Raw genomic sequence first — 127403 nt, 5'->3', positions numbered from 1 at the left:
AATAAATATTTCTGAACAAATTAAAAATAAATTTTAAAAAATATGTATACTTAAATAATACTAAGATAAATGCAACTTAACAATAAAATGCCTCTAAAATAATAACAAAATTGACAATAAAACAAGTGTTTTACAATGTCCAACATAATAGTGAAATTGTAGTAAAATAGGGAGGAAAAAAAGAAAATATCATTAAAATAACAAAAAAACAAACTTTTTTTTGCCATTTAGTGAATTCGAGCTGGGTTGAGTCGGGCTTGGGCCAAAAATGTCTTACTCGAGGCTCGGCCCATTTTAAAACGAGCATTATTATTTTGCCCAAGCCCATTGTTCAAGTCTATTTTTTGCCTAAACCCTCCCAGTTTTCGAGCAGGCCTTCGGGTCGGGCCAGGTGACCCGACCCATGAGTAGGTGTATACTAAACTGACGAAAGGATTTGATTAGAATGATACTTTAATTTATGGAATCAATAAGAAATGTTTTAAATTTATCAAATTAAAATTTTGCTCATAATTTGGGGATGTAAGGTACAATTAACCCTTCTTTATGTTATGCTTGTATATTATCTATTTGCAAATTGAGGGAAAATGGGAAAAATGGAAACCCACCATTTTAGCCTTTTAATTATTTGTCTTATGCTTTCCCAAACCAACTAATTAGCATAACAAACATTCTCAACATTTCGAAAGTATATATTTGTAGGTTAAAATATGTAGAGTAACTGTATTTTTTTATAAATTTAGAATTTAGTCCTTATACTTTTAAATTTAGGTATTTAATTATTCTATTTTTTATATTTTAAAATTCAGATTCAATTGTTATCACTATTGAAATTATTTTGGCAAATTAGATTCGTTACAATGCTATTTTTTTAGTTACATTGTAATCAAGTGAAGTTTTTTAAAAAAAATATTCAAATTGTCATACAAATTTTAAAACATGAAAAGTAGTGGGGCTTAGGAAATATTTTAACCATATATATATTTTTCATTAATCTTTTATAAATAAAAAGGTTAATATACTAACCACGGGAGTTAAGTGAGATGACAAGGGTGGAGTAAGGGCGAATCTACTGGGGCTGGTAAGGGCCTCGATCCCCCTAAAGTGGAAAATTTTAGTCATTTAAATTTTTTAGTAAAGATAAAATTGCACTTTGGCCCCTCCTAAAAATGGTAAAATTTTGGTTTAATCCTTTAAAAAATTACATTTTTACTATCATAAAAATTACAATTTAATTTCACCCCCTTAAAAAAATTTTCTAGCTTCGCCCCTAGGGTGGAGCAGCTTTAAAACTCGCGGCTAGCATCTACTTCCTTAATGAGCCTACAAAATGTGGAAGATTAATTACAGGGCTAGATATCTTTAGAAAAAAAAAAGAGGCTAATATACTAAAAAAATTCTCTTAAACTACTATATTTTGTTTAACCAAGCCCTTGTACTACTTCTTTTTAGTTAAATAAGCCCTTAACCTATATTTTTACCCATGAAATATTTTAAAATTTTAAACTAATTTGCATAATGATAATAGTTTATTAAATAAAAAATAAAATAATTATTTAATTTTTTTGATAATATTTATATATATAACATAATCACTCGTTTGAAAATTCTAAATTTTATATCGACTTTAAACTTTAAAGTCTGAAGATAAGAGAATGAAATTCTAAATATTTTATGGGTAAATATCACATTAAAACCAATGGCTTTTATGGGTAAATATCATAGTAGTTTAAGGACTTTTTTAGTATATTATTCAAATAAAATTCAAAGATAAATTTTGGAGAAAATTTAAAAAATCCAAAAAAAAAAAATACTGAAAGACAAAAATAATATAAATAATTATTAACCATAATGGTAAATTTAGGGTTCAACCTTCGCTTTTCTTTTTTTTTTTTACCAATTTAGCTATTATTATTTTTAACTAAATTTGGCTGTTGAAATTTTGAAAAGAGTTAAATCGTTCTTTTACTAGAAAAGTTTATTAAAGCATTAATTTTTTTTAATAATTTTGACGTGGCAACCCGTGTATTCTTTAAGCTAAAATGATATTATTTATCTTATATGTCATGTCAATAAATACTTAAAAATTATAAATTAAAAAATTATAAATAATTCATAAAATTAGCATAAAGTGCACGAGGATGAACATATGGACTATCCTCCCGCTGGGGGCCTGCTATGCCAAAAGTGAGAGAAACCCCATCCCTCTCTTTCCTTTTTACGCCCCCATGTCGCCACATGGGAGGGACGCGGGGGCGTAAAAGGGGATCCTATCAACTTGTTCCGACTTAGGATAATAAGCTCATGGGCTTGGTCTTACTTCACCGTCGAGAAACGAAAGAAGGCTTCCATCTCCAAGTTTAATTCAGACGTAGCTCGTTTCTTTTTGGGTGTGAAGCAGTGTCAAACCAAAATACCCAACAAGCATTGGCTCTCCCTGAAAAGGAGGTGATCCAGCCGCACCTTCCAATACGGCTACCTTGTTACGATTTCACTTTAGTCACTAGCCCTACCTTCTGCATCACGTCCTTGCGGTTAAAGTGTTTAAAATTTTAACATTTTAATCGGTATTTTTTGAAAGATTATAGTTAAATTTCAGTCTAAAATTTGTTAAATTTAATTAAAAAACAAATAAGAGACAAATCAAAAAGAAATATAAATATTAAGGACTAAATTTATTATTATCCGTAAGGGCAATTATTTTCTTTAATTAACACGGCTCTCCTTTGGCCTTAGCTGTTTTTGTTTTCAATATAGAAAAAGCAAAGCAAAACCCCATCACAAAGAATCTCTCTCCTTTCATTCTTCCAAAAAAAAAAAATCTCAAATTTCAAAAGATATCCTAATTGTATTAGCGATGGATCTAGAGGTGGTTGGCCGCCACGCGCTGCTCTTCGACGACGACGCCATGGCCGCCTTCGTTAACTCTCCGGAGGCTCTCGTTGACTGGAACTCCCTCGCCATCGATCGCTACGATGTGCGTCACCTTCTCTCTGGACCTCCTCCGCCTCGAAAGAGACGGCGCCACCTTTCCTCTCCTTCGGTAACCGCCGATGATACGTTGGAGTCCGATCTCGATCGTGAGCGTTATCACGATTTGCCTCCTCCTTCTCCGTCGCTGCCCGATCAGCAAGGTGAGAAACGATAAACAGTTATTTCCTTTTTTTTATTTTTTTAAAAATTAAGTATTATTTTATTGCTTCTATAATTATTAATTATGAGTTTTTTTTCCTGCTATTTTATGAAAAATTAAGTTCCAATTTTTGAAGTAAAAAAGAAAAATATTATTGTTATCGTTTCAATCTTTAGGGTTCATTTGGATAAAGAAGTTAAAAATTTAACCGTTATGGATAACAAAAAGACATTATTTTCTTTAGGACAGAACTGTAATGTTGTTTTGTTGCTTTCTTTGCTTGACAGAGTGACCTCCAAATAGTGTCTTAGCTTCTGTTAGATTGTTTTTTATTCAGCTTTAGTTACCTAAAGATATTAATTGAAAGGAAACGAGTGCTTTCTATTGCTGTTTTTTTGGTAAAATATGAGCTAAGTAGTATCTTTAATTGTTTAATTCCTTGGTTCATGTCACTGTTGAGGTTTTGAGCTTCAGCACTGATTTGTGGGAAAATGTCTACAAAGAAATAGATGGATTCAAATATTTTATTTGATTGTAAGCTTGTTTTAAAAAAATCATTACAACTTAAAAACAATATGCTTTATGTTACTGTTAGAGATGTTAGAGACTTAGAGTAATTAATGTATCTTCCTTGTAGATATTAATATATGGAAAGATGAATTGGCTATTAGGGTTTTGAGCTTCAAAAGATGTTTAATGGAAGTTTCCTGGGTGTATGAATTGTTAGGCTATGCCGTTTGCCTGTACTGCTGTTTGGGTTTTGGCCTATTGAAACAAAATATACTTTTATGCTTGGTTTTTGGGATAATGGTGTTGGGTAAGCAATTGGTGATGCGTTTTCTAGTTTGCATGAACATTATATATGTTGCACTGCTTTTCCAAGATTGCAGGAAGGAACCTAGTTTGCAACAGTTATGCGTTTCGAAGAGACAAGTAAGAATGTTATTACCTTACTCTAAGCATATCCTGGCTAGTTTCTTTTTATGTTTGTCGTTGGTGGTGTTTACTTTGCACTTCTAAAACAATAATGGCATTAATAGCTTAATTTAGAAATGATTTTGATTCTAGTTTATTTTGCTTCCAGATGGAGAGAATAATGAGGAACCTGCGGCTGCTGGTGGTCTCTATAATGCTGTTTCCTTTTCATATGGAAACACTGGTGAATCAAACGAGCAAAAGGATGCTGATGTGGAATCTAGTTTTCGGCCACCCTTTCCTGTTCCTGAAACCTTACTTCAAAACCTAGTAAGTACATGCTCATCTTCTTAGGACACATCTTTACTTTTTGTATAATCTAGATATAATTGTTTGTCGATACTTATCCAATGTGGCTGTCTGATAGTTGAGTAAGGTGCATGTGTTATTCTAAGGCTTACGATGTCTAAGTTTCAGATGCTCGGAGCGCAGATGCAGTTCTTGTTTCCTTTTGATGTCATGACAAGGGTGCATGCAGGTGGGATTAGAATGATAGAAATTTGTTACATTACAGGAACCCTATTCACTTGAGCAAATGGAATGATACATATCTTCCTAGGAGTTCTCTATTTCTTGATCTTTGTGCTTATCTGAATATATGTGAGATTCTGTGGTTTTCTTTTTTCATTTTTAATTCTTTGGGATTATTCGTAAGTTTTCAGTCACTCTTGGAACTTTGCAATTGTTAAATTTCTCATTATTGACTTGAACACCCTTTTTGTTCTTTTTCTGTCTTTTCTTTAGCCTCCTACGGAGAAAGTACATCAGATTATGGCTAGGACAGCCAAATTTGTAAGCAAACATGGTGGGCAATCAGAGATTGTTTTGAGGGTCAAACAAGGAGACAACCCAACATTTGGCTTCTTAATGCCTGATCATCGACTTCATCCCTACTTTAGGTTTCTTGTTGATCACCAAGAACTTTTAAGCAGCAATTCCATTGATGAAGAGAGCAAAGCTGACGGTTCTCTTGATCAGGCAAGTAGTGGTAGAGGGGGTGGCGCTTTATCTTTGCTTGGCACTGTATATGGTTCCGGAGAAGACGAGGATGGTGAAACGGAGAATGCTACCGAAGCTAAGAGAATGGAATCTGGGGTTGCTATCAATAAAAATTCAACTGACGGACCAGATCAGAAAGAATCTTCTTTAAGTGTTAGTAGAAAAGATGATACTGTAACTAAACATTTGGCCCCTTTGAAGGAAAAGGCTTCTCTAATAAAAAGAAATCAATCTATAACATCAGTTAAGCCTGGAACATTGACTGGGTTGAAGAAAGAAAGTGATGCTTCCGCATCTGAGAAATCACGAGCTTCTTCTTTGCCACCCATATCAAAGGTTGAAATACCTGTTGTCGAGCCTCCATCTGATTTAAAGAGAGTGGTTGATAAGATTGTCGAGTTCATACTCAGAAATGGTAGACAGTTTGAAGCAGTTCTTGTTGAACAAGATGTCAAGCATGGGAGGTTCCCTTTCCTGTTGCCATCCAATCTATATCATCCATATTATTTAGAAGCTCTTCAAAAAGCTGAAAAGGTACGATTCTCACGTTTTGCTGTTCCGTATAATGTTTAATGTATTTTTATGAGATTCTTTTTTGTAAGACATCTTATTTTCCATACGTACACATATCTGCATCAAGTTATACCTTTCAAGTTTCCATCTATATTTCCGTTTTCTTTAATGATTGGTTTGGACTTGCATATTCATTCTAATCTGATTGCAGTTGTGCTCCGATCTGATCTTGGTAGTAAATTCTTTGCTTCTATCTTTGATTCTAAGTTGCAATATTTTGTCACTGTTTCTTCTGCTGATGGAAGATGCCTCTTTGTCTGCAGTCAAAGTTACCTGGTAAAGGATTCATTTCTGAGAAGCATGATTCATCTGGCCGTGGGGTAGAGAAGAAAGCTGCTTCATCCCGAGAAAGTGATAGTGCATCTCTTGGATCTGACATACCATATAATTCAGATAGGAAAGGGAAGTTTAAAATGGTAATCAGCAAATCAAAGAAGGATGGACAAGATCCCCCTTCTTCCAAAGCTACCCAGCCACAAATCGGAGTTAGTGTGGATGCAGCTGCCGCAGCTGCTATTCTTCAGGCTGCCACAAGAGGCATTAAGAAACCAAATTTAGAGATTCTTTCGAAGACATCATTAAATGGTAGCAGTCAGGTCCCAACTAGTGAGGATGGGCATGTCCCAAGTTCTGGTCAGGTTGCTAATGCTATTGCAAAGACAGCAGCTATTGCAGCTGCAAGTGAGGCTGATTCGTCCGAGGCATGTTTGACAAAAGAAGAAAAACTGAAAGCTGAACGATTAAAACGGGCAAAGATGTTTGCAGCCTTGATAAAAAGTGGTTCTGCACCACTTAAAACCGAATCATTGCGTGGCTTATCTGCCGAACCACCTGAGTTAGGGGTTTGTGGTTCAGGTGCTGAGGGTGGAAGCCTTTCTGTAAAAGAAAGGGAAGGCAGCTCAGGTGCAATGGATATCGATACTTGTGACAAAAATGAAAAGATGAATTCTGGTATTCATCATAATGAACGTCGATCAAAGAGGAAGTACCGTTCGAGATCAAAAAGACATGAAGCAGCCAGCGGACAGGAGGAGGAAGAAGAAGAAGAAAAAGAAGATAAAGTAAGGGACGGACACTCGGGTAGAAAACGGAGATCTCATCACCAAAGTAGGGATAGGCGTAAGCATAGAAAAAGACATTCCTCTTCAAAACATAGAGATTCGCGACATCGGCATAAGCATGATAGTAGCACCGATGATGAACGAAGTCGTAAGTCTGACCACTCTGATAGTGACTGTCTTCATTCTCGGCATATACGGAAAAGAGATTGCCCTTCAGATTCTGAACACCAGAGATCAAGATGTCGTGGCTCCTCTGAGGATGAGCATCATCCCTCTCAACATCGTCACAAGCATGATAGCTCCTCTGAGAATGAGCATCGACGCTCTAGACATCGGCACAAGCATCATAGGTCTTCTGATGATGAGTATAATCATCGACGGAAGAGATCTCACGCTGGAAAAGAAGTGGAATTGGAGGAAGGAGAGATATATGCGAAATCAGATCAATCGAAATTGAGTGAGGGAAATGTTGCAAGTAGGGAGGCTTCTGCAGATATATCAAACCTGGATGCGGCGGAGGGAAGGGCTTCTTCCGTGCCATCCACAACCACCACGGTTTCTAACGATTTAAGAGCCAAAATCCGAGCTATGCTGATGGCGACCTTGTAGTGAACAACACTGAACCTGTTTTCTTGTTTCTCTTTGTATCAGTTTTGGTCGTTTCTTTTTTGAATATTAGCATTGGTTATACTTTTATATAATAGTGGCTTAAGATTCGTATATGACCAAATTAATCAATTTTTAATTGATTTCCCCTAATGTGATAGATCATTTACGTTTTACTTAGCTTTTTTAAAAGTACCACATTTAAAAATTAGTAAAATAGTTTTTATACCTTAAGTAATTTAATTTTTATTCTTTAAATAAAAAATAAATTAGTTTTTATTTAAGTTTTATTCATTTTTACAATTAGACAGTTGCATATGGCATATGTGTATTTTATATTGATGTAATAATAAAATTAGATGGAATTTATTACAAAGAATCTTCATAGTATTTTTTACCTATTATATTATTTCTCATTTCCTATTTTATTATTTTTCATTTCCTATTTTAGCAAAAAAATAAAAAATAAAAATCGATTCTAGTTTATTTGTTAATTTTTGAGTTCAATGAATAATTAAAGTTTTTATCCCAAAATAGTTTTAATTTTTTCGTAAAAAAATTATCAATGATCAAACTTCCTAGCATAAATGCACTCTGCGCCTCATCAATACAGTGCGACATTATCATTTGCATTCTATGCATAATAGCGTTAGTCACAAATTTAAGCAATACATTACACAGGCTTATCGGCCTAAAATGAGACATATTAGCAGGGTTCGATCTTTTTGGGATAAGAACAATATTGTATGATTAATTTCTTCCAGAGAGCTATCATTATTCAGAATATTCCAACAATAATCAGTAACACTGTACCTATAATGTGCCAAAACTGTTGATAAAACAGAGCTGGCAAACTGTCTTCTCCAGGTGCCTTTCTAGGATGCATACTTCGCACCGTCGCATCAATCTCTTATACCGTAAAACACAAGTTCAAGAATCCATTCAGACCCTCAGTAACATGAATCAGAATCCTCGAAAAAGGCCTGCAATTATCACCTCGCCCTTTGGAGGTAAACAAATCTGTTGAATACTGGCAAGCGACTTGTTCAATAGCATCAATTCCCACACTCTCTCGTCCCTCTCTGTCCTCCAGGCTACTAATTGACTTATGCTTTTTTCCGTTAGGAAGCCATTTTATGAAAAAAAAAACCATGTATTTCGATCACCATTCCTCAACCAATTAGTTCTTGCCCTCTGTTCCCAATACCTCTCACCTTTATCAATTTCTAGATTTAACTACATTTTCGTGATGATTAACTCCTCTAGAGTCTCATCATCCTGTGAAGTATTATTAAGCTCGGTTAACCGAGCAGTTAATCTTTCCAGCTTCATACGTGAGGTCTTGCAAACATCCCTAACCCATCTCACCAAACCCCTTCCAACCTACCGAGGTCTTTCAGGAACCGATCCCTCAGCATCTCCTATAGTCGTCACACCTCACCCTCGCAGGACTCCTCAAGTATCCATGCAGCTTCAAATTTAAAACCTCGATACAAATTCCCTTGACTTGCCATTTCGCTACAGGTATTAAGTAATAGAGGACAATGATCCGAAATTGAATGACCGCAATGCTTTAGGCTATAAGTGGGAAATAAATACTTCCATCCCGGAATAGACACCCCTCTATCCAATCATTCCCGAATATTATTACTCGTTAATCTCCCACGTTCCCAATTAAACTATTGCCCTTCATAACCCACGTTCTACAAGTCACAATCATCAAAAGTCGAGCGAAAAGCCTCCATAGACTGTTCCTCCCTTAACCTTCCACATTTTTTTCTCATAGGAATACATAATCTCATTGAAATCCCCCATAACTAACCACAAATTCCCATTATCAAAGGTAAGATTTCTTAACAAATCTCACAAATAATATCTTTGACTCTCCACCGGATGTTCATAGAAGCTAGTAAATCGTCACCAAGTGTCTTCCATCGCCTCATTTATTAGCATATCAACATGATTCATCGAAAAACTTCTTAATACTACTTTAACACATTGCCTCCTAAAGATAATCCACCCCTACTCCTATCGCTACTAACATTTATTCCCTCCACCATCCCCCACACCATTCACACTTTCTCTATCTTCGAACTATGTAGCTTAGTTTTCATGAAAAAAGCCACATCAGGATTATTCTCATTCAGCATATGCTGAAGGCGACATCTTACCCAAGGATTCCCCAGTCCCTGAACATTCCAGCATAAGAGTTTTATTACATCCGGTTGCCCTGCCTCGCAGTGTCAGCTGGTATCTCAGAATCATGAACATAAGAATGTCCATCAGTAGTTTTCCCCAAATCCATTTCACTAGAAACTAAAGAAAATTGAGAACTGCATTGACGTTTCTTCCCTTCTCCAATCTCCATAAGGCAATCTTCCTCCCCCAACTTTCTATTTGGGTCTATATTCTCTAATCCACTAATACCAGTATCCAACATCCCTCCCATATTCAGTCCAAGATTGGCCCCTGCCTGTCATAGAAAATCCCTATTTCGAAACAGACGTTGTAAATTCACAGGTTCCGAAGCAATCCTTCTACCCAATGATTTCTGTAAGTCTCCGATCTGTGGCCCTTCTCACATAACTAAGGACTAGTCGCCAACATCGCTTTCCTCGGTACTGCCTTAATCGAAAGATCCCACTCAAATACTAGTTCTTTCTTCCCATGAACAATTTTGGCTGGGCAAAATGTAATAGCCCATTTTCAGTGAAATCAGAATAGTGGTTTTGGGACCACAAATCCAAAGTAAAAAAATTTATTTTACTATTATTTTATGGTATAAAACATGATAGTATTACCGTATAAAAATTTCGTTAAAAAATTTTACCGTTTACATGTTCAATTTGATAAAAAGGACTAAATCACGTAAAGTGCAAAAGTTGAGTTCTAATAGTTAGAGGTATTAAATAGCTATAAAACTTTAAAGTAGAGGTCCTTATATGGTAAATAACCCATAAATGTGTTAGTGGAATGTCATGGCTTGGTAAACTTGTAACTTGAAATAATTTTAAAGGTTAAATAAGTATTAAGTAAATAAAGACAAAATTTAGTAAAATAAAGCCAAGTATCATCTTTTATGTTCTTTCTTCAACCGAATAGCCGAGAAAAAGAAGTCATTTTTTCTCTTTAGGGTTAGGCAAGCTTGTTTCCATCAATTAGGTATGTGTTTTGTCCTGTTTTTGATAATTTTTATGTTTTCAGGATTGTTGTAGCTTAATCTAGCTAGCCCGGGGACTAATTTGTGAAACTGTTAAAGTATTTGAGTTTTTCCATTGATGAACATGTTAGGTTTTTGAAGTTTAATGGTAGAAAATGAATGGTTGTTGTTAGATAAATAACTTTTGTAAAGGAATTTTTGATGAAATTATCAATTAGGGATTAAATTGAAAATTGTGTCGTAAAATTTTGAATTTGTGAAATATATGGGCTGCTACAAATATGTTTATAATTTTTCTAGGCTTGGGTAGGGATAAAGCTGAATGAATTTCACTTTTCGAGCCTAGGGACTAAATTGTAAAGAACTAAAAGTATAGGGGCAAATTGGTAATTTTTCCAAAAATGTGTGTTGGAATAAATTGAATATGAATTATATTGAATTGAGTTAAATTCATTCATATAGATCCGGTTAGACCGTACAAAGTTAGATTGGGGCAAAGGAAAAATATCGGATTAGTCGCTTTCGTATCTACGTACACTCGTCAAGGTGAGTTTGTGTAATTAAATTGTGTAGTTATATGCTTTGATTGAATTAGATGTATGTTATTTGCATTATCATCATATATGAATACCGATCGTATATCCAACGACGTGCGACGATTACCGAGCCTCGTTTGAACATTAGAAATTCGTAGGATACAAATGATATGTCATTAGGGTTATCGATTTTAGCTCATATGAGCTTACCGATACTCAGTTCGCATGAGCTTACTGTTATTCAGCTAGGAAGAGCTTACCATTTACAGCTCGTAAGAGCATACCGACCCAGAGCTTGTCTGAATATACATGTATAGGAATTGGCGGATTACAGTTTAGCACACCTCATGTGTACTACCCACGTATCCAACGATATTCTAAATGGTTCAACGAACACTGTTCTGTTATGAGATTTCATGAGTTCAATACGAACTACTACAGGTATTTACATGAGATATATAAAAATGATTTGTACACGATATATAAATACATGATGTGGAAATTATATATACATGAAAGTTTGATTATTGTTGAGCTCATACATATTTCTTGATATTTATATAGATTACATGACTAACATGGTTGATGAGGATATGTATTTAGGCTTTTGGCCAAATTGAGTTTGGATATGCTTTGTATGCTTACCTTAAATGTGACTAAATGGTAAATTAAATTCTATGTTATATGAACTTACTAAGCTTAAATGCTTACTTTGTGTTTTTTTTCGTATTGTTAGTGATTCGGAAGCTTATTCGGGTTGGAAGATTGTTGGAGTTATATCACACTATCCATCGGCTCTTTTGGTACATTCGGTTGTTTACTTTCAGTTATAATGGCATATATAGGTTAATTTGGCCAATGTTGGCTTATATGTGTTTTGTTGAGATTAGCCACTTGTTTGGTTTGTGTTATGGAATTTTGGATATGTGCATGTTTTGCTTATTATGGTTGATGTGTGGTTTGGTTTATGATTGAATGAAGAGCGATAAAAAGGTAGCCTAATGTGCATTTCATATATATGCTTTGGAATGTGAAGAATTGATCATGAATTGGTGTCTTGATATGTAAGGCATATAAGTTAAATCTGTTGGTATGTGAAATACATTGTAACACCCCTAACCGGTATTCGACGTTGGAATAGGGTTACGGAGCGTTACAAGACTTATAGATCAAACAACATTCAAACTTATTCATATAGTCCCTAATACGAGCTCTCAAGGCCCCAAATAGACATGAAAAATAGTTCGGGACTAAACCGAGTACTCAAGAAATTTTTAGGAAAACATTGAAATTTTTCAAAATGCAGGGGACACATGCCTGTATGGCCAGGCCATGTGTCTCACACGGCCAAGTGACACACTCGTATCTCAGGTCGTGTGGGCATTCAAAATAGGGACACACGGCCGTGTCTTAGCCCGTGTCCTACCCCGTGTAACTCACTGACTTAGGTCACACGGCTAGACCACACTCTCGTATGCCAGGCCGTGTACCCTTCGAAATGGCCTCACATGCCTGTGTGCTAGGCCGTGTGAAAATTGGAGGGTATATTGACTTGTACCACACGGCCAAGCCACACGCCCGTGTGCTAGGTCGTGTGAAGCAACTAACTTGTTTTCTAAGGAAATTTTAGAGGACACACGGCCGTGTCACCTAGTAGATTGTCACACATGGCTGAGACACACGCCCGTGTATCTGCCCATGTAGACCAAAAATAGGCCATTTTCCAAGCCATATTTCTCACTCAAATTGGTACCAACCTAAACGCAACAATTTGCATATGACCATAACATAAATAGTCATGCAAAACCAACCAACATCAAGCTTATAACGTGTAATATCCACACATAACAACATCATACCCATAAGCACCCCAACTGACCACTTATAATCAAGCAAACTATGCATCTCAAACATACCTAGATGGTCAAATACATATATGCCTCATTGTGCCTAAAGCTTAACATGTATGTCACTTATCAAAACCAACCATTTGATACTCAAAACACCAATTCACAAACAAGGCATTTACATGACAACCATACACCACATATAATAAGGTCATTTACACATATATGCATACACAATATACCTCAAATACAAGCCAATCAAATGGCTACAAACATAACAAAACATGTCGGCTATCATTAACCAATATGACCTATACATGCCATTATAACCAAAATTATAAAACCACAAATACCAAAATAGTCGATAGATAGTGTGATGAAATCTCTGCCAACTTCCAACCCGAACGAGCTTCTAATATCTAAGTACACAAAGAAACTAACACAAAGTAAGCATGTAATGCTTAGTAAGTTCGTAATTCAAAAATAAAGCTTACAACTTCAATTTATAAGCATAATTCACTTTAATCAATCCAACATATCTTGGTTTTAGCTTAAACAACATTAGCCTCTCAATTTTAATTATTACATAAACTAGCAATCATCTCAAATCATCATAGCATAAGTACACACTACTTAAGTGCATTCACATTTTCAAGCATCTGTCTAAGCATATTTCGATCATCTAATAACTCAAACATTTCCATACTTTCATAGCAATTCAAATAGAAGCATTTGCTGATCCTTCCTTTTTCTCATACCCGTTTAACCAAAATTTAAGTAAGTAAAACAAGGCATATCACAACTCAATTTGGCCCAAAAGCCTAACACATAATCATCAACCAAGTTAGCCATGCCATCTATTCATATGTCATAAATGTATACCATTTCCACGTATTTCGCGTACATACATGTACTAGTTCATATCAAACTCGTATGACCTCGTAACAATACTGTGCCCGTTGAACCACTTGAAAAATTATCGAATACGCGGGTATCTCGCACAATATGTGCAAACATGTGCTCGAAACCACTACAATCTCATATCTCGTATCAATGCTCTCTCTCGAGCCATAACTGGGCTTGCTCACATAAGCTGTCAGTCAAGACGTAGCTACATAGTACTGCTCACACAGGCTGTAAATTAACCGCAACACACGCCTAAAACTCAGCCACCGATAGGACATATGAGACTAGCACCCAAAATACGGTAACCCCTAATGACATGTCATTTGTATCCTAAATATTCCTAAGGTTCAAACGAGACTCAATAGTGGTCGTGCGTCGTTGAATTTTCCTCGTTTCATTATAAGCTAAATCGTATAATAACATATATATATATCAATTCATTTTCAATAAAATTTCATATAATAACATTCAATTTAATCAACAATATACATAGTATAGTTCATACGAACTTACCTCAACTCGTACGGAGAAAAACGATCGATTAATCCAACACTTTAACTTTTCCCCGATCTAAATCTGTACGTTACTTTTCTTGATCTATTTAATCAAATTTAACTATTTCAAACTTAATTCTAATAAATTTATTCCAAAAATCATGTTTTGGGAAAATTACCATTTTGCCCTTATACTTTTAATTTCTTTACAATTTAGTCTCTAGGCTCGTAAAATGAAATTCATGCAATTTCCTCCCTACCCAATCCTATACGATTATCATATATATTCATAGCAGCCCATAAATCTCATTAATTCACAATTTATACCATGATATTTCACATTTTTAATTTAGCCCATAATTGACAAATTAACAAAAATCACTTAACAAAAGTTGTTTATCTAACAACAAGGATTCATTTTCTTCCCTTAAAATTCAAAAACCAAACTTATTCATCAATGGAAAAACTCAAAATATTTAATAGTTTTGCTAATTAGTCCTCGAGATAGCTAGGTTAAGCTACAACGATCCCGAAAATATAAAAATCATTAAAAACGAAACAAAATTGCACTTACATGCAAGGGATAGTCTAGAAAAAAATTCAATCTCTCCCATGGTGTTTTATTTGCTGTAAATTTAAGTTGGAGAAGAGAATGAAAGATGATAGCTTTAATTTTTTATTATTTTTATCTTTAATTGCCTTTTTACCAAATTACCCTTACCTAACTTTAATAATTTCACATTTACCAAGCCATGCACATCCACTAACTCATTTAATGGTCTAATTACCATATAAGGACCTCTACTTGAAAGTTCTATAGCTAATTAATACCTTTAGTTAATAGAACACAACATTTGCATATTACGCTATTTAGTCCTTTTCATCAAATTGAACATGCAAATGGTAAAATTTCTTAACGAAAATTTTATACTATAATATTATTATGCTGCAGATATTAAAATAATATTAAAATAAATTTTTTGACATTGGATTTGTGGTCCCAAAACCGCTATTCCGATTCCACTGAAAATAGGTCGTTACATTTTTTTGGCATCAAATGATATGTTTTGGAAGGTAAGTAATTTGGTAAGAAATTATCTAAATTTTCTTGATAAACTTTGAATGCAAATATGCATATAAGTGAATTATACATTTGGATATATTGAATACATGAATATTCATATTATAAGTTGTCATTTGAGGTGCCTAAGGGCATATTGGTTGTATGTGATGATATTACATGTTTTAAGCTTGATTTTGGCTGGTTTTGGATGCCTATTTATGACTTGGTTATATGCAAATTGTTATGTTTAGGTTGGTGCCAATTTGGGTGAGATATGTGGCTAGAAAAATGACATATTTTTGTCCACACGGGTAGAGTGACACACAGCCAGGTGACACGGCCGTGTGTCTCCTGTATCTTTTAAAGAGTGCAAGTCACTATGCTCACATGGCCTGGCACACAGGCATGTGGCTTTGCCATGTGACCCAAGTTAGTGAGTTACATGAGCTAGGACATGGTTGTGTGTTCCTAATTCGAATGCCCACACGGCCTAAGACACGGGCGTGTCTTTTGGCCGTATGACCCCTGCAGTTTTGAAATTTTTATTAGTTTCTAAAAAATTCTCTGAATTTTTTATTTAGTCTCGATTTATTTCTAAGATATATTTTGGGCCTCGAGGGCTCGTATTAGGGACAATATGCATGATTATGATTGGTTTCTGACATGATTGCTATATGTTATGAAATGTTTGAATTTTCTGTTCGTCTAAATTGTAAACTTTAGTAATACTCCATAATCCTGTTCCGGCGACGGATTCGGGTTAGGGGTGTTACACAGAATCTCTCAAGATGACCTAATCAACCATACAGAAAGCAAAATATCGAAAGCTTTTCATACTAAAAACTCGCGTATGTACACCCTTTGTTCCCCGAAATAAGTTTCTTACGCCTCATCAATGGATTTCTCACGTCTATCCTAACATGGATTCACATATAGCCCCCGTACCCTTTATTCAGCGACTTCACATCATACTCTAGGAATTACCCCAGAAAATTCCTAAACTGTCTAGCCATCGTTTCTGACATCAACCCCATTGGGAGATCATGAATTTGGACCCAGAAGTCCGCCCAAAACAATAGTAATGCCATCGGATCATCCCCTTCCTTTAATCGATGAAAAAGCAGTAAATGATTGTTGAACATCCAAGGGCTTTCATCCAAAAACCTATCAAGATCAATCTCATAGTAAAACTAAAAAAGAAACCTCTTCTCACCCAGATCTTAATCGTAACATTGCCGCGAGGGTGCCATAAATTTGCTAGAGTGATGCGCATCGCTTGAAACTGAACAACACTAGCCGTAAAACAACTACCCACCACACTTAGATTCATCACCTCATCCCAATCTACCTGCCATGCCGCCTCCTCCCAGTCAGTAAGTGAAAGTGCTGCCAAACCCTCTTCTATACTTCCCTTACACCGTCAGTTATGTCCTCTCCGCCTAAACCACCACCAAACCACCACCAAGAGATCTATTTTGAATAGAAAACCTGCTATTAGAAGCAGACTAAAAACATACTATTAGAAGTAGACAAATCAAATAATAAGATTTTAACACTTAAATTTTTATTAAATATGTTATCTTTTAAAGATTAAATTGATTGCATCTCTTTTGTATTCAACCGTCTAGCATTGAAGAAAAAATTATTCATAATTATATGGGAATTAAATTATTTACATGTATTTATCTTTATAATATTTTATACAAAAATAATTTGAACTAAGCACAAGTATTATATAGATTGAGAATTCTTTTTATTTATATAATGTTTGTATATTTGTTTAGGGCATGTGCTCATATATCTGTACTAGAACTGCTCATGGTTGGGTAATCAATTTAAGCCCAAAGGTTCATTTGAAAAATGAGAGAATTTGAATAAAAATATAAAGTCCGAAAAATATATTTAGATAAAGTTTAAGGCATTTTTTTATATTGGCCAAGCCTTAGGCAAGATTTTTTGGCCTGTGTTTAGCCGAACCCGAATGTATTATGTTATAAAAAATAATTATATCAATTATATATGTTAAAATATATTTATATTTATATTTATATTAAATTACTTACTTAATAACAATTAAATCCATTACCTAAAAAAAAGACACTTACCCAACTAAATAACTCAACCCAAAATATAAAATTTTAAAAATTATATAATACAATAAAACATTTATTATATTTATGGTAGTGTTTTTTAATATAAATATTTTTTAATGTGTTAGAAAATTTTTATTTTAGCATTTTTAGTGCATTTTGTGTATTATATATTTTTTTAAAATATTTTTAAATAAAAACTAATCTAAAAAATCAGATATGAGCGGGCTGAATCAAGCTCGAGTTTACCTTTCTTAAATAGGGTCGGGCTTAGACAAAAAGTAAGCTTATTTTTCGAGTCGAGCCAGGCTCGAACTTAGAAAATTAATCTAGATACCTTGCATGGATCCATCCTCGAACTTGATCCAGCCCATGAGACTATTAAAAATGTTATAGTGAAATGGAGTTAGAAAATTAAAACTGAAATAAAATAAGCACCATGTATTAGTTATTTCAACTTACTAATAACCCAAAAGAACAAATGATTTTTTTTGGTATAAAACAAGAGTTAAAAGTCATGAAAAACTATGATAAATCGTTGAAGCACATAAAGCCTGTCGTTTGATTTCCAAGGATAAGTGAACATTGTTCATAAGCCCATCTTGAACTTGGACAAATTGGAGGAAATGCTTGATGTCATCAAGAGCTGGTTGGAGCTTCCAACGCCCACAAATTGGAGGAAATACTTGTCACTTTCAAGGAACCTACAGACAAATATTATGATTTTTGAGGAAAATAAGGATAGAGTGAAGAGTGAGAAGTTTGACCTGAATTTTGCTGGCAAATTTGTTGTTTCAGATGGATAGGAGTTGAGACGATGGTTGCTCCACTAGTTATGCCATTTCACCTGCAATAGACAATGCAAGAGAGAGCCCATTCTGAGACGGGAATTCTTGATTGATGGCTTTGCGAGTTGTCAAAGGGGAAGGCATTCATTATGGAATCATGGCCTTATGACTGCCCTTGTTGGAGAAGGATCAACCATTCTGAAAATGAGCTCATTCTTTGATTTCAAAATCATCTAGAGAGTGCAAGCCGCATAGGTGTAAACATTCTTTGAACCGATAGAGCTGATGTTGCTTGAGTTGAGCCAATGAAGGAACTAGGATGGTAGAGAAGAAATCTGAAGGGAGTCGGATCAAAGGGCAAGGGAAGAACCAAACCAGACTGCCCGAACAAAATTGCATTCAAGGAAGAGGTGATCAATGGATTCCCTGCTTTGGAAAGACGCCTTGAGAAGAGCTCATTGGTTGGAAGGCAATTTGTGCAAATTTTCCAAAGGAAGATGATAATCTTATAAGAAAGTTTTAACCTTCATAAATTAATCCATGCTTTGCTAGAGGGTGAGGCCGCAGGTGTTAAGGATCAGACTAACACTGATGGGCATAGGCACTCTTCATAGAAAGGGTCCCGCTGAGGAGGTCAGAGACCCGGTGATGATTGAGAACGTTGAAACATTTCTTTTGATCCCAAATTTTCATGATGAGGAGAGTGCAAGCATCAACCTCGATTGCTGGGATAGGTGGTTTAACAGTATCAACAAGAGGGAGATCAGAATGGGTACTAATCCAACAGCTTCTACCTTCTTGGAGTTGGATATCCTTATTTTGAAAGCAAATGTCTCTTTCTTTAAGGATGCCTTCCAGGTTCAAGAGTCGGATGATTTAGGCTTAACTGATTCAAAGGGGTGATGACTATAGTATTTGACTTTTAAAATATTTGTGAGGGAACAGTTGTGATCAGTCATTATGCACCATTCGAGATGGGCATCATTGAAGGTGTTGGTCTTCCTAATACCCACACCTCCTGCAAACAATGGTGCCTAAATTTTGTCCCAATTGCAGATGTGAAGTTTTCTGCTACCAGGGCTATGCCCCCACCAATTGCAAATATAGTTTGGGGGCCCTGAAACCAGATAAAAAGCAAAACGAAAGAGAAGTCAAGATGAACTTAAGAGTCTGTTTGGTTGGCTGGCATTACCATTCCATTACAGCCTAATTCTGCGAGCCCGTCATAAATCCATTGTTTGGTTCAGTAAAATATGCTACTATGGTCCATGTTGAATACGGACTTATGTAGGAAATAGGGGCATTTCCATTTCGTGTCATCCCCATTGAAACGTTGATTCGGTGCCCAAGAATTCTATTTTACTCTCCTCACGTTCTCACTTCAGAAACACTCTCACTCAGCCCGACAGCCACTTTCAATCTCAGCCTCCCTTGCTTCCTTCGCCTTTTTCACAATTAAATTATTTTCAATTTTAATTATCTAAATTTTTTTAAATGATAAATAAATACACAACTAATCATTAATTAATCCCCCTCACAAAAGTGAGTGTGTGCATAGGACTACTTGTCTTAATTCGGTCATGAAAAAGCCAACTATTCATTTTGATTCCTGTAAATACAATCCTCTCTTGGGTTTGAATATTGTAAACAATACCTTAAACTCTTTACTTTTATTTTTAAGAATTTAATCCTTTTACTTTTCAAATTTCAAAATTTAAGTCCAATTATTAATACTTTAATTTTTATTGTTAAATTGATTGTGTGACATTTTGAAATTTTTAAAAAAATAAAAACTCACTTGATAGTCATTTAACTAAAAAATAAAAAATAAATCTAAATTTAACAAAATAATTTTGACAGTAGACTTAATCGAACTAAATTCTTAGAAAATAAAGGGGACTAAATTCCAAATTTATAAAAAAAAAATACAAAAACTTGTGGCATATTTGAACCTAAAGGAAAACAATACGCTAGACAACGGAATCTAAAAGCTTGGAAAAGAAAACAAAACAGGAAATATTGTATTTCAAATACTCCAACATATGGTTCAACAATGGCCATCCGTACTTTCAGAAAGTAATTAGAAAAAAAAGGGTGAATCAACAAATGCAACCTTCCAAAAAACTTGAGGCATTTATTCCTCTTGTTCTTTTTTATTATTATTATATATATATAGGAATAAAAATCAAATGCTGTGTGCTATAAAAACCATGAAATCTTACTAATTGGTCTTCATAGTTCATACATCGAGTAGCAGCCTGCGAGGGTCTTCGATAACATCCTTGATACGACGCAAGAAGAAGACAGCCTCTCTTCCGTCGATCAATCTATGGTCATAAGTGAGTGCAATGTACATCATCGGCCTTGGGACTACCGTACCTCCAACAACCATAGGTCGGGACACTATTGAGTGCATGCCTAAGATCGCTGACTGCCAAAAACATATGCTTAGGCATTTAAGATTCTATTTTTGGACATGAGAATGTAATCGAGATAATTATGCTTAGCTTTTAAAAGAAATAGAAAACTCAAAACGATCATTGTTGAGTCTGATCTTGAACAACTCAAGCTATTGAGCAAGTCAGATTCGAGTATCCTGATACTTGAACTAAGCTTTCTATTTTTAATTAGCATTGAAAAGCTAAACTCAAGCTCGAATGTAAATAATCAAGTTTAAAATCAAGCAAGGGAATCAAGCTCATTTTTACTAGATAAATAAGCTTAATTAAGTGACCTTTAACAGTTTGATATTAATCTTGAATGAGCATGAGCTTTAAAAGTGAAAATTGATCAAAACTTGAGCTAAGCTTCAAGCTTTAAATTTCAAGATAATCTCAAGTTCTAACTTCTTATGGCTTGAGCTCGGCTCGATCAAACCACTAGTTGCAACTCAGAGTCTAAAGCTAAATATGAGAAACACCTCAACTAAATATGGATAATTCACTAGTTTAAGTGCATACAGCTTTAGTTTTTAAACACTAACCTGAGGAGGGTTGATAATGGGGGTACTCAATAGACTTCCATAAACACCACCATTGGATATTGTAAATGAGCCTCCAGCCATTTCATCAATTGAAATGGTCCCATCATTTGCCTTCTTTGCAAGATTGTTGATTGTCTTCTCTATCTCAGCAAAATTCATCTTATCAGCATCACGGACAACTGGAACAACAAGCCCCTGCCAAGAAAGATAAAAGTATCCATATCATACATTCATATTAGATGCTAAATTGTATCTTGAAATAGTATAAAATACTCATTTATCCAAGTTTCATCAGCAAGCCATTAAATGGCTAAATTGTCGTTTCGCAAATCAAAGACTGTTACCTTAGAAGTTCCAACAGCAATGCTGATATCTATATAATCTCGATAAATAATATCATCCCCGTCAATTACAGCATTTACAATAGGCTGATGCTGAAGTGCACTAACAGTGGCCTGAAACAATGGAATGGAGGAAATGGTAAAGGGGATAAAGAGAGAAAGTTAGTGAAGGTAGACCATGAAGGCATACTAAGCAATTCAAGAATAAATCATTGCATACTTTAACAAATCCTGACATAAATCCCAACTTGACACCGTGTTTCTCAACAAAGGCATCCTTGTAATCGGAGCGGAGCTTCATCAAATTAGTCCTGCAATGAAAGGAAAATTGATAAGGAAATAAAACAAATCAACAGAATCAGCTTTCTTATGAATACAAACCAAAATAGAAAGGAGAGGGAAACTTGAACTTACATGTCAACTTCATTGAACGTTGTCAACAGTGCAAAAGTATTTTGAGAATCTTTCAATCGTGTAGCAACTCGTTTCCTAAGCCTTGTCATGGGAACCTGTAAATCACTAAGACGCTAACATCATTTGTCCCAAAGGTGGATGTAAACAGATATGAAAAGACTTACCCTTCTTTCCCTTTCTTTGGGTGGAAGTACAGGTTCAGAAGCTGTTCGTTTTGGAGGTGGTGGAGAAGGGGCTTTAGGCTTCGCCGCAGCAGGAGAAGCTTCAACTTTAGCTTTTGGCTTATCCTCTTTTACAGCTTCAGCAGGAGGAGATGGCTCAGAAGCAGCTTTTTCGGATTTCATTTCAGTGGGAGCAGCAGCTGCTACCCCCTCAGCGGACTTTGAAATGACAGCAACCCTAGTACCTGGTTCCACAGTTTCTCCTTCCTTGGCTACATACTGGCAAGAATTGTAAAAGTAACATTCAGGATTGAGTCCACTCCCCTCATACCCAGAAATGAGAAGATAGGAACTAGGAATAAAGAATATGCTAGACATTTGCATGTATGCTTGTGTGAATTATGATCCAACAGTCAAGATTTATTCATATATTACCTCTTGTATCACACCATCTTGGGGGCTGACAACATCAATTGTTACCTAGTGAAAATAAACACAGGTATTAGGGGTGTAAATCCATCTCTTCTCGACAGATGAAAGAAACAGTGAAGAAGAGTACCTTATCTGTTTCTATTTGAGCAATCGGTTCATCCGCTTTTACTCTATCACCAGGTTCTGCTCCCAGAAAATTCAGATAAATTCACAATCAAGCACTTACAACCATGAAAATGGGTACATCTAGTGAATGATACAAACTACTGTAGCAGAAAACATACTTTTCAAGAATGTTGCCAAAGTTCCGTCACTGATTGATTCTCCCATAAAAGGGACAACAGCATCAACGAGATCCCCTTCATCACAAGCAAGTAAACACAGGGTAAAGAAGGGTTTTTTTTTCAACCAAGCACCTAACCCTCATCAACATGTATTTTTACAATTGAAAAATGCACTAAAAATGCCCAGAAAAGGTGGAGCTGCAAGAAAGAAAGAAGTGCTAATTTCTTCTTTGGATAGGTTGCCTACCTAGTACTTCTTAATAACAGCAAAACTGGTTTTTGGCAACAGTTAGATATTGATCATCTATTCCCGATAAAATGTTGATGAAATGAACAATTAAAATGCAGAGGGCTTAAATTCTTGCAAAAACCAAAAACACAAGCCCATATATTGATAACCATTTTAGAAAAACAAGAGAAAAGGCTAATAAGCCTTTGGCCCAATAAATATCATCGAGGACATTAGTCAATACCATACCATCTCCAGAAGAGAAAGCCCTGCATGATGTTTGCATGATAGCCTCTGGTTGAATGGTACAAATGGCATCTCTACAGATAAAAGAAAATCTGTCAGAGAAGTGGATTTAAAGATTAAAATAAAAAATCATGACCTAAATAATCTAATTTCTGGACAAAAAAGGGTCAAATACTTCACACTGAAATTGCCTTTCTACAAAGATAGATATGGTAGTTATACATGCAAATATCGGATCAATCCAGCAGTCATCTAAGACTAATACCCTCACTGTGCCAAGCTATGTTCCTCAGACTCAAGTCAGAGTGTTAAGAATATGTGTTCAATATGGATTTGAATTTTTGTTTTGAAAGATTTGGAGGGCTCTTGGAGGAACATATCCTTGTATACAAGTTCGAATATATATCGGACACGGATGAAAAAATATAGTTACTTTTTTACTGTCAAGTAATGACTAATTGTGACAGTATGATTCCAAATATTGATTTGCATAACGAAGTACATAACGAACTAACCTTGTTTTTATTAAACCAGCAGAACATCCTGCAATAATTATGAAATAACCTTCATTAACAACAAAGACAGTCAACACAATTACACTATCATGAGAAGAAAAACCATTCAAAAGATTTACCAGGCAGAACAAGATGAGAGAAGTTCCGAACATGGGCAATCCCTCTCAGTTGAACTGGTAGCATCTGTTAAAAAACTTGAAATTCAAATCTCATGAGAACAATTACCAGTTGATGACATAAAATCCAAACCTAAATGATTGATCTTGCATTACTTTATCATTGTTTTAATGTAAATTCAACAACATCATTTTACTAAATAAATCAAGAATCTTTCGACATCAATTATAGAATTTTAGTATCATCAAGATCAATAAAAATGCAAGGAAACTTAAACTACATGCATGAACACTAAATCCTAATTCATTTTTTCAATTAAACAATTTACCTCTTTTCCAGCATTAGAAGAAACTCCAGAAGCCGAAACACCAGGCCGAATCGCCTGTAATGACTTTCCTAATATCTGAAAATAAAAATAAAATCCAGATTTTTAACTAAATAAAGTAAAATTATAAAGGAAAAAGAACAATAATAATAAAATGTTCTAACCGAAGCTGATGAGCGTCCGCTCGCAACTTTTCTCCTTAAAGCGCCCAACATTACTGCCTTCTATTTTCATTTTTTTTTCACAAAATCAGAAGCAAATAAATCAATATCAGTAATCTAAGTGCAAAAGAAAAAATCCAAAAAAAAAATCAAAATATTTACCAGAAATGAATGAATGAGACGTGAAAATTAAATAAAAAATCAAAGAGGAACAAAGGTTTGACCTGATTTTAGGCTTTGCAGACAAATTTGAGAGTTGTAAAATACAGTCTTTTTTTTAAATTTTTTTAAAAATAAATAAATAAATTAGGGTTTTTTTAGAGAAGAGAAAAGAACGAGCGAAAAAGAGAGAGAGGAGAGATTGTGACGATGCACGTTTTGCGGGGCTGCTGGATCCAATACGGCAACCTCAGTTAAGCTCTCTTACGTGGCGTTATTTTATTTGTAGATGCTTGAAACAGTGATGATTCGTTTCTTTTTTATTTTCACGGTCTTGGCTGAGAATGGAAAGAAAAGTTGAAACGGCACCGTTTTGTTAATTGAGAAATTGGTCTTTACTTGGGGTTTAAAAAAGTAAGAATAAATACTCAAATTAAATTAAGGTGTATCTCGGGGTGAGCGTTAAACCGAATCGAGTCGAACGGAATGGAATGAAAATTTTTGAATTCGTCGAGTTGATGAGTCTCACTTTATCATTCTAACTTGATTTGAAATTATTTTCAAATTGAGTCGAATCGAAGGAAATTATTTAAGTTAAATTTTTAAAAAAAATGTCAAATTAAAATTTTGTTACAATATAATTAATTTCATGTGCGAGTACATAAATTTGAAATCATATATATTTGAAAATTCTTTCAAAGCAGAATGGGAGAGAAAATAAGGTATTTTAGTATGATAAACTTGAATATGTAATTTACTTGTTTAGGTTCTCAAAATTATTATTTTAAATTTTTTAACGTTTTCACATATTCCTTGATTGTTTTAGAATTTTTTTAAATTTTTATAAATATTTTGAATTTTCAAAAATTATTTTGAATTTTATTTTATATTTTTTTGTTGAGAAAGATTAATTTGCTCATTTTCAAAATTAACAGGGGCCAAAGGGGTAATTACACTAATCTATTATTCAAATTATTCGAGTTATTTGAATTTTAAAATTCAACTCGTCTCGAACTTGAAAAACCGAATTAATTATTCTAGTTGACTCAAAAAAATCGAATAATTCAATTTGATTAGCTCAAATTTTGAATTTTTTATTTTTGAATCGAATAGAATTTTGTTCACCCTTAGGCCCAATCTTTTAAGGGTCAAAACCTTTTAAAATGGTCATATATAGGCTTAATTTTTACAAATGTGCTCAAATAAAGGCTTTCACACACTTCAGCCCAGAGGTGATCATGGGCCGGGTCGGGTCGAGATGGGCCCAAAAAATTTTTAACCCGCTTTCTAAGTACGGGCCTGACCCGGCCCAAAATATGGAATTGAAATTTTGTCCAGGCCTGGCCCGGCCCCATTTTTTTTTTCTACAGCAGTCAGCAAATAATGGAGCCATAAAACGTACGCAAATAATAAGTAGGGTCGTTTTTGTTCTTGTGACTGCAACTTGCAAACTAGAGAATAGAATGCTACCAGCAAAGAAAAATGAGTATTCAACTCTGTAAAGTAAATACCTGTTGACATGATAATGGAAAATAAAGCAGGCTAATATTTTGGGTTGCAAAGAACATTGACTGCCAAGAAGATCAACAATTCTACCTGCAATCCAAACTTAATGCATAATATTCAGCTTTGTTAAACCAAATGGCGCATGAATCACCATTATTATATATGTGAGGAAAAGAAGGCTGAAAAAGTCTCCTCTTAGCAGGTTTAAATTGTCCTAAAAACAAAGAATGCAGAAAATATAATCCCCTGCATCTAAAACCATAAAAATCTTACAAATCCTTGAAAACTCAATATTTAATATTTGCACATATGAAATATATTTTAAAAATGGGAAATGTATTTTAAAAATAAAAAATATATATTTATTATATTCGGGCCCGGGTCAAAAAAGTTTTTCCCGAAAACGGGCCTCTTTTTTTGTCCAAACTCATATTTCGGGCCTATATTTTTACCCGAACCCTCCCATATTTCGGGTGGGCCGTCGGGCCGGGCCAGGCCGTCCAACCCATGATCACCTCTACTTCAGCCTAGTTGATTCTAACCCAAAAATGTTGCCTAAAATGCCCTCTCGATATTTTATTTGATAGGTGCTTCGAGTGGACAAAAACTATCCCTGATGTCATTTTTTCCCATGCGGTAGGGGTATCGTGATACCCAGGGGAGGTAACACGATATCCTCAATTTACTCAAGGGGTTTACTTGGAGGTGGATATCGTGATACCCAAGGGTGGGTATCCCAACACCGCTATAGATGGCTCCTTTTCTTCCTCATTCCAAGCCTGACGGAGGTGTTGCAATATTCAAGCTCTAATGTCGCGATACCTCTGCTTGTGGCATGGTTTCCACTCAATTTTGGCCCACCAACATGCTCCTACACCACTCGATCACTCATTAGGGTCCAAATGGCACCCTTGGAAAATTTGGGTCTTAAAATAGCACAAAATAAGCATAAAATGCATGAAGAGCTTATTAAAGCTAAAGAACAAAAATTAAACGAAAACTATGAAAAACATTAAAGTTGCTCAAGAATGAGCTCATTAAGTATAACGTAAGCCTAATTTGACATATCAAATTACGGCAAATCAATATGAAAGGCATTATGGTTTAAAATTAAACCCATTGGATGTGTACGTTTGGTTGAATATATGTTATGGAAGTGAAATCGGTTGCTTTGACATTTATAGGTTGGTGTTAAAATGGTACCATTTAAAAACAGTATGTCACGTCGTGACATCGAGCAATGGTTGCTGCAACGAGACCAAGTTAGTGTGTGGCTTCGCGACAAGGAACCCCCAAATTTGTAACATGAACTTCAAACTTTGAAAATATTACAAATTGGTCCTAATTCATTATTGGGTTAGCAATAGAGCTTTTGTAAGCTCGTATAATACCAGGAAATGAATGCATATCGTTTTATACAACTGTTTTGCTTATATTTAGTTGTTTAATAGTTTAAATCGAGTGAAAGATGATTGTAGTTGCTTCAACAATGAATGTGGCACATTGTAACTCGGACCTGACAATCGGGTTGGGTATGGGGTGTTACAAGGGTACAATATCGAGACTTATGTGTCAAGTCTCGATACCTAGCAACCAAGTCTTGAAACTTTGGGTTGAAGTATCGAGACTTGTAAAACAATAAGCACAACCCTTTGGGAGTAGTATAGTCATGAGACTTGCTACCTTATGTATTGAGACTTGACCTTGCATATTGCATTAAATGCACGAGATTAATCTTCCAACGACTGAAAATTCCCTCCAACAGCTCCAAACTTCCAAAAATCAATTAAAGGATATGAAGTCAAGAACAACTGAAGATACATATCCAAACATTAAATATAAAGAGAAAAGCTTAAGATTATTTATTTTCTCATTTTTCTCTTGTACATATTCTCAGAGTTCATATTGTAAAATATTCCAAACATTAAATAAAATACATTTATGATTGTTGAATAATTAAACTTATTGTAATACTCATTAAGTTATTAGAATATAATATGTTTGGAACGATTTTCTGCATGACTTCAAGGGAAACCTCCTAACCCACCACCTCCGCCAGCTCCTCCACCAAACCCACCACCGGCACCAGCTCCACCACCACCCCCAAGTCCACCTCCAGCTCCAAACCCAAACCCAGCACCCCCACCTATTCCACCTCCAAACCCTCCACCTTGTCCACCACCACTTCCAGCACCAGCACCCCCACCAAATCCAGCTCCACCTCCTAAACCACCACCGAATCTCGGACGAAGGTGAAACAGTGTTTTCTCATCTTCAAACCCACCCGTAAGCATCCTGGCACTACTACTAGTACTACTGCAAATCACAAATGCACCAACAAACAAAACAACAAGAAGCTTATAACACACCATTTTTTGAATGCTTATGTAATCTATATATATAACACTGAAAAAGATGAATAGGATGAAGAAGTGAGCACCCGAAGGAAGGTTTATATAGCAAAAAAATATATGAAGCCATGCATGATGAATGAAAGAAGGTTGGAACAGCACAGGTGAGGTCTTAAATGCATCCACTCAACTCTCAATATCACTTGCTTTTAGGATTCAGAATCCAAATTGCATGGACTTCCATTTGCATGTTTTCTTTTTGGCAATTTGCAATGATTTTTTGCTGTCACAACTCACGTATCTTTAGGGTTCTTAAAAGTTTTCCTCTACATGTCCATGCATCTCTTTGACTTTTTAACGTATACCATCAATGTTCAACGCTACCACGTCTGCTTGTTGTGAGGTTTTGATTGGAAGCTTTGCCGTAAGCTCAAAAAAAATTAGTAAAAGTTTCTGCCTAATCAACCCCTTGTAAGTTATTTTATGCGTGGGGATGAATAAAGATGTTGTCATGTAAATAAATTTATTGGTATATATTACAAATTTGAAAAATATCAAATTATTTAAAAAATCATAAAAATTATAAATTTATTTTTTGGCATTAATTATGAATTTTATAATTTTTAATTAATGATTTTTTACATTCCTTTTAGAAATTTTACAAAGCTTTTCAATAGCACTTTGAGTATTTGATTAGAAAATTGTGTTTCCATTAAGAATTTGAGTAAATAGTTGATGGTTTTGGTGGTTGTTATAAGATATTATTATTTAGAGAGATATATTGTTATGTGGTGAGGGCCGACAAGTTTGGTTTGACAATTTGTTCGTGTATAGGTAGAAAATTATACATATGTGCCCACAAGTTCATATACTTGGCATGGAATCTAAACCAATCTTTATCAGTTTTCTCCTGCAAGTCAATCTTGTGAAGTTTATCGAGGTTCTGAGGTGAGGGCAGAGTATTTTGCACAAAGTTAAACTGGCACATCACTCAATCAGATTCATGCATCTAAACTGTTGTATAAACAAACAACAACATTTGACATGCCAAATATTATGATTCATCAAAAATTCAGTCGGGATGCATTCTTCAATTCTCAGATCAGAGTATGACATCCATCCAACTGCAATACAAAATTATAAATTTCATTACGTACTTAATAATAAAATCCAAATCCTTATGTAATTATTATGCAACTTAAAAATTCTTAAACTAACATTGGGTTCTGATCGTTAATCTAACAATAATCAAATATCTTGAACTTGAAGTTCATTTGATATACCCACATGGCTCGCGTCATTGTTCCATATATTCAAATAATATGTTATTCCAAAAAGATAATAAGATAACTAGAATCTTACCTTATTATGAGTGGAAATTGGTGAGAGAAGTTTACTCGGGGACGAAAAATTTGTAAGCGGTATCATTCCCATGACTAGACAAAGAGTATACATCCACCGATTTTAATTTTTTGGTGCTTCAGTGGCTCAGCAAAATTCTCAGTACAATATAGTCAAAAAAATTTATCCCCAACCGAGTCGCCCAGCTTCTTTTAGGTCAATTAATTGTAGGAGTCACCTTAAATGTACCTTATTTTGAGATTTGTCTTACATTAGAAAATCCCCTATCAACCTCAATATAAATACTGAAGTGAATTGATGTCTTTCAACCTCATTAGAAGAGTTGTTGAGATGTGAGAAATTATCTTCTAACCATCCCATATTTGTCTAGCTACCACTAAACTTGTCTGGCACCTTTCCCAATAACTAGTGGCAAATTAGCAGGCCAATCCTCAACGCGCACTACTCCTATAACAATTGCCCCATCAACGAGTAGTCCGAGTTGAAATGCCACATCTTCAAGTGTATTCATACACTCATAGCACAAAAGATGGAATGTATTTGTTTCGGGTCTCCATCTCTCCAGTAAAGCACTAATAAGTTTGGGCTCCAATTTAGTCTCACCGAGCATACGGAACACATATAAGAACCTCACCTCATTCAAGTACTGTTCTATAACACATAATCCTCTCGTACTTAAATTGTGTATATATGTTTCAATAATTCGATCTTCGTTTTAATTATATAAACACAAAACTCAATCAAAATCCTAAATAAATTTCAACAACTTAATAATGATATTAACAAATATGAAAAATATAATAATATTTTCTTACCATTTGTAATTGAACATCAAATATGTGTGTGTGATCAATGACAATAATATTTTTAAAATCTGTAATGTTTATAAATTAAATATAATAACTTTTAAAAAAATTATTTTGGGACACAGTGCCATGTAGGTAAGCTTTCGTTAAGCCTATTTCCCTAAATTTGGAAGAAGAAAAGCCAAAATCCCTAATTTTCAAGTAAAAATAACATTTTTGTCTATTTTTGCCAAATGCTCAAGCAAGTTCTTAGTGAAAAACATAATTTTGCAATTAAATGCTCAAAACCCTATTGGAAACTCAACTTTGTAAAAAATTTTAAAAATTTGTAAAAAAATCATTAATTAAAAACTATTTAAAATATTTTGTATATAAATATAATAATGATATTTGAAATAATTATTTAATTTTATAATATTAAAATTTATCATACCCATAATGTAGGTGAAAAAAATAAATATTTGACATATAAAAAATTATATATAAGGAAAAATATATAAAAATTAGTTTATACTTTTTAAAAATAAAATATTTTTAACATAGATATAAAAAGGATATATTTTAATTATATAATTACATTTTTATCATTTTATTTATATAAATAACATGTTTATTAATTAAAAAATAAAAAAAGCTTGAAACAACATAAAAAAAATAAAAACATAACATGGTTAAAAGCGAAATCAAACCAACATCGAGCAGGGGCCTCGACCCTCCTTAAAATGAATAATTTTCATTTAGGCCCTTTAAAATTTTAATTTTGTAATGGTAAAATTACACTTTGGCCCCTAAAAATGATAATAATTTAATTTAATCTTTTAGAATTTATAAAGATATAGACTATTAAAATGGTAAACTTATATTTTTACTATCGTAAAAATATACAATTTAATTTCGACCCCCCTCAAAAATTTCCTGACTTCACCCTTGAACATTGCATGGATGAGAACACCAACATCTAACCACCAAGCATAGAACTATAACATGTCAATGGAAAGCATTTTTTGTTTAAGGTGCTTTCCAAAAGCGCATTTTACAGAAAACGTTTGTCTCCACATTAGTAAAATTTATTATATAATACATAACAAAATATCTCCTTAAATAACAATATTCTATAACAACTATCAAAACCATCAACTGTTTACTTAAATTTCTAATAAAAAATATAATTTTCTACCTAAATACTAGTATTAGCGACGCACTTTTAAAAACGCCACTAAAATAGAGTATTAGCGGCGCATTTTCAAAAACGCCGCTAATGCTCATTTTTAGTGGTATTTTTTAAAAAGCGCCACTAATACTTGATCTTTAGTGGCATTTTTTGAAAGGGGCCACTAATGCTTAATTTTTAGCGGCGTTTTTATTCAATCGCCGTTAAAAACACCGCTAAAAGCCTGTTTTAGTGTAGTGACTCAAAGCCCCGTAAAAAACCCAACATTGTAATTTTTTTTTTAGATTATGTTTTCATTAGGAATTTAAGTAAATAGTTGATGGATTTGGTAGCTATTATAGAATATTGTTATTTAGGGAGATATTTTGTTATATATTATTTAAGGAAAAAATTTAAGTTTTGAAAATATTTTTTATTTTTTAAAATTAAAAAACACGTTTAATAAATAAAATTTATTCGAATCAGAGTACTATATTTAATATTTAAAATTTATATAATTTTTTTGTTTTTATATAAATTTAAATTAAGGTGAATTCATTTAAAGCTATGCCGTTTGTTTTCATAATTTTAATTTTTTTTTAAATTTAATGAAAAGAAAAAAAACTTTTATCATTTTTTAATTTTTATTTTTGTTCATTTCCTAAAAAATAATTTTAAAATTTTCAAGGTTTTTTAAAATTTTCCATTAAAAGAAAAACGAAAATGATCTCCAAAACTACATTCGAAATTTTTAAAGTGAATCAGAATACGAGACATTTTTAAAATAAAAATAAATTAATTTAAATATTATTTTCTTTCTCTCTCCCCCTCCCACGTTTCTTCTTCTCCTTCTTCACTCTCTCATAAGCGCCCATTACAGCCCACTTTCACAGCAGCTCCCATCGCCCATCCCCTCTCAAACTGTTCACCACAACAACAAACTTCAAGCTCTTGCAGGGGCCTTCCAGTCCACAATCTCACTTTCAAAGGCAATGATTTCATTGGAGACTTACATGATGAGCATGGAATTAGTAGATTCATCTGTGGCCTGCTCATTTGCCTGGACCAGAGGGTGCAGTGGTGCAATGGGCTGGTCTGTTATTGGTGCTTACGAGAGGGGGAAGAAGATGAAACGTGGGAGAAGAGAGAGTAATAATAGAATCAAAGTTTAGGTTAAATAAGAAAATTGTCATAGTTTTGAGGTGAATTTTTTTTATTTAAGTCATATTTATGCTATTTTTATTATTATTTAAATTTTTTAATTAAAAAAAACTCACAGAGATTTATAATACTATCAAATATTTTTATATTATTTGATTACACTTTCAGCACAAATGACGTCATTCTAACTCTTAAACTTATTAATTACGAAATACACTGAGAATCCCGAACATGCTCGAGATAAAGAAAAATATTAATTTCTTCTTCGGATGAAAAGCCATCATCTCATTTCACAATAATTTACAATTACCTCCAAAACTACGCCGTTTTAGGTTTAGCCCAACTCATTTAAAGAGCAAGGCCGAAAAGAATAAATATTTGTTTGATCAATACAATCAAGCCACCGTCAAATTACTTTCATCTATGGCTGGAGGTTTGTCAACTTGTGGGAGATTCTTAGCTTTAGGTGACATCTTTGCAAATAAAGATGACTTGGTATCGAAAAAGCTAGCGAATGGACGAGAAGGATTCTCATCTGCATTCTTCTTCGGTTCTTTTGTAGTCGTCGGTGTTTTTTTCTGCTGTTTATCCTTGTTACCAAAATTGAGTCCGAGCCTCAGGAATCGAAGTTTTAGCTCACCCCGGGTGGGGCTTTCATTTTCCTGTGTTGGTGTCTCATCCGCCTGCTTTATTGCCTTTATGACTTCTTCGGGAGACACTAACATCGTTTCCACGGTTTCGTATACCTATAAATAGATTTCACTTTCGAACATCATCAAATGTATACATTCGAAGAAGAAGCAAAATATTCATCTGATTGATGAGCCAAAAGACAATTTATCGAGGGAAATAGCAATCTCCTTTAAGTGACAACGGAATAGAAAACATGACAAGGAGCGCAGCTCGGTTTTCTTGCATGCGAAGAAACCAAGGTTTCTTTGTAAACAATGACATGAACTAAATGAAACGATCTAGCTCGAGGCATGTGTGTACAATAGAAACCTACCTGGCAAAGATCGTCCACTTTATCGTTCCAGGTATTTCTCTGGCAAGTTGCAACAACATAGTCTTTGCACTCATAAAACAGCTTTGACAAGTTTTCGTTAGCAGAGAGTTTGTCCTCGGCTAATACAAATCCCAAACTGAGCTGAACATTACGCAAATGAGAAATTAGCATTATAAACAATGAGTGGTAAAAGTAATAATATGCAACCTAAAAATAAGAAAATAACAGCCAATTATTGATATTCACATTCTATGTTACTCAGACTCAAGCATGGGCGTCAAATGTGGAGATGTATCTGAACCAAGTACATTTAGTCTTTTTTCTAAGGTTTTCCATGCATTAATAGAATACTTAGAGGGTCATATTCCTAAAAACAAGTTTATGTATGCATTGAACACAGGTATTTTTCAAAGCAACATAGTTTGTGTCAAACTATGTTGTCTCGTATCTTCATTCTTAAAACGCATGTGTTCAACACTCATGTTCGATGCGTATCCGGACATGGGTATAAAGATATGATCCTCCTAGAACCCACCAAATACATATGAAGACGTTAGAAAAATTAAATATACCTGTGTTGGACATAGTTGTCAAATCATGTTCTAGAAACAAAGTAGAAAAACAGAAAACTCCTTTTTCCCACAGTTTGGATACATAAACTGAACGGCAGATTGGTAATAAGAGACACTAAATAAAGAAAAGATTAATCTCGAATTAGATTAAAACACTCACAAGAGCAAGAAACAATTGTTGAAAAAGCTCAGAAATGGGAATGTTCTCGAAGAAATTCAGTATTCCATCCCTAAAGCAACCATAAAACAAGCTAATCTTGTAAGATCAATGCTCCAGTAATAGAAAATTTAAGATTCGTAGCATCAAAATTTATGAATCCAACTTACACTGCCAAATCCTCATCATAGAGGGGTGTTTGTTTAATAGCCGGTACGGGTTTGGATGTCTCCCATAGTTCACGCCACAAATTACCTAACAAATATGTATAATTCACATATTACAGCCAACTATAGCATAAGTCCGAGAAATGACAATCTCTGCAGGTTAAGAATATAAACAACTAGAAGAGTATCTTCTACATGAGACACGCTTCTAATATGAATCACACAAGGACAAAATACGAGTTCATACAAACATACTCCTCTACACAATCAATGAACTGATGTTCTCTCCTTAATAGCAAGACCTGACTGAGAAGAAACTAAAAGTAAACTTTAGGAAACTGGGATAATGAAAAAAAAAAAAAAAAACCTCCTTTCTGCATTCTACTACTTAGTTGACCTCTAGCACCCGGAACCTTATCGCTTGGCTCATCTTCAATCCAATCAGGAGGAGAGTGCCATCTAACAAAATCTTCTAAAACACAGCCAGGATTTGCAGCCTAACACGAGTGTTAAAGAGAAAAAAAAGATTATGCATTGAAACTAGGAAGAGTTTTCTGTTGCATCCATATATATCTACAACAGTAGTAAAGATGGAGGATTTTTCTTTGTGCTAAAAATCACCTTGAAAGCCTGCATGTCAGAGAGTAGTCGAGAGCACCCAGCACCAACACTGACCCACAATAGACAAGGCAATGAGTAAAAAACAACAAGAATAATGTAACTGTACAGAGTATTATGGTAACAGACAAAAGACTTCGTAGATTCTGAATTATTTTCCTATGTTTCACTCAAATTCTTATGATGCATACAACAGAAAGATGGAAAAGATCCTGCACGTTAAGTTCATTGTTTTAAAGCATACAGGAGAATCTTAATATATGATAAAATTTATGAACAAATTTTATGCAGTAAACAAATTAAGACGATGATCATCAAAAGAAAATCATATTAGTAAGTGTTAAATGGTGAGCTATAAGGTTAAGAAGCCGAAATACTGACCTCCCAGTACGAAGCACTAATTCCTCCGTTTCCCTGATAAGATCTTCTGTAAGCAAAGGTCCTTCCTGCAGACATATACATAAGTACACTAACTTATGGGATTAGGCTTGGAAGGTAGGTAATCTATTGGCAGAATTTGCAACCAGACCTGGGTAATAGGTGAGTACATAGGTTCACCAGTTTCCAACATTGCCAAGTTTTCAATCAGTTGATTAGCTCCCTGCCGAAGAACAAGTTCTCCAGTCTTAAGTCGAGCATACAAAGCAGAGCCGGCAGATACTGTGCCCTTAGAAACATCTGATTCTTTAACATTTGAACCAGCTTCCATCATTTCTGAATCAAATGATTCAGTGGCAATATAATGTTGTCTTTTCCTTGATAGACAACAGTTAATAACCTGTAATTGTTGATATAGAAGACATGAATTTAGATCTGGAATCTCATTCACAGGAATGCCTGGCAGATGTTTTTCTTCAGACCAAAATCTTCTCAGCTGCATGTGTAAAGGATTCCAAACACTTCTCATCAGATGAAGATTAACAATAATGAGAAGAAAAAAAAAACTCTAAATGCATTAGCATGTGAATGTGAAGGACTTTAGTTTACTTGAAGATAAGTTGTGGTATGACAAATTGCAACTACTAAGATGCACCCAAGTGTCAGCATGTTGTTATGCTAGAAGTGGTTATTATAATATCATGCAATGACAATACCTTGAACTTCATTAGATAAGTTTCTGATACTAGTTTTTATTGGGACAAAAAGATCCAAAGTGTAAACTCAGTGAAGTTTGCTTTTGACATTGACCATTTGTGTTATTTTGGATAGAAGTAACATATAATCCACTTACTTCGATAACAACCCTGCACCAAAAGAGTGCCATCTTGTGAAGGGATCTAAAGCTTCCAATGACTTCAGAAAGCTTAACAACAAAGCCATGTGGAGGAGCACCATGAATGTCTTTAATAAAAGGTATCTTTGGTGTACATGTGTTTGAATCAGATACAAGCTTCCGTTGGAGGAATTTTCCATCTGCAAATATCTTGCAGATATTACAATGAAAGTGGAAGACCATCACAAGAAAATTTGAAAGTTCAAAGAAGAAACATGTCTCCGAACAAAAGCACATGTCTTATCGGCGACATATATGAATCTACCTGCATCAAACAGTGAATTAATCAAAGCAAGGACTTTCTTGTCATCACCGAATCCAGATGCAAGTTTATCCTCTTTCTCACGAATAACTAACGACTTGACTGTAGAGAAGCTCAAGCCTGCCTTTTCCTTACTTGGTGAAGAATTTCCAAAAGATGCCAAAAGATCTTTCACCGTCTTAAAATTTTTTCCAGCCCTGGGACCAGAAGGGAAGTACAGAAATATAAGAACACCATGTACAAGCTGAAATATGATTAATCAACAGATTACACATTTGACCAGTAAGCATTGAACTCATTTTGCTCCAAAAGATTAAACCGTAGCCATCATTACAACAAAGCAATTCACAAATCAGCCATGAGGCATCCTATAATTTTAAATACCAACAAGGTCAGATAAAGAAAAACCAAATTCAAGTATTGGGGGCAAATTAATGGCTAAAACTTACTCAATAGCTACAGCCAATTGTTTGAGTACAGATGTCGGAGGAATGCTATTCGTGTTGGTGGTATTTAAAACATCTACAGAAGGTATTACTTCTAAAAGCTGTAGGGAAACAATTTCATCAATAAATCCATTTAATTTTAAGTAATAACAGGAAAATAAACATTTTAATTTCCATAACAGTAACCCTGAACTGTGGGGAAAGAAAAAAATATACAAAATCACAAATGTACCTTTGCTTCCGTGTCATTCTTCATGTTGAGCAAATATATGTTTTCATCGTAGAATGGAACAGCCATTACAGAAATTTCAACTTTCTCGGTGTCTTCAATACCTTTCCTCCCTATCCGTAATTTCCTAAACCTTTCCTGCCATTCTTGCTTTGTCCCTAAATTTGAGGGTCTCCACCTAGAATTCTTTACCTCGTCAAAACTCTGCGTCAAACCACACCAAATTTAAAACTAAAATAAGTAAATATGGATTGAAAATTACTTTCTTATTATTTCACGTGAATTTTCTGGGAAAAAGAAATAAATAATTCTTTTTTTTTTAAATTGCATAATAATTATTAAGTACTCAGCATAACTTTTAAGCATTTAAAGCTTGTTTGGTTGCAGAGAAAGTGCAGGAAACTAAAAAAAAAAAAGTATACAAATCACAAAGCCTCTGGTTCCATTAGAAACAAACTAAGCTAAACTCTTCGAACTCGATTTACTTCATTTTTCTCAACGAAACTTCAAAGAAACGAATTCTACAATCTACTTCATTTTCTCAGCAGCCAAACAAAGAAGCGCATTGTGCCTTAATTCCGACGACCTTCTAAATTAAAAAAAATCAAAAATCAATTAAAAAAATTACCTTAGACTCGCCTTCGTTAAGAGATTCGTTTTTGAATTCTTTCCGCAATAATTTATCAGAATCTTCAACGAAATGGATAAGAAAAAACAAATAAAAAATAATCAAATTCCCGTTATAAACATTTACATCAATCACCTAAAAGCCGGACAATTTTTTTAATCTAAAATTAGCAAAGCGCAAAAATAAAAATTAGCGATGGATATTAAGAGGCAAAAATATAGAGGATCAAAAAAATTTTCTTTTATTTACCAAAATCGGGTTTAAAATCAGTGAAAACTCGCTCGGCTTTGGCAGCTGCAGAGTTGAAAGCGGTTCTTGCTTTGGAGACAAATGAAGGAGCTGCCATGTGGTGCGCTGAGGTTGCGCACGTTAAGATTTGGAGCGTTAAGAGGGAAAATGAGAGGTGTTGTTAATATTGGAAGGACCGAAAGGACGGCATTTGCAGGGAAAGCGGGAGATCTGTTTGTATGGAAAAGCAAGTTAGAGTGGAAAATAGAAGGATTTTAAATTTTTAAAAAAATTAAATATATTAAATAATAAAAATATATTTATGTAAATATATTTTAAAATTTGATTTATTTTTTATAATTAAGGTAAGTTGATGATATTTTATGTAACATTGACGTTAACTTGGATAAGATTGTATAAAAAAATTTAATTTTGACTTTATTACAAAAAATTTTGCATTAATTTATGGATAAGATTTGGAGTATTATTGAATTAGCTTAAATTTTTAAAAAATAAAATAAAATTAAGGTGGAGTTCAATCTCATCCTACATAAATGTTGTAGATTTATTTTGATTTAGGTCAAATATATTACGGTTTTCAGTCCAATGTATTCAATCGCAAAGTTAGAAAATTTTTTGGGAGGTTAAAGATTAATCATAAATTTTTGGAGGGGTCAAAGTGTAAATTTATTGTTATATTGACTTGTAATTTTAAAATTTTTTGAAGGGGTTATAATGGAATTTGCCCTTTTCTATTTTTGGGATTGTGGTTTCATATTAAGTTGATTCTAGTTCAATAAAAGTATCGTGGAAGCCCTTTACTAGGAGTTAAATTACATTTTGCCTCTTTTACTAAAAAATAGGTAAATCAATCATTGTACATTAGATCAATGAGCAAATTGGTCATTTTTGTTAAAAATTTCATTCATTTTTACTGTTAAAACTAATTTGGCTGACAGAATAACTAGACAATTATACGTGGCGTGCCACATGTATCTCATTTTAGCATACATGGACCAAATTTTAATAGTAGAAATGGATTAATTTTTTAATAGAATGATCAAATTGCTCTTTGATCTATTGTACATGGATAAATTTGCCCATTTTTTAGTAGATGAGGGAAAATGCAAACTAACTTCTAGTACAAGGGCCTCCATGGTACTTTTACCATTTTAGTTCTAGTTGATCTTACATGTATTATTTATGATTTCTATTAGGCACTTGTTCTCTCTTAAATTTATTATGAGTTTAAATCTTACTATGTCAATCCTATATGAATACATTTTGAAAGTTGTTGATATAAAGTACAACAACGGTGGAGGATAAAGTGGTACAATGAAAGCCAATTCACCTAAAGAGATTGAGAGTTGAAATAAAGACAAGATGATAGGTTGATCAAGAAGACAATTGCTCAGAGTTACCCTAGGATGCCAGAAGATTGATCATTTCTTCATCTTTCCTCAATGTATGTATAGGAAAGGTCCCTTTGTCCATTAATATGACGTGATAGTAGTCCTACTAAATGCGTAAAGGATAATCACGGGCCTCTATTTGTACGAGGTTGTTATGCTTAAATATACTAATTGTTGTTTATGAAGTGCATTCACATTGAAAGATTGTTCATACATAAAAATGGGTGGACGGCTTGCTCTAAGGAGAACAAGGGAAGCTTCCCAGAGACATTTAGGGCGGATGACCTATGAAAAGCACTACTTTAAAGGGGATCAGCACACAAGCTAATGAAGATCACGTTAACCATTTCATTTTATAAACTATAAATAGGAGGATAATACGTTTCAGTATATTCGAATCTATGTCCTCCTGTATTGGTAACAATGCTCATGCCGGTCGAGTTAAGGCTCAATCGGCCTAAACCTTTATAGTTTTAATATTAAAAAAATTAAGAGTTATATAATTTAGTTTTTAAAATTAAATTAAAAAAAATGAAAAAACAAGATCGGATCTATAAATCATTTTTTATATGTAATTATGCATAAATAAACTTAAAGGACCAAAGCACAAATTCATTGTCGTCAGTTGCAACAATCATTAGTTTCAAAAAGCATATTATTAATTATTTGGTTAAAATATGTCATAGGTCCCTATACCTTTCAAAAGTTTAGAATTTTAGTCCCTATATTTTTATTTTCAAGTATTTAGTTCATTTACTTTTCAGATTTCAATTTTCAGGTCCAATTATTAACACTGTTAAATTTTTTGTTACATTTGTTAGTGTAACATTTTAAAATAAAAAAATACTCACTTGGTAGATATAACGAAAAAAAGAACATCATAATAAACTTAAATTTTACAATGTTGACAATTGGACCTGAATTTTGAAAGATTAAATTCCAAAAAGTAAAAACAATAAACTAAATTTTAAATTTACGAAAAATATAAGGATTTATTATGAAATAATTTAACCACCGTAACTTAGAAGCATTACCCCCACTGGATTTAAATCAAAAAAAAGATTTTTAACTTTTTTTAATAATTATTAACCTTAAATATATCATAAGATTGTTTTTTTGGTGAACGCGTTTTAGATGTCACGTAACACCTAACATGCTAAACACTTTTAGTTTTACATGACTAAGTGTCAACTTTTTATATAATAAAAAATAGTATAATGATAAATTCAGTCCTTGATATTTACATCTTTTGTCAATTTGGTCTTTTTTTAATTATTAAATTTAACTGTTAACCTTTCAGAAAAGATTATATATATATATTAATGGAAATGCTAACTAAAACGTTAATTTTTTTAGTGATGTTGGCGTGGCACCATACTAATATGACATTATTTGTCTTATATGTCACGTTAATAAATAAGTAAAAAATTATAAAAATATTAAAAAAATAGCATGAAGTACACATGGATTATCATACGTGTTACCATGTTTAAAAATTTAACATTCTAGTTGGTATTTTCATTAAAAAAAAAGTATTTCGATTCTTTTTCAAAGATAGGGGTCAAATTTAACTCAAATAAAGAATAAAGGATAAAATGAAAATAAATTTAACATTAAGAGCTAAATTTGTTATTATGCCTAAAAATTAATTAAGAACAATTATATTAGTATTATATAAAATTGCTTGAACTTAATAAGAGAAAATGTATTAATTATTATTATTAAATATTACGTCATTATTTTCCTAAATTTTAAATAATAATAAAAAATATAAAAGATATTGAAATGAGACTTTGTTTACTTAGGTAAAAGCAATTATAGAATGTAATACCCTATATTTTTATTATTTTCCTAAATTTTAAATAATAATAATAAATATTATTTTATTATTTTAATACCTATATTTTTATAATTTTTAAAAAATTAAATCAAATTTTAATCATTTTTAAGACTAAAATGTAATTTTACCATTTTTAATTTAAAATTTTATAAATTATAAAAGGGTCTAAATAAAAATTTTACCATTTTGGGGACTCGACCCCATGCCAGCCCCTTTGCCACTTATTTTTATGTATTAATTACTTGAACATAAATGCACTATAAATTATTAGATGTATGAAAATTTTAAATGTAATATAAAATACATGCCTGCACTTTGCTGCCAGCAGTCTATCATATTTGATATGATAATTTAAAATAAACTTAAAAAATACAAAAAAATGAAATAATTTAGATGCTTAATAAATCCATTTATTATATAATATATGAGACGAAATTTAGATCTATTTGTATATAATTAATTGAACAACACAAAATCAATATGAAAAATAATCAAAACATGAAACCATAAAAAAATTTAATATAAATAAATATATTTGTCAAAATTGACATAAAATATTTTAATGTGTCAAATTCTTTATAAAATATAAAAAATATATTAAATATGACTTTACTATTGATAAAAAAATTTAAATACGAAAATATATTGTTACATGTTTTTATATAGATTTGAACGATTTTTGTAACGCATGTCGTGTTTATGTTATTTTTGTATCATAATGTGTATTACATCTGCTATCACAGCGACTCGATTTAGAGAATCGTATGTGCGTTCATGTTATGTTGAGTTTAAATTTATGTCATATTTTACATCATTTTTAATATTGATTCAATTTAAAGAAAGACATAATCATATTGTGTTTGTGTTTTTCATGTCATGAATTTTTTATTATAAAATTTTACATGTGAATAATTCGTTAAATGCAAATTTAACACATTTTTGTATTTGTATCATTTTCATGTTATGTTATGTTTTAATCATTTCATGTTGTTTTATATGATTTTTAGTTTATTTCATATTTTATGTAACTTATTATAATTGTTGACATGGGCTAATTGGTAAATGCATGAAATAGAATATGAGTAGAAGTGATTGCGGAAATGGGAATTTCTGCCATAATTACGACAAGTTCAATAAAATAAGGGATAAGAAATTGTTTACGCTGTTTGATTTTTCTACATCTGTAAAGTCTAGCTCAATGAGATAAATCTACTATCTTTGAACTCAATACAACCAGTGATCCTAGTTCTAAACCTCTCACTTTTGTACTTCAAGAACTAAACCTCTCACCATTAGATTCTCTCCCTGAGAACTTAGTTTGTTAAACCAATAACAAAACATTTTACGATCTCAAGTGCATAAAAGAAATGTTCCTCAATGAACTAGTAAGTAATCTTAATACTTTGTGTATAAACCTATACAAGTCTCTCAAATATACAGGAAATTTCGGAACTAGCTAACATACTAAAGATCAATCAGAATCGATCCCTTCTAAACAACAACTAAAAAAGCGAAATACAATACAATAATAATGACCAGAGAATTGATTTAACATCCTTGATCCTAGGGATTTGGTGCAATCAATCCGATCTAATCCTCAAGATATGTTTCACCAAGTGAATTGATTTCATCTGTGGGCTTGAATAATCTCATGATATCAACATAACCCAAAATTTTGTTTTAATAATTTATCAATAATTGAAATATGACAAGTTACACTCTCTAACAGTGGTGGTGAAAATAGGCGCACTTCCATTGATTCATCGTAATAACTTTAGACACTTCAATAATAATCATTTAATTTTAAATAATTACATTTTATAATAGCTTAATATTATAAATATTATAATTATCTTCCCTACTTTCCTTTTCACTTTTCTTAACATTATTCTTTATTTTAGCAATAAAATGACTTAATTACTCTCACTATGGAGAAAAAAAATACATTGCTTAGTTGTCATGAAATTATTTTGGCCTTCCAAACTCAAATTATGGCTTTTCATCAAGTGAGGGATAACTTTAATTAATAGTAGGTTATAGATAATATGTGTATTAACCATGCAATTATTTGAACTAAAAAATTGTGTATTAAACACAAGTTATGATTTATTGGTTGAGTATTTACTTTTTCCAGAAATAATTTGGGTTTGATCATTATTGAACTAAAAATTTGTGTTTATTTGATTATAACTTTTATGTTTATTAGATGTGCAAAATTTTTAAGTCACAAGAAGTTATATATATAGATATCTTTTACATTCGAGTCTCTCTGTAAACCCTTTGAGCTCTTGACAGAGGTGAGGTATATCTTTTACATTCAAGTCCTTTCGTGAACCCTTTGAGCTCTCGATAGAAATGAGACATATCTTTTTCATAAAAATCAAAATTAGGGTTAATGAATAAATTTTATAACTACGAGCATACATGCTTTATTTCTCCCGATCAACACTATAATACCACCTTCCATAAGCACTTATTCAATATTCTTGTAAAAAAACTTAGGCCAAAAGTTATATTTATAACAATAAATAATCCTCTCGCTCACATTTTAACGAACATTATGCATTCTTTAGTTCTAACAAATAAATAGTATGTATTTCTTATGTTTCATATTACGAACGAATGGATCGCATCTCTTACTTTTACATTGTCAACGGATGACTTGAACCTTCTTTATTTTATATTTTCAATGATTGCATCCACGATATACATATAACACATCTCTCTTGTATAAATTTAGATCCCCTAATAGACAACTGCACTACTTGAGTATACGTTACCGATGGTATATATATTGGTATGTGACTTGTTTCGTGATGTTCAGTGGGGTTGGGATCGAGGTTTGGTCGAGGGTGTCTTTGCCCCTTGTGACGTGCGACGGATTATGGTTGTTCCGCTTAGCTCGTTACGCCCTCCCGATAGGCTTATCTGACACTTTGATAAGAATGGTGAATATTCGGTTAAGTCCGCCTATTGCCTTGCTTTTGACAAGTTCGCTGATTCACTTGTTAATAGAGTGGAGGGGCCTTGGTTGCCTCTTTGGAATGCTGATATTCCACCAAAGGTAAAAGATTTTTTATGGCGTTGTCTTCTTAGCTTCCTACGCGTTGTCGGCTTATTGACAGAGGTTGTGCGGTGCTGATTAACTGCCCTCGTTGCGGACAGGTTGAGGATATCGACCATGTAATTTTGGGTTGTACTTTTGCGGTTCAAGTATGTTCGTTATCTACTATTGTTGTTCCATCTTCGTCTTTTTCTGACCAGTTATTCTCGCTTCTGCTTGGTGTCGATACTGATGTTTGGTAGAGTGGTTGCTTGGTCTCTCTGGTATTTCCATAATCAGTTCCTATGGCATGCAGACACATTTACAGTGGCTTCGGCTTTTGCTTCTTCTTTAGGGCAAGATTGGCCTGTTGCGCGATCGACCTACCAACAAGTGCGGCCTGCTACTGCTCAAGCAGTCGCTGCTCCCGTTGTTAGCTGGTCTCGGCCACAAGTTGGCTGCATCAAGTGTAACATCGACACTGCTTTTAGCGAAAACATGCAGCAAGCCAGCTATGGACTGGTTGTTAGGGACCAAGGAGGTGCTTTCATATGTGAAGTCACTAACCCTTCCGTAAAACACTTAACAAAACTCAACGAAAACAAACTAAAAAAACAAATGGATAATTATGTGACTTGCAGTGTAATTTACCCTTTATAAAAAAAAAACTAGTTAAGAATAATTAATTGGGTGAATATTTGGTACATTGGCTTTGTACTTTTTTTATTCCACAAGTAATTTTAGAAATTTATAAGCTTTTTTTTTAATATCTATTATTTTTAATATTTTATTATATATCCAGTACTTATCAACTCCCTAACTTTACTTGTAGAGTCTAAAAATTTATAATAAATATTTATCTAATTATATTACTATTATTTTAAATTTCTTAAACTTAATAAGAGAAGATGTACTAATCGATGTTATCAAATATTATGCCAATATTTTCTTAAATTTTAAATAATAATAACAAAAATAACGAAATGAGGGTGTTTATCTCCAGTTTAGTGCGTTTAATTCATTTTTATCTCACGTTACAATATTGTTGTAGCATCTAATCCCATCATCACTGTTATTTTTATACTAACAGTGAGTAAACACGGAACTAAGTAAAATCACTTAGAGAATGTAGACTTTGATTTGATGGAATTCGTCAAAAAAATATTTGGCAAAGTTTTACACTTACAATGTCATTCAAGACTTGAGTCTCTTTTAAGAGTGTTGAATGGGGCAACAACTTGGAAAACAGGACTAGCAACTAAAACACGTCTAAAAATATTTTTTAGACAAACTAATAAATAACATATAAATATCAATAAAAATGTTTTTTAAAATTAAATATTTTAATTAATAATAAAATTAAATATAATAATTATAATATATTTAAAAGTGTTTAAAATTTTATAGGTAAATTATAAAAATAGTCACTTTTGTTTGCCTTAAATTACATTTTAGTCACTTATGTTTAAAATGTTACGTTTTAGTCATTTACGTTATTATTTTATTATGAAGTGGTTACTCTACCGTTAAACTCTGTTACCTCCTTAACGGCAGTCTTACATGGCAATCCAAATGGGTTTTAAATGCCAATTTGGATGTCCAGTTGCTGGGATGAAAATAGGTTTTTAATTAAATAAATTTTATTTGGACTGCCACATAGGACATCCAAGTTGACATTAAAAACCAATTTGGACTGCCATGTAGGAGCACCATTAGGGATCTAACAGAGCTTAACGGTTGAGTGACCACTTCGTAACAAAACTATAGCGTAAGTGGCTAAAACGTAACATTTCAAACATAAGTGACTAAAATGTAATCTGAGACAAACAAAAGTGACTATTTTTGTAAAATTGGAAAAGAGACCTTTAAAATTTTAAATTAGTAAAAGTAAAATTGCACTTTGCCTCCTTAAAATGATAAAATTTTGATTTAATCCTTTAAAAATTTGCATTTTTTACTATCATAAAAATTACAATTTAATTTTGACCCCCCTAAAAAAATTTTCTAGCTTTGCCCCTGGATTACATATCAAATTCCAGTTGACATGCCGGTTGGAAATAACATCACCATATGTCAAATTCTACCTGATTGACAAAAAAAAAAAGCTTTCTTTTTTGTAGAAAAAAGAAACATACGAGGAAGAGTGATTTATTTGAAATTAGGATTAGCCAGTAAAAAAATTTTCTTTTATGTAGGAGTGAGTCTAGTTAATGTAACAGATGAGCCCGTCTATATACAATTAGTTCCATATTCAAGGTTTAAATTGCATATCGTTAATAGAAGAATGCTGATTGTAATATCATCATGTTATAATAATTATTTTACATACATAATTTAATTATATAACAATTAATATATTATATGTCTTTAAATTATGTATGTATACTTTTTAATTTATATAAATATTAATTAGTTTCCTTTTGTTTTAGAAAATGAACTAATTTAATTGATCAAATAATAAAAAGGATAATTGCAAATCTAGAAATTCCGATGACTCCATCTTATTGTTCAGTTAGGTTTACAAGCACAAAAAAATTTAAGAGAAGTTACATGAGACTTAAGAGAATAAGATGTTAAGCAAGATATATTTTTTTGATTTTTTTAAACATATTTAAAATTATTATTAAATATTATATTTAATTTTAGAAATTATTTTATTTACTAATAAAGAGCAGAATCTTCCAAGTAAAACGGGTCAGCATTTTGATAGGGTTGCTGGGCATGTTGGTGGAGTTGATATGCTGGAGGGTAACGGGCCAGGAGCTTCAGTAGACTTGGTTCAGATTACTTCTATACTCGAAAGCTCAAGTATGGTTTCTAACCCAATTGTGATTACTCCAAAGTCCAATTTTGTTTCTTCTTCGCAGGAGCCCAATGGCGTCATAGTGAGTTCAAAGGCTATGGAAATTAACAAGGAGCAGGTCTAGGCGTTTTTAATTTCTTCGTGGTACCAGCCTCATGATATCACCGAATTTTCGATACAAGCTGTTTTGAATGATTCTGTTAATAGGTCAGCTGAGAAGGCCAATGCCCCAAACTATGATTCTTAATCGTTGCTTTTAAGTAAGGAAGGGTCGGTTTTAGTAGGAATTAATGCTCACGTTAACTCCACCTTTGATGGGCTGGTTGAGTCATCGGTGGTTTTAAGTAGGGAAATTCTCAATCCTAAAAATCACTCGGCTGTTACCTTCAAGGATAGTGAGAGAATTAAGCATGCCAAGTCTCTTGAAAATGGTACAACGGTTGGAAGAGGTAAAGGGTCCTCGTTTTTGAAAGGTAGGGGGTCAGGAATTAAGGGCATTGCTCGCTCTAGTGGTGCCATTAGTAAAGTAATTCGAGAAAGAAAATTTTCTGGTATTACGAGGGTCCCTTAGCAGACACAATGAATTCAATGGCCAAGCTTATTAGCTCACAAATTAATTTGGAGGCTAAAGAAGAGGGCCAAAGTAGCGACGAGAAAAGTCGAGAAGGTGTCTAACAGACATGAAATATGGTACGTTTTCTTTCTCTTTTAGATTTCTTATATATTTTTTTGAGTTTATCTATTTTTTCATGGAATTGTCAAAGGTGTGCTAGCAAAAAGTTTTTACAATTTTTTCGAGAGTATAAATCGGATATTATTGGCATGTTAGAAACAAGAGTGAGTGGTAGCAAAGCCGATTTGGTCATTGCCAACCTCAGTTTTCAGTGTTCTCATTGGGTGGAAGCTATAAGTTTTTCTAGCGGTATTTGGGTCAGTTGGAAGGAGACGATTCAGGTGGAAATTATGCGGAGTCGTATGCAATGTTTTATGACTAAGGTTTCTTACTGTTCTCTTCAGTGACCGATTTATGTTGTCTTTATTTACGGTAGCCTTGATAATCATAAACGCAAGGGACTTTGGGATGCCCTAAGGTGACTATTCCATGTTCGAGTTCCCCTTGGATCACAATGGGAGATTTTAATGCAATTTTAACCTCTACTGAGAAAAGGGGTGGACGGGTTAATGGGAAAAGGTGTTCTTTCTTCAGGAATTTTATGGAATCCTCCGATCTACATGATTTGAGATTCAAATGCACACCCTTTACATGGCATAGGGGTGGTGTATTTGAGTGACTCGATAGGGCTAACGGTAATGACGCGTGGCTGTTGAAGTTCCCTTATTATTCTTGTTGGATCATCAAGACGTCCCATGGCGCAGCGAAAAAATTATTTCGGCGATCCAAACCAGGAATCCATGCACGAGGAACGAATCGGGTAGAAAATGTTTGAAAAACATACCTTTTGAACTTTGAAAAATAGGAATGAACAACTTCTATTTTAATCCCTTTCGCACGCTACCGATCCAAAGCCGCAACAGAATAGTCTCGGCCTTTACGTAGTCCACCATGTTGCGAACGAATGAACAAAAACTCTCACAATGTTTGAAAGAGTTTTTTCCCGAAAAGATATTTTATGATTCCTTTTCTTTTATTTAATATTCCCTAAGTAAATAAACAAATAAAACAGAATCCCCCTTGTTGGTGCCAAAATACATATATGAAAATATCACAGTGTAATATCATTTCTAAAAGGATATTAATTTACCGAAATTAATTATTATAATACTTTATTTTAATAATTTCGATAAACAGATCATAATTAATATTTTATGTGAATCAAATTCATACATTTATTTTAATTATTTTTTTATTCTTGTACAATGAATTTGTACATATATTGTGTTTATTATTATTTAATTTTCAAATTAAATTAATCTAATAATTAATATAATTCTCGTGACAGTTAAATTTAATACCAATCGTGTTTAGATACTAGAAGTAGACTACAATAATAAACACAATATTATCTAGTGTGTTGAAAAACAAATAAAATTGTGGACTAAAATTAAGATTTTGCATGAGAGTTGAAATGGAGCACAAAATTCTTAAACATTAGAACTATTTTAATAATTTTTTTTATTTTTTATTTCTTTAAAAGTTTAATTAGGGATTAGGTTTATCTAATTAATCTGTAACAGCGAAATTAGAAACAATGAGGTGAGGTGGGATTGGAAAATGATTATTAAAGACATTAGATTAATAGAAATTATATATAATAGAGAAAAATATAAAATATTTTATTTTTACGAAATTACTAAAAATATGTGTAAATTTATAATTTCGTTTAATAAAATATTAAAATTATTTACTATGTTTATTAAAACTTTCATTTTTAATTAATTAATATTAATTTTATAATGGTAATATATATATAACTACTATTTTATAAATAAACAAAAAAAACTATGAACAACACAAACATACCTTAGATAAAAGATTAAAATTGTAAAAAAAACAGTTTGATTGGGGTTGTTTTTTTTTTCATTGGTGTTTCAGGGTGAGTTTGGATGGGTGATTGGGTGCGGTGCGGTACGGTGCGTTTAGTTTACTTTTTATCTCACGCTACAGTATCTAATCTCACTGCCACCGCTATTTTTACACTAACCGTAGGTAAACGCACCGTCCATCCAAACTCATCTTCAGTTGAAAATTGGAGCTGCAGTGAGGTCAGGTTTTTCAAATGTGTTTCACCATTCGTGTTCCAAACACCCAAAAACTCTGATAAAAAAAGCATTATCCCTTACGATTCCATTACACTAATGTTAATTGATGATCCAAAAAGAGCCTTATTTTTGTAGCCGCACAGTGGTTTTACTTTAGAGATTTTTTTTTAATTTTCAATTTAAAAGCTTTTGAGTAATTTCCTTTCAATTATTTTCTTGTTTGTTTCTCAAATTATGAGGAGCTAAATCATAATTTTAGTTTTAGGTTAATTATTAATCTGGTGATTGAACCGTGAGACTTTAAAATTATGTGTATAGTTTTCAATTTAGTATTTGTTAATTTTTTGATTTAGGAGATAAATCCAATTGTCTCACAATTTCATTTTAGCATCAAAATCGAGTTTTGCCCTTGATTCGGTGTTGAATGGCGTATAATTGGTGAACCAATACGATCCCTTGATTCGGGATCTGTTTGATGCTATCGATGAAGTAGAGAAGCCACTAGCATAAATAGTGAAGAGGAGAAGAACTAATAATCGAATCTGGTTCATTCATAACAATAATATGACAATAATATGGAATTAATAAAAGACTTTGATAGGATTAAGGATGTATTTGTTGATCATTTATCATCTCTTTTTTCTGTTAATAATTCTTCTTTCGTTAAAGATGATATCACCTCTTATCTTCTATCTTTGAAGATCCCAAAACTTTCATCAAGGAAGATAAATGAACTTCAGCAAGCTCGAACTCATGTTCTCTTATACTAAGAATAATGTTAATGCCAACTGAGTCAAGACTCGATTAGTTTCTTTTTAACATTTTATCTAACTAATAAATAACTAAATAAAACCACAAATAATATAAAATTTTATGTGTATATTTACATTTTATATTCTTTTTACAAAATAAGTGTGAAGTATAGGGTATTTTTTTTGTTTAAAATACGCTGATAGTCTCTATATTTGGACAAAGTTTTAAATTTAGTCCATGTACTTAAAAAAGTTAAAAATTAAGTCTTCTTACTTTTTATAATTTAAAAATTTCAATCTAATCATTGATATTGTTGATATTTTTCATCAAAATTTGTCAACTTGACATGTTTATTAAACTACTCTCATATAACATTGCATATGATTGACAAGAAATAAATATGTTAAATTGATAAAATTTTAAAAAAAATTACAAACAAAAATAATGATTGGGCTAGAATTTTTAAATTGTAAAAGCAAAAGGATTGAAATTTTAACTTTTAAAGTACAGCAACTAAATCTCAAATTTTGGATAAGTACAGGGACTAATATCATAATTTAACCATTTTTTTGTTACTTCAATTAAAGAACTAGACCGTTGAATATCCCGCTCAATCTCAAAGCATATTCGAGGCTGTACTATAAAAGAACAAAAATTCCCTCTCTTTTTTCTCATTAATTAGTGATCAAATTTAAGCGCCCAAACAATGGATGAAGACATGGATGAAACCGAAGCCCTCCCTCAGGTCCATTTGATTTCCAAGCTTAAAATGCCTGCGATTTTTTTTCCTTTTTTCTGTAAGATCTGTTTGGTTGCTGCGAAAATCTGAGGATAAGAAAGAAAGAAAAAAAAATGCAAAAAGAACTTGAAATGATTTTTTCGCTTGTTTGATTCGCTTTTTAAAGAAAAAAAAACCGAAACGCTCAACGTTCAAGTTTTAAAAGTTCTCTATTTGGCTATCTAAGGACAGGAGACCTTGATTTTTCTTTTGTTGCAGTATAGTTTTTTAGTTTGTTTGATTTTGGCTTTCATTGTTTTGATTTTATAATTTTCATTGCATTTTCCAATGATCCGAACAGAGTTGAATCAGATGTATATTCCAAACGACTTTTTAACACCTCAATCTTCGATTGTTCATTAATCCATTTGCTTAATTCAAAAAAATTCCTAAAGATTCAAATCATGCAACCGCGTTTATTTTAATGTAAAATTCTATTCAATACTAATTATTGACATTTGTTTGATCATAGATAATGCTACCTTTTAAGTTTTAAGTTTTAAGTTTGTTTTGATCCTAGGAAAATTTTGTTCCACGTAAAGCTGTTACGATTGATTTTCTTGCTAATGCATCTGTTTGGATGGATCTATATTATGCAGGTCTACATGGCTTGCATTCACCAGGGACATCGGTGAGCTTTATCTTTGATTTCGAGTTATTTTCCATTTCCTTATTGTGCCTTTAAAATGTAGAAAAGAAAAAGGAAAGTTTTAACAAGTACTGACAAGTAAGTGCAAACATGACATTAAGAAAGTAGCGGAGGTAGATTTCGTTAAAGCTGTTGATTATGGTGTAAGGTATCAACTGGGCGATTTTTTTTTTTTCGTTTTTCAAACTCTGTTGTGCAGAATTGGAATTTCTTACTACGATTCCAGCATTCGTCAGCTTAATGTACTTGAAGCTTGGGATGATGGTAGCTCAGACTTCCCACTGATTGAACTTGGTATGAGTTTCATGTCTATGAAAGGAACTGGCTTTTGAGGAAAAGTTCAAATTAATTAGAATTATCATTGCTTGCCTTCATAATCTTTTCTCCCATTTGCTATGGCTTCAGATTTTTTGTATTCGTTTAGTCTGTTTTTAACTTCTAATTGATCATATCTGGTTTTCTTTGTTTTGCTCAATTTCAGTGAAATATCAAGCCAAGCCGGTGATTATATATACAAGTACAAAAACTGAAGAAACCTTTCTGTCAGCTTTACAACGAAGTGGTAACTTCTCTTGGTTTAGTTGTTATATAAACTTTCTTATTAGCTTGTGAACTTTATTTACTCTCTAAAGTGATGCAGATGGGATGACAGAGACTCCCACAGTGAAGCTTGTTAAAAGTTCGATATTCACTTACGAACAAGCATGGCACAGGTACAAATGTATAGCATAAATGAACTGCTAGGATAACTAAATTTATAAACTAAAGCACTTAACTTGGGGTTCATTTTTGTGTCATTGGTAATCTCAAAATACTACACCCAATCCCAGCCCTCTACAGCAGCAACAGAAGCCCAAGATTCTTTTAATCAATCTCCCTAAAGATACTTAACCATATGGTTAACATTCATTGGATGCTTGACTGGAAAGCTCCTTCATCATTCTTTCATATGAAGCATAGTAACAAACTTATCGGAGATGTTGTAAATGGTTCGTTCCAGTATTTGGCAGAAGTCAACTAACTAATATTGTAATATGCACGTACATGCTTCATATCTGCCGCTGTTATGGATTGATTGGAAGAATTTATATTCACTCAGGACATTAGTTCTTATTGTGAACTTTTTCACATAGGACTAACTGTAGTACCCTACTTACTCATTTTATACAGTAGCTTGATTCATTTTATTTTGCTTTCCTAAATGAAATATCTTTCTTATCATTCATACCTAAAATGATATTCTTCGATTCCAGCTTTAGTCATTGATATTTCTCCTCACCTTTTTTTTTTTCTGGTTTCTTATTTGCCTTTTATAGGTTGATATACCTTCGAGTAACAGGAATGGATGATGGATTAAACATCAAGGAGAGAATTTGCTATGTAAGTCATCTAAATATGACCCCCCCTCCTTTCACACATGATTATTAACGCCACCTGTCTTTGATAACATAATCTCTTAACCAGGATACTCCATTAGCTGTAATATCTAATAATAATTTCATTTGCACTAAGTTCACATAATTTCATCGTTTAGTCATGGTTAAAGATTTTTATGCAAATTGTAAATATTTTTATAACATAGTGATGTGGAAGTTTCGAGGTTGCAGTGGAATATTATGAAAATACTACTTCATTCATAATTATTATATTAATGTAAATAGTTTAGAACTAAACACGATGAAAAAACAAGGCAATGTTCTGCTCAGTATAGCTTCTCTGTTTCAATCTTTGAAGAAATGAGATGTGTTCTTAACAGCATCCTGACATTAAGAAACTAAAGAAAAAAGGTTTTTTAGTATATAACCTCTACTGGCGTGTTTGATCCTCCTTTTTTGGGGTTGTCAATCCCAGTACTCTTTTCTCATTGCAGTAAGGATACTCTAGTGAGCATAATATCAGTTCTGTTGATATATGCATGCTCTTATTGCCTTCTAAACTATTGCAGCTAAGTTCAATGATGGACATGGGAAGTGATATCCAAGTTCGTGTAAGTGGGGGCCTTCTTGCTATATTAGAGAATGAAAGGATTGTAGATACCCTTGAGCAAATGGAGTCTAGGACTGCTTCAATTACAATCGATTCTGTTACTGAAATTTCATTGTATCATTTTATATGAATTGATCACAATGCTCACAGCACCTGTTCTTCTGATTTTTCAAGTCAAAATTTACGTTCTATTTGGAAAAATAACAATAGATTTAGAAACCAGAACTCAATATTGCATTCCTTGACAACTAAAAAATAGAGACAAGTTTCTTAAGCTTGATGCTGCAGCACATGAGGCATTGCAGATCTTTCAAGTAGATAAACATCCGAGTCATATGGGAATTGGTAGAGCAAAAGAAGGGTAATTACATCCATTATACTGCAAGTATAAGTTCTTTCTGGGTATACTTTTAGATGTTTTAACCTGACCATATCTCTAATAGTTTCCTTTCTTTTTAGGTTCTCGGTGTTTGGAATCATGAACAAGGTTTGTAAAGTTACTTTAATTTTCATATTATTGTATCTTTTCTCACAGTGGAATAATTCACTTTCTCTTTAAACTCAGTGTGTGACACCAATGGGGAGACGTCTTTTGAGGTACTCGATCGAACTCGAGAAATCTGTTAAATTATTGCTGCTTATATTATATCTAATCTAATCCAAACACTTGGACAATGGTTTTCTTTGCTATAGAAACTGGTTCCTCAGGCCAATACTCGACCTGGAAAACTTGAACAATCGTCTCAATGTCGTATCCCTTTATTCTTCAATCATATCTAGAAAGTGCTTGCATTTCCTGAATAAAAAATTCATTATGGTGGCATTTCAAACACATAATATCAGAACCTCCACTATCGTGAGGAATCCAATATATGGTCTTCCAGCTATAATCTTAATCTGTTATTATCGAAACTCATAGCCTTTAACAGGATTAAGATATCATTCTTTCTTTCGTCCGAAGAACTGATGGTTTCTCTATGTGAAACTCTGAAATCCATGAAGGATGTCCCTCACCTACTAAAGGTATGACCACTACTGTTTAATGTTTTTTATGGTTCCCTTACAATTCCTACGCGTGGAAAAATGAAGTGATTATGTTGCATTAAGTACAACTTTTTTCCTCAAAGTTTTTCATATTTTTGCTTTTCTGAAATGAAATACTTTTAGATGCTAACTCAGCCAATTTATTTTTCTGATGGATTTTTATTTTCTTTTCGTGTGGAAGAAATTCAACTCACCAAGCTCTATGTGTACAAGTAGTGACTGGATTGCTTTTCTGAAGGTATTGCATATTAACATTGCCATGCTGTCATTTGATTCTCTTGTCTGGCAATTGATATATATCAAGATATCAAGTTATAGATCCGTTCTTGGTAAGATGATCGTCTAGATATAACATCAATACTTGAGGACTATTTTAATGATTTCAGTTTAATTAGAACTTATTGTTTCCTTAGCTACATACAACTTTTGAGTTTGAGAAACATAACCGTATGAAGAAATGTGGAGCAAATGGTTCTCAATTTCCGGAGTCATTTCAGTTAGTGATTCAATTTGAATTTGAGAAATGTGGCTGCATACAGCATTTGAGTTTGAGAAACATGAACTGTATGGAAAAACATGGAGCAAATTGTTCTCGGTTTCAGGAGTCATTTCAGTTAGTGGTTTAATTTTGTCCTGAAAGAATTATCTCACAAAAAGCATGGAGTTCTTTTAGATTTATGCTGCACAGTTTACCTTAATTTTCCAATCCTTCTTTGTTTTCTTGTAGAGTGTCTGTTCGCTCTTGCATGTGAACAAGATATTTGAAGTAGGTATTTCTGAAAACCTTAGAGAGCATATGGAGTGCTTGAACGTAGACATTGTTGCTAAGGTATCAAACTTGTTATTCATGAATGTCCTCTTTCCATTAGGTTGGATGTGAAATATTTATCTATCTGATCTTTTCTCCAGGCTAGTTCATGCCTCACCGCAGAGCTGGCATATGTCTATGAATTGGTTAGTCATTTTCACTTTTAATATTCATTGACAGGCTGATGCTAAAAATTGCTGCTTGGTTTAGACATATCCCAATTAAATCCTTTATGAGGTTTGACAAGGAGATGCTTTAAAACTGAGAATATAGTGTGGAAATAGGAACTAATAACCGATTATGCTACTTTCTTTTTCTCCTCGTGTCTCTTATTTTGCTTCATGTAGATTTGGTTCTATTTCTCATTTCAGTGACCTTTAAATAGGAAGAATATAGTCAGTAGAAAAATGCTGAGTTTTCCTGTTGCCTGCCTTATAACTTTCTTCTTTAAACTGACACATTCTGTGTTATAGGTCATCGGTGTTATTGATGTAAACAGAAGGAAAGAGAAGGGTTATGAGACACTAGTGAAAGAGGGTTTCTGTGATGAGGTTGGACATTAATTCTGATTTTTCTGTGATGAGGATAGCATGTTTTTTCTAGGAAAGTTTGTGTCCTTACAGAAAACTTCTCACCTTAGTGTTTATTTCCATCTGTGCGCAGTTGGATGAACTGAGACAAATATACGAGGAATTGCCCGAATTTCTAGAAGAGGTGCTTATTAGAGTATAAAGCATTTTTGATGAATTCAAAGTACCATTTGAGGTTTTCTACAGAGTTGTTTACATTATTTTGCATCTTCACAGGTTTCATTATTAGAGCTCAAGCAACTTCCTCATTTATGCAAAGAGAAGTTTTCTCCTTGTATTGTGTATATACATCAAATAGGTTGTTCTGTGTCTCTTCAGCATATCCATGTGTAAAAGTATTTCCTGTGATATTAAACACAATCTTAATATACTGGAAGTACATCTTAATTAACATTTAGCATGATAACCTTTGTTTGTCTGTCTAGGATACTTGATGTGTTTTTTTGAAGAACAACCCGATGAAATCACACAATCGAAAATTCAAGATCTTGAATTTTCAGTAAGTTGATGCATGCATCATATGGCTTCCTAAATTTGTAATTGTCTAACATTAAATTTTCAAGGCAAACTGAGTTGATATATGCATTAGATTTAAATGAATGCGAATGTTATTCCCATGTGTATCACATCTAATCAGAGAATATTCTACGAAAACTCAGTTCTCTGATGCTGACGGGGAAACAAAGAGATTCTTTTATCGTACACCAAAGACACGAGAATTGGATAGCCTTCTTGGAGACATTTATCATAAAGTTCTAGGTACGCTTTCTAATTTACTTTTAAGTAGTTAATGCCTGGTGTGTTATATGTTTACAAGTTTCATCTTGTAACCCATCTCAACAAGCTATATCCCAACCATGCTGCTGTTAGTGAAAGATAGCATAATTACTTAGTAGCGAATTTCTTTGTATAATTATGTTACGGTCCCTAGTTATGGATCGAGTCACTGCACGATTTGTAGGGAAATCATTTGACTTAGCGGGGCTTTTCCATGTGCTTCTGCCACGCAAATGACCTATAGTGAACAAGTGGAACTCGTTGAAGGGAATTCCAGAGTCCAGACCTTAGACTCGTTGAGAGAGAGATATAATTATATTATAATTATTTGACGTCTAACAAATTACTTCTTAAATTCATTAATGAAGATATGGAGAGGGCGATTATCAGAGACTTGGTCTTACGTGTACTAACATTCTCAACACAACTGCATAAGGCTGTGAACTTTGTGTCTGAACTTGACTGGTAAGAATTATAAAAGGTTCACTTTATTTCTATTTCACATTTTCTTCTCTCTGCAAACATGAATGTGTCTTAGGTAACTATACTAAACATAATATCTTTCATGTTGATATTAGCTTTTTGTCGTTGGCAATGGTTGCTCGCCAGAACAATTATGTGAGGCCTACTTTAACCATGGAGACCACTCTTGATATACAAAATGGAAGGAAGGAGCCATCTACTTACAATTTCACACTTTTTTTCATTTAGAAAACCTCTTAAGATATCTTATTATTAGAATTAATGATTTTTTCTTTCTTTTTCCAACAAGCATTAACAACTTTAGGCTTCTGCTACAGGCATGTTTTGCAGGAAATGACAGTGGATACATTTATCCCCAATGACACAAAGATTCTTGATGAAGGTAAATTGAGTTAAAAGTTCAACTGTAACATGTAAAAATCTCAGGATAAAACATTTAATCAATTAATCACAAAAAGCCTGTTCCAAATATTTCATTATGAAATGGTTTTGTCCAAATCTACAAGGTTCTGCTATTTTCAGGAAGGATTCATATCATCACTGGTCCTAATTATTCAGGGAAAAGCATCTACATAAAGCAGGTCAGTCTGGTGTACTTTTCTAGTAGAAGCATATTTGTATTAAGCACGTGCTTGTTTGCGCATATTTGCTAAGTTTTGATGGATTTTTCTATGTTTTTACTAGTTTCTATGAGATTCCTTTTGATCTCCAATATGATTGTGTTAGAAAACGTTATCAAATTTGTTTGTCCTTAAATAGGTGATTGGTGAAAAATAGATTATGTTTTTATTTTCCTCCTGCATGACATGACAGTACTAACAGAACTTATTTCTCCTCTTTGTTGGCTGTCCGTACAGCATTTATTTCTTTATTGGATGATTAATTTGAAATTTTAAATCCATGATTATTTGAAAATAACTACTTTATTAGCCTACATAATCATCCATTTAAAAAGGTTTCAAATAAATTGCACTTACTAAATTATGGTTTTCCTAGGTGGCTTTAATTGTTTTCCTTTCTCATATTGGAAGTTTTGTACCTGCTGATGCTGCAACAGTTGGATTGACTGATAGGTATGAGATGCGCTTGTTGCTAATTCTTCCTTAAAACTAAAATTGCAAATCTCTGTTAGTAGTTATCCAGTCGGTCAGTCAACCATATTTCCTATTTTCATAGGATATTCTGTGCAATGGGAGGCAAGCTTATGACTGCACAACAGTCCACATTTATGATAGATCTACATCAAGTGGGAATGATGCTAAGGTATACTAGATTAGAAAGATAATGATGGCTCCGTAGTCTCTCATGGAATGGCATGTCGTGATTAGGGATGGTAATAGATAGTGCGGATTTTGGATATTTGATTTGCATTTTGCAGATTCAGATTTGGATATTTTAGTTACTATTTGCAGTGGATTCAGAGTGAATGCAAATATAAACCATGGATATTCTTTATTCAAATCCGTTTCCTTTTTCAAATAATGAATTCGGATATTCATATTTCGAATCAACTTTACTTTTGTGGGTAAGGGATTCAAATTCAAATATCCTAATTGGTTATTCGCTTTACTTTTAAAATTTGTACTTTAAATTTTGACTTATTAAATTCAGTTATTTAGCATATTTGGATATGCTGCATATAATTTATTTAATTCGAATTCAGATTCAATGCTGATGAAAAAATGGACTTGGATTTGAAAGCTTATTTGTAAATACGAATTCAGATATTATAGAAATTGCTTTTTAGTGCATGACGTTGAGAAATTTTACAGGCAGGCAACTTCAAGGTCTTTATGTTTGCTGGATGAATTTGGTAAAGGTACCCTGACAGAAGGTTGGTATCTTCCCTTTAACCTTATCGCACGGATATTTAATGTCTGGTTTTGCAGTACTACAAATATATTCACTGAGTTATCCTATCAATTTGTAATTTAGATGGCATTGGTCTTCTTGGTGGGACCATAAAGCACTTCGCCAACTTAGATGTTCCACCGAAGGTTTTCTGATCTACTCTTCCTCCCACCAAATTACCGCCTATTGTTATAATCTGAGGGGTGCACATTAGCTCTAACTTATTATAGTCAGAATTATTACTATCTACTAGACACTGGATGTTAATGTAACCATTTTCAGTCTAAACTTGTTTTGCTGTGATGTGGAGTAGCCCTATGTTACCCTGACTCTTCATCACTCCTAAAGTATCCATCTCTACTATGTAATTGAACATTGGTTATTGTTGAGGGGAGGTCACACTCTCTCTGAGAGAAGTCTTCTAAGTGTCATCCGTTGAGAGCCGACAGACCCCTCAACAATGGAGGTATTGTGCCTAGAATGTTTGTGCTCGATTTTATCCTGTTTTGTCTCCTAACTCCGCGGAGAGCCCTCAACAGGTTCACGGGGTGAGAGCACCTCACCCACCAAGGAAATGTGAGCATTTGGCCTTGGTGGGCTAACTCAAGTGGTACCATTCTGACCCACTAATTCCATACAAGGGCATGGGTTCGAACCCCACCAATGCCAAATGCTCACATTTCCTTAGCGGGCAAGGCGTTTCCATTTCGTGAACCCTTTGAGGTCTCTCTGTGGAGTCCAGAGATAAAACTTGCGCATAAAACCAAACATAGACATCCTGAGCACAATATCTCCACCGTTAAGTGGTGCATCAGCTTCCAATGGATGACACTTCGAAGATTTCTCCTAGAGCGAGTCTGATCTCCCCTCAACAGTTATAAAAGTATGATCTTCAAAACATATAGAAAAACTTGAAGAAAAAGTTAAGCATATTTATATCAACATTCACCCTTGAGTTTGGGTAACATAGGTGTACTCTCATCTGGAGCTAAGCACTAAAACTGCAAAGTGTTTTTCTTAGCCTGTTTAACTACTTGGCTTTATCATTTACTACACTTTTTCCAAGCTCAGGGAGGCATACACATTATTTGGCTGTAGATTTAATGAAACATAACATTTACGGTGGTTAACGAAGTTAAGAAAGGATTTAAGCAAAAAACAGAGTTCATAGTGAATGATTGGCTGTGTATTTACTGTAATAGTTATCGGTAAATTATTGGGATTATGAGGTAATATTGTATTTGCAGGTTCTGGTGTGCACTCACTTGACTGAGTTATTTAATGAAAGTTGCTTACCAAAGGTACACATTATTGCATACTTGCTGCACAATTAAATGGCATATTCAGCTAGAGAAAAAAAAAAGAACATTGGCCTTTTACCTTTATTTTTACTCAAAATTTTCCATTCTACAATCATTTTCAGTCCGAGAAAATCAACTTTTACACCATGAGTGTGCTACGGCCTGACGAGAACTCTATAAATGTTGAAGACATCATCTTTCTTTATCGGTACAGTTCTGTTGCATTTATATCACGTTACTGGAATCACAGTAACATGTTAAAATCTTCCATTGATGGCTATAACTTTATACCATCTAATAGGCTTAGAAAGGAGGAGATGACAACCTAGGACCCTTACAGATTTCTTGCTAGCGTTTTTCTAAGGGTTAATATTCTATTTGGTCCCTGAGTTTGGTTTCAATGTTTTTGGTACCTATGGTTTTTTTTGTCCCAATTTAGTACTTGAGTTTAGCTTCAATATTCAGTTTAGTACCTGAGTTTTTTCAATTTGATACTTCTATATTTTTTTACTAGAAAACATTTGTCAAATATTCATTGGGTCACATGATATCGTTTAGACTAGGTATTAAATTGAACATTGAAGCCAAATTCATGTACCAAATTGAACCTCAAAGCCAAACTCATGTACCAAATGGTATAATAACTCTTTGTCTGGTCTTAATTGTTACCAAAGACCAACCTAGCTGATTTGGAGTGTTAATATACATTGTATTGAACCACCTAGATGTATCATAAATAACTTCATATTTGCAGTTTTTGGGTCAGACCTAGACCTGTCCATGGGCCGAGCGGCCCGTCTGAAATATGGGCTTAGGCAAAAAAACAAGACCTGTTTAAAAAACGGGCCGGGCCTTGGGCACCACTTTTTTAGCCTGAGTCCGGCCCGACCCAGCCCGAATATAATAAATATATATTTTTTATTTTTATTTTTTAATTTTAAAATACTTTTAAAATAATTTCATTTTTAAAATAATTTTTTAATGTTTATTTTAAAAATTGGCCGGGCCGGGCTCAGGCTTATGATGGGCCTGGGCAAAATTTCAGACCCATATTTTGGGCCGGGCCAAGAGGCAGGCAAAAAAATTTTCCAGGCCCGGCCCGAACCCGGCCCGGCCCATGGACAGGTCTCAGACCTATTAATTCCATTGCTTTATACTTTACATATAGTTTAATTTAATAATCAAGACAACAATTGCATATGCATTCTTGCAGGTTAGTTCCCGGACACGCAGCTCTGAGCTATGGTGATTTTTTCTTTATTATTTTTAGTTTATATAACTTGGGGATTCATGATAGAAATCTCAACTAAAAATCGTATGGATTACTTCATATTTCCTGCAGGGCTACATTGTGCATTACTAGCAGGTATGTTTCGAATCTCCTAAAACTGAGTTTGCTGCTTTCATCACTATATGCATAGAGATAGTTAAAAGCATGTACGCAATTTTTTAATTAGGCATAATGATTTATTTGATTTTCTAATTTTATAAATAAAAAAAAGTCCTTCATGTAATTTTTTACCTCTTTTAGTTTTTGAAATTATGTTGTTTATGAAATCACCCCATAATGGATGGAAAAATTAATGTCGGTTAACTTTTACCACATAACTGTCACGTCATCAAATAATTAATTTAAAATTTTAAAATTCAAAAATTATAAAAATTATTAAATTAATTTTTAACATTATTAAAAATATATAAAAATTACAAAATAAATATAAAACTATTTTTAAATTTTTAATTAATTAATTAATTTTTGACGTGGCATATACGTGGATATCACGTCTGTAAAGTTAATAGTGTAACACCCCTTACCCGTATCCAACACCGGAATAGGGTACGAGGCATTACCAAAACACATACACTTGTAAACGTATTTAACCGAGTTATAAAATTTCATCAAAATTAAAACTTTCAAAATAATTAACATGTTTCTATAACTTTTCACAATATATCCTCAAAATATTATAATCATAATAATTAGGGCCTGCGAGACCCGATACATACTCATGCAATTTAATGTTTCATTTCCATTTCATTCAATTCGCAATTTCTCATGCTCATAATTTAAATCATATCACTAGCAATTTCCATTTAATTCACGTACAATTCAATGACATCAAATTCAAAACTAATACGTATTTACCATTTAACTCAATGTTTATTGATTATACCATTCAATAACACATTTATGAAATTCTCAATTTAGCAATGAAAATATCACTTTAGTTTGAATAACAACATCGTCCTGATATAAATACACTACCACTTATCCATTTACTTTAATTCTTTTGGGCCCATTTGTCACTTACCATCCTTAATCAAATTAGGGAACGGTCACGGAAAATTGAGTACTTCACTTTCACTTTGCCATAGTATAACTATGGTCTTACGTATGATCACTTATCACTTGTCCCTGATCAGATAAGTGTAGCCACCTATCACTTTGTTTCTTGATCAGATAAGTGTAGCCACTTATCACTTTGTCTCTTGATCAGATAAGTGTAGCTAAAGCTATCACTTATCACTTTGTCTCTTGATCAGATAAGTATAGCCGAAGCTATCACTTATCACTTTTCACTTGTCACTTGATCAGATAAGTGTAGCCGAAACTATCACTTATCACTTTGTCACTTGATCAGATAAGTATAGCCGAAGCTATTACTTATCACTTTCCACTTGTCACTTGATCAGATAAGTGTAGCTAAAGCTACCACTTATCACTTTGTCACTTGATCAGAAGTACTCAAATCCGGCGTTCCGCTCAATTTGATCATTTATTCATATATCAGGCTTACCAACATGTGTTAATTCATAAACCATTCATGGTATTATTTCATGCCAAATCATATACTGAATATACCATACACACATACTATGAAACTTTATTTTCACACATGAGCTTAAACCATGACCAATAATGCACAAAAATAAGCATCATTCATATTTCATCGTTTATGAGTTATAATCAAACATATGACCATTTATACACGAATCATTCATATATTTCCCAATTTTCCTCCTCCTCCTCTCCATTCCACATCCTTAATGTGTATAACACACTTAAACAACATTAACCATAATTTCAACACTCACTAACATGTATATTCAAAGCTGTTTATCCGAGTCAGAGTCACTAAATTATTTTTATCCGGAGCTACAGAGCTCCAAATTAAGATCCGTTAATTTTCCCTGAAACTAGACTCACATATCTTCATACCATAAAATTTTCATAATTTTTGGTTTAGCCATATAGTACAGTTTATTCTTTAAAATTTCCCCTGTTTCGCTGTCTGACAGTTCCGACCACTCTTCACTAAAAATTAATTATCTCATTGTACAGAATTCGGATGATGTTTTAGCTTGTTTCTTCTAAAAATAGACTCATTAAGGATTCTAACCATATAAACTATAACTCATAATCATTTCTGTACAATTTTTAATGATTTTCCAAAGTCAGAACAGGGGAACCCGAATTCATTCTGACCTTGTCTCACAAAATCTATTATATCTCATGATTTACAATTCCATTGCTCACGTCATTTCTTTTATAAGAAACTAGACTCAATAAGCTTTAGTTTCATATTTTATTCATCCTCTAATTCAATCTCTACAATTTTTGGTGATTTTTCAAAGTTACACTACTGCTGCTGTCCAAAACTGCTTTAGTGCAAAATGTTGATTTCCATTTTGCCCCAAATTTCACAGTTTATACAATTCGGTCCTTTCTCAATTAACCCCTCAATTAATCTAATTTTCTCAATTAGTACTTTACTAGACATTATAAGTTGTTACACAAATATTGAAATTCAGAATTTCCACATATAACTCTATCTTCAAACTCTTTTACTATTAGGTCCCAAACATTCACTTTCTATTCAATTCTTTCAATAAAATCAGCATATGAACAATTTAAAGCTCTAATTTCATGCTAAATCATCATATACTTCCAGCACATATTCATATCAACTTTCAACTTCTTTCATAAAATCAAAAACTAATGGATTTAACAAGTGGGCCTAGTTGTAAAAGTCATAAAAATACAAAAATTTCAAGAAATAGTCAAGAATTGAACTTACTTGTAATAAAAATATGAAGAACCAGCTTGAAGAAGCCCTTCCATGGTGTTTTAGCTGATGAGAATTCAGAAAAATGAAGAGAAATCTAGATAATTCCACTTGGGTCCTAACTTTATTAAGCAAATTTTGCAATTTTCCAATTTTGCCCTTAATTCTCCTTACTTTCTTGCTGATTTCATGCCTCTGCCGTCCAGCCCAAATAGACCTTGGGTCTATTTCCCTTTTAAGCCCTCTTCCTTTTATCATTTAAGCTATTTAATTATTTCCCAAAATTTTGCATTTGTTACAATTTAGTCCTTTTTGTTCAATTAATTATCGGAACTTTAAAATTTCTTAACGAAACTTTAATAGTAACTTTTTAACACTCCATAAATATTTATAAAAATATTTATGGCTCAGTTTAAAATCCCCGAGGTCTTGATACCTCATTTCGATTCTAATTATTTTAATATTTATTTCTAGTGCACTATTCACTATTTCAAAAATTTTCCTAACTTCATATTTAACTTATACTTACTAAATTAATAATATTTTCTACCCATTTGTCGAATTTAGTGATCTCGAATCACCGTTCCAACACCTCTGAAAATTCAAGCCATTACATTTTTTTTTCGTCAGATTTGTGGTCCCGAAACCACTGTTCCGACTAAGCCTAAAATCGGGCTATTACAAATAGGCCTTAACTTTTCAATTCATTTTAAGGTGATTTGACAAATAATGCAAAATTAATGGCTAAAGGAGGCAAAAAATTAAATGAGAGTTAAAATGAGTTTTTTGCAAAGTTAAAAGACCAAATAAGTCATTATGCCTTTTAATTAAGGTAAAATGTGCAATCCAGTCCTATTTGATAGAACTGAGTGATATAATTATGGTTAAAATATGTCATAAGTTTTTGTACTTTTTAAAAATTTAGAATTTAGTTCATTTACTTTTATTTTTAAGAATTTAGTCCCTCTACTTTTTAGATTTCAAAATTCAGGTTCAACTGTTAACACTATTAATTTTTTTGATTAAATTTGTTGCTGTGACATTTTAAAATAAACAAAAATACCCACTTGGTAGCCATGTAAGTAAAAAATAATAATGTAATTAACTTGAATTTAATAAAAAATTTAATAATGTTAATAGCTGGATTTGAATTTTGAAATTTGAAAAATAAAATGACTAAATTCTTAGAAATAAAAATACAAAAACTAATTTTTAAATTTTTAAAAAGGAAATGGTTAAAGTATGTGATAGAAAATTTGTTAAAAGTACTAATAAGTATGTCATAGTAAATTTGTTAAAAGTACTAATTGAAGATCGTTTAAATGCTGACGTGGAGTCTGATAAATTATATTCATTTACTGCTTTAGTTCTATTTACAGGTCTCACTATTAGATTTCACAAGTCAATAGACGATTTTTCATATACACCAGTATCAATTTTATTTGCTTGCACCAACATCAAATGTTCCGTAGTATAGCTCTATTACTTGGACTTTTTTTTTTTTAAGTTTTCATATCTGAATCTTTAATTAGATATATTGATGTAGAGATATGATTTTAAAAAATTCTTTAAATACATTAAAAAACTTTAAAAAAATCTAATGATATTTCTGTAGGATACATATCCGTCACCCTGACACCTACACCCGAATGTAACATAGTTGTACAAGACTAAATTGCTATTCTGACCAAGATTACTTTGATACTTTAACCACATACAAATTTTTGAAAGCCAAGTGAATCTAAAAACCTAAAATTATTGATCATGAAGGAATTGCATGATTCCTCTATTCATCATGTAGGTGTCCCAGATGAAGTGATTAACAGAGCAACATTAATCTTGGATGCTATTGAAAATAATAAAAACGTGGAACGATTATGCAATGAGAAAATATCAGCCAAAGACCAGCAATATAAGGTTCTACTTTCACGACTTAAAAAAAAAGTATAAGACTATCCTATTGTTTATTTCATGTTTTTATTAATACATTCTGTCTCATTGATTGGGCCTAAATTCAGACTGCAGTTGAGAAGATGTTGGCCTATGATTTACTCAAGGGTGACCTCAAAGCCTTCTTCCAAGATATATGAATACTTTAATTCTAAATCATGAAAGGTATGTCCTTGCACTGGCCTGTATATTCTTTAGTTTTGGTACATTTTACATTTTGGCTGTTTGGTAGTCTGAATACGTAATACAAATATAACACGACATGAAAACAGAAATATCTAAGTTTCCAAAAAGTTAGGATATTAAATTTTTTATATAATAATATAATATAAAAAAGTTATTTATACTTATCAATTGAACATCCATTAGAACAAAGTTACTCATTGTATATTCTGAATTTAGAAGTAAAAGGAAAAAAAAACCCTTGATGGGCTCTTATGTGTCAATTTTCATATATGAGTATATGTATTTTGTTAAGTTCTTATATATCTAAGGATCATACACTTTACCCATATTCGAGTATTTGTCGAACATAGATATCTAAAGATACACGTATTTTGTCATGTCAGAACTGTGTCCGACACTTTGACACTCTCTTTATACAAGTATTTGTGCTTCATATATGTCAAATATGAATATGTGTCAACTTTCATACACAAATATATATATTTTGTTAATTTTTTATATAATAAAGGATCATATACTTTACTCATGTCTGAGTATTTGCCGAATATAAATATTGCATACATAGTTCTTTGTGAAAACAACCTGTATTCTCAGACCAATAAAGAAAACAATGAACACCTTAAGCAATTTTAGTTGATAGGTTATTTCATTTTCATCACATTGTATTTTTATTTTTATTTTTACTTCAAATAACACAGCATTCTGTTCAACACAATTTCATTGGATAAGATTTATTTGCTATGCTTTTTTTTCCCTAATATTACATTGATACATCTTTTTTTATTTTTATTACCAAAAGAACAAAAACATCAGTGTTCAACATTTATATAGAATAAATAATCAATTATATATTTGTACTAAACATATACTCTTATTTAACACTTACCCATATTATATTATTTTTATAACAAGCAGAGTTAACCCGAAACTAGCTGCCGAACATTGATTGGGACACAATATCGAGACGGACCATCAAAAAGAGTATCCACAACAATGCCAGTGGTTGCCTCGGTTGGATGATACAAGTCCCAAAACATATGGTCTGTCCTATTGGAGCATTGTGTTACAAACGGTAAACAAGGAACTATAGCTCTCAATTCACCAAGTCCACAACAAGCAGCTTCTACCTCATTGAACCCTGCTCAAAAATGGCAAATAAAAGGGTAAACTCTTCTCTCTTCTTTTATTTTTTTTCCTTACAAAAAAAAAGACAATTAAGACAAAAAAAAAGAGGTTAAATACCTAATTGATCCTTGCCCTATAGGTTGAAGAGCAAATTAATCTCTTTATTATAAAAACTAGCTATTTAGTTTGTCTATAGTTAATTTTGAAGCAAATAAGTAGAATTTTAGGTCGTTAATTAGAATGTTAAAAATTACTTGTTTTGTTTTAAAATGAGATTAAATAATAACATAACATATCATATATTTTTTAGAGTGCATGAATAATATAATATATCAAAAAAATCAATTTAACTCTTATTATTATTTTTAACTCTAAAATTAAAAAAAATCTATTCTTATATAAAAATTTAAAACCCTAAACTCTCTTTAAACCCTAAATCTTAATCTAATCATTTTCCTTAAAATTATAAATATTCTAAATTTTAGCCCACCCTGACATAGATCGTGAACCTTACATTACTATTATTATTTGTTAAAATTATATTTAATCAATCAATACTAATTAAAATTAAAATATTATTCAGGAGGTTTGTTCTCATGTTAAAAGTGTATGATATTCTTTTGAAACATTTTTATTAGATGCGTAAAAAGTGAATTTTTAGAAATTACTCTAATATAATTTAAACTCCAGTCTAAAACACGACAATTTAATATTTGTTAATATTGAACTTTATCATCATTTACAATTTTACCTATTTATTTCAAAATGAAATGGACGGTGATTAAATTCTTCATTTTTATAGGAAAAAAAATATTAATTTGCTCCTAAATCTACAGCAAGACTAGATAATTTAAAAAATAATAATAAAATAAAATAAAAATAAAGGTGGTAATTAGTACCGTAAGTAGATGCGTTTTGGGTGATGGTTTGCATGATACCATAAGTATCAAAGAACGAGTAGTTGAAGCCTCGAAGCTTGGATTTTAATTCATTTAACATTGCCTTTAGCCCATCATTGTACTCGACAGCCCAAAAATTATGTTCTGCATTGCATCCATGGCTTTTGTTTTTAACTCTTTCTACCGGGATGCATCCTATGGCTCCTACACCACCCAAAAAGAATCTCCGTGCACCCACTGCGTAGAGTCTCTGCCAAAATAGTAAAACTTAAGATCAAGTTACAAAAATAACACACATAATCCATGTATATAGGTAGATATGTAAGTTCTGACTTAAACCCGAAAATTAGATTATATTAACTTGAATTTAAATTTAGCTAAATTCAAGTTAACTGTATAAACTCAAAATTTAAATTCACCTAATCGAAATCTTAAATAATTAAACTTAACATAACTCAAACAAGTAATTTGAAAATATTTGAGCTTAAGCTTCAAATCAAAATTTAATTGGTAAGCTTGAATTATCCAAATTTAAAATGGTTTAAGAAAGTAGTTAAGTTACCATGAGTTGTTGTTTTAGAGTGGTAACCATCAAATCTACATATTGCTGTGGGGTGTTCTGCTTTCTAAGATTTGGAGATCCAAAGTAATCGAAGAGATCGTTACTCCCAATAACAAAAGCGAACAGAGATTTTGACGTGTGATTTTGTGCTGCAGAACTTCCCAGCTTCATCAGGAGGATTTTATTCAGCGACATGAAATCGTCCACTTGGTTTGACAGTGGTATTGCTTGACCCTGTCACATTAAAATAATTTAGAAATAACAATTATCGGTCCGCGGGGATAGCTCAGTTGGGAGAGCGTCAGACTGAAGATCTGAAGGTCGCGTGTTCGATCCACGCTCACCGCAGTTTTAGTTTTTGTTTTCAACAGCCCAGTGTGGGCTCAAGCTATTCTTAATAATTTTGTAAGCAAACACAACGAAATTAGGCCGAACAAATAAAAAGGCCCAATTAGTTCATTATTTACAAGTAGACATTAATAAAATTTAGGTAACACTTTTGATATTAATAAAATTTATATTTGTTCAAAAATATGAATTTAAAATTTATTTAAATTTGTTTATATTTGTAATTGGTTAACTCGATCCTATTTTATATTTCATTATTATTTTAAAAGAAATATTTATTTTTTAATTTAATATTAAAACATTTTATTTATTTTTTTATTTACTAAAATTTTATATATAAATAACTTAACTTTTTTTAATGTAACAATATAGTATTATGTATTTTCTATATTTAATTTGTGTTATAAATTATATAATATATAAAAATAATATAATATAATATAATTTATTATAAAATTAAAAACGGACCAGGACGAGGTTTGAGCATGAGTTTGGTCCATATTTTTAATAGACCTAATATTTTTGTACAAATCTTTGCAAATTTCATTAGATCATTAGGTTTGGGTGAATAATTCGTTCCATAAACAAAAATATTTATATATATATATATAAAAACAAAGAACAAAACAAAAAAAAGAATAATCAATATGTGATTTTCCAACTTACAAAGACATGATCGGTGCTGTTGAAGATTCCGGCACCGCCCGAGGCGAAGCTAGCACCGGTTAAGTGGGAAGTAATATTGTTGACTGACAAAGAAAGATAGGGTGGTGAACTTGGTAACCCTAATTTTTCAGCTGCCCAAAATTACATACAAATCAAATGTTAAAACACATACATGTGCAGATATGAGATTTCATTCTCCACAACTTCATTTATTTATTTTAAGAAAGTTCCACAATTTTATTTGTTTGACTGAAAATAGTTATAATTAAATGTATTTGATGTTAATTATTTGGGCAAATAAATTATAATTATATATATATTTTTTTATTGCTTAAGGTATCTCTCGAAACAAGCCTAACATATTAATAGTACATGCACACGGAGAAGGTGGGAGTTAACCTTAAAATGAAGTAATTGTTTTTGGATCCCAAAATTTATAAAATTATAATTTAATCCTCAAAAAGAATAAAATACAATAATAAAATTGAATCTAATTTTTATAAAAATATGTGACTCAATTTCGACCCCTAAGAAATTTATTTATGTGCATGCATTATAAATTAAAAATTCTAAGAACAATCAAACCCATGTAATAGTTTGATGATCAAGGGTGTTCATTGCCCATGTGTAGATTGGGTTTGAGTAGAGTCGCGCTAGTCGCGTTGGCCTAACTCATAAATAGGAGGGTAATGCGCTTCAGCGCACTCGAACCCACGTCCTCCTACATTTATGTTAAATGTATTTATGTACGATAATAATAAATATTTTAAGACATTTATGTATTTATGCTGTTTATATCATTTTAATGTCGTATTTTAATTTATTTCTGTCACGTTGTGTTTAATATCATTATCATGTGTCCCAAACAAAACGTCGGCATTAAATTTATTTGAAATTTCTATATTTTTCTGTCTTATAAAAAAAAAGAAAAAAAAAAGGGAAATGTAGAGACAGAAACGTGAATGCCATGAATTTAGCAACAGAAGTTGGACAGGAAGGTTTAAAGGGTTAATTGCATCCAACATCTTTAAATTATGGTTATAATTAAATCGGTTTTTAAATTTTAATTTTTTTTAATTTAATCCTTAAAGTATCAGATTTGTATTAACAAGATCTTTCCATTAGTTTAGTATTAGTTGGAGTGTTAAATGACCACCCAAATATGATCTGGAGCATTTTAAAAATGTATCAGATCCAAACTATCCGTACAGTAAATAAATACGTGTTTATAGTTTGACCAACATGTTTTAAATATGCTCCATGTCGAATCTGGACCAGGGTTTTAACGCCTAAACTAATGACCAAGTCGAATGAAAAGGACTTAATTGATACAATACTAATATTTTGAAGATTCAATTCTAGGGCGAAGGCAAGACTATCTGCCCCATTAACATGGTGAAATTCTCCCTTTAGCCCCTTTAAAATTTTATGAATTTATGAATAAACATAATGGTAAAAATATACCTTATCCCCCCCCCCAAAAAAAAAGTATTCAATTTTAGCCTCCTTAAATAATATTCTAGTTTCACTCAAGTTTTAAAGTTCAAATATCAAACTAAGTTTCATGTAATAGTTTGAGGACGTTTGGTGAAATTAACCCAAACCTAGTTTCATGGTGCAATGCACGATACTAGCAGCTCTTCTATCCCTTTGGAGCCGTACAACCATTTCTACCATTCATTCATGAGTTTTATATATATATATATAATCTAAAAGATTGAGTTTAATTAGTAAAGTAACAAAAAGAAGCTACTTACCAAGCAAATCAGCAGCATTTTTGCCATTACAAAACCTTCCGGTCGGTTTTCGGGTCGGAAAATCAACACCGTTGTGTGGAAAATTTGCCTTAGCGAATGAAACAGGTAAAAAATTGTTGTTCCCGACATCAACCAACGAATCTCCGAACACATACACCGCCGGCACCATTTGAGCTTTCAATAACTCCATTCTCCAACTCAATACACATATAGTGAGGAAGAAGATGAAGTTATTCCCATCCATTTTCACCATTACTAGGGTTTTTCAAACAAAGAACAGAAAGAGAACTCTCTCTTTGTTTGAAAAAAAATGTTTAAGGTTTGATGGGTGAGGAGTGAAATGAATGATTGTGCTTTTATAGAAGGTTTCAAGGGTGATAGATTTTTTAGGTGAGGACTGAAATGAATGATTTTGTGCTTTTATAGAGGGTCTCATGGGTGACAGATTACTTTTTTTAGTTCAAAAGTGGATTTTAGATTGTCTTTCTTGACTGAAAAGGTGGGAACCTTATTGTGAACAAGTTAAAAGGTTATGACTTTGGCCCTTAAAAATGGTAAACATCACATTTAGATACTTTGAAGTTTATGAAATTATAAGTTAATATAATGGTAAAATTGCATTTTGATCTTCAAAGTTCTCTTAAACCATTTTTTTGACTTCGCCCCTGATTTTGATGTCATGGGTTTAAATCTTCTCAACTTATTATAACGCATCAATAATCGATTCAAATGTTTAGGTGTTAACGGTGAATTTAGTTTCACATCTGTTTTACCATTCATGAAGATTAAATCGATCTTTCTGTAGTCATGGTTATTTATTCCTCTCAAAAAAATCATTTTCATGATTTAAATCACCATTCAAAACTAACTCTTTCCGTGGTTGTGATTGTTCTTCTTAACAATATCATTTTCATAATTCGAATCCGAATTCTCTCCTTAAAAATTCGATGTATCTACAGTACTGTACCCAGAAATTACTTGTTTATATAAATTTTGATATGATTTTAATTATGATTTTTTAGGGTAATAATTAAAAAATTATTAGCAATATATGTGTTTGAAGAATGATGGGAAAGTTTATAATTTGTTTACATGATTCTAGTAGTTTCTCGTGGTGTGAAATTAGGGGAGGGTGACCAAGATATTCAACGGTGTCGTTTAAGCGACTAAATGGAAACCCCACACCCAATGTAATCAAAATTCCATATAATACAATATAATATAATTATGAATTTAAGATTTTATTTTTCGAGCAGATCGAGCCTTACGGGTAGTTCTAAGTATTATGTCAAATATAATCAAAATCTATAAAAAAAAATTACATATTAAATAAGTTTTAGTATGTTAACACATGTAAATGATTTAGGCGGATAGCAGTTAACTAAAAATTGTTATGTTGAGTCATATTTAATTTAGAATTATTAATTAAGGAAGTCAATTCTGCATTGGAATTATTCCTTTTATTTATACTAAAATATTTGACTTAAAATTAATGAAAAAAAATTAAATTTTGAAATTTTATATATATTATAAAGTTTTTGAGAAATCCACACATGACATAAAAAAAGAAAAAGTAAACATTTATGAAAGAAAAAATTGCAATTTTTTAATCTGAATAATAAGCCCAACTCTATATTTTAATCTGATTTCATGTTCATGTTCTGTGTGGCTATTTTTTAAGATAACAATAAATAAAAATAGTTTCTGGTCGGGTCGGATTTAGATTCGGATAAGAAAAATGTTATTTTAGGAAGTCAATTTTGTATCGGTATTATTTGCTTTGATAATAAATCAAAACAATTTACAATTCTGGATTTGGTGTAAATTTTAATTTGTATTACTCGTACCGATGCGTTTCGGTAAATTCCGCTCATAACATTCGAAATATGTGGTACCGATCAATACAAAAATAAATAAATTTAAAATTATGAATAATGCTTAGAAAATGAAAAAACAAATAAATAATATGTTCACTGATACGGTACTAACTACTTTCCTATCAATACTATATATAGTAGCTCGAACTTGACCCGACCCAAAATATGAGCATTAAATTTTATCTAAACTCGTCCTTATGTACGTATCAAATTTTATCTAAACTCGTCCTTATAAATCTAAATATTAAAACTTGAATCTGACTCATCTCTTAAATAAATTTTTTTTATTTAAACTCGTTTTTCGATTCTATTTTTTTTTAAAAATACTATTAAATATTTGAAAATCAAACATACGAAAACCACCAATTATATCACTATAGTCTTTTTTGGCCTGTTTCACATGCATTTACTTGATATCATTTGTGATACAAACTTTATGATTTTAGCATCAAAATCCCCAACATATCAATTACATACATTTATTCAAAATTTGTCAACTAAATTTTAATACGATTAACAAAGATGGAGGTTTTAAATTCGAAATATTCAAATTTGAGACCTATCACGTGCAATTATATGTACGAATTTCTAAGTCCTACGATACGTAAATGTGGGTTTTAGTTTGATTACTGTTTATAGTCCCAATTGTCAAGTGAGAACGTAAAAGGGTTGGTAGAGCCTGACTCCACCCTCAAACCAAAAAGAAAATGGAAAATTTCAGTTCAGTCCCTTTAATAATTATTAAATTATAAATTTTTATATAATAAATTTGTACTTTAATCTCTTAAAAATAAAAAAATTATATTTAATCCTCATAAATTAATATATGTCTAATTTTTTTTTCTAAATTAGCCCCTGTGAATTGTTCTAATTTTTAATATGTTTATACTTAAATTTAATCTGGGTTACTGCAGATTAAAAGGAAAAGGTTAGGTGACAGATATAAAGCAGTAAATCCATGGAGATTTGGTTGAATTCCATAGAACATTTTAGGGGTAAAACAACAAACCAAGTTTTAGTTTTGAATTTGAGGCTCGAGTTTTTATCTATTTATTCCATTAATAAAGTTTTTAACTGAATTGGTGTCACGAGTTAAAGTCTTTAAATTTATTTATATTGTTCGCGAGTATTTTAAAATACGTGTATGGTGAAATTTGAACCTATACTAATTAAACTGGTAAAAATTTAAATTTACCGTAAAACCAAAATTAAAATTTAATTTACTTTATACATTTTTATTTTAACATATGTAGTCTATTATCTTCATCTGTATTTTAAATTCGTAGTTTCCATACGTATACGTGTGTGATTCAACATACTTCATAAGTTATTTTATATTTTGTGCCATCAATTTTCAGTAGTTTCTTAGAATTACTTTTTATTATTTTATAGTTTTTTTTTTCTATTTTTTTGGGTTAGGTTTCATCCAATGCTTCTAGTAGGTTATTCTACACACAATAAGAATATTATTATTTATTTTGCTTGTTGGTATTCCACTTTTGGTAGTATGGGATAATGTATGATATGTCACTAACTTATATAAAAATTTATTGAACTAATTTTTCATAATTAATTTGGCTCAATTAATTGGGGACGGCGATAATTCATTTATGGTCTCAACGAGTTAGCAAATGGATCAGCTGAATATATGTAATTAGAGCTTAAATGATTTGTAATTAAGTTCCAATTTTTTGCCTATTAATAATAAACTCGTTTAGTCACAAAGTCATTCTACTATAACATCATGATTGAGCTCTCCCTAATGGCATATCGTTACGAAAGCATCTCGGTCAGTGCTTGTCTAAGGACCTTTTCATAAGTGTATTAACCTCATAGGGTATCATTAAACATATCAAATCAATTTTATTTCTCGTTACACTTTAATCACATAATTTATCTCAATATCTTGTTTCACATATCAAATTTCTATGTATTTCACTTCTATTATTTCATCCACATATTTTCTCAATTTTAACAATTTAGTCATTGTCATCATAAAATTTTCATATTTTTTTACAATTTCACTTTTACAATACTTTATGCATATTTCATCCTCTCATAGACACATTCATTAAAATTTTATCATAATTTCCTTATTCACATATTAAATTGTTTCACACTTAAACTTTTGTACATTTCTCAGTTTAGTCCCTATTGCCATCCAATTTATTTTTCACCATATAAGCATTTTAATGAAATATTTCATTATAATATTTTGTTTCACATAACAAATTTTCATGCATATCACTTCTCTTTTTCAATTATAAATTTCACAAAGTTTACAGTTTAATCCTTAACGTCATTCAGGTTCATTATTTACTATAATTTCACCGTAACATCACTTTGTAATCAGTTCACTACATTTAAACTCTTTATCATAAATCTCAAATGTATTTGTTTCATCGAAAACAACTTTTAAGAAATATTTTCAAGAAATCTTCCAAATAATAACAAATATTTTACACAGATTCATACAAACGCTAAAAAATATTAGCTATAGATATATAAAAGGCAATAATTGGTATGTTGGGATTTTGTGTTGATTTTTAAGCTATAGATACAATATTATTGAATTTTTATATAGGCCAAAAATAAATACTATATATATATATAGGTGAAAAACTGATTTTGTTTTCAGACTGTCGACATGAAATCTTTATGCTTTCATATAATGATATGAAAAGAAAAAAAAAAGTTTGTTTTTTAATAAAAATTAGTCTTCCTACATTTCTTGTTGACTTAATTATTAATTATTTTTTATCGATTGAGTGTTAATTCGATTGGTATTGGTGTTGTTGTCAGTGCAGGAAGATGTGAGTTTGAGTGTGCTAAAGTATATTATTCTTTTATTTAAGGGTTGGGATGAGTTATAAGTAATTCTAGACGTTGTACCAAAAAGAACGGATATGATAATAACCTAATGAGATAAATGTTTTAAAAAAAGTATTAATTATTTTCGAAATCAAATTATAGAATAAATATATGAATATTTAAAATATACTGTTAAAGATATGTGATCCAATAGATCCCCAATGAGCAAGATACTGGGCTGGGGTCGACAGACTACACAAGTGAAATCCGTATAGAAGTATGCTTCCTCTATTTGATGTTGATTAGAATAAGGTATTTTATTGCATTACTTCTATTTGACTTTGATTAGAATATGGTTTTTCACGTAAAATCTGTGTGTTCTATTTTTCTCTCTTTTCTTGCCATTATCGACATTCTCTTTTACATATACTTTAAGTTTTTCGATTCTTTTTATATTTAAAATATAGTATTCATAATTTTATTTTTAGAAATTTAGTTCCTCTATTTTTTGAATTTAAGAATTCAAATCTAATTGTTAACCCCATCAAATTCTTTTGTATATTTGTCGGCATTATATTTTGAAATTTAAAAAAAAACGCACTTAATAGCTATGTAATAGAGGTGCTCATGGGCCGGGTTCAGGCCGGGCCCATAAAAAATTTTGGCCCGGGTCCTAGGCTCGGCCCAAAATATGGGCCTAAAATTTTGCCCAGGCCTAGCCCGGGAAAAAATCATAAGCCCGGGCCCAGCCCGACCCGGCCCATTTTTAATAAAATACCAAAAATTTATTTTAAAAATTAAAAAATTTAAAAAAGTATTTTAAAATTAAAATTTTTTTAAAAAAGTATTTTTAAAATATTTTAAAATTAAAAAAGTATTTTAAAAATATTTTAAAATTAAAAAAATTTAAAAATAAATATATTTATTATATTGGGCCGGGCCGGGCCGGGCTCGGGCCAAAAAAGTTGTGCCCGAGGCTAGGCCTGTTTTCTAAACGGGCCTCATTTTTTTTGCCCAAGCCCATATTTTGGGCCTATATTTTTACCCAAACCCTCCCATATTTCGGGCGGGCCATCGGGCCGGGCCGGGCAGGGCCGCCCGGCCCATGAGCACCTCCACTATGTAATAAAAAATTGCATTGCAACACACTTGAAATTAAGAAATAATTTTAATAGTGTTAATAACTCTTAAAAGTTGCATAAACATTTTAATCAAAATAAAGTAATTGGGTTAAACAATGACATTGTAAAAATTGAGGTACCAAATTATATTAAAAAGTTGAAATATAAAGATTGAATCTTAAATATGTGTGTAGCAAAGGGATCAAAATTGAAATTTGACCATTATTATATAATCTTAAATTTGAGTTTAGGATAGAGACTAAAATTGAAATTTGACCATTTTTATATAATGTAAAAAAAAAAAATAGAGCCAGTTCCACATGTCAACCAAGGAAGGTCCAAACTTTTATATATATTTATAGTATGATGCACTTATATTTCGAGTTGGATTTGATTATTTGTTTGTATCAAATTATTTAGTAAAATTTTAAAAATTAAATTTATTCTAAGTCCTACATACTTCATACATTTGAAATTTAGTCCCTCTAATTTTATTTTTAAGAATTTAGCATTCTACTTTTTGGATCTAAAATTTGCTTTCAAATAATATATAACCACAAAACATATTAATCGAAAAGATAATGGTATTAACTATTTGGACTAGTTAATAACATTATAAAATATAGAGACCTAATTATGTTAGAAATTAAAGTATATGAATTAAATCTCAAATTTGAACATAATAGAGGGACTGAAATTGAAATTTAATCATTCTTCTATAATGTAAAGAAAAAAAAAAGGTGAAATTTTGAAGGTTAAATTATGCTTTAAGTTTCTATGCAATTGGTACATTGGAATTTAGTTCTATTCTTTTATTTTTAAGAATTTAATACCTCTATTTTTCGGATTTAAAAATTCAGATTCAATTGTTATGACTATTAAAATATTTCCATTAAATCCACTGTTATGACATTTTAAAATTAAAAAAAATATTAATTCATGTAACAATAAAAATAACATTGAAAATACTGGTGTGGGTTTTTAGTACATTTAGTGTATTGTATATATACATATATATATATATTCAAATAAAAACCAATCATAAAAAAATCAAATATGGGTTGATTAGGTCGAGTTTAGGTTTATCTTTCTTAAATTGAGTCAGACTTGAGAAAAAAAAAGCAAACTCAGTTCTCGGACTAGGCTAAACTCAGGCTTGAAGAATTGGTCTAAATACCTTATATAGATCCAGCCTGAACTAATGATAAAACATATTACACTCTTAAAAGAAAAATTTATTAAGATGAATAATTACAAACCCTACATAGAACAATGATCATAAATCGTAAAACGAATATAATAATATAATAGGTTAAAATTTGGAGGGACCTTAACTAAAACATTTTTGTCGAAGCAACAAGTTGACCAAAAATGTGGAGCCATTGTTGGGAGTGTTGAAGGTAAAGTGATTTTGCAAGGCTGCCACGACCCACGACACTAATTCCATACCCATTGACCCAAAAAAGATGGCTAAGCCGGTGGAGACATCATGGTGCAGCCATGTCCACAATTGGTGGGACCATCACCTTATCTATCCCACAATGCATTGGACCGCGCACAAAATATTTAATTAATTAATGATTGAAGTCGTTTTCACATTCATGTAATGATATAAGAGGAATTTCCTTTTTATATCCATCTAAAATTAAAGTTATTTTATATATTTTTTATTTTCTATATTGGTGTAAAATTTAGGGGAGTTGGTAGGGGTCCTCCTGAAATAGAAAATTGATATTTATGCCCTTTAAAATTTTTTAAAAATTTAAATTAGTAAAGATAAAATTGTACTTTAACCCCCTCTAAAATTATAAATTTCAATTTAATTATTTAAAATTTATAAAGATATAGACTATAAAAATTTAAAATTTCATTCGGTCCTCCTTAAAAAATTGTTCTGACTTTGCTCCTGGTATGATTAATATTTTAATGATTTAATCATAAAATTTATCAAAATAATTGTACTTATTATGCATGTAAGTTATTGAATCTATTCAATATCTTTGTCATATCGATCTAAAATATTATATATATATACACTAATATTTATTGAACGAAAGAAAGTTTTGTACATCAAACAAATAGTTAGAAATTTTTAATTTATATCAAATTTGCTTCGAACAAGAAGATTTGAATCCTAATCATTTTTTAATTTATAAAATTAACTACTACCATGCCAAAATATTTGTAAATATATAGTATAAAAAATCATAAGCATGATATAACTACACAGACTGCTCGTTCTATTTGTAATGTGAATAGAGATGATAATGGAACGGGACGAGTGTGAATATTGCCAAAATCATTATCACTCCACAATTGGCATGCTCTACTCTATCACCTGCCCTGTTCCACTGTAAATGTGTGGTCTTAAAAACTGTTACCATCTTCATGGATGTTAATGCATTCATCCCCATTCTTCACTACTCCGCTTCAATTTAATTTTGTAAGTCGTTTCCAATATTTCAAACCTTTTAAAAACAAGTAATTATTCATCGATTGCTATAATCACTCTATACTCAAAAATAGTTGACGTCATTTTACCTCACATCCACTTTCTCTTCATTCGAGACAGATCGATTCGATATTGATCGAATCATCAAAATATTAGCAACCCTAAATGTGAAGAAGGGATCAGATTGTGTCTAGCATGAAAACTTCAACAAAATTGGGGAATGCCAACAAAATAAGAGATATAAATTCAAATGTTGAATGATTATGATTGTACATATATTTATATATGTTCAAACAAGTGCAGAATTATTAACGCGTTATCCATTATGTTTTCATACCAGAACTTGGTAGAGGCATTGATTGATTAATCATCAATTATTTATTATTATTGGTTTGTTAAATAATTAGATCTGTTCATGGGTCGGGTTATATCCGCTTGAAATTTAAAAGGGTTTGGATAAAAATATTTGGCCCGAAAAATGGGTTTAGAAAAAAAAATTAGACCCATTTAAAATATGGATCGAACTCGGGCTTCAACATTCAAAACCTGACCCCGGCCTGGCATGGATCGTTTTTAATTTTTTTAATACTTTATATTATGTAATTTATAACACATTAAAAAAATAAACTTATACTAAATATATAAAATTGTTCTAATATAAACATTAAAATAATATTAAGATGACTGTATAAAAAAATTAATATATAAAATTATAAAATATTAAAATAAAATAATATCATGTAAATATGGACGGGTTTGGGTAAAATTTTAGGCTCATATTTCAGGTCGGGCCAGACTTGAACAAACATAAAGTATATTAATATCATGCTTAAGCCAAGCTCAAATCCAACCCGACCTGACCCATGAGCACCTGTCAAGAACTCTATTGCACAATGAAATAAAAAAAACATTTTTTTGAGTTAATAAATTATTTAGTGCTTGAGTTTGATTTCAATGTTCAATTTAATATTTAATTTTTTTCTCAATTTAGTATTTAAATTTAGCTCCAATATTCAGTTTGGTACCTAAGTTTTTTTTTCAATTTAACACTTTGAGTTTTCCTTTTGTCTCATTTGAGTACCTGACTTTAGTTTTAATGTTCAATTTAGTACTTGAATTTTTTTCTGTCTCAATTAAGTACCCAAATTTGTTTACCCAAATATATATCGTTTGATTCAAGTATCAAATTGAAAGTAAAACTCATATATCGAACTGGAATAAAAAACTTAAATACTAAATTGAATCTCGAAGCTAAATTTAAGTACTAAATAGTTTTTTTTTTCAATTTTTATAAAAACTCTTTTTCTCTATTAGAAATCAGAGAGTGTGTGTGTGTGTGAAAGTATGAAATCTGATTTGGTCACATATCACACAAATTCCAATTATGCTTTCTATCATCATTGTCTTATTGCCTGTTTTTGTGGAATTTTTTAAGCATAAAAAAGAAAATTCAACATTTACAACCATGAAAAGAATTTCAGGCTCAAAAGATTTCAGAAAATCATATACCATACTGATTCCAACATGGACCAGATTTGTCCACATTTCATCATTTATATATGTAGAAATATATTTATAAAAATAAATAAATGGGATTTTGGTTGAAATAATAAAGTTTAAGTTTTAAAGATTATATTTTGTAAAAATTAAAAATAAAAATCGAAGATTATATATAGTGTTTTAAGTTCAAATCTCATTACGTGTAAGTAATTTTTTGGGTTCAAATTGTTTTTTTATAAAAAATGTCATAATAATAATATTTATTATTTTGTAAAAGAATGAGTTATTAGTCATTTTCTAATTGAGTAGATGTTTGAGTGATTTGGGATACAAACTCAATTAAAGAATTAAACACAGTTTAGATAAACACGATATGTATATATATATATATATTAAGATTATAAAAGTAAATATAATACTCATATTAAATATATCGTCTAGTATAGCAGTGGCAGAGCCCGGAAATTTTTTTGGGGCGGAATTGAATTGTATATTTTTACGATAATAAAAATACAATTTCACAATTTTAATAGTCTATATCTTTATAATTTTTAAAGGATTCAATCAAAATTTTATTATTTTTGAGGGACCAAAGTACAATTTTACCATTACTAATTTAAATTTTGATAAATTATAAAGGGTCTAAATAAAATTTTTTCCATTTTAAGGGGGCCAGCCCCTGCCAACCCCCCTTGGCTCCGCCACTGTAGTATAGTATTCAAAATTATAACTAAAATATAGTTTTTTTTTAAATTTGTATTTTATATTTTATGAAAATTGAGAAAATGGTCTAATTGTTTAACATGGTTAAATTTTATCTATAAATCATTGACTTAAAATCAACAATTCAATAATTTACATGCAACAAATTAATAAAAACTAGCAGTTTAAGTTCGTATATTTACCAACAATTGAACTAACTTCTTAATTTTTATAAATTATAAGTAAGAAAATCTAACGAATTAGAGTAAATGGATTAACTTTTCAATTTTTGTAAAGTAAATTTTTTTGCGCACCATGATCAGAGTTGATTCGTGATAATAAATTTGTTCAAAAGTTTTATAATAATATATAGTGAGAATTCTTATAACAAGAACCATGATCAAATCGATATAGAGTTAATATTTTTAAAGTTTTTAATTAATTACCTAGTGTTAATTTCTGTGTCATAATATTTAATTTTTATTCCATAACAAATAAAAATGTATAAATTTTGACATATTAGTACTTGCTCATTTATGCCTTATTTTAATTAATTTTTAGTATAAATCTCAAAATTACACATGCGATTTAGTCTAATGTGTAATATGATATATGAATTTTGATATATACAATTGTGTACATGAAATTTTAATTTTACTCGATTTTTAAAAGCTCGCAGACATCATTATCAATGTAGCATCATATCATATTATATATAAGAAAAATCAATATAGCATCATATTATATTGTTTTTAAATGTGTACAACTAGATCAAAATCAAAGTTCTATGTGCATGATTGAGCCAAATCAAAATTTATATTTCACATTGCAAATCAGGTCAAAGTTCATTTGTAAATTGATAACACTACTAACTGTTGTTAAAATGGTGACAAGATTTTTTTACGTATAAAAGTTATTTGGGCTATCCTTACTATAAGAAAGTTATCAACCAAAAAATACACATCATATTTTAAAGATGGTAGTTAATAGTGTTATCAATTTGGACCTATTATTAATATTAAAAAAATACCAAATTAGTATAAGGACTAAAACCACAATTAGACCATGTAGTTGCATCATTGTCTGGGCTAGCAGATCCAAATCAAGCCCATTGTTATTTTAACACTTGGTGTGAAAATGGGCCTTGTGGTTTAAGTTTAAGCCCATCTTAGTTTCCTAAAATTGTTGGCTCAGTTTCGTTTCTATGAACACCAGCTCCCAACTCCAAACTCATTTCATTCCTCAGTGGATTGAAATTACAGTATTGGTCAATATATGATTTAAGTTTTTGTATTTTTTATATTAAAATTTAGTCCTTTTATTTTTATTTCTACGAATTTAGTACAGCGACTATTTTTTAAAATAAAAATAGAAGGATTAAATTAGAAATATACGAATAATTTAAGGACTTGGAGCATGCCTAATAAAGAAAGGCTTATTTGTGTTCATAAATGCTTAAAGAGATACTAAATTCTAAGTATGAAAGCTTTGATAACCTACGAGGTATGGCGTGGTGGTTGCTCACCTCATCCTTTAATCATATGATCGAGAGTTTGATCCTCACTCATGAGATGGAACACATTCTGTGGCTCAGCAAAGAACACCATCGGCAAAAGAATTAATCACTACTGTCGACGATGAATACCCTAATTTCAACAAAAAAATGATTAGTAATGCTTTGCAAAGAGACTTAAGGTATGCTAAGCAACTTCCATCGTTGGATTATGTTATTGCGACATATCTGAATCAGTTTAATTCACCAGAAAGTAAATCAGTTTAAATCGATCTATTTAATAGTAAAGGACCTAATTTAAACAAATCTCTATAATAAACGAACCTCTTAAATATATTCACCAATATAATTAACTAATACCTAAGTCATTAATATTCTATAGAGTAGCAAAGGTCTTAAGAGGTTGACACTTCAACCTGAGACTGAGTACGATAAGATATTATAAACGATGGTATTCCACTATGCCGACTGTTCAGGTAAGGGTGTTAATAAAAAAATTATAATTTGAAAAAAAAACTATTATTTAGTCCTTAAACCCGAAATAATGTTGTTCTAAATTTTGAACTATTCGTTTTATATGTATTAAAATTAAATTTGAATATATATTTAATTTATTTAAAAGATTATATAAAATTCCATTCAAAAATTATATCAAACCCTTATTACTAGAATAACATTTTTAAGATTTTGAAACTTTTTATTTTTAAGTGAAAATTTTAATATATAAAATTTGAGTATTTCGGGATATTTATTGAAAATATAAAATTTATTTAAAAAGTGAGGACTAAATTGACAAAGGCTATAAATATTAAGGACTTCTTATAACCCCATTCGTGTGAGGACATGTGGCAAGCCAAAAAGACACCCAATCAATAAGTCAGTGCCAACAAATTGGGAAGTCACCCACAAGCCCTCCTTTCTGGGATGAAAATCTGAACAAGTGTAAGCTATATGTCGTTTGGGTCTTTGAGCTTTCATTGGGAACATAAAGTTTTTCGTCACCAAACTCTATATGAGCTCAACTGTTTTATACCATCAAGTCAAAGTGAATGGCAATATTTGTTCCATCACAGACATCTTCGTTCCATCGAAGACATTCACCCCATACATTCCGTAATAATGGCTAGATGGTGAGTTCAATACGTTAACATCACATTGCACGGGACCCTCGCCTATAAATACCTCCATGAACGATGAAGAAGGGATGGACTCTTCTAAGATACCAAGCCAACACTTTGTCTATATGCCTTCAGGTCCTAACTTTGATACCCTCATTTTCTCTAGTCTTTTCTATCTCCGACTCTTCGCTTTGTCCAAGTGAACCAACCTCCGCAGTGACGACCAATCTCTCCTCCACATTTTCTCATTGTTGTACCACTGTATCAACAATTGGTACGGTAAGCGTGGACGTCATGGCTTTACAATCTCAAAGTGGCACCTTTATTGACCCAACCAACCAGACTAATAACCCAGCCAACTAGATCAATTCCATCATTCCACCCAGAACTCCTATCCCGCATGTTTTAGGAGCTTCTAGATTTTAGATTTAAAGTTTATGGTTTAGGGTTATGGGTTCATGTTTAGGGTTTGGGTTTGTAGGGTTTAAGGTAAAGAATTATCAAAATTACGTATCAATGGCGTGAAAAAAATTGTTGAAATGTATACGTTTATGTATCAAAATTTTTTATCATAATTTTGCTAAAATTTTTACCCTAAATCCAAAACCTAGAAGTTGGAACCCTAAACTCAAACCCATAACCTTGAACTCTTAACTCTAAACATTTAAACATAAATTTAGAATCTCAAACATTGAACCCTAAATTGTATACTCAAACCTTAAATTCGGACCCATAACCATGGACATTTACACATTAAATTCAAACCCTAAACCATGAACTCATAAAACATAATCTTGAATCTTAAACTCTAAACCTTAAACCTTAAACCCAAAGCCAAACCCTAAAACTCAGAATTTGTGATTCAAGATTTAAGGTTCAGAGTTCAAGTTCAAGGTTTAAGATTTTGGATTAGTGATTTGGGGTTCGGGGTAAAATATTTGTCAAAATTATGTGTTAATGACAAAGAAAAAATTTGCACAAAAATTACTATTTAAAAAAAACAATTGGTTGCACAAAAATAAAAAAATATTAACATATGGAAAAAAACAAAATGATTAAAATTTGCAAAAGAAGAAAATATGTTTGTTTATAATTTAAAAAATTAATTATTTTAAGCAATTCAATTAAAGTTAAATTAAGTTGGAGAAGATATTAGATATAGATGAGTGTATAATAATACTTTGTTATCTTCAAAATTTTATGACGTGTCACCATTTTATCGGTGCCTAAAAACTATATTTTTTATGATCATCTTAATATAAATTATTCCCGTAAATATTATTTTTTATAGTTGAAAATATTTCATTATCATTTCTTCAAAAAGATACTCATATATTATATGTGAGACTTACACATATGTGAAAAGCAAAACTTTTATTAAAAATAAAATAAAATAAAATATTTCTATAAATTAAGCTTTTATTTTTTTTTCTTTTGCTTTTTCAAATTGAATATTACTCACAAATATCCTTAGAATAACTTTTTAGATTTCTTTTGGCCATCATCAACTTTTTAAGATTAGGTAGCATATTATTTAGGCATAATGAATTTCACCTTTACATTTTATCAATTTTACCATAATTTTTTTAGTTAAATTTGATTAATATTTAAAAAAAATTAAAATTGTTTTTAACGGGAATGAAATAATAACTAAAACGTTAAAATACCCCTTTATCAACGAAAAATAAACACTGTAACTTTATTGCATTGGAATACCTCCCGTTTTCGGTGAATTCTTTCGGAGAAAGGATTAATATTTGTTCTATTCCATTAGTAATTAAGGGAAGAATTCGGCTCAGAAGAAAAAAGAGAAGCAGATCTATTCTATACCTGATAAGTATCAATACGCAATGGGGGTTGATCCTATTTTTTATGAATGAGCGCATCCCTATTTGTTTGTCATTCAAAGGACCTATTGGTAAGAATTCTCTTTCATATCTACTCTTTTTTGACACAATACGTAAAATTACCCATAACCCATTCTCAACTCATAAATAAGAGGATAATGCGCTTCAGCACACTCGAACTCACGTTCTCCTATATTGACAACTATGTTTATGTCAATCGAGCTAAGATTTAATCGACTATTTTAATTCAATATTTAATTTTGGTTGATTGAGTGAAAGCATTATGATTTAATTTTATTTATTAATAATATTAAAAAAAATAAGTGTATACTATTCTCAACCTAATTTAAATTTTAAAAACCATGTTGACACGTCAGCATGTGGGACCCAGGTATAATAATTCGATTACCAATAGTTATGCATTGGGCCCACCATTTGAACTAAACGTAAAAAGAAATTGAAAAGGAACGGTCGTGATTGATTCCAGCACAGGCTTACCATCAAATCAGAGCGATCCGACGGATCGTATTAGCTGTCTTTGTCAGAGAGTCAGATAGATAAACGACAGCGTACAAGCCGTATATGTACAGTAATACGAAGCTTTTTTTTCTGCTGAAGGGAGAAAAAGAAGATAATGATTTTCTGTCATCAGCTATATAGGCCAACTTACCCCATTTTTCCTCAAATCTTTAAACTCTAAATTTTAAAATTTTATATTATTTTAAATTTATACTATAAATAAAATTCTTAATTAAATTAATGTCACGGAATAATAAAGTCCCAACTCAATTAAAAAATAACCAATATACCCTTATGCAGAGGTGAATTTAAGGGGATGACAGGACCTCGACCCTCTTAAAATAAAAAATTACAATTTAAACTCTTTAAAATTTTTTAAAATTTTAAATTATTAGAGGTAAAATTACATTTTAGCCCTTTAAAATTATAAAATAATCCTTTAAAAATTATAAAAATATAAACTATAAAAGATTAAAATTTCATTCAACCCCTTAAAAAATTGTTCTGACTTTGCCCCTGCCATTATGTTAAATGATTACTATTTTTATTTTGATGACCCATATTTCATATAATTTTTAAATAAAAAAATTTAAATTTAATATGTCTATGGATTAAACCACAATTTAATGTATTTATAGTAAAAGTACTATGGAAGCCTTTATACTAGGAGTTTGATTGTATTTTGCTCTTTCTACTAAAAAAATAAATAAGTTAGTCATTGTACTTTAGATCAAAGAGCAAACTGATCTATCTATTAAAATTTTCATCCAATTCTACTCATACATAAGGTCTAATTCTTTCGTTAGCCAGACTAGTTTTTAACAATACGAATAGATGAAAATTTTAATAAAAATAACTAATTTGTTTTTTGATTTAACATACGCAGAGTAAATTGCCCATTTCTTTGAGTAAAAGAAGCAAAATAACTTTTGGTACATGGACTTCCTACTAAAAAAAGGGATACATAATAATTTTTTTGAAGTTGCTTGTGAAAAATATATATTGATTGAAACAATCAAAATATTTTGACCGAAATGAAACTTAAACAGTTTATGCTGATTTAAAATCGGAACAGTACATATCAACTGATATTAACCAATACCAACTACCATGCTCGTGAGTATGCATACTGTATGACTTATGATACCGACTCTATAAATAAAAAATATTTGTTTAAGAAATAATTAAATTTAAAAATATAAAATATTTAAAAAAATTATTTAAAGACATTGAATGTGGTATAATTATATGTAGTATTGATGCCTCAAATAATGAAGCCCCCACCTAGAAAGTGAATCATACGCAGGAGCTGCATTTCAGGAGTTTTCCACCTTTGCGGATGCTGCTCATCATCACCGTTGGTTTTATTGACGTCGACGCTCATTTGGACGGTCACGATTCAATGTGAACACTGCACCGAAAAAAGAAAAGAAAAACTCTGTTTTGGTGAATTGACAGCTCAGTCCTTTTACAGCGAGCAGTTTTTTAGTGGGAGACTGGGTCTAATAGTCAAAGTGTAGGCGGACATTTTCAAATTTGATTTGAGAATATCACTTGTACTTGGTGGCGCGTCAAATAAATCCTTCTACTTTTGGAAACTATAAGTAAGGTTGCTATTTAATAGGGATTAAGGGTGGGTTTAAATGAGTAGTGTGTTTATCTGCGGTTAGTGTAAAAATAGTGGTAACAGTGAGATTAAATATTGTAGCGATACTATAGCGTGAGACAAAAAGTAAGCTAAACGTACCGCACACAATCGCCCATCAAAACTCATCCTAAATTACATAAAAATGTTGTTTTTTAAAATATTTATTGGGTTAGGTTAGTTTTTTTGAAAAAAATGACAGGATTAAGTTGAAATAACAAAAGCATTCACTCCTAACGATTATTTTTTCGAACGACTAATTAAATAGTCGTTGGAGAGCAACGACTCCCCCTAACCTTTGGAACCAACTGCTCCTCCCAACAGTCACTTTTTAATTTCTATATAACCCTCCCTATTTCTTTTTTTTTTTAAATTTAATCTCAAGTCTTTCTCACATTTTCAAATCGCTCTCAATTTCCTCTTAATTTCTCAATCAAATTTTATTTCTCTCTCAACTCTATTTTTTATTTTATTAAAATTATCTTAAGATTTTCGTAAATTATTTTCTCTATTTAATTTATATCGTACTTTTTCTGACAATGCACTGAAAATGCGTCCTACGTGGAACGTTTTCCTTCTAGCACTTTTAACTCCCCCATTTTCTCCCACTCACCCATCAAGTAACCCAGGGTTCTCGGGAAATGTTTTCTGAAGAAAAATGAACTGAAAGTTTAAAAATAATGCACTTAAAAATCTGATCGATTTCAACCTCCCGTAAAAAAAATTGATTAACATTCAGTTGCATTCAAAAAAATCGAAAAAAAATACAAATTAAGATTTAATCAAATCGAGTAGTTGGAGTTTCGATTATGAATCGAATTGAATTTTACAATTCGAATATAAGATTGGTGTAAATACGATGCTTGTAAATATCAAATTAAATAATTATTAATTTTACATCTAAAAATTTTATTAAAAAAACTAAAAAATATATAATAAACTTAAAAAATAAAAAAAACCTCAAAATCCTATAAAACCTTAACCCTATTTTTAAAAAACCAAAAACCAGCCTTAAAAAATAAATCATTTTTTCAAAAAAAAGACTAATCCAGTAATTAAAAAATATATAATTATCTGATTAGGCTGATTTTTACGAATTTTATTGAATTAAGTCGATTTTTGAGAGAGAAAGTGAAAACGCGTCTAGTTGGACGCATTTTTAGTGGATATGGTAGGAAAACGCTTTTAACTAAATGCACTTTTAGCTTTGGCTAGATGGTTAAACATTAGTGCTTTTATCTTTGAGTCTTAAGTTCAATTCTTCTCCAACTCACATTTGTATTTTTCATTTCATGTTGCTTCAAGCTTTTTAAATTTTTAATATATTAGTTTTTTCAATAGATTGTTCGATAGTTGTAATTACATCCTTGAGTCTCAAGTTCGATTCCTCCACTGCTCATGTTTATATATTTTTATTTCATGTTGCTTCAAATTTTTTTTTAATTAATATTTTTAACATATTAGCTCATTTCGTTAGATGGTTAGATAATTGCAATTACATCATTGAGTATGAGGTTCCATTATTATTATTAAGCACGTTAATGTATTTTTTATTTTATATTATTTCAAGCCTTTTTTTAATTTTTAATTAATGTTTTGATGATATTTTTAAATTATATTTATTTTTAATTAATTTTATAAGCATATCGTTATTTTTCTTTGATTTTAAATTCTAATAAATTGTTATTAACTTTTCCCATACCATTAGTTAATTATATATTTAAATTAACAATTATGGTTTTATCATTGTTGATAATTAGACCAAAATCGATAATAACTCGAGAAATTAAAAATTAAAATTAAATCAATATAAAATATAAATAGATGAAAAATTGAAATATGACTCAAAAAACACGTAAATAATAATTATGTACGAGAAAATAAGAAACTCAGACATGACAATTATACATTTGAAATTTTAATTTAATTAATAAGATTGATTAATTATTATTAAATTGACGATAAATCGATTGAAGAAAACGGATACATTTTTTTATAGAATTTCATGGTAATTTTAGAATGTCATTACATTTAATAAACGTGTTACACACGCGCTGAAGAAAAAAGAAAATAAAGTCTTAAGATCAAAGAAAGGAATAGAGATGAGGTGAGCGAAGGAGCCGCAAATAACGGGACACGCCGAACCCTAATCAGGCAGTTTCCAAAACGGCGTATTTGGGTGTCGTTTTGTACACTCCCGATATGTCGTTTAGACAGCAAGAAAGTGAAAGAAGAAAAAATAAAAACATCACACTCATTTTTTTATTTATATACGAACCTACAGCCTCGGATATAGGGTCGGAAATCTCGGGAAAAAGGCCAAGACACTACCTGGAAAAAAATAAATGGAATAAAAAAAATTTAAGAGAGAGAAAGTGGAAATAAAAATAAAAATAAAAATAAAAACAACAGAAGAGAGAGAGAGAGAGAGAGAGAGGGGAGTGTGTGTGAGGGTTTTTTTTTTTTTGAGAGAGGAAAGGTGTAAAGAGATGGGGCAGATCGTGAAGAGGAAGAAGAAAGGGAGGCCATCGAAGGCGGATCTGGCTAAAAGGGGAAGTTCGCCGGCAGCAGCGACGGAATCGGAGCTGCGGCGGAGTCACCGGCGGAGAAATGTGAGGTATAACATCGATTACGACGATTACCTGGACGAAGACTTCGAGGAAGAAGACGAGGAAGAAGAGAGGAGGAGAGAGAAGAAGCTTAAGCTTATTCTTAAACTTAATCAAGGTCAAGAAGCTGAACCGCCTTCTCCTCCTGTTTCTTTGCCGCCGAGCCGTGGCCCAGGTGTTGTTTCGTCGTCCGCCGCGCGTGGGAGGCGAACGGCGAAGGAGGAAGTGGAGGAGGAAGAAGAAGATGAAGATGAGGAAGAGGAAGAAGAGGAAAGTGAGAGAAGGAAGAGAAAGATTAAAAAGAGAAGAATCAACGTCAGTGATGGAGTTGAAGAAGAAGAAGAAGAAGAAGAAGACCGACAAGTTGATGATGATGAAGATGATGATGACGATGGCCGTGTTGATGTGGATGCCGAGGTTTGTATCAAATAATTTGTACTCTACTGATCTATCAAAGGAGAAGTAAAAGCTGAAAGCAAGCAACTATTTATTGTTTGGGACTTTGGAGGGAACGAGAGAATTTAGGAGAAAATTAACGGTTTTAAGGGTCAACTGTCAAAAAAAACCCCCCAAAAAATCTTCTAACGGATTCTGATCACGCTCCCACCTTTCTCTCTCTATTTATCTATCTCTCTCTCCCTCTAAACCATCTGTTTCTCTCTCTAAATCTTTGTGTTCTACTCTCTGTCTGTAATGTTCGAGTGTACCTATATTGTCTCCTTTAGCTGTCACTGTCTCCTGTCACTGTCACTGTCTCCGTCTCTGTCTCATTCTCTTTTCTCTCTTCATCTATCTATTATATGTAGCTGTGGGAGATTTTATAGATGGGTTCTGGTTTGAGTGTAAGCTTTTATATTTTGATGATTTGTGTTATTTTAAGGTTTTGGGTGTTCTGAAGTTTAGGAGTTTTTTTTTTGGTTTGACAGATGAGAGGGAGAAAAGGGGAATCCAAAGGGCAGGACTCGGTTCCAGGTTTGTTTTTGATTTATTGTTAGGTCTTCGATTTTTGCTCTGTTTATGGAGCTTTGTTGTAATGTCAGTGCTGCATTTTGAGAATTCAGTGTTTCGGTTTAAGAATGTGGAATTTTGATATGGATTTTGGTTGGTTTTTATTAGGGACGCCATCCGATCCTCCATCAGTGGTTCCATTACCTGATAAGAAGATATTGGAATTGATTCTTGATAAACTTCAGAAGTGAGTCTTGTACTCCTTTTTTTCTGTTCTTTTTCTTCTTTCTTTTCTCTGCTTGGTGTTGCTTATGCTGGATTGGGTGTGAATCATGGCAGGAAAGACACTTATGGTGTATATGCGGAACCCGTTGATCCTGAGGAGGTAAGCAGAATTTACTTCGAAAGTGTTGGCAGCACGTTCCTATTGGGAATTCTGGTTTGTTTTGAGTTTAATTTCTTTCGTCTTAGTAAGTTTTTATTGATTTTGCAGCTTCCTGATTACCATGATGTGATTGAGCATCCGATGGACTTTGCCACGGTGAGGAAGAAGTTGGCAAATGGATCTTATTCGGCACTGGAACAATTTGAGGTATGTGTTCATGGTGTTCTTAGGCTTGGTTTATGTAGCTGAAGTTCTCTTGGAACTTGAGGTTTGGGATAATTCAGAAGTTCTTTTGAGATTTACCAGTTTTCTTGTGACTTGTATTGGTGCTTTACGAGGATATGTTGCTTTCTGCTATTTCTTTTCTTAGTTGAAGTTCTCTTGGGGTTTGGGAGAATTTGAAACTTCATTTCAGTTTTTACTAGTTTTCTTGTGACTCATGTCGGTGTTTTAAAAGGAGGTGTTGCTTTCTTCTAATTTTCTACCCCTTGGAACATGGTTTGGTTGTGATAAAGATAAAAGGTTTGGTTGGCATGGCTCAAGTGTTGAATGTGGCATTTTAGTGTATTCTGTTGGAGAGTTGGTAATATTTGTCATAAATTTACCAACATTGTTTTCAATTGGCAAATAGTGGTGGTTAGAGTTTTTATGGTGGTCCTATTGCATTTGCACTAAGATAACAGATTAGTTTAAGGTATCTTGAAAGCATAAAAGTAACTCCTTTTGATGGCTGCTGAGGTTGCAAATTTTCAGATTAGAACACTTTGGTGAAGGTGAAACTTTCTAAATGATTTGCAAAAACCAAAAAGTACCTTCCACCGCGTTAATTGAGATAGGTTGCCTCTGATTCAGAGCTTCATCTTTCATTTGATCTTGTTTGGTTAATTGGTTATCGACTTTGTGGAACTGAGGGATATGTTCAGTTTTGGTTTTTACTTCATCATCTTGTTGTCATAGGCTTTTATTTTTTTAGCATTTTGCAATTAGCTGAATTTTTTGGTTCCGTAAATAGATTTCGGTTTTTGGTGCCTGTAAATGGAGTTGCCTCTGCTTTGTGTTTACATTGAGTAGTGTGAACAATATCACCGAATGAACTAAAATGTAGCATTTTGGTCCACAGTGATCCCCGCTTCCGCATTTGTCTTCTCTTGGATTTTTATGCTTGTTTTTTCTTGGATGCAGAGTGATGTCTTCTTAATATGCTCAAACGCAATGCAATACAATGCGCCAGATACAGTATACCATAAACAGGTATAATGTTTTTTTCCCTCTTTATTCCTTCCGAATTATAGTTTACTTTTGAGTATCTTTTGGGTTTCCGAGTTCTGACTATAAGTTATTTTGCGAAGGCAAGGTCCATTCAAGAGCTGGCCATGAAAAAGTTTGAGAAGTTGAGGATTGATGTAGAACGGTCCGAGAAAGATAGCAAGATTGAACAGAAAACAAAATCAAACTTCTTAGCAAAGAAGCAAACCAGAAAACCTTTATACCTTACAACGCAGGAACCTGTTGGTTCTGATTTCTCTTCAGGGGCCATTCTTGCCACTTCTGGAGATATCCTGAACACTTCCATTGCTATCCAAGCTAATGCTTGTGGGAGGCCTAGCCATACTGATGTACTCGTAGATGGTAATTCATCCGTGCCTGATTATAATCGAGAGAAAACTGAAGAACTATCATCAGGTATTGAGTTCCCTATCAAACCCATTTTTCCACTTTCGATGGTGGCTTTTTAATTGTTGAGAAGAGCCTTATGCATGTGGCAGTTTTGTTTTAGCTCTTAAATTATTCTTTCATGTCTTAGGGAAGGGTCTTCTTTCTAAATTTGGGAGGAGGGCGACTGCACTTGATGATAATCGTCGTGCAACATATAACATATCTAATCAACCGGTGGTTAGATCGGATTCGATATTTACGACCTTTGAGGCTGAAATCAAGCAGCTGGTTGCTGTATGTAACAAGCAAACTGATTTTATCATCTTCTATTATTATTAGCCTTTTTAGTTATTTTTCTTTTCTGATTCAGGTTGGGCTTCAAGCAGAACTTTCGTATGCTAGGAGTCTTGCTCGCTTCGCTGCAACGCTTGGACCTGTTGCATGGAAAGTTGCATCCCGCAGGATTGAGCAAGCGCTGCCTGTTGGCTGTAAGTTTGGTCGTGGGTGGGTTGGAGAGTATGAACCACTTCCAACACCGGTATTAACGTTCGAGACTCGTGCTCCTAAGGAATCAGCCCTTTTCACAAAGTTGCAGCATGCTGCTGATGTTCATCCTCGAAAGGATGATGCTACTCATAGGACGACCCCAGTTCCTGCAACTGATGTTCGAAAGGATGTTGGAACTTATAGGACCCCAGTTCCTGCTAAGCCACATCCTCTCGATGTCCCCGTTTCTGAACCGAAATCCTCTTCATTTTGTCCCGCAAATGGGTCAACATCAGAAGGGAGGCCATCTTTGTTTACTCCACCAGCTATGCCATCTGTTCCACCTATTAGAAGAGATGAGTCCAGCAATGCTGCCACTGTCGCTGCTCGTGCATGGATGTCTATAGGAGCTGGAGCCTTTAAGGAAGCAAATGAAAACTCTGGCACTTCGAAAGGAAAGATATCCGCAGATTCGTTATACAACCCGGCTAGGGAACTTCATCCACAAGCTCCGCAAGTTCGAGGGCAATTCCCTGTTTCTGCAGGGATGCATTTTCAACCTCAGCCAGAGAAGAATAATTTTCCCCTCCATGGTTTCCCACCGCAACATGTTCGCATGATGAATGAAGCTCAGTTCCAAAACCGACCCATGGTTTTCCCTCAACTCGTGGCGACCGACTTGTCTCGGTTCCAAGTTCAGCCTCATTGGCAAGGTCTTAGCCCTCGAGCACAGCCGAGACAGAAGCAGGATTCACTTCCTCCGGATCTTAATATCGGGTTCCAATCTCCAGGGTCACCGGTGAAACAATCGGCAGGTGTTTTGGTTGATTCCCAGCAGCCAGATCTGGCTTTGCAGCTTTGAGTTGCTGTGACGGATTTATCTATTTTTTCTTTCTTGTAGCTATGTATTTATTACAAGTTTAAGAAAGTTTTAATTTTGTTTTCAATTGAAATTTGAAATTGATTAGCTGTTGCTTTAATTTTAAGCTGCTGCCATTTTATTTTTACAGATTAGAGTTCAATTAGCATATTCCAGACAAGAATAATACCACTTTGTTTGATTTTAAAAGAAAAGTTTAGCTACTTTTTATAGGTTTTGATCGTGTTTAAAATTACCAATGGTCTCTTTTTAATCCATAAATAGGACTTGAAATAGATTGAGGTACTAGTCCGGAGAAAGATATTAGACCGGTTGGCTCAAGAATCAGTATGGACCAATTGAACCGGTGACCTGATTAATTTAACCACTGATTCAGTTTTAAAAACTTACCATTGAGTCAGTAAAAGTACCATGAGATTTTTGTGCTAGAAGTTGGATTGCATTTTGCCACCTAAATTAATTCTTATACGTTAAATCAAAGAGCAATTCGGTTCTTTTGTTAAAAATTCTATCTATTTTTACAATTAAAAACTACCCCCTCTATAGGAGGTACGCATGGCATGCCACATGTGATTGTCTGGTTATTTCACCAACCATACCATTTTTTAATTGTAAAAACGAATGAAATTTTTAACCGAAAAGATTAGTTTACTCCTTGATCCAGCGTACAAGAATTAATTTGTACATTTTTTGAACGAAGGAGGACAAAATGTAATCTAACTCCTAATACAAGATCCTCCATGATACTTTTACCCCATTGAGCCAAAATCTCATTAGCGAAGTTTAGTTTCTTCTCTTCTTTTTGCTGAACTATCTTCTTTTAACCCAAATATAAACATAAACATGAGATATTATCCTTCAAACATATAAATAAATAAATAAACTAAAAATAATTGATAATATTCATGTAAAAACATTCGTATTCAACACTCACATCCGGTAATCTCCCATATAATATACTTATATGTACATACGTTCATATCTCTATGGAATATAATCCACTTACTAGTTTAAACCCCAAAGCATCTATAAAGAGTATATATATTAATGCAAAACAAAGCCAAATGTTTGTGCCATTTTGCAATTAAGTCCTTTCTTCATTATCTTGCTTAGAAAAAAAAGGAGGGTCAAATTTGCTAAAAACCCTATAAGCAGAGATGAGAGCCAAAACAATGAAGCAGCAAAGAACCAAGGCATGGAGGATCAAAGCTACTTTCATTTGATTGCAGAATTTGCCATAACTACTGCAGGCTTCACTCCATGTGATTTTCTGGTCCCCATTATATGCTAAGTACAATATTTCCATCACTGCTGCCCCTGATGTCACCATTAAATATGCTACAATCTGTAGTACCAAAACAAGAAAAATTTTAAAATATGTTATCAGTCTCGGTACTTAAATGAAAATTTTTGAATAATCCAGTGAATATTTTGTAACTTTTTGAAAACGAGTGACTAAAACTTAAACTTACTAACAGTTTAGTAATTCAATTCTCTTACTTTTTTCGATTCAAAAATTCTAGCCCAATCATTATCGTTGTTTGTAATTTCTGTCAGAATTTGTAAACTTAATATATTTATTTTTTGTCAATCATTTGCATCGGCACAAGAGAATAGTTCAATAAATATGCCAAATTGACATATTTTGACAGAAAATACTAACAAAGTTAATGATTGGATTGAAATTTTTAAATAAAAGAAAGTAAGAAACAAAGAATCATACATGAAAATTAAGGTAAAGTTTGATGTTTTTAAGGATTGAAAAACCTGATCAGAGACAAAGAAGAGCCAAGCTTTAGTGACAAAATATCTGATCCAAGAGGCAACAGCAGCAAATAAAGCATAAGCAGCACATATGGCGCTGGTGCAAACCATGTATCTGCGAATCAAATTTCAATACTTTTTATTTATCTAAAATATAAATAAATAAATATATAAAAATCTTAACACTTCACTATTTATAATCTCTTTCTGATTTTTAAATCAGAGGAAAAATGCATTTAAGAGCATTCAAATCTATATCTTCCTCGTTGTTGCAATAACAAAGGTGTCAAATGAGCTAAGGCTTAATCAACATTGTATAGAAGTTGATTTTTGTCTACTTATCGACTTATAACTCTTTCCCAATCTTTAAGTAAGAGGAAAAAACGTATTTAAACTCACGTCATCCTCGTTACTGTGTCAACTTAGTAAAGAAGTTGATTTTTATCAATATTGTAAAGAAATTAATACCAACCGAGTCAAGATTCAATTAATAATATAAAGAAGTTGGTAAGATGACTTACTTGAGACCCAAAAGATTGTTGAATTTGACATCTCCGTAGATGCTGTTATCTTGCTTGTTAGTTACAGTTAACCAAATGGTTGCCACACTTAGTGGAATCACTGAAACCCTAAGGGAACAATCTAGCAATTTGAGGATTGGGTTTTGGGTGTTTGAGCTTTCTGCAATGTTGTTGGTACTCATCTTCTGCAACAAAACAAGAAGTTTTTAAGATAGAGAAGAAAATGGAATGGTTTTTTGAATGGTAAAGTGTACTAGTGGTGGGGGATAGATATAGGGTCAATAGACTGTATTATAGATGAAAGGGGAGTTTTTGGATTGTTTGTTGAATCAAGTAGAAAAAAAGTAGGTGGATTGAGTATTTTGATTTTTAGGTTAGTTTATACCAGTAGTTAAATTTGATGGTTAAAATTTTGTGTTGGCATTTCAAGGTTTGTTGAATCGAGTGGTAAGAAGTTATGGTTGAAACAATCTAATCAGAAGCAGATTGATTAAATTTTTTTATTATTTTCGGTTTAATTTATTCAGTTTATTCAATTGATTAAACGAGATGATTCAATAATATTGAAAAAATAATTAAAAATTTTGTGTTGGTATCTTAAAAGTTTAAGATCCGAGTATTGGTGATGAAATCCTTTCTTTCTAAAGTGTAAAGTAAAAATCGTTTTTACTAGGCTTTAAACATTTTTCCTTTTCCTATACATTTCTTACTACTACTTATAACTCTTGAAATTGATAAATCGGAGGATAATATGTACTTAAAGACATTTGAACTCATATTTCTTTTGAACAATTTCATTATAAGTTTTGGTCCTATTTATTTTTTTGGCACAATGTCTAGAACTATTCATAATCCCTCTCCAATCTATAAATAAGAGGATAATATACTTCAACGCACTCATAACTATCTATACATTTCTTATTATTACTAATACACATCGAAGTAGTTCATAAATCGAAAGATAATATGTTAGAAATAGTGGGATGAATGATGTTAGGTTTGATATGGTAGTGGGATGAGTGAGAACCAGTGGGGCTGTGCTTTCTTTTTGGAAGTGATGATTGTTTGGTAGGTGAATGTTTTCACTTTAATGGATGATGCAAAATAACCTTGATTGTTTGATTCCACTACTGTTTTTTTTTACTCTTTGAATGAGATAAGGTTGAGTGAACTTGATTCTGATTTGTACAAGTGTATTTATAAAATATTATAGGTATAATAACAATTTTAATCTTTATTTTTTATATTTTTTTCAATTTGATCCTTATTTTTTAAAAGTTAAATTTGAACTTAATTTTTCAAAAACAAGTTATATTTCTTCTTTTTAGCATAAATGATGACTAAAATATTAATTTTTAACGTTGTTGACTTGACAACTCACATGATAGTTTATGTGCACGTTATGCTAATATAACATCATTTGTCTTATATTTTACGTAAACAAATATTTAAAAAATTATAAAAATAAAAAACCAAAATCAAAATTAAAAATATATAAAAAGTTCATAAAATTCAAAAAATAATTAACATGAAGTACAAGTGAACTGTCATGCAGGTTGCTATGTTTAAAATTTTAACATTTTAGTTAGTAATCTCGTTAAAGGAAAACCATTTTAACTTTTTTTTTTTATAAAAAAAGTCGATTGTCAAATTTGACTATAAAAGACCATTTTAAAAGGAATTACTCTCCTCATTAGTTTAGTTGACAATTTAAGCATTAAATAAAGTATATTAAAAATAAGGTTAAATTTTGCTATTAGTCACAATATATATGGGTGTTCAAATGAATAATCGAATCAAATTACTATTAATTGAATTACCCGAAATGTAAAAATTTTTTAACTATTAACCAAGCTGATTTTTTTTTTCAAATACATTAACCGAACTGAAATATTCCGGTTAATTCGTTTAGTTAACTGAATTAACCGATATTTATATGTTTTTATCTTTTGGTTAAATTAAGTATAAAACAAATTATTAGGCTCGCTCCATAGATACCTTAAGAAATAAAAAAGAGAGAGTATAAAACATATAAAAAAATATATTGTTAATGTTCATTTCTTTTTTTTAACAGTTAAAAAAAATATTATATATAATATATTATTTATTTCGATTACTATAAAAAATAGTAGTTCAAAAAATACATTGCTAATATAAAAATATATTATATATTATTTATTTCGGTTAATTACCCGATTTCGAATCGAATTAATCAATAACTGCAAATTTAAAAAATCATTAACCGACCTCCAACCGAACTAAATTCGGCCATTGACTGATTAACTGAATTAGATTGATTCGGTCGGTTAATTCGGTTTTAATCGAACTATGAATGCCCCTAGCCGTATATTGTAAAAGTTATGGATTTAATCTCTGTACTTTAATTTGATGAATTTTAGTTTATGCGATTTTTCAAATTTTAAAATTCTAACCTCCACCAAATAATAGTTGTTAAATATATTAAGTAATGCTATTTCCAAATTTAATGAGACAAATATATCACCATACGTATAACGACATATAAAAACTTAAGATTATCCAATGGAACAATATGAATTAAATTTACAAATGTATATATAGTACACAAGAATAGTAATTGAATTTAACGAAACAAACTATTAAAATTTTAAAATTCGAAAACTACAAAGACTAAAATTGATCAAATTAAAGTATAAGAATAAATCCCGGCTATGAGTAGAATTTAACTTTCATAATTTAACTTAACCCTTTATATATATATATTCTTAGATGGTGATGCTTAAGGATGAAGAAATGAAGATATCAAAATGGAAGCATTTCATCTTCAATTTCACCCACAATCATGAAAAAGGGAGAAATATCAGTCAAAAAGTGTAATGAAAAAAAGCCACTAATTTTGTGTGTATATATATATATATATAAAAGAAGCAAAAGCTTTATGGCTTAACTAATGGCACTTATTGTGGAGTTGCCTTTCACACTTACAAAACTCCCCACCCCCCACTAAAGAATTGAATTTTTTAATTACACACCTCACTGTTTTTTACAATGTATTCTCATGAAGGCCAAAAAAACAAGCTCCTATTGTTTACTTTGCTTTCTCCGGAGTTCGGAGGAAAACTGACTAAGCTTCAGTCCACAAAGCATTCTTGCCTTCTCCACACCGTCGGTGAACGTCTTTCATCCTCTCAACAGACTTGCATATCCCACTGCAGGTCCAATCGAACGAAGCAACACAAACGCTGCCTGCTTGAGCCTTCCACTCGCAATCTGCAGCAAGTGTTTTTCGTCATCAATCTTTTTGTTTCCAAATCCTGGTTTTGTAACATACTCCTTGAACATATGGTATTTATTATCTATTCTTGTCTTTTCACACACACACACATATACACATACAGTCCCCGGAGGAAGTCCGGGGATGTTACCGAACAATTGGGATCATAGAACCTCCAAGCATTGCTTTAATGTTAGGTGCCTTTTTAAAGCTATGTTGCTCAGATTTGGGAGTGAGAGATTTTACAGAGGAATGGTTGAATCTAAGTTTTTCCTTGTTTATGGATGGTCCTTTCAGGTCATATCCTTATATTCATGTGTTGAACACGAGTATTTCAAGGGAAAAAATTAACGTCTGAGCGACATAGGTTTAAAAATATTGTCGGTGATGGAAAATATTAGGTAAAAGTACCATGGAAACCTTTATATTAGGAGTCAGATTGCATTTTGCCCTATTTACTCAAAACATAAGCAAAAACTGGTCGATCAGTTAAAAACTTCGTTCATTTCTACTGTTAAAAAATGGCGTAGCTTATGAAATAACCAGATAGCCACATGTACCTTATGCTGATGCATCAGGACCAGCTTTTAATAGTAGAAATAAATGAAACTTTTAACAGAAGAATCTGTTTGCTCTTTGATCTACCGTGAAAGGACCGATTTGCCCAAATTTTGAGTAGAGAGGATAAAATGTAATTCAACTCTTAGCACAAGGGCCTCCATATGACTAGTGAGAACCACTTATCGATAACAAGTTCCTTGATAAGATGATTCCAAATACCAGATGGAAACAAGTACTGCATTTAGTTTAGGATGTTACCTGTGGTGCCACAGCATAGGCTTCGATCATCTATATGATCGACATCCAACCCTATAAACCACGATCCCAACGAAACATCTTCATTGGCATACTTATGCAGCACATGCCTGGAAAATTATCGTTAAAGAAAGACGAGTAATAAGCACAAATGAACTTCAAACACAAAGATACAACATTTTGTTTAGAAGATGCAAAGCTTACTGGTTAATTGATATATAGGAAGCTAAATCTCTAGAGATGGCATATAGTTGCCCTGTTGCGTGCCGGAAATACTTGTTTCCTTCCTCACCGAATTTCCAATGTTCGGGTTCGTGATATCTTACTCCCCTATCCATGGACAAGAATAAAAGTGAGAAAACATAAATTTAGGTTATAACTCCCAAACTTCTTTGTTAGAAACATGACCTTGGACTTACTTTTGGGCAAGAACGGGACCGGATTTCATACAACCGATATAAACCCGGGGCTTGGTTCGATGTCGAGCCAAAGTTGCTCCAAGTGTTGCTGCAAAAGCAAATTTTGTTTATAAATGTTTGAACCAAAGTCAATTCATTTTAAGTTAATTTTTTTAGTTTTACCAAACATTTTTAGTGAAAACAACTTTTTATTGTTTTCTAATTTTCACCTAATTTAATTTTTAACCAAACACATTTTCTTAATGTTTTTCATTATCCAAGAAAAAAAAACCAAAAATGAGTATCCAATTGGTAAAAAGACCTCTCCAGTCCCTCTCAAAAAAATTAAAACAATTTAATCCTGTCAATTTCGAAAGTGAGCAACTAAGGACAATTAATCATCACGATAATGTTTTCTATCAATTGTACATGATTTTAATTGGTATAATAATAAATTTAGCCTACAAAGTTTACACATTCTGTCAATTTGGTCCTAATTAATCCTGCAACGTTTGTGTAAATGCTTAAATGTTGAGGCTGAATTTGTTGAATATTAGAATAAAGGTCAAAATGACAAAATATGTAAACGTTAAATGCTAAATTTGTTACTATAACAATCAAAATTATGTATAATTGACGGAAAACATTATCGCCGCGCTTAATTGTCCTTAGTTGCTCACTTTCGAAATTAACAGGGATTAAAGTGCTCCTATTTTTTTCAGAGAGACCAATTTTCTCAATTTCGAAATTGAGACCCAATTTCTATCATATCAAATCTAGAAACACAAAAACATATCCAGATAAATGAGTTACATCTGCAAATTGTTGTCATCACAAAATACTCAGTTTCAAGTGCAACATACATTTTGGCCGCCACACGAAAACGGAAAATATATTAAAGAATTTTAGGTTTAATGTTTACCGGTTTAAAAGACTGTTCTCATGAAAGAAAAAAAAAATAGAATGGGGAAGAAAATGCTGTATATATACCTATATTTACATGCACATCATCATCGACTTTGACATAGAAATCAGCATCCCACAAAGCAGCAGCAGTGGCGAAGTATGTCTTTGTCTTGGCTGATAATTCAAGGTAACCCTCAACATGCTCCTGCTCAGAACAAAAAAATTTTACAATAAAAAATAAGGCTACATAGCTGTTCCAGAGATATATACATAAAACTGAAAACGAGCAAGATTGAGGGTAGTACCAGCCGCAGAAAGTCCCCATGCTTTCGGTCTTCTGCTTCAATAGCTCTATCGAGGATACCCCCGGAGGTAGCACTATCGTTTGGACAGATAAAAAAGTTTAAAGAGAATTCAATTCAATCGAAATAGTTGACTATACAACAAAAGGATTCATAAAGCTTCTGTCAGGAAAACTTAGCTTTGAACTCGATAAAGTACATACCTATGGCCGATTACGAATCGCATTATGATTCCCTTCTCCTCTTCGAGCTTCTTTCTTTCTTCTCCTTGAGGCATCCAAGTAGCACGAACTGAATCTCTTCGTTTTCTGCTACTAAAAGCGGTATTGATGCCTACAACCATTAAGTATTTCCGTTTCCCATTTGTTTCGGGGATTTTCAGTTCGTCGGAAATGGGAGAACCATTAATTATTGATTCTTGCACCGCCCTTGTAGCGGCTAACTCCATCTCCAAATTCGATATTGTTTTGTCTAATGTTCTGCATTTTTATAATCCGTAAAAAAAATACACCTTCCACAACGAAATCAAATGGGTAAGTAAAAAAGCTAAGCACGGATATGAACTTACTGTATAGCATTATGAGTCCTCGAAACTTCATTGAGTATATCCTTTGATTCATGCTTCACATCCTTCTGTTAATGTAAATCCATCGTGTAAGCTAACAAGAACTTAACAAAAGGCGACAAAATTATCGAGTAGTTGAATAAAAAACTCACTCGTATCGGATCACAACCCTCTGAAATTAACTTTAGTCTTTCATCTTTAACACCCATTGCTCGTGATATGGTTTTATCCTCGGCCTCCGGCACTGTCCACATTCTGATACCCCCAAAGATCTAATTAGTTCGGCATTCACATTGGTAAGAATATAACAAACTATGACTGAAGATATAAAGGTAGCTTCTCGATTCAGGACAGAGAACATCCATTGATTCTTGAAGAAATTCGAGATAACAGTAACAACCGAAGATCCCGACAACAAGTTTGGATATAAGGACAGTAAACAAAATGAAATGTCAAATGAATATCATTAACTAAACACCATTTTCAGAGGAGGGAACATCGGGAAACAATCTCTTCCCGACATTAACCAATCCTTGCCGTGAAAGCGAATACCGAAAGATCTTGATGATGGCTAAAACTTTGAATCCACCATGAAAGAAGCATAAAACAAGGACATGAAAAGCTTCATAATGCTATATGAAGTGCAGATCTTAGCATTACACACCAGTAAACAAAGTGGGTTCATTAATTACACAGCACATATCAATCTAAATGTAAAAACAAAAAAAAAAACCCCTAAAAATTAATGATTATTTATAAAAAGTTTTCATAATCATTGCCACTAAAATGATATACACAAATATATAGCAATAAGCCTAGTAAAAAAGTGATCTAAAATATGGTCCATGGTACTAATTAAAACAAAGAAAACAGCTATTGCTTTCACTAAGTTTTATATATATATATAATATTTACAATCACCTAATACATCAAACTGCAAATACAAGCTAGAACCAAATCAAGAAATGAAAATTAAAAGAATTTACCTATCAGAAAAGAGCATTCCAGCACAAAAACAGCCAATGCAAAGCAAAAGAGTCAACTTTTTTGTTACCATAGATTTTGGATTTGGATCAAATCCTTTGCTTTTCCAACTCATTTTTTTTCTTCTTCTTCTGGAAGTACTGAAAAATCTAAATCAAAAGCAAAAACCCAATTCTTATCTCAAATCAAACAAAGTCAAAATGACCCAAAATTTCATATCCAAAACCTTCAACTTTCTAGAAATACGAAACGAATAAAAGGAAAAAACCTTTTTACACAATGAAAGTGTGACTCAATACTTTGAATTTGTAATCTTTCAAATTGGGTTTTTCGAGATTTGTTTCAGCTGAAAATTTGCAGAGAAGAGGAAAAAAAATGATGCTGTTTTGGGAAGTTTTTTTGGAGATGAACCAGCAACGTCAACTGTTGAGTTTCTTACATATAAATATTATATACATTGAAATCTATATAATATAGCCGACATTCCAAGAAATTTAGTGTTTTGAATTTTATGGTGGGTTAATTTACCTTTGGGGCCTGAACTTTTTCACATTAGAGTCTGAGTTTTTTTTCAAGTTAGTCCCTAAACTTAGTAAAATTTCCCACATTAAAACTTAAAAACTCTTTTTAGTCCAAATTAATCCTTGAACTTGGTAATTGTTCCCACATTAGGTTTTGATCCTTTTCTTTATACAAGTCGATCCCTTATATTTCTTTGAAAAAGTTAGACAAAAAAAAGTCAAACCCCAATATGTGAACAATTGCTAAGTTAAGGTCCTAATATGGAAATAATTATCAAGTTAAAGTCTCGAAAAGTATATTAACCCTTTTTGGGAAGCATGTGGAGATGACCCAGAAACTTCAACTGCTGAGTTTCTTACATATAACTATTAATATACAAGAAAAATATATAAAATTTTCAATTTAAAATAATATAGCTGACATTCCAAGAAAAATAGGTGTTTTGAATTTTAAATTGGATTAATGCACATTTTACCCCTAAATTTGGGGTTTGATTTTTTTTGGTTAAAAAATGGCATAAGTCCCTACACTCTTCATAAATTTGGATTTAGTCATTGTACTTTTATTTCTATGAATTTTTCCATCTGCTTTTCAAATTTCAAAATTCAAGTCTAAATCAGTTTGTTAAATTTAAATTCATTACAACATGTCATATTTTTAGTTAGATTACTACCAAGTGAATATCTTTTTATTTCAAAATGTCACACCAACAAATTAAATAAAGACAATTTAACAGTATGAACAACTGAAAGTAAAGAAACTAAATTCATAGAAATGAAAATACAGGAACTAACTCCAAATTTGTGAACAACACTAGGACCTATGCCAAATTTTAGCCACTTTTTTTGGTCCAAGTCAGTTTTGAAAAAAAGTTGAACCAAAAACAATTAAGATCCTAATGTGGGCACAGAAGTCAAATTCAAGGACTAACTCGAAAAAAAATCATACTCAAAAGACTAATTGGGGATAAAAAATAATGCATTAACACTTTTAAAGTATTTTATTTGTTTGATTTGGTCCAGTCCAGAGGCTAAATAAGGGTTGGTAGTACATTATTTGAATCCTAGTTGTAAATTCATTGACATTTTAACGATTCCCCTAGTGCTAGTGCTAGTTGTAGTTGATTCTTCAATAATGCACTCTAAAATATAAATGATTTTTTTCCCATTTTTGGACAAAGAAACAATGTTGATTTCATGTTTGATATGACTTATTATAGGAAATTGTTAAGTTTTTTGGGCATTTTTTTTAAATTTCAGTATTAGTCGTTTTTATTATATCTGCTCTTTTTTATTCAATGTCTAGTGTACTTGAACCCATGTTCTCCTACGTTAGCAACAATATCAATGCCAATCGAGCTAATACTCAATCGGCCATTTCTTAAGTTCTTTATTAACCAAGAAAGTTGACACCTATGATAAAGTAATATTTCCACGTTAATCACTTAAATTAAAAATGGTTAAATCAGTAGGGTCTAATTTTGCTATCAGTCTCTATACTTTTGAATTTTGAAATTTCAGTCTTGACTCGAATAGCAACTGTTAAATTCATTAATTAAAATGATACGACTTTTTTGTGAGTAATATGGACAGATAGTAAGGCGACCTAACATTACACATATAATAATATATTTATCATATAACATTTGAAAATAAAAATTTTAATTTAATGAATTTAACAATAATTTAATTAAGATTAAAATTTCAAAAATATTAAAATATAAAAATAAAAATACAAAATTAGAGTACTACACATAATGTAGGGTTTTTTTTTTTACTTGAAATTATGTAGGAATAAATGTAAGGTATAATGATATATTTAGTCCTTCAACTTTAAAAGAAATCATTTTAGTCATATATTTAATTGTTCATATTTCCTTCTTAAACTTGCTTCTTTGTCAAATTAACCCAAAATGAATAAAAAAAGTTAACGTTTTTTAACTTTGCTGACGTTGCATACACATGAATTGTCACGTGGATGATATGTCAACATCTAATTAATTTTTTAAAACAAATTAAAAAGTTCAAAAAAAAAATAAAATCATTAAAAAATATTTTTAAAATTTTTAAAAATTAATTAAATGCTGACATGTCATCCATGGGACTTTTCACGTATATGCCACATCGACAAAGTTAACAACGGTTAACTTTTCCATCTATTTTGAGGAGATTTGACAAAAAATACAAGTTCAAAGACTAAAAGAGATGGGAAATTTAATGAAAAATTGTCACTATGCCTAAATTTAACCATAGTAAATTTGAAAGTTAAAATTTGAAACGAATATATATTAAATTACGATACACTCACGACATGAGAGAAAAAAAATATGTAACAATATATTTAATAAAAGTTCATACAAAAATTAAGTAATACTGCGGTTGGAATGGTAAAGTTAACTGTTTAAAATTCATTGCGACATAAGTTCAAATCTTATTGTGATTTAGTTTTTCTATTTATTTATAAAATATAAAAAAGATAAACACCCTTAAAATAATATAATTGACTTTGTACATATAAGGGTATCTTAATAATTTTCCAATTAAGATGATGCTTCTGTGACTCGTGACATCTACTCCGTCGATGAGTTAATATAAATATAAATAAATTAAATCTTTAAATTAAATATAATACCAAATTAAGTTAAAAATTAAGAGAGGAGCTGTGAATAATGGTGGAGATGAGGAAAGCTTCAGACAAGACAAAAACTGAAGGTGTAATAACAAAATGATATGTTCTAGAAACAAAGTACCTTAGAGAAGAATATTAGGCTGTCAAAATAAAATAAAAATAAAAATAAAACCTATGACATAGTTTCTATTAGTCCTTCTATTTTATGAAATTTAAGGATTTAGTCCTTGTACTTTAATTTGATTATTTTTAGTTATTATACTTTTCAAATTTTAAAATTTCAGTCCTCACCGAACAATAACTGTTCAACACACTAAGTTCTGTTATTTTGAAAGTCTGATAGGACAAACATATTATCATATGTCTAATACCATGTTAGCTTGTTATTTTCACATAGTACTCACAAAAAATCCAATTAATGGATTTACGACTGTCATTTGCGTCGAGATTGAAAATTAAATATTCGAAAAAAAAGGGACTTGAAATTATTCAATTAGGGAATATATATACTAAATCTACAAATGTACATTCAGTATAGGACTAGTAATTGACTTTAACCAAACGAATTTAACTGCTACGATTAGAGTCAGGAGTAAAATTTCAAAAATTCAAAAATTCAAAAAGTACAAGGGTTAATATAGACCAAATTGAAAAATATAGGGACTAAAATTGATCGAATTAAAATATAGAGACTAAACCCTGAACTTTTACAGATTATAGGAACTAGTAGGAAAATTTAACCAACTTGAAAAATCAAAACATATGTGGTTTGGACCATTATCATTCCAACACAACATTTTCCAAACATTCATGAAGGGATATGAGTGGACACGTGACAAGAACATGAGGTCAATAATGGATTCTTTTAGGTTCTTCAAAGAGTTAAGAAGCTAGGCCTAGGCTAGGATTCAATTTTTAATTTATTTGTAATTATTCAAAATTTTAAAAAAATTATTTAATTTGATTCAATCGATCTATATTGATTTACGAATCAATTAATTTTTTACTTCTCTAAATTAATATCCCGACTAATTTTTTATTCAACTATCTGATCTGTTAATTTAATTCGATTAAAACAATATCAGTAATTATCGAAACTTGTAAATGATGGCAAATACATGGATAGCATTGATGCTAGGACCCAATTCCAGCACACAATATTTTGGATCTATTCATAGTTGTTTATGCATGCATGTGTATATACTCCACCATGGTAAACACTTTTGCAACAAATAATTATCATTATTAATAAAGTTTGCTTTTAATGTCTATTTTTAGTGTAATTTTGCTCTTAATTCTTTTTTTTAAATTACTTTTGCCTTTAATTTTTAAAATTTAGATGATTATTTTTAACAATAAGTTAATTGAATTATTAAAATTTTAATAATATTGATACGATAGTTTATATGGTAATCTAGGTGTACTTCATAAAAATTTTAAAAAAATATTAAAAATACGCGTGCGCTTCCATGTGAATTGTCACGTTAGTGTCTCTAAATTTTTAATAATTCAGTCAGTTTTTTCATTCAGAAAAATAAGAGAAAGTAATTAAACTAAAATTTGAAGATTAACGACTAAAGTAATAAAAAGAATTTATGATTGAAGTAACCAACAAAGTAAAACTTAAATGCTAAATTTATCGTTATGCTTTTCTTTTTTACCCAAAGAGATAAAACACTCAGTTTAAGCGACAATATGACCAAGCCGTACCCAAGCATGCAAGAAGTAGTGAACTCCAAGTGAGCATGAGTATGCCATAGAAGCTAAAAAGTCAGTAACTTTGTTACCTTCTTTATATATATGCTTGGTTTTAACTTCCGAAGGTAGATATAGAAGACCAATAATAGAACGAAGAACAACATACTGATGTTGTGCTGCCAACCTGTTTTAAATCAGTTGCTTTGCAGCTAAACTATTGGGTTCAGGCACAATATGCAGCAAACCCAATTTTAATGTAGGCTCAAGGCTGTTCAAAGTACCCTAAAGTTCTGCTTCAAAAACAAAACATCATCCGATATTTCTATAGAACCCTGAAATCTAGGTGCCTAGGTAATTTTTGCCTCATTGGTAACTTTTTCCAGGTTACTTCTTAAGTTTTTTTTGGTCTAAGTTAGTACTCGAACTTGGTGAAGGCTTTGTACTTGAAAAACAATTTTGTTTTAATTGTTGTTGCAACAGAATTGAACAAAATCGATTAAATGCAAAGTAAAGCAAGGAGCAAAGTAAGGAGAGAATTAATATGCGCTATTTGTTAACATAGTTCGGATTCACCAATCCTACTTTAGAGACTCGCTTAGTGAATAATTTTATTAAAAAAAAACGTCCGAATCACCTATTGACTTAAGCCTCAACACCGATCCCGATTGTCACAAATTGCTCACCAAAATACCTCACAATACAATCAATAAAACTCTCCAATAAAAACTAAAAGAGTGTCACAAACTTACCCAATGGAATAGCAAAATACGAAAGTGAAAGATACTCAAAACTACACATAAAGTGACGCCATTAGCAACCTATTTATAAGTTGATACAAGAGTTCATCAAAAAGAGTTTTGATACGCTTCAAACTCCTATTTAAAAGTTGAAATTATCCTATTAATTATCCCGAGTATTCATCATATAATAGCCTTCATAAACAAGTCTTCCAACATCTTCAAAATTGTATCAAGAGATAATGATACGGATAAGGACAAACATCTTCAACACCTTAAACTTCACCCTTCTTTTCCAAGTAAATAGAATGAAAGATAATCTCTTAATTTCATCTTGAATGCCCATATTTATTCATTTGCTGCAATAACGAGATCAAATTAAAAGTTAAACTATTATATCTAGTGCTATAAGTGTAGTGTTTTCGTCTATATTCACTTGCAATTTTTCGAATATATTGGTTTAATAAAATTATTCATGATTTACATTAATGCCATTTGCATATTGTCTTGACATGGTTTTTGCATGCAATGCAAAATAAAAGTAAATATTGGCTCACTGGTTGTTTAATGTTTAAACTAATACTAAGCGATAATACGTGGTCAGATCGTAATACGGAAAGACAACTTGTATTAGTAGACGAACCTAAACATGCCCTTAGTCTAATCGAAAATAATCAAAAATGAGCAAAACGATTGAAAGACTAATATGTCGTCTATCAAATCCAATTGAGGAGATGATTTATCTTGGGCATCGAGCTGGATGACTCCTAGAAAATAGAGACATAAAAATGACTAATTGGACTGGCAGTACATCGGATTGGACCCAATAAGAATAAATCCTGAATTCGTTTATGGATTTATTCACTTGTGACGTTCAAAGTTTGGCATACCTTATTCTTGAGTGGATGATAAACTATTTATGCGTGACCATATACTTTGATGTAAGTAAAAGCCTAAGTTTAAATATATAAGGAATCAAAAGTTGGCGAATTGGGTATACGACTTCTACAATATGTAGCATCATTCATAATAGTGAAGTTTATAGCCCAAGACACGGGTAAATGAGATCCTCTCTTTGGCATTACATGATAGATTAAAAGTAAATGAAGCAATGTGTTGTTCGTCTTTTTGATGAATGACTTCGTTACTATTTGATAGTAATTGACTTTTCATGAAGGAAGATGTAATTTACCATGATATAAAATAGAATCATATTGGGAGAGCGAAATTATCCTAGAGAGATTAAGGATATCCTATGAGGGTAACACACTTATGACAATGTCATTGGATGAGCATTGATCTAGTTACTTTTATAATGATATGTCAATAAAATGAAAGATAATCTAATTAATCACATCTTGAACGCCCATATTTTTTCATTTGCTGCAATAACGAGATTAAATCAAAAGTCAAACATGTCAACCCGACAACTTTGACTACACCAAAGCTGTCATTCCATCTGTTGTTTCGAATGTGTTGCAATCAAAGTCCCAATACTTGGATTTCGTTACACCTTTTGTCCAAACTTTTTAAAATACTGTTAAATTATAATGACATGACATTTTAAAATCATATGACGCGATTCGGTGAAAATTGTTTTCTAATTGCAAATTTGAGAAAACAAATGCAAAGTAAAAATTACTTTATCCCTTAAATTTTATGATGATCTAATCCCAAAACTTACTTTAATTCATAGAAATCACTTTTAAAGAACAAGTCTAACATCCAAATCTCGTATATCATGTTTTGTTAAATTTTCAAATTACCATATATATTTTTTTTGCATTAAAAAAATACGTCTTTCTAAATTATCAATTAAAGAACTATCCTAATTATTAATTTCTATAAATTGATATATAGAAGGTTTTTTTTTTCAATTTATGGGTGAGATTAAAGGACTTATAAATATTTTTAATTGATATTTACGAAAGTAAAAAATACATAAATAAGATACGTAAGGATCTCTATAACTTCTCTTGTGGAGTTAAAAAATTTCACCACCTATTATTTATTAAAGGGTAAACTATAGGAGAGGTCATCCAGTTATGGTTTTTTTTTTGTCACCCAACCTGTGGCGGAGCTAGAAAATATTTTTTGGAGAGTCAAAATTAAAATATTTATACTTTAATTTTATCATTTTAATAGCTTATATATTTATACTTTTTAAAGGGTTAAATTAAATTTTTATCATTTTTGAAGGAACCAAAGTGTAATTTTACCACTACTAATTTAAAATTTTATAAATTATAAAAGGGCCTAAATTAAAATTTTACCATTTTAAGGGGGCTATAATATATATATATATATATACAAAGGGAGAAATTGCACAAATCTTAAACCTTGGGGGCCCTACTTATATTTTGGGGGGCATAGTATATTTACTAAGGACTAAATTGAAAAAAAACTAAACTTTGGGGGCATCCTTGGGCCTCTACTTGGCTCCACCGTTGCACCCAACTATGAAAAGTTACAAAACACACATATAATTATTTAATTGTTATTTTTTTATCACCATCTAGCTAACGTAAAAATAGAAATACTTAAAATCCAAGATAATTAGGAGATAAAAAAGACTGAATTAAATAATAACGTGATTATTTTATAACTTTTTTATAGTTTTGTGATGAAAACATAAATTACCCTTTATTAAATTATAAAAGTAAAGGATAATAGGGTTTGGATAAGAGAAGCTTTGAGATTTCAATTTAAATACCCATTATATGCAACATCATATCATCATCATCATCATCGTCATCATCATCATAATTATTAAATAATAAGAAGAGTTGTAAGATCATGATTTCTAATTTTGACTTTGGCAAGAAGCCTCATTAAATTGTCTTACATATATTTTAAAGGCAGATAAAATGTCAATCACATCAAAGCTTGGAAAGGGAATTAGGACCTGCCATTGAGTGTGTTTCTTTTATTAGGTAGTGATATCAAATGAACCACAAGTTCTTCACTAATTAATGATTTCTTTTTGAAAATTTAATTCGATTGTGATAATACTCGAAAATTTTTAAGTTGATATAATGTTTAATACTATCTATAATTCATTCCAATTTCTAAATAGGAGGATAAATGTGCTTCAGCACGCTCGAATCTACATCTTCATGTACTGAAAATAATACCAATACCAACAAAGTTAATACTCAATCCGCTCACTAATTAATGATTTTAAACTTTGATAATATAGCCAAACAACTTCTTCTTCATTAAGAGTTGTTTATAAGGTAATACAAACTATATATTTTGCAAGTTAATTGACCCTAAACCAGTTTGATTTAGCAACTAAAAGCTATGATTGAACTATGAAGTTTATGGAATGACATGATGAACCTTCTTTGTGGTGGTAAGCAAAAAGTATGAAACATATATGCATGATTAATTGAGAAGGAAAGGTACCTTTTTATTTTATTTTTCTTGATGGAAACATTCCTTCTTTTATTTTTTTTGGTGCAACAACAGGATTGAAACCTATTAACTATAAAATTATTACAACTCACAATTCCTTTCATGCATAATTGTATTACATGTTTTTGAAATCGGATCAATAGTTAATGATAACACTCTAGAATAACGTATTTTTATATATTAATTATGTATTTATTCTGAGTATGATCCTGCTAATTTGAGCTATTTATGATCTTTTATCTCATAGGGACTAAATTTGAAGCAAAAGCAAAATTAAGGGCCAAAAGCGTGAATTTAGAGATAAAATGGGCCAATGTGCGACACAAGGAAAAGTTGGTGCCAAAAGTGCAAGCATGGAGGACACAAGGGTTGAAATGCAAAAAGAAGAGATTTTATTTTATTAAACTCTGTTTTAATTATATTAGGATAATTAATATTGAGATAATTATTAAGGATTATTTTAGGATTTTATTTTATCTTTATTTATCTTCAATTAAATGTATTTATCTTTTAGGAATTTAAGTAGAATTAGAATATCTCCCCTAGCACTATAAATAGGGGGTGAAGTGACTCAAAAGGGGAGCCCATCTTTTCTTTTTCTGTAAACACTCTCTCCCCAAAAGTCTAGGCTTTTGTTCTTTTCATATTTCTTTTCAATAAAATCTTTATTTTTATTTTATTTATTTTCTTTTCTACCACAACCATGAGCCACTAAACCCATCTAGCCGAAGGTTGTCAAAAATCCCCAAAAGGGTTATTGAGGCTTAGAATCCGTACTTAGCCTTCTCAACGAGTATTCATCGTTTCTCCGCACTACGGGGCTGACGCTTCCGTCCATGTCCCTTAAGAAGTAAGCTTTTCAACGTATGCAAAGGCGACCGCTTTGTATGTTTTGGGAAGGTTGCACAGTCGGTTCGTTAGCTTACTGCGTCAGAGGTTGGCGAGCCCAAGAGACAAAATGGCGTGGGATTCGCCATTGAGAAGCGTTGATCTAGCATAAGACGATCTCACAGAAGCGATTGTTGGCTAGAGTCAGGTTCCACCAAATTGTAAGTCTAAATCATTGGAGCTGGTGGTCGTAGGCGTCCTCTTCCACTATAACTGGCTTATTCGGTTTGGGAAGGATCATCTAAAAGCTGAGGATTTAACCCAAGGCGGAACGAGACAACTGGAGGCTGGAATCTCCCATAAGAATTTTCTTTCTCTCAACTCTATTTTTTATTTTTTTTTCTAATTTTCAATTCAATATTCTTAATTCTGTTTTTATTTTATTTTTCGTTTCTAGATCCAACAATTTAATTCTTCTATTGTTTTTATTTTTTTTAGGAACGCAGGTTGTCTTGGGCAAGACTCTGCCTGAGATATCACGAAACAAGATATTTTGCAAGTCCAGTCCCTGAGGATTTGACCCTACTTCCCTTTTACTATTCTTTTCATTATTTATTAGGGATAGGATATTTTTGGTACTTTCAACGACCGCATCAAATTTTGGCGCCGTTGCCGGGGACTGGCAACGTACTAATCTTGTTTTTTTGTTTCTTATGACCAGATCTGCTCCAGGTACTCTTGCGTTCGATTCAGAAATTGAGAAGACTGCTAGAGCCAATCGCAAGGAGACAAAGTTACGAAAAAAGCAGTCAGCGGTGGTTGGAACTCAAAGTAACCCACCGCCACAAATAGAAGTCGACGACGAAGCTGAGTCTAGGGTTAACGAAAACCCTACTCAAACAATTGAAAGTGAAAAAGTAGAAGTCGACTCACCAGAAGAAGTGCTTAATGCTAGGGTTAACGAAAACCCAAATTTAGCACACGATCCAATGGCTCAAACGATTCGGCAACTGGCCGAAGCTCCAACAGAACAACCGCCATTATGCATCGCGTATCCTACTATGGATACTGATTTTGAATTGAAGTCAGGTTTAATCCAGTTATTGCCAACTTTTCGTGGGTTACAAAATGAAAATCCCCACAAGCATCTGAAAGAATTTCATATGGTTTGTCTTAGCATGAAACCTCAGGGGGTAACTGAGGATCAGATTAAATTGCGTGCTTTCCCTTTCTCCCTAGCAGATTCCGCTAAGGATTGGTTATTTTATTTACCCCCTGGATCTATTACAACTTGGGCTGATCTATCTCGTTTGTTTCTGAACAGGTTTTTTCCAGCATCTCGAGCAGCTGAGCTAAGAAGAGAGATCGTTGGAATAAGACAAAAAGAAGCTGAGTCCCTTTACGATTATTGGGAGCGATTTAAAAAGTTGTGTGCAAGCTGTCCACAACATGGTATAACAGAGCAACCTCTCCTCCAATACTTTTACGAAGGTTTGAAGCCCATGGAGATGAATATGGTAGACGCTGCTAGTGGAGGAGCATTGGTCAACATGACTCCCCAACAAGCGAGAGACTTGATCTTCACGATGGCTGCAAATTCTCAGCAGTTCCGAGCCAATACTGAACCCCCTAGAAGGGTTCATCAGCTAAGTAATTCAACCTTAGAGGATAAAGTTGATAGACTTACTAATATGATGAACTCTCTTATTGCAGAAAAAACAAAGACAGCTCGGTTATGTGGAATATGTGCTACACCAGATCATGCAACTGATGCATGTCCCAGTTTGTATGATGATACCACGGCCCATCTGGGTGCTGTGGGAAATTTCCCTGGGCCACCACAAAGGCAGTACGACCCCTACGCTAATACCTACAACCTAGGGTAGAGGGACCATCCTAACTTAAGCTATGGGACCAATCCACGAAATAACCAGCCATACCAAAATCGATTTCCGCAACAGCCACAAGGTTCAGGTAATTTTTTAGAAACCATGGTCAATAAGTTAGCAGCTAATGTTCTTGATTTCCAACAGCAAACTCTTAATTTCCAAAAAGAGACGAAAGATTTCCAATAGAAAACCGAGGCGTCCATAAGAGAGTTGACCACATCGATTGAGAAATTGACTTCTCAAGGGAAGCTACCGTCACAAACAGAACCAAACCCTAGACAAAATGCAAATGCAGTGACGTTGCGAAGCGGAAAGGTACTAGAACCAATTCCTGACAGGAATCTTGCCCAAGAAATTACCCAGGAAAAACCCGAAAAAGACGAACAGGTCCGATCGAAGCCTCCATTGCCTAAAATTCAACCTCCATTTCCAGAACGATTCAACCAGTGTCGAAGAGGTAAAGAGGATAAAGAAATTCTTGAAACATTTAGGAATGTCGAGATCAATATTCCGCTGTTGGATGCCATCAAGCAAATACCGCGGTATGCTAAATTTCTTAAAGAGCTTTGCACCAACAAACGAAAATTAACAGGTAATGAAAGGGTGAATGTTGGTGAGAATGTATCCGCAGTGTTACAGCGAAAAATGCCGGCAAAATGTAAGGATAGGGGCATGTTTGCAATACCATGCAAAATAGGCCATTTGGGAATTAAAAAGGCTATGTGTGATCTAGGGGCTTCTATAAATGTAATGCCGTATTCTATTTATGAATCACTTAACGCGGGTTTTTTGACAAAAACAGGTGTTATCATTCAATTGGCGGACAGGTCTGTTATGCATCCAGAAGGAGTACTCGAGGATGTTCTGGTAAAAGTTAACGATCTTATTTTCCCTGCAGATTTTTATGTGATCAAAATGGAGGAGGATAGCACTCCTGGATCTTCAGATCTCCTGCTAGGTCGACCGTTCCTTAGTACAGCTAGTACTAAAATTGATGTTCGAAGTGGAACTCTCACGATGGAGTTTGATGGGGAGATCGTAAAGTTTAATGTCTACGACGCCATTAGCCATCCAAGTGAAATATTGAGCGTAAATTGTATCGACATAATTGATTCTTTGGTGGAAGAGAATTTCGAGTCAATTTATGGAGATAATTCTGAACTTGATGAAATTGAATTTGTTAATGAGTTATTATCTCCAAATACTAAACTATTACCTTCTGTTATACAGGTGCCAGAGTTGGAGTTGAAACCACTTCCTGAGCATCTGAAATATGCATTTTTGGGGAAGGGTAATACCCTACCAGTCATAATCTCCAATAGACTCTCCACACATGAAGAGGAAAGTTTGGTTCATATACTAAAAAGTCATAAGGAGGCGATTGGCTGGACCATTGCAGACTTAAAAGGGATAAGCCCTTTGACGTGCACACACAGGATCTACTTGGAGGAAGACACGAAGCCGAGGCGAGAGGCGCAAAGACGGTTAAATCCGAATATGATGGAGGTAGTAAAAAATGAAATAATCAAGCTTTTAGATGCTGACGTAATTTACCCTATTTCTGACAGTAGGTGGGTAAGTCCGGTTCAGGTCGTGCCCAAGAAAACGGGTGTGACAGTAAAGAAAAATGCTGAAGGTGACTTGGTACCTACCCGAGTACAAAATGGGTGGCGCGTCTGCATTGATTACAGGAAGTTGAATTCATACACTAGAAAAGATCATTTCCCTCTTCCTTTTATAGATCAAATGCTTGAAAGATTAGCCGGAAAAACTCATTTTTGTTGTCTTGATGGATACTCAGGTTTCTTTCAAATTCCAGTCGCACCGGAGGACCAAGAAAAGACCACTTTTACATGCCCATTCGGTACATTTACATATAGAAGGATGCCATTCGGTCTTTGCAATGCGCCGGCCACCTTCCAAAGATGTATGATGAGTATATTTTCTGAATATGTGGAAAAAATTATCGAAGTTTTTATGGATGATTTTACTGTATATGGGAATTGTTTTGATGAATGCCTTAAAAATCTAACGATAATTTTAAGTAGGTGCATAGAATTTAATCTTGTCTTGAATTATGAAAAGTGTCATTTTATGGTAGACAAGGGTTTAATTCTAGGTCATGTTGTTTCATCTAAAGGAATTGAGGTCGATAAGGCCAAAATTGATATTATAAATTCTTTGCCTTATCCCTCCACTGTGAGGGAAATTCGTTCTTTTCTTGGCCATGCAGGGTTTTACAGGCGCTTCATAAAAAACTTCTCGAAGGTAGCTGAACCACTGTGTGAGTTGTTGCAGAAGGATAAGAAATTTGATTTTGGCCCAAAATGTAAGGAGGCATTTGATACACTTAAGAAAAAGTTAGTCTCCGCTCCTATAGTACAACCACCAGATTGGAAATACCCATTTGAAATTATGTGCGACGCTAGCGAGCGCAGTGTAGGAGCCGTGTTGGGGCAAAGGATAGACAAAGAACCACATGTCATATGTTATGCCTCGAAAACGCTAGATGCTGCGCAGAGCAACTACACCACTACGGAAAAAGAACTCTTAGCCGTTGTATTTGCTTTAGATAAATTTCGACCTTATTTATTGGGAACTAAAGTGATTATTTTTTCTGATCATGCAGCTCTCAGGTATTTGATCACGAAGAAAGAAGCAAAACCGAGGCTCATTAGGTGGATTTTGCTGCTCCAAGAATTTGACATTGAGATTCGAGACAAAAGAGGATGCGAGAATTTAGTGGCTGACCACTTAAGCAGAATAAAAGTACCTTTTGACAACATCCCTATTAAAGAAGAATTCCCTGATGAGAGCCTATTCTCGACCGAGGTACGTCTCCCATGGTATGCAGATTTAGTAAACTTTCTAGCCACAGGATTATTACCCACTAAGGTAGCACGTTCCGTGAGGGACAAGCTTAGACGCAACGCTCGATATTACATTTGGGATGACCCATACTTATGGAAACACTGTTCAGACCAGATAATACGAAGATGTGTTCCAGAAACTGAGGTAACTTCTATCCTTAATTTTTGTCATGCTGAAGCTTGTGGAGGTCACTTTGGCCCTAAGCGGACCGCTCATAAGGTGTTAGAATGTGGGCTATATTGGCCCACAATTTTTCGAGATGCATATAACTTCTGTAAGTCTTGCGATAGGTGCCAACATACAGGTAACATCACTAAACGAAATCAAATGCCCCTTTCCCCGATTCATGTATGCGAAATCTTTGATGTATGGGGTATCGATTTCATGGGCCCATTTATTTCTTCATTTAGCAATGTATACATAATTCTTGCAGTAGACTATGTTTCTAAGTGGATAGAAGCAAAATCTACTCATAATGATAATGCCAAAACTGCTATGGAGTTTTTAAAACAAACTATCTTTTCTAGGTTTGGCACACCTCGAGCCCTAATCAGTGATCGTGGCACCCACTTTTGTAATAAGGTCATGGAGGCACTGTTGGCAAAATATGGAGTCCACCACCGTATAGCTACGGCTTACCATCCCCAAACGAACGGTCAAGCCGAGGTCTCAAACAGGGAAATCAAGACTATTTTGGAGAAAACAGTTCGTCCTAACCGAAAGGATTGGAGCCTTCGGCTAAATGATACACTTTGGGCCTATAGGACTGCGTATAAGGGACCGATTGGTATGACCCCGTATCGACTTGTTTTTGGTAAAGCCTGCCACCTTCCAGTTGAATTGGAACATAAAGCCTATTGGGCCATTCGACAGTGTAACTTGGAGTTAGAACCTGCAGGAAAGGCAAGGAAATTAGACATCCAAGAGTTAGAAGAAATTCGTAATGATGCCTACGAAAATGCTTACATTTATAAAGACAAGACAAAGTTGTTTCACGATAAGAGAATAGCTCAGAAGCATTTTTCAGTAGGACAAAAAGTTTTACTTTATAACTCTGTGTTAAAGTTATTCCCAGGTAAGCTTCGATCACGATGGCAAGGACCTTTCGTTGTTACTAAAGTGTTCACACATGGAGCGGTTGAAATAGAGAGTGAAGAATCTGGAAAGCAGTTTGTAGTCAATGGCCAGCGGTTGAAGCCATTTTATGAGAATTTTCAAGCCCACACGGTTGAGGAAATCCATTTGGAACCACCATAGAACCAATAACGGCGTCGAGCTAACGACGTTAAACAAGCGCTTGTTGGGAGGCAACCCAAATTTTATTTTTATTTATTATTTTTCTTTACTTTATTTATTACTTTATTTTATTATTTATTACTTATTTGGATATTAATCAATTTTTCTTCTTTTGCTTAGAAAAAAAATGAAGCAAACCGTTAAGCAACACTTAAAGCGCATTGAGGCCTGACTTGAAACCTTTGGCCAGCAACTGACCAAGCTCATTGCCATCATTTGTGATCACACGGGGAGTTTTTCTAAACTTTTTCTACCTATTTATTTCTTTTCGTCCACATTGAGGACAATGTGCTTTCAGTAGGGGAGGTACTCTTCGTTATTATTTTCATGCCCAAGATTTTTACCAAGAATTGCCTACTGTTTGTCCTACAAGCATGATTCTTGTTTTCTGAGAAAATTACGAATTTTTCATAATTGATGCCATCTCCACTGTTTTATTTTTATTAGAGTAAAAATAATTGTGACTCATAAAGTTAACTCTATCTTGCTTTTCGTAAAATTGATCAAGTTTAAATACAAAGTGGACACTTAATATGATTGCATGCTAAAATATGTTGATGACTATTAAGGTAATTACTGAAACTTATTTTTGACACTTGATTATTATTATTATTTCTCTAAAGTCCTCATAAAAAAGTTATTATTAATGTCATTTAATGTTCCGTGGTTATGAGTGCAGCTTAAAAACGTGACTGACTGAGTAACCGGGGTAGGGTGCTTGGGTTGTCATCCTATTTCGCGTCAAAAGGTTGTGTGACGTGTTAGATAAAACTCCGCTAACCGGAATTAATTTTTAAGAACATGTTGGGCTGAGTAACCGGGGTGGGGTGCTTGGCTGTCATCTCTTTTCGCGTCAAAAGGTTTGATGTGTTCTTAAGAAAAATTATAATAAATTAGGAGTTTGCTGGGCTGAGTAACCGGGGTGGGGTGCTTGGCTGTCATCTCTCTTCGCGTCAAAAGGTTCAGTATATTTCTAAAGCATAAAAAAAAGAGAGAAAAAAACAAAAAGAAAAAGAAAAAGAAAAAATTTTGGGACTAAAGGAGGAAACAAATAGAGTGTCTTGGTAGGTTTGGTAATTTATCTAATTTTCATTAAATAATTCAAGTTGATTCTAATTTTTGTGTGTATTAATTAGAAAACTTATTCTATTTTACTTAAAGCAAGCCTAGGGTTCTCTTTATTTTTCATATGCATTTTTGACTGATTTTTATAAAACTTTGGAGTTGTATTTCTTTTATGGCAGAATCTAACTTTCACAGTAGATAGGAACCATACTTGAGGGCAAGCATGGGCTAAGTAGGGGGGATTTGATAACACTCTAGAATAACGTATTTTTATATATTAATTATGTATTTATTCTGAGTATGATCCTGCTAATTTGAGCTATTTATGATCTTTTATCTCATAGGGACTAAATTTGAAGCAAAAGCAAAATTAAGGGCCAAAAGCGTGAATTTAGAGATAAAATGGGCCAATGTGCGACACAAGGAAAAGTTGGTGCCAAAAGTGCAAGCATGGAGGACACAAGGGTTGAAATGCAAAAAGAAGAGATTTTATTTTATTAAACTCTGTTTTAATTATATTAGGATAATTAATATTGAGATAATTATTAAGGATTATTTTTAGGATTTTATTTTATCTTTATTTATCTTCAATTAAATGTATTTATCTTTTAGGAATTTAAGTAGAATTAGAATATCTCCCCTAGCACTATAAATAGGGGGTGAAGTGACTCAAAAGGGGAGCCCATCTTTTCTTTTTCTGTAAACACTCTCTCCCCAAAAGTCTAGGCTTTTGTTCTTTTCATATTTCTTTTCAATAAAATCTTTATTTTTATTTTATTTATTTTCTTTTCTACCACAACCATGAGCCACTAAACCCATCTAGCCGAAGGTTGTCAAAAATCCCCAAAAGGGTTATTGAGGCTTAGAATCCGTACTTAGCCTTCTCAACGAGTATTCATCGTTTCTCCGCACTACGGGGCTGACGCTTCCGTCCATGTCCCTTAAGAAGTAAGCTTTTCAACGTATGCAAAGGCGACCGCTTTGTATGTTTTGGGAAGGTTGCACAGTCGGTTCGTTAGCTTACTGCGTCAGAGGTTGGCGAGCCCAAGAGACAAAATGGCGTGGGATTCGCCATTGAGAAGCGTTGATCTAGCATAAGACGATCCCACAGAAGCGATTGTTGGCTAGAGTCAGGTTCCACCAAATTGTAAGTCTAAATCATTGGAGCTGGTGGTCGTAGGCGTCCTCTTCCACTATAACTGGCTTATTCGGTTTGGGAAGGATCATCTAAAAGCTGAGGATTTAACCCAAGGCAGAACGAGACAACTGGAGGCTGGAATCTCCTATAAGAATTTTCTTTCTCTCAACTCTATTTTTTATTTTTTTTTTCTAATTTTCAATTCAATATTCTTAATTCTGTTTTTATTTTATTTTTCGTTTCTAGATCCAACAATTTAATTCTTCTATTGTTTTTATTTTTTTTAGGAACGCAGGTTGTCTTGGGCAAGACTCTGCCTGGGATATCACGAAACAAGATATTTTGCAAGTCCAGTCCCTGAGGATTTGACCCTACTTCCCTTTTACTATTCTTTTCATTATTTATTAGGGATAGGATATTTTTGGTGCTTTCAACGACCGCATCAGTTAAATTGGTCAGTTTAGTAATTTTCAGTTTGAACAGTTCAATTGGTCTATTTGGTTCAAAGTAAATAAATTTTTTAAAATAAAAAAAATTAAAAATAATATAAAATCTGGTTCTACCAATTTTTTTAACTTGATTCAATTGATCCGTATCTATTTCTGAGTCAAACAATTTTTTAATACTCTCCAACTAATACCTCGATATGTTTTTGATCCAACCGACTGATCTAGTCAGACATCACTTATTTCAAGCTCACAAAAAAAAAAAGATCTAAAATAGACTATACCTGGATTATCACACAAGCTGGCCGTCAAGTTTGCAACAGAATTTTGCTTCACAAAAATGTGGTTGATTTTCACCTCCACATGTACACAATAATTGCCCTGTCAGTCTCAAGTATTATTAGGGTTGGAAAAAAAAATCAAGAAATCTAAAATCCATTTGAATAAATAGAAGTGTTCAAATAGTCGGTTCAGTTATTAATTGAAGTACTCGAAATGTAAAATTTTTCATCGTTAACTGAATTGAAAATTTTTCAAATACATTAACCGAAGAAATCCGATTAAACATAACTAAAATTACCTTACTTTTACCTTTATACCAACACTTTAATTAATATTCTTATAAGCCGATTGAGTCTTAGCTCGATTGACTTAGCCGTTATTGTCAATACAGGAAGACGTGAGTTCGAGTGTGCTGAAACGTATTATCCTCTTATTTATGAGTAGTTTTAAGCATTGTGCTCAAAAAGAGCAGATATAATCAGAACGTTAAATAAAAAAAATCTAACATGTAATCACTTTCAAAATCTAAAATGTGATTTCTACTTTATAAAAAAATAATTAAGTAGTAGTATTTAAGTATATCTTATGATCAAATTTTCTTTTTGTTGATGTTGATACCCACCTTTTATATTGAAATCCATTATTAAGGGTGAAGGGGTGATGGCCCATTTGATTCACGTGATGCACATGAATAACATGTTTTTAAAATCGGATTGATAGTTAAATTGGTTAATTTATTAATTTTCGGTTTTAATAATTTAATTGGTCTATTTGGTTCAAAGTAAATAAATTCTTTTAAATGAAAAAAATTATAAAAAATTATAAAATCTGATTCTACTATTTTTTTTAACTCGATTCAATTGATCCGTACCTATTCATAAGTCAAACAATTTTTTTATCACTCTCCAAAGCAACAACTTGACATGTTCTTAATCCAATCGACTGATCCAGTAGACATCACTTATTTCAAGCTCACAAAAAAAAAAGTGACCTAAAATAGACTATACCTGGATTATCAGGCAAGCTGGCCATCAAGTTTGCAACAAAATTTTGCTTCACAAAAATGTGGTTGATTTTCACCTCCACATGTACACAATAATTGCCTTGTCAGTCTCAAGTATTATTAGGGTTGGGAAAAAAATTCAAGAAATCTAAAATCCATTTGAATAAATAGGGGTGTTCAAATGGTCGGTTCAGTTATTAATCAAATTACTCAAAATGTAAAATTTTTTAACCGTTAATCGAACCGAATTTTTTTTCAAATACATTAACCGAATCGAAATATTTCGGTTAACTGAATTAACTAAAATTTTTATTTTTTGTCTTTTGGTTAAAATAAGTATAAAACATATAAAATATATATTGTTAATGTTTATTTTTTAATAGTTTAAAAAATATATTATATATACTATATATATTTATTTCGGTTAATTATCCGATTTCAAATCGAATTAACCGATAATCAAAATTTTAAAAAATCATTAACCGACCTTCGACCGAACTAAATTCGGCTATTGGCTGATTAACCGAATTAGATCGATTCAGTTGATCAATTTAGTTTTGACCAAACTATGAACACCCCTATGAATAAGTAGTGTTTATAAGTTAAAAACTATAATTATTCTCATCAAAATGAATAAACTTTATTTTATGGAATAAATATAAATATCCGAAAATAGTAAAAATAACCTCAATAAAATTAATTTTCAAAAAATATTGTATAATAGTTACTAATTATTTTTTATTTTCTTTGAAAATTTAATTTTTAAAAATATTTATGAAAAAAATTGAAATTTTACTAAATAAAATCTATAAAATAAAATCATTTTGTTAAATAAAATTCAAAAATCCAAAACCCAATATGAGTATAAAAGCTCGAATAAATATTAGTATTATCCAACAAACCAAATGATTATAAAAGTTAATGACTAAGAAAATCAACAAACTAACCAAGCAATCTCTCGACTCCTCGCACTCAATGAACTGAATTGGTACAATCAACTAGGCTTTGATCTCTAATTTTCCTACCTTTCATTATGTTTATTGGTTACAATCACTAACATACATTTATATCATCAATTCAAGCAAG

The 127403-nt window shown here is 32.1% G+C and overlaps 9 protein-coding genes and 1 non-coding gene across 20 annotated transcripts; 4 read left to right on the top strand and 6 right to left on the bottom strand.

Annotated features, from left to right (window-relative positions):
- The first annotated feature begins 2740 nt into the window (after positions 1–2740).
- On the top strand, positions 2741–7463 carry LOC107903459 (splicing factor, suppressor of white-apricot homolog). 6 transcript variants are annotated; one of them, XM_016829510.2, is made up of 5 exons: positions 2996–3134; positions 4017–4066; positions 4218–4378; positions 4853–5641; positions 5944–7463. In XM_016829510.2, the coding sequence occupies exons 2-5, from the start codon at positions 4048–4050 to the stop codon at positions 7348–7350; spliced, it is 2376 nt and encodes a 791-aa protein (XP_016684999.2). In that variant the 5' UTR covers positions 2996–3134; positions 4017–4047; the 3' UTR covers positions 7351–7463. The 6 variants fall into 6 exon arrangements, with proteins under 6 accessions (XP_016684997.2, XP_016685000.2, XP_016684999.2 ...); XM_016829508.2 differs by lacking the exon at positions 4017–4066 and having other exon boundaries at positions 2741–3134; XM_016829513.2 differs by lacking the exon at positions 2996–3134 and adding an exon at positions 4526–4586 and having other exon boundaries at positions 3212–4378.
- A 12768-nt stretch (positions 7464–20231) lies between these two features.
- LOC107903458 (dihydrolipoyllysine-residue succinyltransferase component of 2-oxoglutarate dehydrogenase complex 2, mitochondrial) lies at positions 20232–24884 on the bottom strand. 3 transcript variants are annotated; one of them, XM_041092517.1, is made up of 15 exons: positions 24664–24884; positions 24443–24502; positions 24282–24356; positions 23956–24019; positions 23837–23864; positions 23325–23395; positions 22847–22921; positions 22690–22745; positions 22566–22610; positions 22134–22409; positions 21970–22064; positions 21776–21866; positions 21559–21669; positions 21215–21409; positions 20232–20662 (listed from the first exon to the last, which is right to left on the bottom strand). In XM_041092517.1, exons 2-15 carry the CDS (start codon positions 24491–24493, stop codon positions 20471–20473), a joined length of 1425 nt encoding a protein of 474 aa, XP_040948451.1. In that variant the 5' UTR covers positions 24494–24502; positions 24664–24884; the 3' UTR covers positions 20232–20470. The 3 variants fall into 3 exon arrangements, with proteins under 3 accessions (XP_040948451.1, XP_040948452.1, XP_040948453.1); XM_041092518.1 differs by having other exon boundaries at positions 24602–24846; XM_041092519.1 differs by having other exon boundaries at positions 24443–24499; positions 24664–24846.
- Positions 24885–28128: 3244 nt separating this feature from the next.
- Positions 28129–28476, bottom strand: LOC107902192 (glycine-rich protein 5). The gene has a single exon (XM_016828413.1). The coding sequence runs from the start codon at positions 28474–28476 to the stop codon at positions 28129–28131; it is 348 nt and encodes a 115-aa protein (XP_016683902.1).
- Positions 28477–33062: 4586 nt separating this feature from the next.
- LOC107903457 (rab3 GTPase-activating protein catalytic subunit) lies at positions 33063–38766 on the bottom strand. 3 transcript variants are annotated; one of them, XM_016829506.2, is made up of 14 exons: positions 38542–38766; positions 38293–38354; positions 37668–37868; positions 37439–37536; positions 36993–37186; positions 36686–36867; positions 35984–36328; positions 35836–35900; positions 35458–35506; positions 35204–35333; positions 34840–34924; positions 34673–34742; positions 33941–34081; positions 33063–33680 (listed from the first exon to the last, which is right to left on the bottom strand). In XM_016829506.2, the coding sequence occupies exons 1-14, from the start codon at positions 38636–38638 to the stop codon at positions 33330–33332; spliced, it is 2070 nt and encodes a 689-aa protein (XP_016684995.2). In that variant the 5' UTR covers positions 38639–38766; the 3' UTR covers positions 33063–33329. The 3 variants fall into 3 exon arrangements, with proteins under 3 accessions (XP_016684995.2, XP_040948450.1, XP_016684996.2); XM_041092516.1 differs by lacking the exon at positions 34673–34742 and having other exon boundaries at positions 33941–34076; XM_016829507.2 differs by lacking the exon at positions 38293–38354 and having other exon boundaries at positions 38542–38680.
- Positions 38767–51704: 12938 nt separating this feature from the next.
- On the top strand, positions 51705–67654 carry LOC107902191 (DNA mismatch repair protein MSH5). Its single transcript, XM_041092515.1, has 34 exons — positions 51705–51837; positions 52470–52501; positions 52719–52813; positions 53001–53081; positions 53160–53232; positions 53836–53899; positions 54465–54619; positions 54765–54866; positions 54965–54992; positions 55071–55102; positions 55199–55256; positions 55442–55528; positions 55731–55787; positions 56277–56378; positions 56459–56503; positions 56831–56908; positions 57021–57071; positions 57164–57245; positions 57373–57446; positions 57607–57706; positions 58093–58189; positions 58303–58398; positions 58525–58589; positions 58730–58788; positions 59204–59280; positions 59384–59470; positions 59980–60041; positions 60143–60204; positions 61306–61359; positions 61482–61567; positions 62573–62604; positions 62702–62725; positions 67228–67343; positions 67445–67654. Exons 1-34 carry the CDS (start codon positions 51799–51801, stop codon positions 67514–67516), a joined length of 2424 nt encoding a protein of 807 aa, XP_040948449.1. The 5' UTR covers positions 51705–51798; the 3' UTR covers positions 67517–67654.
- A 534-nt stretch (positions 67655–68188) lies between these two features.
- Positions 68189–73313, bottom strand: LOC107932722 (GDSL esterase/lipase At5g55050). The gene is made up of 5 exons (XM_016864810.2): positions 72920–73313; positions 71163–71293; positions 70149–70382; positions 69587–69836; positions 68189–68700 (listed from the first exon to the last, which is right to left on the bottom strand). Exons 1-5 carry the CDS (start codon positions 73170–73172, stop codon positions 68480–68482), a joined length of 1089 nt encoding a protein of 362 aa, XP_016720299.2. The 5' UTR covers positions 73173–73313; the 3' UTR covers positions 68189–68479.
- TRNAF-GAA (transfer RNA phenylalanine (anticodon GAA)) lies at positions 70424–70496 on the top strand. Its single transcript has one exon. It is a non-coding gene; the product is annotated as a tRNA-Phe (tRNA).
- Positions 73314–92324: 19011 nt separating the features above from the next.
- On the top strand, positions 92325–97075 carry LOC107932763 (bromodomain-containing protein 9). The gene is made up of 9 exons (XM_016864859.2): positions 92325–93050; positions 93560–93605; positions 93750–93828; positions 93921–93966; positions 94075–94173; positions 95149–95217; positions 95316–95649; positions 95771–95916; positions 95993–97075. Exons 1-9 carry the CDS (start codon positions 92514–92516, stop codon positions 96968–96970), a joined length of 2334 nt encoding a protein of 777 aa, XP_016720348.2. The 5' UTR covers positions 92325–92513; the 3' UTR covers positions 96971–97075.
- Positions 97076–97867: 792 nt separating this feature from the next.
- On the bottom strand, positions 97868–99599 carry LOC121216986 (CASP-like protein 2D1). Its single transcript, XM_041092514.1, has 3 exons — positions 99274–99599; positions 98756–98867; positions 97868–98333 (listed from the first exon to the last, which is right to left on the bottom strand). The coding sequence occupies exons 1-3, from the start codon at positions 99453–99455 to the stop codon at positions 98073–98075; spliced, it is 555 nt and encodes a 184-aa protein (XP_040948448.1). The 5' UTR covers positions 99456–99599; the 3' UTR covers positions 97868–98072.
- Positions 99600–102126: 2527 nt separating this feature from the next.
- Positions 102127–106953, bottom strand: LOC107943237 (probable beta-1,3-galactosyltransferase 4). Of its 2 annotated transcripts, XM_016876985.2 has the most exons (11): positions 106766–106953; positions 106500–106646; positions 105666–105768; positions 105517–105581; positions 105152–105427; positions 104952–105024; positions 104731–104851; positions 103762–103849; positions 103547–103672; positions 103346–103452; positions 102127–102522 (listed from the first exon to the last, which is right to left on the bottom strand). In XM_016876985.2, exons 2-11 carry the CDS (start codon positions 106610–106612, stop codon positions 102377–102379), a joined length of 1218 nt encoding a protein of 405 aa, XP_016732474.1. In that variant the 5' UTR covers positions 106613–106646; positions 106766–106953; the 3' UTR covers positions 102127–102376. The 2 variants fall into 2 exon arrangements, with proteins under 2 accessions (XP_016732474.1, XP_016732473.1); XM_016876984.2 differs by having other exon boundaries at positions 106500–106935.
- Between the last annotated feature and the right edge of the window lie 20450 nt (positions 106954–127403).

This window comes from Gossypium hirsutum, chromosome D05, assembly GCF_007990345.1.
Source record: "Gossypium hirsutum isolate 1008001.06 chromosome D05, Gossypium_hirsutum_v2.1, whole genome shotgun sequence".
Taxonomy (NCBI): Eukaryota; Viridiplantae; Streptophyta; class Magnoliopsida; order Malvales; family Malvaceae; genus Gossypium; species Gossypium hirsutum.
This window is presented reverse-complemented; position numbering and strand designations above follow the sequence as displayed.

Coding starts and splice junctions, on each gene's coding strand:
- LOC107903459 (XM_016829508.2), top strand. CDS start 2,858: ATGGATCTAGAGGTGGTTGGCCGCCACGCGCTGCTCTTCGACGACGAC. Junction 3,135..4,217: donor GTCGCTGCCCGATCAGCAAG/GTGAGAAACGAT, acceptor TTTTGCTTCCAG/ATGGAGAGAATAATGAGGAA. Junction 5,642..5,943: donor CTCTTCAAAAAGCTGAAAAG/GTACGATTCTCA, acceptor CTTTGTCTGCAG/TCAAAGTTACCTGGTAAAGG.
- LOC107903458 (XM_041092517.1), bottom strand. CDS start 24,493: ATGTTGGGCGCTTTAAGGAGAAAAGTTGCGAGCGGACGCTCATCAGCT. Junction 24,357..24,442: donor GCGGACGCTCATCAGCTTCG/GTTAGAACATTT, acceptor TTTTATTTTCAG/ATATTAGGAAAGTCATTACA. Junction 23,396..23,836: donor GCTGGTTTAATAAAAACAAG/GTTAGTTCGTTA, acceptor TTTTATCTGTAG/AGATGCCATTTGTACCATTC.
- LOC107902192 (XM_016828413.1), bottom strand. CDS start 28,476: ATGGTGTGTTATAAGCTTCTTGTTGTTTTGTTTGTTGGTGCATTTGTG.
- LOC107903457 (XM_016829506.2), bottom strand. CDS start 38,638: ATGGCAGCTCCTTCATTTGTCTCCAAAGCAAGAACCGCTTTCAACTCT. Junction 37,537..37,667: donor AGAATGACACGGAAGCAAAG/GTACATTTGTGA, acceptor GTTTCCCTACAG/CTTTTAGAAGTAATACCTTC. Junction 34,925..35,203: donor TAGTAGAATGCAGAAAGGAG/GTTTTTTTTTTT, acceptor CATATTTGTTAG/GTAATTTGTGGCGTGAACTA.
- LOC107902191 (XM_041092515.1), top strand. CDS start 51,799: ATGGATGAAGACATGGATGAAACCGAAGCCCTCCCTCAG. Junction 57,072..57,163: donor TGCCCGAATTTCTAGAAGAG/GTGCTTATTAGA, acceptor GCATCTTCACAG/GTTTCATTATTAGAGCTCAA. Junction 67,344..67,444: donor CCAAAGACCAGCAATATAAG/GTTCTACTTTCA, acceptor GCCTAAATTCAG/ACTGCAGTTGAGAAGATGTT.
- LOC107932722 (XM_016864810.2), bottom strand. CDS start 73,172: ATGGTGAAAATGGATGGGAATAACTTCATCTTCTTCCTCACTATATGT. Junction 71,294..72,919: donor AAATGCTGCTGATTTGCTTG/GTAAGTAGCTTC, acceptor AATTTTGGGCAG/CTGAAAAATTAGGGTTACCA. Junction 70,383..71,162: donor ACAGCACCGATCATGTCTTT/GTAAGTTGGAAA, acceptor TTAATGTGACAG/GGTCAAGCAATACCACTGTC.
- LOC107932763 (XM_016864859.2), top strand. CDS start 92,514: ATGGGGCAGATCGTGAAGAGGAAGAAGAAAGGGAGGCCATCGAAGGCG. Junction 93,967..94,074: donor AACCCGTTGATCCTGAGGAG/GTAAGCAGAATT, acceptor TTGATTTTGCAG/CTTCCTGATTACCATGATGT. Junction 95,917..95,992: donor AAATCAAGCAGCTGGTTGCT/GTATGTAACAAG, acceptor TTTCTGATTCAG/GTTGGGCTTCAAGCAGAACT.
- LOC121216986 (XM_041092514.1), bottom strand. CDS start 99,455: ATGAGTACCAACAACATTGCAGAAAGCTCAAACACCCAAAACCCAATC. Junction 98,868..99,273: donor AACAATCTTTTGGGTCTCAA/GTAAGTCATCTT, acceptor TTTGATTCGCAG/ATACATGGTTTGCACCAGCG. Junction 98,334..98,755: donor TCTTCTTTGTCTCTGATCAG/GTTTTTCAATCC, acceptor TTGGTACTACAG/ATTGTAGCATATTTAATGGT.
- LOC107943237 (XM_016876985.2), bottom strand. CDS start 106,612: ATGAGTTGGAAAAGCAAAGGATTTGATCCAAATCCAAAATCTATGGTA. Junction 105,769..106,499: donor GGAATGCTCTTTTCTGATAG/GTAAATTCTTTT, acceptor TGGGGGTATCAG/AATGTGGACAGTGCCGGAGG. Junction 105,582..105,665: donor AGGGTTGTGATCCGATACGA/GTGAGTTTTTTA, acceptor TTACATTAACAG/AAGGATGTGAAGCATGAATC.